The sequence below is a fragment of the Aplidium turbinatum genome, chromosome 2 (assembly GCF_918807975.1).
Source record: "Aplidium turbinatum chromosome 2, kaAplTurb1.1, whole genome shotgun sequence".
Classification (NCBI taxonomy): domain Eukaryota; kingdom Metazoa; phylum Chordata; class Ascidiacea; order Aplousobranchia; family Polyclinidae; genus Aplidium; species Aplidium turbinatum.
The window spans coordinates 54522759-54646408 of NC_137473.1; the positions used below are offsets into that span (position 1 = coordinate 54522759).

At 37.6% G+C, this 123650-nt stretch overlaps 5 protein-coding genes across 5 annotated transcripts; 1 reads left to right on the forward strand and 4 right to left on the reverse strand.

The window, feature by feature from the left end:
- Positions 1-3451: 3451 nt before the first annotated feature.
- Positions 3452-8282, forward strand: LOC145765199 (protein SGT1 homolog). The gene is made up of 6 exons (XM_082576981.1): positions 3452-3644; positions 4709-4805; positions 5265-5451; positions 6341-6408; positions 7409-7537; positions 8132-8282. Exons 1-6 carry the CDS (start codon positions 3577-3579, stop codon positions 8237-8239), a joined length of 657 nt encoding a protein of 218 aa, XP_082433107.1. The 5' UTR covers positions 3452-3576; the 3' UTR covers positions 8240-8282.
- A 1336-nt stretch (positions 8283-9618) lies between these two features.
- LOC145764992 (uncharacterized) lies at positions 9619-15842 on the reverse strand. Its single transcript, XM_082576713.1, has 5 exons — positions 15680-15842; positions 13978-14063; positions 13262-13403; positions 11879-12062; positions 9619-10987 (listed from the first exon to the last, which is right to left on the reverse strand). The coding sequence occupies exons 3-5, from the start codon at positions 13271-13273 to the stop codon at positions 10836-10838; spliced, it is 348 nt and encodes a 115-aa protein (XP_082432839.1). The 5' UTR covers positions 13274-13403; positions 13978-14063; positions 15680-15842; the 3' UTR covers positions 9619-10835.
- Positions 15843-24147: 8305 nt separating this feature from the next.
- Positions 24148-29745, reverse strand: LOC145764434 (uncharacterized). Its single transcript, XM_082576049.1, has 2 exons — positions 26280-29745; positions 24148-26018 (listed from the first exon to the last, which is right to left on the reverse strand). The coding sequence occupies exons 1-2, from the start codon at positions 29743-29745 to the stop codon at positions 24148-24150; spliced, it is 5337 nt and encodes a 1778-aa protein (XP_082432175.1).
- Positions 29746-45293: 15548 nt separating this feature from the next.
- Positions 45294-85315, reverse strand: LOC145764435 (integrin alpha-11-like). The gene is made up of 29 exons (XM_082576050.1): positions 85098-85315; positions 84159-84301; positions 83327-83511; positions 80535-80673; positions 76589-76731; positions 76303-76419; positions 75680-75816; positions 74554-74744; positions 67031-67101; positions 66205-66355; positions 65704-65792; positions 64569-64811; positions 63959-64171; positions 63536-63675; positions 62894-63042; positions 61813-61976; positions 60864-60961; positions 59898-60014; positions 59381-59537; positions 56851-57000; positions 52737-52825; positions 51963-52058; positions 51490-51598; positions 51068-51202; positions 50396-50536; positions 47979-48116; positions 47495-47596; positions 46968-47096; positions 45294-45889 (listed from the first exon to the last, which is right to left on the reverse strand). The coding sequence occupies exons 1-29, from the start codon at positions 85313-85315 to the stop codon at positions 45800-45802; spliced, it is 4044 nt and encodes a 1347-aa protein (XP_082432176.1). The 3' UTR covers positions 45294-45799.
- Positions 85316-91743: 6428 nt separating this feature from the next.
- Positions 91744-93347, reverse strand: LOC145785991 (kelch-like protein 26). Its single transcript, XM_082597686.1, has 3 exons — positions 93269-93347; positions 92671-92821; positions 91744-92139 (listed from the first exon to the last, which is right to left on the reverse strand). The coding sequence occupies exons 1-3, from the start codon at positions 93336-93338 to the stop codon at positions 91902-91904; spliced, it is 459 nt and encodes a 152-aa protein (XP_082453812.1). The 5' UTR covers positions 93339-93347; the 3' UTR covers positions 91744-91901.
- Between the last annotated feature and the right edge of the window lie 30303 nt (positions 93348-123650).

A 123650-nucleotide genomic window follows, 5' to 3' on the forward strand; every position in this document is an offset into this window, starting at 1 on the left:
TGCTTTGTTTTGCAACTTTTGTAGTTTCTCGATATATGCTTTGTAGCCTATGTGGAGCCCCAAATGGCTATTCCATTCATAATAGGCCTATGTGGGTGTATGAGCGAATAATACAACTGCAGTCTAGCATTGAAAGGAAGAAAGTGTTTAAGTTTCGACAAAATACCAACAGATCTAGCAAGTTTAGATCTAAGAGCATCAATGTGAGGTTCGAATGAGAGCTGTTTATCAATTATTATTCCAAGATAGGCTACTTAGCGTGGTCGACGGTTTCTAGCTCAACAGCCCTATAGAGAACATGGAATTCATCGAATTTGTTGTAGCCTTTTTTAGGAGGAATTACTAATAGATTGGATTTAGAGGCATTAATGGTCAATTTGTTGGCATTAATCCAACCTTCTACAGCAGCTAATTCAGCATTAGGTTTGGTTTGCAATAAATTTAAGTTATCAGCTTTAACTATGAGACATGTATCGTCTGCAAACAACCTTGGCATTGTTGACATGCTGTTTGGTAGGTCATTTATGTAAATTAAAAACAAAAGTGGACTTAGAGTTGAACCTTGAGGAACACCATCCTGGATAGATTGCTGTGTGGAAGTATCTTGATCAATCGCAACATATTGTTTACCGCCATTCAAGTAAGACGAGAGAAGATTGTTTGCAACTCCACGGACACCATAGTGGTCAAGCTTCGGCTAGAGCCGTTTATGGCATACAATTACCGTACTACTACTCTGCCCTAACCATTAGGCAACGCTGGTTGTAGCGAAGCATTCAGTTAAATTTCTTTGTATCAAAATATTTCAATCAGAATATCACGTGTCGAGTCACATGACTGAAATCAGCTGAATCGCGAGTACGCTTTTCGACAAGTGGGTAATGTTAAAGTACCTACCAAAGAAGTTTGCCAAAAATCGGTGTTGCCAAACGAAACTCTTAATATTTTAATTTTCAATCTGCAATTTTTAAGTGAAAAAAGTAACCGGGTCGGACAAACACAGAGGAAAACATATATTCCTCTTCTCTTTCTTTCAGGTGGCACGAGCCGCCACTGAATGTGAGCACAAAATGAAAACACTCTTTTTGACTTGCAAATTAAACTTTACGATAATTGCCTCTACCCAGTGATCGATTTCGAGTAATGGGTGGTACCAAATTTAAGGCAGCAGTGGCCGAGTGGTTAGCGCGTTGGGCTCGCAGTCGAGAGCCTGCATGTTCGACTCCAGCCACCCGCACTTGCTGTTGTTTCTCTGGGCAAGAAACTTTACGATAATTGCCTCTACCCAGTGATCGATTTCGAGTAATGGGTAGTACCAAATTTCAGTCATAAGTAGAGTAGACAACCGGAAACAAACATTGCAGTCGGCTGCAGCGTGGGTCAGGTGTACGTCGGAAGGCGTACACCGATGCATAGCGCTCAAGTCCGCTTTCCTGCAATGCAGGATAAAGATAATAAAACAAACAAAACAAACAAAGTCATAAGTAGAGTAAACAACCGGAAACAGACTTTTCCGTCAGCTGCAGCGTGGGTCAGGTGTACGTCGGAAGGCGTACACCGATGCATAGTGCTCAAGTCCACTTTCCCGCAATGCAGGATGAAGATATGAAAAACAAAAAACAAAACAAAGAACACTCTTTTTGACATCATCAACGAATAACAAAAAATAAATTTAAATGGAAACATTAAAACAGTCATGGATGAACGAATATTCTCGAAAAGAATATGTTTGAAAAAACCAGACAGAGTCATTGAGGGACGGATGATTGATATTCGTATTAAGCTAAACTATAGTTTAGTTGTACTCCGAATATTGCAAGCATCATATCCACCCACAATAAATCAATATCACAGGCTACAAATAAACCATCTCAGCCTGGTTGCAATTGTAGGGAGAAATCAGATTACCCTTTAAATGGACAATGCTTGCAGAAGGCCGTTACAAAGCCACCATTGATGACGGTTTTAAGATTCTAAATTACATCACCGTACTGTAGTTAATTGAGCATAAAAATGTTTATCAGCAACAATGATCCGAGTTAACCTTTTGAAGAGGGATAAACAATGAATATGATAAATACCTTGCAGCGCACCACTGACTTAAAGACAGACCAAATGCATAAAGCTTTCAATAAAGTTTATTTGATGTATTTCACCCTGTTATAAGAACAAACCATTATGGTACCAAATTTAATTATAAAGTTAATAGCTTACTCAACACTAAAAATTGAATGAGGCTGTTCCAGGGATATCTAGAGAAGGAGATATGAAAGCTTTTATTACGTCTGACATTAGAAGGGCTTCTATTTATCTTAAATAATCTCTGTTCATGGTAAAATAACAATTGGCACCTATAGTAATTTAATAAACTCTGTTATGACAACCTGCATTGCACTATTACCACCAGGTATGGATATTCAATGAATGCTCATAACTATAATACTTGTTAATTCAACTACTCGTATACATACTTGCTTTACACCTAGCCAACTGCAAAGGTTTTGTCTAAAAACAGCTAACTGGTAACCTTTCCACTGTCTTTTCAAACAAGTACCGGTATTTTTTAAATATGTTCTACATAACCTTGCTAACTGTCTTGTGTAGCTGAGTGAGTGTACCAGCTGCACAACAAAACTTTCTGCAATTTTAAAAAGAACCGCGTGTTTAACGCGGTACCAACTACCGCCCTTCTAGTGTCATGAGAATAAGGCAGTCGCTCTGAGCTTTCGTATCCCTTTCTTTAGATATCCCTGGGCTGTTCACCAGACATTTAGTTAAATAACATGATATACGTCATGATATACATATAACATGATATACATGATATTTGTCGGCTGCGTAGCCGAGTAGTGAGAACGTCTGCGCGACGTTCGAAAGGACGTGGGTTCGACACCGCTCCAGAGCACGCGGCTGTGTCTCGGCGAAAGACACTTAAAGGCGAGCCAAAATAAGGGAAGCAGCTGACTCGAAGACTACCTATATGTCACTTCGCTGCTTCCTGTTGTCCGTTGTATCGCATCTGTGATCGCAGTGTACTGTATGTTATCGCAATGGGCGCAAATAAAAGCATGATTATTATTATTATTATCCGTTAAATGATATACGTATAGTTGTATACGTTAAAAGATGATAATCTTGTGACGTTTCGTCAATTGGATACAACTACCTGATCTAGCCATCTGAGTTAGTCAAGTCTGATTGACAAAAGGTCGTAATAAAAGCAGATTATCATTGTACATCTTGTGATAGTTCAGCTTAGTTTGCCAGTAAGACGTATCCTGTTGTTTTTCATACCGTACTCAATAATAGTTTTTGTTGTTCTCGTTTATTGTAAACTTAGCCTACGTCAATTGCAATTTGCAAACCGTTGTGCGTAGTCATAAAGTACCCTATTTGTAGTGGATATGAGTTTGTTACCTTTACATGACCAGTCGTTTTATCTTGTAGCTGTGTTGTATTACTGTTTAGTTGGTATATATGTGCATGTTGAAGGCTTCTATAATTGCTTTGTAAACAATAGAAAAAGTCCGAACACAATATATTACATTCCTTTTTGATATTGTTATTCTTCTGGCAATGGCAGATGAGGCATTGACAAATGAATCTACAACACACGCTTTGGCTCCTGGCATCAAAGAACCCAGGTAAGCTTACAGTATGTTGTCTGGTGATATAGATACTGATTGGTGGGAAGTTTATTCATCATAAAACCTGTCTTTTTTATATTAATAATTCTTTCTGTTTATGTATTTTGTCATGACAACAGCTTAGACACGATGCTCAATTTTTACTGAAGTTAATGATTTCAAAGTGCTGAGTTAATGTTCTAAACTCCTAAGCTGACTGGATAGCCAAGTGGTGAGGGCCATGGTTTGACATTTAAAAGGCTGCCGATTTGACACCGTTTAAGAGCGTTGATGGTGCAGTGGTGGCGTGGTGCCCCTTCAAATATAACTATTAGTTTCTCATGTATATATGAACTGTACGCTGCTTGAAAGAAATGCCTACGGCCTTCCTTAAGACTATGGACTGCTAAGTTAAGGCATTGCCACATGAATTGAGGCTTGATGTCAAAAACTATGCGACTAGTGACTACGGTATCAGGTTGGTCACAATCCAACTGCCGCTGCCTGTCCAAATTAACAGTATGGGAACATTCAAATATTACATATTATTCATATTACATAAGCAGATTATAACGCTTTTTTTCCGAATTTTTGACCCCCCCTCCCCCATGTAACGCCAACGTAACGCTTTTTTCAATCCCCCCCTCCCCCATTTAATGCTTTTTCACTACAAATTCAGCACAAAAAACTACCATTCCGTACTCGAAAGCGTTACGTAACGTTTTGCTTGAACCCCCTCCCCCCCCCAAAGTGACGCTAACGTAACGCTTTGCATAAACCCCCCCTCCCCCTCGAAGGCGTTACGTAATATTTGAATGTTCCCTATGAACTATCAAATTGATAAAACAACTTCTGTATGACTGTATTTTCGCAAGTTGGTCAGACAGCAGTCCCGGTTTATTAAGCCCATCTTGAGACCGGATGATTTTGACCCTATTTAGTGGAAGACATTCTCTCACTCCTATACATTTAGTAACTCCGGCCCAGACCAAAATAGGCTTTATAAGTGGGTAGGCCTACTTATTAACCATAAGATTATATAAGCAAGGACTGCTGTATTAGAAATATGTATTTGCTTTCAGATATGACTGGTATCAGACTGATGGCCAGGTAGTTGTCAGTATTATGATAAAGAAACTATCTAGCGAAAATGTAACCGTCAATTTCAAACCAACTTCTGTAAGTATTTCTGTAACTCTGTTGCCTTGATGATTTGGTTGTGCTTTTATGGTAGATTTTATCAAAGTCTTTCAATAATAGGAATAGTGTATTTGTTTTATGCAAAATTTATTATTAAAGTTTATTTATAAAAATTGTTTTCTTTCAAAATTATAATAAATATTACAAGTGAAGAAATCAGCCGGTTGGGAAACCTGCATAATTTGTTGAATATCTTACGTAATGAAGGATCCTTTTACAACTTTTCATTCTCAGTAACACATCAAACGTTAAGAGACATTGGTGTGATTCAAACACATAAACTTAATGTTTTTTTTGCTTTGTGTAACTTTGGTACATAAGTAGGTTTGTATTCTATTGATGAAATGCGCCTAATGCTAAACTTTATCTTAATCTTGTCCTGGCAGAATTTCATTAACTTGTGCATATCACCCATCATCACCATCATTTCTGCTGTAGATTCATGTGCATATCACCCCATCCGATCAACAACCTGATGAATACGATTTGAAACTTCTTCTTTCCGACAAAATTCTTCCCAGCCGATGTCAGACCAAATATTACTCGACAAAAATGGAATGTAAACTTGCCAAAGCTGAGAGCTCACGTTGGGGGTCATTGATCGGCAAAGGTCCTGCAGTAAAAAGTGAGTGACTTTCATGACTGCAAAATAACTTTTCATCTGCGGCATTCAAAGTAAGATCGTGATTGCTATTTACTACCCTTGAGATAGTGGTTAAGGTATTTTCTATAGATTTATAATACCTTACGCAGTAGTAGTAGTCCAGTTTTAATCCGGTGATGTCCCGTAATCCGGTGATGTTACCGAGAGTGGCCGGATTCACCTCCAAGCACCGCAACCATCTTCACACCCTGTCTCCACATCGATCTGTCTAACGCGTCCTCTCCTGTCAAGCCCACCTTGCTGCTTTCCTCCTCAACTTGCCTAGTGGTTATGCTATTTTCTCACTGATGATTGACAAGCAGGTTATTGGGCTGAATGACCTACGCTAACAACCTAACTGTTTGCGTAACGCAATTTGTCAATCAACTCTTTAATCTTTATGTTAGATAAATTCCTTCTCTCTAAAAGGTTGCTCACTCAGTTTCAACAGCAATATTCGAAGCAAGATATTTCGTCTGAGTTTGACCATTTTTTCACCAATTCAAGCGCCGAGGGCTCTTTTAGCAACCTCGAAACAATGGGCGGTGATGTAGATTAAATGTCGGGGCGTGCATCCATCGGCCGTTGTCTTGTCATCCTAATGAGTAGACCACAAGTTCTGTTTGGGACGTAGATTGCAGGAAGGTTTGCCACTTCAGTTATCAGAGCTGGTAAAGTAACAAACTGTAACAATTCCACAGTTTTTTTTTTAAACATTAGTGAGGTAGAAATTAAACGCGAATACCTGAGTAAGCATTGCTTGTAACTTCGTCTATCAACTAACGCGGATCAGTTGTAGACCAGCTGTTTTTGGCCCTATATATGATGGGCAAGCAAGTGCATACTTTCACTTACATGGTTTTTATTACAGACATTCCTGTACCGCAAGACTCAGTCAGCAAATATCCATCATCATCGCATTATCGAGACTGGGATAAGGTAAAACAAACAATTAAAGTGTTGCATTTAATGACTACATTAGACAGGTTGCCTGAGATATGTAGTGCGTCTGCGTAATTCATTGATACACCGTGCAAACAGCGCTGGTTCGATTCTCGGCACGTGCAGTTCAGCAACAGGTAGGCACTTTTACATCACCCACTCGTCGAAGAGTGCCTGCTTTTCAATGTGAAATTGCTTTGTGTTTTAGTCACAATTTCGACTTGTTAAAGTGGCTACCATTAAGATCCTTCTTGCACTCAGTTCAGTTGCAGAAGAAAAAATAGTATTAGCAGAGGGTGGGAATCGAACCCACGAAATCGAAATTACTACTCCTGCTCTGCCCTAACCATTAGGCAACGGTGGTTGTGGTGAAGCATTCAGTTAAATTTCTTTGTATCAAAATTTTTCGATCAGAATATCACGTGTCGAGTCACATGACTGAAATCAGCTGAATCGCGAATGAACATGTCACGCATGATTGCGTACCTTTTCGACGAGTGGGTAATGCTAGGGAACGTTCAAATATTACGTAATGCTTTTTTTCCGAATTTTTGACCCCCCCCTCCCCCATGTAACGCCAACGTAACGCTTTTTTCATGTAACGCTTTTTTACTACGAATTCAGCACAAAAAACTACCATTCCGTACTCGAAAGCGTTACGTAACGTTTTGCTTGAACCCCCTCCCCCCCGATGTGACGCTAACGTAACGCTTTGCACAAACCCCCCCTCCCCCTCGAAGGCGTTACGTAATATTTGAACGTTCCCTTAAAGTGCCTACCTCAGCAACAGATCGCTTTTCATTTGGCAACAACATTTCAGCAGCAAGCGGAGATTTTGCATTATCGTCGATAGTTCAACTTATGCAAACATGTGTAGCTACTTGATGTAAGCTTCCAAAGAAGCTTTTTTAGTCTGACACCATAATATCAATGAGTCAGATAAAAATGATCGAAAAACGTTCATAAAGTTAGGTGCTCTAAATTTCCTTTTCTCTAGCTCGCTCATGAGATCAAGGAAGAAGAGAAAAACGAAAAACCTGAAGGAGAGGCCGCTCTGAACCAACTCTTCCAGCAAATATATAAGGATGGTTCCGACGAGACGCGGAAAGCCATGAACAAGTCATTTGTGAGTCACAATTGAAGTAGATTTACATTGAAGTGACAGAAGTGCTGATAGTATTTTAACCCAACACAAAGTAATATTTTGTTGAACAAACATTGTAACAACAACTGTTTAATTGTTGAAATCCTCTTTTAAGGATCCCTTGAATGATGGTTTGGTTTTTGAATCTTTATCCTCAGACTGACAAAGCCTTGTAGTTTCGCATACTTCAGAGGCTTTTGACGCCGGGCCGGTCACCGAGATTGGCAGAGTGAAGATTCCGATAGTTGAAGTCTTGTTGCCGGGGAATTATCCCATCCATTAGGTGTCGCTGAATGGAGAGAAGTCTTATGATGGGCTGCTCAAGCGCACACCCCCGAGAGTGATCACACTTATCACAAGATGCCGTTATCATGTCCAGCGACAGAATGAGTGAAATTGCATTTCAAGTGACTACCGGCAAGCATCCCAGACAGCAAAATTCTCCATTTGATTCAACGTCTGCAGATTTTGATTCTGGGGCGAGTTCCCATCTGTCTGATGACATTTAAGCGGTGAGAACCAGGATTGTCGGTTGAGATAATAAAACAAATAATCATGCCTCTATATTGCGACTAGATGGAGTCAGGCGGCACAGTCTTGAGTACAAACTGGGGCGAGATTAAGAAGGACAAAGTGGAAGTGAAGCCCCCAGATGGCATGGAGTACAAGAAATACGACACCTAATTATTTTTATTCATATGTTTAATAAATCTGTGATTTTTATGTATTTGTAGTGTTTTATAATCTTGTGTTGGAATGGAAGTGCGCAGTAACAGCAGGGTTGTCGGTATTTTACCCAACCCAAAAAACCCGGGTGTTTTTTTTAAAAACTCGCTTAAAAACCCCTCAAAAATGGTGAAAAGATGCTCCCCTGCTCTCAATTTTTCTGTGGATGGGGGGGCAGCTACTGCACATTTTGCAATACTGTAATTACTGTATAACAATTTTTGCTATTCGCCTTTACCCTAATTATAATCTTTCAGTTCTGCCTCAAAATAATATTCACGACACAAAACTCTGTATCACAGTAGGTTACAACATTATAACATAGCATGATGCCCTTTCGTGCCATTGTTCTTTGTATACCGGACACTTATTATATCATTACTCGATAATGAGCTGATAGATGAGCATTATCGCTATATCTTAAAACTTAAAAAAAGGCCTTTCAGCAACAAAAGTGCCCTTTTTCATAATCCTGCCCCCCCCCAGTCAAAAATCCTTCCGGCGCCCCTGGTTGTAAGCTATGTGCCATCTACAATTCACTGGTGATATTTGCCATTTCTGGTTGCAACACGCTGTCTGGCCGTTCAAATATCGTATGGTGTACTACTGTACATTGCGTTGTATGATGTCGAGATATGGGGAAAACTGTGTCGTGATTTTTGAACAACGCCTAAAAATCTGCATGAACGTTTTAGTCATTAGGCTATGTTGACTTCCGGCATTATAACCAATGCTGACGTAACCCTATTTGATCGATGCAATGAAAGTGTTTTAAGATGTTTGTTGTGAATGTATCCTCGGACTAATAAAGCAACTGAAAGGTTATTCCTGGCAGTTTTGCATGGCTACTTGTAGAGGCTTTGAACCACTGACGCAGGGCCGGTTACCGACATTAACAGAGAAGTTTCCGATTGTTGTTGGTGAATGATTCCATGCACTAGGTGCTGCTGAATGGAGAAAATCTGTTGCTCAAAAGCACACCCCAAGAGTCGAATCAGCGCCGCTCGGTTTTGATCACTGTCCGTCCCGTTAGCTCAGTGGTTATGCGGGGGAGGGTGACTACAGTCCTCACGCCCTTTGGTCGACGTTGCCTTACATGCGAGCTCCCGATATGGGGTTGCTCAGCAAAGGCAAGTTGACCCTTGTGTTCTACCAGAAACAACTTAGGTTTGTGGTACGGTACCGAAATAGAGCAAAATTCCGAAAGCGGATTAAGCTGTTTCGTGCCACAGTTACGCGCCCATCTCATTGTTCGATGCAATGACACTTTTTGAATGGGTCTGTTTTTGCTACCGGTGCAACTTTACCCATTTGATTCCTGCCTCGGCACAAACACGTAAGAGGTGAAACTTTATTTCCGATTTGATGATGGAGCCTCGAGCAAAGGTCGGTTCACAGTTCTACCGTTTCAACTGTTTACGTCATAAAAGCTCTAAAAATCCATTCACAAGCAGAAATAAAATTCGGTGATTATGAATCACAAGCAAGGCACTACGACTGCAAGGTGTGAGATGAAACAAGAACAACTTGGCCATGTGTACTGCATTACAATAATCAATATGTTTTCAAAAGTACAGTGAAAACCTCAGATCTTTGTAGCGATGAAACTGCATGTAAAGACGTCATAAGGAAACCACCAAAAACTACAGTCGTTAGAGCGTAAAACATAATTATTCTGGGCTATCAAAAAAAAGTTATAAATGGGATTTGGTGCCGCATTGCTTTGTGGCTCGACATGTTAATTACGAGCCGCGGGGTGCTGTTCAGATATGATATGAAGTTGTCGTATTGCTAGCGATAATCCTTCTGAAATGGGGTGTGGACACTGCCTCGTTTCAATATTTCAGCCCAACTGTTAAGGTCGAGTTCAATTTAATCATTTTTAACATCCACACTGAAAAAAATATCATCTTAACAGCTCTATGTCGCTGGCACCGATGTAGGCTACGGTCAATATTTATATGTGCACTTTAAAAATGAACTATTCGGTCATATAAAATGTATCGTACCACTAATGCATATTGAGCACAGTGTACTACACTTGGTAGTAGGCTACGGGCGAAACGCAATCATGTAGGAACAACTTTGTTTGGGAAAATGATGACGGAATGAGATAAAAGGACCTAACGTATTGGTATTAGCAAGGCAGCAGACGGTACAATCTAAAATATAAGCTACTTGCATTAAAATGTTGAGTTTGTGAAAAAAAAAAAAAAATACGGAAACACGACCGAATGACGCAATCCCCGTGCCGTAAGCCAAGAATGATGCCAAACCTGACTACGCATAACACAAGATTCAGGTCTCGTGGCATTCAGTGCGTCATTCGTGCCTTGTGGCATAGGAATCGAGTTAATTGGTCGGGTACCCGAAAAAATACACCAACACAGCATGGTACCACAAAAGTAATATTAAGAAGTCAGCCAGTTGAACTATTTGGTTGCGCAAACAGCCAATTACGGCAGTAACAAACAATTGTGAGAAATTTCTCTAAATTCTCCATATCTTGCAAAAATTAATGTGACAGGAAATCTCTGGGCACAAAGCCTACGCCTTATTGCGTTCCTTCGCCTATACTGGTTCCGCTGAGGTACTGGGAAGGAATATCGCTCCCTGCACAAAGATGCGAGAAGACTTTGAACAGATTGTCATGAGCCTGGGCTCCCGCGAGCAACTTCTTTCCATTGATAATAAAGCAGGGAATGGCTGGAAATTAAATAATTATTATTATTGTAACTGCCTCCGCCGCCAGTGAAGCCAAATCGTTTGGCATCCGCTGGCTTCGATCAGTCTTTCAACATGGTTGATAGGATCTCCATTCTGTTTTGTCCTTTGCGATGTTTTGCAATCGATTAAATAATAAACACATCAAAATCGACACCATTCATCAGCTGAAGATGTTATGACTTTGAGAGAAAGTCATAACATTACAAATACATAACAAATTGCAGTTGAGCAAGTGACAGCAGAGCTAGCAACATTTCAGCAATTCCCCGAAATAGGTAAATGATGAAACTCAGCATTCAGCAAGTGAAAACTGACCAGGCCGATACTTGGGATGTAACAAGCCAGCAAATTCAGTTTAGAAAGCGATGACAAAGGAAATCCGATGCTAGATGAAAAAATTCATTTGTTGACTTTGGCAGTAGCTGAAATGTACATGCTGAGTTGTCGCATGCCGAGTGGTCGGACTACCCCTGTCGATCGTCGACTATGAAAATTGACTAGCTACTGATCGGTGTCTATGTTCTTTCGGAATTGCAAAGTGGATTTGAGGAAATTTGATGATAGACTTATCGCATTATTTAAACTATATGACGTGATTGCTGTCATCAACATTGAAATGAACGTGGTGGTGGTGTAAACAAGACAGGTGGGGAAAGTTCCAGTCAAGGTAGGTTTGCACAGTGTTGTCATACCATGCATTTCAAAACGTACTTTATTGACCGGGCACTCAAAGATGTTATGGTCAGCAATTTATTTCTTCTAAGTGCATTCACAGGCTGTACAAACACTAACGGGCATACATATTGTTGTACACGTAGGAATAAAGTGATAAGCAGACCACCAGATCACATGAAGGCGAACTCTACACACCTGATACGCCTTCCTTTACCCATTGACCAGCTTCTTCTTTGACACTTTCCTGGTTGTTCTTGTTGCTTATGTACGCCCTGACCTCGTCCTTGTCGAAACCAACGGAGACGGCCAGTGACGTAACATCATCTAGATCCAGGTTGGTGCCGTCGGTGAAGTGGCTCTTGAAGAGGACGGACTGCAGCTGCAGTGGAAATGTAAGCACGATCACATACTTGGAATCTACTAAGATAATTTCCTTAATGACTTCTGGTTGTGTTTACATGTTTGACTGTTCGAGTATTATCAGCAGGCAGGGGAGTATCTGAAGAAGGGGATATGAAGGCTCGCAGCGATTGCCTTATTCTCACACTACCAGGGCGGTAGTTTATAGCGCGCTAAATGCGGTTCTTGTTTAATTGCAGAAAGTTTTGTAGTGCAGCTGGCACAGTCAGCTGCAGAAGACAGTTAGCAAATGTTACGTAGAGCATATTCAAAGAATACTTGTTTGAAAAGACAGTTGAAAAGTTACCAGTAAGCTGTTTTTCTTAACAAAGCCTTTGCAGTAGGCTAGATGTTAAGCGAGTATACTGGTAGTTGAATTAACAAGTAATCATGAGCATGCAGTGAATAGGCATGATGCTAATAGCGCAATGCAGGTTATCATAACAAGATTTATTAAACTAATATCGGTGCCAATTGTCATTTTACAGAAGCCCTTATTTGTCAGGCGTAACAAAAGACTTTGCATGCCTTTCTTTAGATAGCCCTGTTAGCAGGCTATTTTAGTATTTCTCGTGACCACTAATTGATTGCAGTGCATGTGCCTTGCTTATTTGTTTCTTTGTGTGTTTAGGCTACTGTGGAAAATTCTGTCAGCAATAAATTTGTAGTTATGCCAACAGGCAAACTGAACGGAGCTGGGAAAATAAAAGCGCAGCACAATGGCGGAGCACGACGTTAGCCCCTCCGGCGTACGACAGATTGGTGATCTCATTTTGTAGTCGGAGATTTGAGCGATAAGGCTTTGTCAAGTGACCAGTAGAATTCTTTATCATGAGTGAAACATGAAGTAGTACCACTATGATGCCTCCTATGAACTTGAAGCAAACTCGTTATAATGCGTTCTTTCAGCGATATAAAAATCAGCAGGAGATGAAATGAAACAAGACTTTATCAAAATCTTGTGGCTCGAGGACTTGACGTCGTGCGTGCCCCTTGCATTATTAGTGCATCTGAAGTAGGTGATTTATATGATTGAAAAACAAAGAGTGGTACGTAGAAAAATAATCACATAACTGATGACATACAAGTTAAACATGTATTTTTTTTTAAATAATCAGAAAAAATGCAATCCACATTAGACATATATACATACAAACAATCATACATCTAACATCATACCAAGTTCTGCATGTCCCCTGAAGGATCTTTTAACAAAGCAAAGTTTAAGGCACAATGAGCAATGGTGGTGTTTGGGAAGCGATTTGATTTAAATGTGAAATCAATTCCAAGATCTTTTCCGGCTTTTAACAAATCAGCGGCACTAGAGAAATACAAAAAGTGATTCAAAATTTTGTGGCAACTGAATTTAAACTTTGCTGTAAACGCATCATTTTCTCCAATGTAAAGAAAGTTCTTTTTGACTTTATATTTCTGATTGTAAGAATTCAGCAGTCATAAGCTTGAGCAACTTCAATGGCACATAAGATCATAGTTGAGCAAATGTTGTAATGACGTACAATGAGCTCTCATTGTTGCAACATTATCCCTTAACTTACAAAGTTTTTAACTTTGCTACATAAAGCAAACAAAACTTAATGCAATATGATGCAATTGTACTGGTATATCAAACGTATATCACATATAGTAAATCACATTCTATTTGCAAGGATTAACTTGTACATTTGTACAATGCCATTCTTCTCACAACACTTTAAATTGCAGTCATCTATATTTCTGTACTTTCTATCAAATTTGTGTGACGGATACAAACTCAAATATTTGATGCAAATAAACAAAGTTTTGAAAACACAAATATTTTCATGTCAAATATACAATACAGAAAAGTAGCAAGTGATGTTTAGTAACATTTAACAACTTGCTAGGTAGAAACTTACAAAGGGGTGTTTGGTCCATATTTAGCAGGTTTTTCAATCCCCTCTGGTGGTAGGTTAGGTATTAACAGGTAAGGCTTCCAAATAACCTGGTATTTAAAATAGTATACATGTAGCCGACCACTTATGTAATTTGCCAAAACTACCACTTTAATATAATTATCAAGGATTGCAGGAGGCCCAGAATACAAACCTGCTAAGGGTTTGGATGGATTCTAACACACGAACACTTTCCAGATAAAACTAGCTCAAAAATTGCAAAACTATGAAAAAATAATTCAAAACCAGCTTGAAGAGAAACTTCAAGAACAATATTTCCTTAATTACCTAAGATTAAATACGTACTATGTACGATTATATACTATATAATATATATATATACTCTTAAATTAAGAATATAATAAGAGTTAAATGACTTAATTTAAGACTTATATAAATAAAGGTTTAATATAATTCACAACATTTTCACACATTTCAAATAAGAACAGCCAAAAATGAAGAAGACTACATATTCACACTTGTGCCAGTGTGCCACATCATATAGCCACATCCAAATAATTATACATATTCATAAAGTTGAAAGCTCCAAATCTCAAGCAAGCCTTTTTTACAAAGGCAAAGACTATATTTTTTTGTTTACTCAAGTAAGATGTGTAACCTCAGTAGCCTATGCATTCAGGCATGTTGTATTTGTCAGCTTTATATATATCTTTTTGTGAAACATAAAATCGCATATAAACGTATGAATGCGGCAGCAATAAACAAATAATTGAAAAATCCCCAAATCATACATTGAGGAAACTATTTTTTTAAACAAGTATATATTGTTAATTTTTACAGCCACGAAACTTACTTGTTGACAGTAAAAATGCAGTGCATCGAAATAGTCATTTCCCTAAACTAGGCTAGCTGGTTTCAAAGAAAATGAACTCAGTGACAAAGAACAACAAGTTGTGCGCTGTGCAGCAAAGTTCACGTACATGTTCATTTGGCCAACATGGTCACATCTTTTGATGAACGAAAACTTACTAAGAGAAATTCTCAAATTCAAGTAAAGTTAAAAAAACCTTTAACATCAAAACTGTATAATATATATTACTCATATTTGAAAAGACATGAAACATTGGCTTAAGCTTAAATTAAAAATCAATTTGTAAAAAAGCAGTAACATTAATTGAATTGCTTTGCATTTGATCCAATTCTTTTTCAAAATAAGATACCATACTTTCCAGGCTGTGTTGAACTGTTATCCTTTGAAATTTCAGTCACACACACAACGCACGGTCCACTGATTTTGTCAAAAAAAAGAACAACTTTGATTTTAGAGGTAATATGCACACTTTTTCTGTTGTTTTTCTCTCGTTCTTTATTGTTAAAAATAAAAGAAAAAAATACGTCATGTTCATGTGAACACTGAACAGGTGAAGTGGCTATTTTTACACACTTGTTGCCATGGGTATATTCAGGTGTTGCCAGAGTTAGGATTAAAGTTAGGACGGGTTAAGGTAAAGGGTTGGAGTTAGGAATAAGGATAGAGTTTCGATCTGTTTTCAACAGCTTTAAACTTTTCTCAAATTGGGGCAGAATTCCTTATCTGGCAACACTATTGCTATATTTATACTATACAGTGTAAATATAGCCACAGCCTACAATATAAGGTAAGAGTGTCCAATTGTCCACTGTGTTTGACTATACTAATTCTTACCTGAAGTTGGCATTTTTCTGGAAGTGACTTAACTGCAATTTCCAGATTTTTTTGGCCAACCCAACACCAAGGTCACATGACATCAGAAACAATTGTGATTTCCAGCTTGGATGCCATTTTACTTTAGCACTTTAGTTTTCAATATCAAGTAAATCAGCTTTTATAATCTAAAGTAAAATGAAGTAAAGTAGTATAATAATAAAGTAAAATAAAGTAAAATGTTTTAATATGGACAACCTTGTCTGATACAAATAAATAATAATAATACAGAATTTAAAAAAGTCGGACTGAAGGAGGAAGATGCAAGGGACAGAGTGAAATGGAGAAAAGGGATTAAAACAATTGCTGCGAGGAAACAATCGGCCACCCCCACTAGTGGGGAACAAACCGACGATGGATTATGATGAATACAATTATAACTCATGATGTAAAACATTTTAACATGGAAAATCCGTGAATCAAGTATCTTCTTCACAATAAAGCCATTGAGAAGCCTAAATAAGTTGGCATTGTCTAGATGCCAGTTGCTGACAATAGGGCCTACCTTCTGTACGAGTATGACCTTGTCTGTTTATCAGCACACCACCTTCACTAAAAGCCTGATTACCACCCTGTCAGATGGTTGATAGTGATAACAATAATGGAGTAGGCAGTGCATTTTCAACGTACTGTACCGTAACTAATTTTTAATCAGAAACTATGTATGTACTTTAGCCAAGTGTATGTTTGGACCATGAAAAATGTCCTCAATTGTCAAACCCACCATAACTGGCTCAGCAGATTGCCAGGTTATGAGTAATTACATACTACCAAATATGGTAACTAATTAAAGTGTGAGTGAACAACTTAGCTTCAACGGGTGTGCATTGCAGGCCTACCCTATGCCATATGATGGCTATCCCTCGACTTCGAGGATGATGGCCTTCGCAATAAAATAAAAGCTAACGGTGAGTTCTTAAATGGCTAATTAGTCCAATCTTGGCTTTAAAAGTTCGGTTACATTTGGTACATTTAAGATCGTTTGGGAGAGTTGGTTGTGGGTGTGATTGTCGTTCTTTTCTTTGCATTTTTTTTTCTTTTAACCTTTTGGATCTGCTCTTCTCAAACGTGGCGACACCTTTCTGAGTGGCAGATCTCTAGAGCAGCCTGTCCTCTGCGGTTTCCTCCCATTTTGTATAATTGATGTTACACACTTTAAAATTACTCTTCAGTGAGTCTTTATACCGCTTCTTTTGTCCACCTACCGAACGCTTACCCTTAGCCAATTCCGAGTAGAACATTTGTAAGTTACCACCACTAACGTGTCGGTTCCGCACTAGAAACTTCCAGCTTTCACGTGCCTGTTCCCGTTATGCATTATCGATCGCCGTTAGGTTTGAGTGTCTTGCGAAGACGCCTGTGCGTGAATTGATTAGCGTGGACTTGCTGGCGCACACTCAAAAAGCACACATAAACTTGACAAGGCCATCAGCTTTATCCAATGGCAAGGCAAACCAAGACGATTGGAGGTGGTGGCTAGGGTTGCCAGAGGTTAATATAAAAAAGAGCCCAACCTTATGCAAAAAGTAGCCCAAAAGTAGCCCAATTTTTTTTGGGAGTTCTAAAATGGAGCCCAAATTGGAGCCCAAAGCAAAGAGATAGGCGATTATAGTATACAAATTTCTTCCGGAGCGCTTGATCATCAGTCCCAAATTATATTATAAGTGTTTTTCCAGTTTTTCACATCTTTCAGACAGATTGGCAACCATGCATTCACTCAACAGTTTGTTAAATTACCGTAACTACAAACAAGTACTGGTACCACACCAAGTAACACAAAAAATGGTTTAATTGCTTTACGTGATGAGCTAACGCATCAAGAGTGTTCCCCTCAAGACCACCAACACTTTTAATAACCTTCCAAGGTCGATCAACGTAGAAACTATCTCTTCTGTCTGTTTTTTTACTCATATAAATTGTTTAAAAAAATTCACTAGCCTTTTTTTCTCATCTTTCTACATTTGTAAAAACTTTATTAAGGTGTTGCGACCATATGCCATAACTAATTGTCCTGCTTTGGCATCATGCACGTTATAGCGTCCATGTTTTGTCACTTCTACCTTTTTCTAGACCCCTGCTATGTTTGACATAATTAGGCTATATTGTTTTACGTTGTACTTGTAATGGTCAGAAATAAAAACAAACTGAACTGATGTCCACAGGGTTGCCAGATTGAGAAAACAAAAAAGGCCAAATGCATCCCCAAAAAAGGCCAAATTATAGAAAAAAAGGCCAAACCTGAGGTTTTATTCTCTTTGTTGAAATCAGTGGTGTTTTTGCACTTACTTTCAACAACAAATTATATAATATTTACCCAGTTTCTATTGTTTTACATGTTATCTGTTAAAGAAGAATCGCTTAGTAATATTCCTGAAAAAATGCAATCCATAAAATACAAACAGATAGGTATGGAAACAATTACAATACAACTGAAATATGCATACAACATTAGGCTAAGCATCATCCTGTTGACTAAAAAGCCATTTTGTTGACTAAAAAGCCCATAACATACTGATAAGATGAATAGAGTAAAGCAGCAAGAATCAGAATTAAAACACGCCACAAGATACCTAGAGGTTAAACTAAATGCGGTGAATGCCTAAAACCAGTAGGCTACTTTCCAACAGCGTAAATTTATCTATCTATTGGGCCACTGTCAAGAAACGTTGAAAAGACATCAGACAAGACAGAAAACAATGGGATTAGCAATAACAATGGTAGAGAAGACGCACTGAGAATGGAAAAGGTGAAGCTTCGCTTCCTCCTTATAAATCTTTTACTTGTCTTCCTTACATAAGGGGGGTAACCGACAAAATTCAGCGTATCCTCAATGGCATAGGAATCAAGGTTGCGATGAAACCCTATCTGACAATAGGTAAATACCTTCCCTCGGCTAAAGACCCCATGAAAGAAGGTGAAGTTTCTGGATTGATCTACCAAATTCCGTGTCATTACTGTGATTTAATCTACATTGGACAGACAAAACGTGATCTTAAATCTAGAATCAACGAGCACCAAAGAGCTATTAAATTTCAACGTCCGGAGCATTCCGCTCTTTGCAAACACTCTATGGATTCAGACCATAAAATTACTTGGACCAACGCCACCATTCTTAAAACTGAAAAGGATTATACAAAAAGATTGTTCACAGAAAAATGGTACATAAAGCAGAAGGCACAACATGCTCTTAACCAAAAAGATGGTCAGAATTTCCCCTCTGTGTACAAAAAATTACTTTAACTTTAGCTTCACCTTTTCCATTCTCAGTGCGTCTTCTCTACCATTGTTATTGCTAATCCCATTGTTTTCTGTCTTGTCTGATGTCTTTTCAACGTTTCTTGACAGTAGAACTTATTAAAGAAGAACTTATTTAAACCAACTAGATCAATGACAACATTTATTACACTCACAAAAAGAATTTAATATACTGTATCAATTTACCTTCTCTACATGTATCAATTTACCTTTTTCAAAAAAAGTTATAAAATTCTAATTTTTGTATGCTTGGATGCACATTGCAGAAAAAACCTGACATGCCCTTGAAGAACTCCAGCCAATCATCCTCCCCATGTCCATCCCGCTACAGAAGCTTCGCCGCACACATGGGCCTCAACAGTTATCTTTGCACCCAAGCAAGCCAACCACATAATAAATTTTTATTTATTGCTTTGCTGTCAAATGGGATTTCTGTATTAGTTTTAGTGTATCAAATTACCTTCCGAGTGTATCAATTTACCTTCCGTGGAAGGTAAATTGATACATTTGAGTGACGTTTTTAAAATTTCAATTAAAAAAAAAAGTAAAAAAAAAATTAGAAAAGTGAAAATGTTTTTAAAAAGTGTGTAAGTGATCAGACTTTCATTTCAGCTTAAAATCAATAGTTTGTGTCAAGTAATTTTCAGTTAACAGGAAAAAATGTTAAAAGTGTATCAAATTACCTTCCCTTCCCCTAACGTCAGGAAAAATCAACTCTGTATTAATTAAGGGTTTGTTGGTAATGTAGTCACACAGAACAGGAAACTTGACAAGGTACGCTACGCACTGTACACAGTGGCGCCGGCAGGGGGGGGGCAGGCGGGGCAGCTGCCCCCCCAATGTTTTGGGCATTATCTTTTTTTTTTTATTTTTATTGATACATATTAATATTATTTTTTTAATATTTGGATCCCAACCTCAAGTAAGTCAACTCAAGTTGCAAGGGGGGGGGGGGGGGGGGGGGGGGGAGGTAAAAGCTCTCTCTTAAAAGAAAGTATGGAAAACCTTGATGACTAAATTGTACAGTAGATAAAAAGATTTTCTACAGAAGCAAAGATATAGACTTTTTAAAGTTTTAACTAACGTCACATTGATGTAGAAAAATAACAACCTGTTAAATTTTTGATACATCACACTCCCATGACTTCTTCCGCGCGCATTTTAGCATTGGTTGCTTGCAGTGATTCTTTCACTTAAACAAAACTAGGGATGGTAGAAGTAGGGGATTGCTCACTCAAAAGTAAGGTGGACAACTGGAGGGTCACAATGTTATGACAAAATTTGATGCAACTACAGCTTGAGGTCTACTACCATATGTCGCATACTCAGGTGCAGTTTATATGACCTGCCCACATGTGTAGAAAGTGTGTATCGCCAAAATAAATGTAGGAAATATGTGATATCATGTTTATTTAATTGGTATTCAAGTCATGGTAATGCAGCGGTTAACTTCACGCAACAGCAGTAACGGTAGATAGCCTCACACTGCTGCAGTAAGGTTCTGCAGATTCTCTAGCACCCAAAATTTTAACCAAATATAGCAATTCATTTGATGAGAATGAATTTACGCAAAAGCAAAGAAAACGTTGTGCAGTTCTGCTAATTTTTGAACTTCTTAGTGACCCTCCAGCTGTCCATTTCACAAGAAAAATCAGTAAAGTGAGTCATCCCGATATTCCACCGTCCCTAAACAAAACGTTTTGTTTCAGCAGTTTTGAGTTGTTCGATTCTTAAGTTGTAAAGGAGACTCAATTTCTTCAATATTTATCATTTATGTTTCTTCTTTAATCTCAGCAGAGTATAAAACTTGTAAAAGTTTTTCATCCATACGACGTCATGAATGAAATTATATCTCAAATCGGCGTAATGACGTAACATCATCTAAACATTTTACCGAATAATAAATTAACAAATTCGATCGTCAAAAGTGGTTTGGTGGTGGTAAATATTACGTAATGAAAAAAATGTGATAAGGTTGGAAGACATTACGTCATGTATTTTCAATACAAATATGAAGTTTAAAATTTATTCTTTTGTTCATAGTCGTAATTCACCTTCAAAGCGGTACTACAAAGAACAATTATCGATAAGGGGGGCATCAAGAATATGTCGACATAACTTTTAAGGTTTACGTCAGCTCCGTAGATCAGTAAAATATAAGGTTCTCATTATCGTGATTGTAAGCCGCGGTTTTTCTCTAAAAAATAGATTCCCGGGAAGCTAAACATTTTTTCCAGCCCTGGTCGAAAACAAGAGAAATTAAATAATATACCATTGTCTTGCACCAGTGGCGTAGCCAAGGGAGGGGGTTCGGGGGTTTCAACCCTTCAAATTGAATTTACGGATGTTAATACATTGTTTACAAGAAAAGTTTTAGCCTATGATGTAATTTGTCGTCAAACTGTGCAAGGATGCAAGCCATCTGCAACTGCTGAGATCGCTTGTTCGATCTAGATTAACATCTAAACAGCTATTCGTTATACAAAACTTGAATATATCAGAAATAACCTAAAGTAACTTCATTGTCTCAAAGCTTTTTGTTTGACACTCATCAAGATGTATGATCTCTATGACGTTACGTTTTCTAAACTTTGGGTTGACTTCAGAGCATAAAAGTTAGTGACTTACCGGAATAAGATCGTTTTTTGAATCAACCAAAGAGAAAATTGATAAATAAAAAAACTGTAATAATCTCGCAAAAAAAAAGCAATCAATCTATGTCTCTAAAACAAAGTTTGCCTAATTTTAAACCAAACTGTATTAAAAGAGCGAGTTTTGCCAATACCAAACATTCAAATATTTCAGTCTTGAATTAGCAACAAGAAAACATAGAGACTTAGCTTTATTTCCGAAAAATGCCGAAGATCCTTTTGCTATGCCACTGGACAGCACCATTTTACAGAAATATTCATACCCACAATTTTGTTGAAAATGCTCTCAGAATGCACCAAACGGAAAGTAATTTTTCAAAAATTTCTGGGGGAGGCCCCCCAGACCCCCCGCCGCTATGTGTCGCCTTCGGCGAACACGCCATCGGGCTTCGCCCGCCGGCTGTCAACACCCCCCCTTTCAAAATTTTGGACTATGCTACTGTCTTGCACTGTCAATATTTTGCCCCCCCAATGTTGAAGGTCTGGCGGCGCCACTGACTGTACAACGTAGGCTATATGTGTGACTTTTTAATTTCTTGTCATATCGCCACGGACCACATGTACAGTCGTCGCGGACCACCAATGGTTGGCGGACCACAGTTTGAGAAACCCTGTCTTACAGGCATCATGACATAATAATGACGTCATAATATCAATTGTAACACAGGAAAAATCTATCTATATTCTATTATAATGGTAAAAGAACAACACTAGACACTTATTTTATGAATTCCTTGTCAACAAATTATAGATAAACAGCTATGTTGGTTCACAATTGGCAGTCTAGAAAGATTTTTTACCGGAAATAAGCCACTTTTTGTGACGTCAGATTTCAGACTTTGTGATGCTCAAATCTTGGAAAACTTTTCATATTTTGTTCTATTGAGGTTAGGCCAAAGGAAAAACCAATGGACCATTTTCTTGCAATTTTTTTCGGGTTAGCCCATATATTTCCTATTTTGACCCTACTATAGTACTATATATTAAATATTATTGTTTCTCAATCATCATGGTAACGCCTATAACATCACACAACTAAGGCGAAAGAGAAAATTGAAAAAAGAAAACTAGATGCAAAATTAAACATCTCGCTTTCAGGGTTGCCAGATGGCCTTTTTTTAGGCCAAATTCCAGAAAACTGGCCTTTTTAAATTGCAGTTGGCCTAAAAAAATTGATGCAAATAAGGCCAGATAATCTGGCCTTATTTGGCCCTTTTTATGGCTGCAAGTTTTGACCGGTTTAGAAAGTATTATTTTAAGGAAATTCAATTTCAATTGTAATATAAAAGTATCACTTATCATTGTCTAAAACGTTTTTTGCCTAGACTGGATAAAGTGCAGGCCTTACTTATTAGAAGAAATGGTGTATTGAAAACGACAATAATAAAACGAAACAAACAGTTGCTTACCGAATTCTTACATATTCCCTAGTCACTCCAAATCTCCAGTTCTCCAGGTTTATAAAACAATGACCACTCCAGTCCATGCCAAAACGTAAAAAGAAAAATCAACTAGCAAAAATTGTTAATGCATGGCCGGGTCACTCAAGCATGAAAATAGAATGGAGCAGAGATACAACAATAATATTAAATGGGCGGGGAATCGTTTCTAACATACCCACCCCCAAAACCAGAGTTTAACAAATGAGGGTTTTACCACTGTAAAACGATTACAACGAAGCAAAATACAAACCAACTAATTGCCACAAGGTGGCCAAATAAACGACAATGAACATGAATTATGCAAATATCGACCAGAATCAAAAATATTCGCGGTTAGCAAGGATCACAATTGCAACACAAAGGCTGGCTTGCATTACACACAAACTTAATAGAACATGCATAACAGTAGCCTACAGAAGGACATCGAAAACACGCCCAAGAGGAGTTAAAAAACCCTTTTGACCAACATGCTTAGCGATTGCTAAAATTAAGCACAAAAACATAAGTCTACCGACAACTGGAAGTCAGCATAAACGGATACACGAAAAACAAATGATAGCATACATGGTACCAGTGGCAGAAGTGGGGATATGGCATAAACAAAAGCACACATACAACCTAATACTGCACAATGCTATGACCAGCGCAAGTGACATTAACGTCAGAGCAAAAGTAGGCTACCAGAAAAAACACGCGACTGTTAAGTCGAGTCGTGATAATTAAGCAATGAATTGACAAAACACGAAAAATAATATCGCACATAGCAAAAGCATTAGTAGTGAGACAGGTGTGTGAAATAGTCAGACCAAAAACAGAGCTAGACTGCTACAGTGTAAATAACTGCAGGATGCAAATAGAAACAACACTATTAATGGGAGTCAATAACACAGTTATGGCAGAACTGCTGGATGCAAATGCATCGACGACGCCGCGCTAGCTGCGGTAGTGAGGAGCACAAGAATAATAATAGTAAAATAAACACAAACACGCAATACAATTCAAATATGAAACCTAAGCAGCATGAGCAATGTCAGTTGTGCAATCGTGCCAACCAGCCAGCCTAGAAAACAAAATTGTCATTTTAAAAGTCCATACTGCCCTCTAGCAGGCAGATCTTTCTGATGTCGCGAACAAACTCTGTACCGTCAGCAACCTTTACTCGCACGCGTCTGACAAGTTTATTAGTGTCCGGCATAACTTCCTTTACAATAGCCTTGGGCCAGTGCCCACGTTTAGTTGCCTCGTCCGTTACCAGTACCAAATCGCCTGGTTTCAAGCTTGGAGATGTGCCAAACCACTTTTGTCGGGGCTGCAACAGAGGGAGATATTGCAACAGCCATTGTTCCCAAAACTTGTTTGTGAGGTATTGGGTCTTTCTCCAAGAGCGTCGATAACCGTCAGCCTTCATAAAAACATCTGGCGGTAGGGTGTCACAAGCTGATCCGGTGAGTATCATACTTGGAGTCAGGGCTTGCAGATCATCTGGTGACGATGGGAGCGAAGTGATGGGACGATCGTTTAAAATTCTTTCAATCTCTGCTACCAGCGTTAGAAGGTCGAACTCATCCAACGTAGCGTTTCCTACCAGCGACCGCATCAATTTTCTTAATAAACGAAAAAATATTTCGTAGAAGCCGCCTTGATGTGAAGCACGCGGAGGGTTGAAGTGCCAGTTCGTTTCATGCCGAAGTAAGGCATCGGTGACTTTCTTTTGATGGAGGTTCTTGAGTCCTTGCCGAAGTTCGCGGTCTGCAGCAACAAAGTTTCCTCCGTTGTCACTGTACAGATCAGTAGGACAAACGTTTCTACGGCTGCAGAATCTTCGGTAGGCTTGAATGAATGCACTTGCCTCCAGGGATTGCACGACCTCAAAGTGCACAGCACGGGTCGCCAAACAATTAAAAATACAAACATATCGCTTAACACTGCTGCGGCCGCTCTTTACCATCAATGGACCAAGAAGGTCAGTGCCAGCAGCTTGAAAAGGAATGGATTTGTTTACGCGTGGAGCAGGTAAGTTGCCCATCTGCTGTTTTCCGGCGGTAGCTTTCCAAAAACGACAGTTCATACAGGAATGCAAGACCCTTTTGACAGCTGATCGCCCTTTGACAATCCAATAACGGGAAGCAATGGCGGTAAGGACTTGTGAGCATCCCATGTGTCCTTCTCGTTCGTGATACCTCATGATCACTAGATCGGTGGTTGGGTGCTGATGTGGGAGAATGATCGGATGCCTTCTTCCGCTTGACAGAGAAGATTGTTGCAATCGCCCACCAACTCGTAACGTTCCGTTAACAACATAGGGGTTTAGGGACTGTAGCTCCTTCAAAGCCACATGCTTCTTCAACTGCAAGTCGGACACGAGTTCCACCGGGGCGTCAAATCCTGGGTGGTTATGGAGAACTGCGAACACCGTCGGGTATGCTTGATGCTGGGCGGCTGTGACAATGGCAAGTTCAGCTTCGTCCATCTCCTCGACACTGAGCGAATCTGTCTTAACAGTCAAGGAGTCATCTCGGCATTTCCTTTTCAGGTACAATTTGTAGCGAAGCAACCATGCAACCGTTCTTTGCAGATCGTGGAAACGCGAGTAGCGGGTAAACAACCGACATAGAGAGTCTGAGTCCGTAATCGTGTGTTGCTGAGCTGAGCAACGTTCAATGTTTTTAACCTCTGGATCGTCTGACGAAATTCCGCCAACAAAGTCGGGCTGGTTTGGCCAATTGCTCGTGACATCATGCAAAAACTTAGGACCATTAAACCAACGCTTAGCGGTATTAACTTTATCAGGCCAAACTCCCCGAGACGCGAGGTCAGCGGGGTTTAAAGTAGTCGGTACATAATGCCATTGATTGACACTGGTAAGCATGTGAATAGTGCTCAGCCTATTAGCCACAAAGGTGTGGAAACGAGTCGAAGTATTATTAATGTAACGCAGCACAACAGTTGAGTCTGTCCATAAGACAACACAATTGAATTTAAAATCACACTCCGTCAGGATAAAATTGCAGACTTTGGTAGCGAGCACAGCAGCAGTGAGCTCCAGGCGAGGTACGCTAACAGGCTTTAATGGAGCCACTCGAGCCTTGCCAAATAGAAAATTACAAATTACTACAGAATCATCATAAAACACTTTAACATAAAACACGACCCCATAGCCACTGGTACTGGCATCACAAAAACCATGCAATTCAAAGCGGATAGCACATTTACCAAAAAGAGTCAGGCTTCTAGCGATGGAAACACATTCAAGCTCTGGAAGGGCCTTTAACCAAGCTTCCCAATTAATGTTTACTGGCCCAAGGCCATTAAGGGGTTCATCCCAATCAAGTTGAGCGTCACATGCCTGCTGCAGGAGTTGCCTAGCAGGTAAAATGAAGGGTTGTATTAGACCTAGTGGGTCGTATGTTTGCGAAATCATGGAGAGAACGCCTCTCCGGGTGTTAGGCTTTTGTTGGATACTCACCCTCACCTCCATGCAATCGCTCGCAGCATTCCACACAACACCAAGGGTTTTCTGCGTTGGAAGCTGGCACTGAGGCAAATCGACCTTCGACGCCAAGTCTTCCTGCAACACAGAACTCAAGACCTCTGCACTGTTAGACAGGAATTTAGTTAAATGGAAGCCGCCACTTTGTAATAGTTCACGCAGTTGTTGTATTAGTTCGATAGCCTGATCCGGCGATTCACATGAATGACAAATATCGTCAACATAAACATTTTTTAAAACTGTGTTAACAGTGTTTTGATCAGCACCTGCTTCATTGTCTTTGGCAGTCATCCGAAGTGCGAAGGCAGCACAGCATGGCGACGACTTTGCTCCAAACACATGAGTTTGCATACGGTAGTCGACAGGTTCCCGCTTGAGATCATCGTCCGGATACCATAAGAATCGAAAGGCATCCCTGTCTCCTTCGTCTACACGTACTTGGGAAAACATGGCCTTAATATCGCCCACAACAGCGATCGGATGTTGCCTGAAGCGAAACAATGTTCCTACAAGGTTATTGGTGAGATCTGGGCCATGAAGCAGCTTGTCATTTAATGACACGCCTTTAAACTTCGCGCTGCAGTCGAAAACGACTCTAAACTTGGCCGCATTGGTCGTGCAGTGATGGGGCACATAGCACGTCTTCCCTGGTGTGTCTACCACACCAGTTTCAAGTGGCACAGCATAGCCACATTTAACATATTCCTGCATTTTATCACGATACTTATTGAATAACACCGGGTCAGTAATAAATCGGCGCTTCATTCCCTCTAGGCGCTTGAGTGCCATAGAGCGATTATTGCACAAGTCCGGGTCTTCATCCTTCCACAACAGCCCTACAGAATAGTGTCCATCCACCTTCTTCACCGTGTCCTGCATGATCTGCAGCGCACGTTTATCCTCAATTGAAGGACAGGGGGCCTGTGGCTCATCGATGTCATTAAAATCCTGCAACAATACATTTAACATTCTATCGCAAGACTCCTTTACGCTAAGAAAGTTTACCATTACTGGTGAGTTGAGTTGCCTATCGCCACCATCTTTCCCATAAATGGTCCAACCCAGAAGAGTGTGCAGTCCACATGGTTCTCCTGGTGCGCCAGTACGAACTTCCTGCAAAAGATAAGCCTGGTGAAGATCGCTGCCCAATAACAACTCAACCTTCCTATCTTTTAGTTCAGGGAACTTTAAGTCCTCCAAATGACTATATGCACTACTAAGTGCTTCGGTGGGAATACTGTGGCTGACATCCACAATCTGGTCCATCACCAGAGCATCTGCAACGGAAAACACAGCCTGCTCTTCCATTCCCTGCACAGCCAAAAAATCAATTTTCTTGTCATGAAAGGAGACAGCATTGGTGGTCAGCAACTCCACATTGCTTTTTGTCGCAGCAACCCCTAAGCGAGATACGAGGCTTGAGGAGCATAGACTGACGCTAGAACCTTCATCGATAAAAGCATAAGTATAGGTATAGTTGGAGGGGTCCCCAGCCCATACCTTAACTGGCAAAACCTTAAAAATTGTTGTCCCAGATGTTGCTGGCACAGTTGCGGACGTTGTTGCTGAGATGCCCTTCTTCAGAGCAGAGGGGCTTTCCTCTTCCACACGGTTTACATGCAGAAGTGAATTATGCCTCGATCCACACGTTGCACAAGATTTCTTAAATCTGCAATCAACCACTCTGTGGCCTGCTCTCAAGCAACAAAAACACAGTCTATGCTTTTGCACCAGGGTTCTTCTTTCTGCAACAGGCTTTTGTTTAAACATCTCACACTTCCATAGGGCATGCGACTCTGCACACAAACAACAGGACTCTTGCTTATGGTTAGCAGATTGGGAAATCTGCTCTTGGGTTGTGCAAACCGAAGCACGCTTGTAGCCACCTTGCGGATTAGATCGAGCCATCGTTGGTTGTAGAGCTCTCTTAACATCTTTGCCTGGTTGCATAAGATGGCCATATTGGCTGTCGGCTCGAGAGGCTGCATCCTCGACCAAGACTCTTAAATCGCCAAACGTGGCACAGTCCGATCCCAAGTGATTAACATTAACAAACTGCTCCTTTAACTTATAAGGAAGTCGCAGGAACAGCCGTTGAAGCACCTCATCACTGTTTAAAAGATGGGACTTACCCCAGCCATCGAAACTGACTTCACACTTATACATCTTGTCGCAAAGCTTTGTGAGGCCCGGCGCATCCCACTCTGAAATAGGGGGTCCTTGCAGCAAATCTTCCTTCACTTTGGCCATGAGTTTTCCAGGGTTGCCAAACCTTTTTCTCAATCTATCCCATGCCATTCCATATGCTCTTTCACTATTTTGCAAGCAACTCAGGCCAGAAATTACTTCCAAGGCCTGGCCTACACAATTGTCCTCCAAAAAGGCGATGCGATCTTCAAAGCTTAGATAGTTTGACTCAATGTATCGTTCAAAACGCCTTTTAAAGTTAAAGAACTTTAACACATTGCCGTCAAACTTCTCCAGCGACAACCGAGGACCATGAACATTTTGAAACCCTGCACTGAGCTGGGGTTGAGGCACGACGATGGGAAATTCACTACTATTATTAGCTTCAGTGCGAAAGGGAGATGCGCAAGGATTAAGAATATTACTAGCACTACTGCTGCCCTGAAGGATACCCTGTTCTGCTTTTACAGGTGGTATCTTTACACCACTCTCACGGGGTGTCACGTGACTGCTAGACTCAGCAGCTTTGCCTGTGTCACTGCCTGCATCCATAACTACCGATGATGTTTGATGTGACACTTGCTTGGATTGTTCTCGGCAGCTTCGAAGGAGGGTAGAGCAGGCTTCAAGCAAACCATAAATGCTCTCCCCCATACGGTTGATCCTAGATTCCATTGAGCCTGATTGCTGTGGTTTGCATTTGAGTAAATCTAAACGTTTAAGAGAGAGCTTCCTTTGAAGTTCGAGGCATCTTTTCTTTACCTCCAAAACTTCAGAAGAACTCAGGAAATCATCACTTGAGCATAGCTCCATGTCGATGGAAGTTATGCCAAGCTCGATTTCAACCAGCTCTTGTTCTAACACAACAAGACCTGGCAGCTCTTCGCTACTGTCATGTTGACCACTAATATTAGAGGCGGCCTCATGCTGCTCTGTTGAGCCACTAGCATAACCATTTGGCTTACCCCGTCTTGGGGTTTGCTTGGGCTTTTTACGAGCCATAATTAACACACAGCAATATACAAGCTACAAAAAACAAAATCTGTACGGTACTTACCTTAGGTGAGGTGACAATTGACCTTCACGATATTACGGAGAATGTCAGTAAGCAACCTACTAAAATTACAGGGTTTAACGGTAACCAGTTCTACCTGACTAGAACAATGGCCTGACAGAGTACAGGCTTAGAAGCTTCAATCTTTGGCAGACCTGACAAGACTGCCCAAAGTGAAGATCTATTTACAAAATTTAAACAAAGTTTACAACGTGGCGGGCTCAAAGGCACAAACCAAAAAATGAATCCTTGGCAGACCTGAAAAGACTACCCTAGGATAACAAACAACTAGTTACAAAGTTCAAAGAAACTTTACAGCATGGCAGGCTCAAAGGCACACACCAACAAAATGAATCCTAGGCAGACCTGAAAAGACTACCCTAGGATAACAAACAAATTACAAAATTCAAACAAACTTTACAGCATGGCAGGCTCAAAGGCACAAACCAATAGTGAATCCTTGGCAGACCTGACAAGACTACCCTAGGATAACAAAACAAATTACACAACTAGCTAAAGTGAGCTAGACAAAGGCACATACCATAAATGAATCCTTGGCAGACCTGAAAAGACTACCCTAGGATAACAAACAAATTACACAACTAGCTAGAGTTAACTAGACAGGCATAACCTTGCACCAAGCAAAGGTATGTTTTATAAATGATGTCTAAAACGTTTTTTGCCTAGACTGGATAAAGTGCAGGCCTTACTTATTAGAAGAAATGGTGTATTGAAAACGACAATAATAAAACGAAACAAACAGTTGCTTACCGAATTCTTACATATTCCCTAGTCACTCCAAATCTCCAGTTCTCCAGGTTTATAAAACAATGACCACTCCAGTCCATGCCAAAACGTAAAAAGAAAAATCAACTAGCAAAAATTGTTAATGCATGGCCGGGTCACTCAAGCATGAAAATAGAATGGAGCAGAGATACAACAATAATATTAAATGGGCGGGGAATCGTTTCTAACAATCATCACTTAGAGCCTGACCTATATTCGTTTTAATTTTAATTAGTGAGTAGAGACATAGGTAGAGAGTAGAGAATGTGTTAGCGGTGGACAGGGCGGTTCTATTAAGTTGCACCTGCCGTAAACCGTAAAGTATACACTTGCCTTGTTTGTTAATGTGATGTGTTTGCATTCCATTTGTGCAATGTATTTTGTTTGCTGCTAAATAATTTCAAAACCGAGTATTAGTTTTAGTTCTTATGACATCTTAAACGTATTGATTTCGTACTGGGTTGGTCTGTGAATAAGTTTATTATAAAAGCCTACGACAACACATTTCACTGATTGTTGAACACTCCACGTTTACTTCTGATCCGGTTTGCAATACGCAAAATGCTACAGAACGACAGGGAATTTTTGCATTCGTTTATTTTTGATTTTTTAGATTTGTGGTTTTAAACTTCTATACATCAAATAAGTTTTGATGTGAGTGAAGGCTATATTTTATATTGTTATTGCAAAATTGAATTTTATACATTCTTTAGTTGATACAAACAATGTTTTATATTAATAATTCTTCTGTAGTCATGTATAGCACTGAAAATAGTTTCCAATCCTGTAGTTGTAGACATCCCTGGTACATATACTCAATAAGACAAATTCATGCTTATTGCTTAGCTAGATGTTCCGAATACCACTGTTCATGAATTGAAGTAATAATGGTTTCTAGTTTATCTGCTACTACAGTAATTTTTCATTAATCAAATTATGCAAACGAACCGGTCATTATGTTCTGACAGTGCTAAATCATTATCTGTCAAATTTGATCGTAAAATGGCATTTTCAAAAAATTATTTCAATTAAGTTGTTAGCGTTTATTTAGCCTTAGAAGTAAATAAAAAAATTGGCCTTTTTTTGGCCTTATTTTATAATGGATTTGGCCTTACTATAGCTTGAGTGTCTGGCAACCCTGCTCGCTTTTCCTTTCATCACAAGTATAAAAGCATAGATATCTTACATATAGATATGCAACTCAGCAATCGTGGAATTATCGTCACGCTCGACTGACTTTATGGACACAATCAACAATCAAGGTTGCCAGCTTGGCTAGCGTACCAGTGGTAGGCTATTATTGTACGGTTTGGGCTTGGCGAGTGGTGGCTTTTGAGCTCCTTTGGAATATTTTGTTTGGCGTATATTTCAAGTTGTCACAGAATAGCCTACTATGAAAAATCAAGACAATAATCTTTCTTCACGTAGCTTATGCAACTTCTGTTTCATGATCGTTGGAACTATTAATAATTAATAATGAATAATTGCAATAGCTTGAGCAAGAAACGAAAGGTAAATTTCACATTCATAGCATCACAATCTGCTGCAAAGTATAAAATGTGTCCACGAGATAATTTGTGTGGGCCTACTGTAGGCTATAGGCCCTATAATTTGGCTAAAAGCGAATAGCAGAAGTTTGTGGGCAGGCGGCAGGCGGCATCCTCCCCCCTGCTGAGACAGCTTCATTAGCATCACGGATCCAACCGCCAAACCAAGACAATTTTAATGTTTGGTACACACCATAGCTAGGCTACCAAATGCTATAGCTCAGCTTTCGGTAGCCAGCAGTAAATTTCATTTTGGTAACACTCAGTAGATTAATTGAATAAAACTTCAGCTTGTCCTGGAACTACAGCTCCAAAACAGGTCTTTACCTACTTATCAATGGTTGACAGGCTTGTTGTTAGGCATTGTCGGAAATTTTGAAGCATTTTCAGGGGTTGTCAGGCATTGTAGAGTAGCTACTTTCAGGCACTGTCTAGGATTTCCAGGCATTGTCGATCATTATCAGTGGTTGATGGGGTTGTTAGGCATTATAGAACATTTTCAGGCATTGCCAAACATTTTCAGGGGTTGTCGAGGATTTTCAGGGGTTGTCAGGCATTGTAGAGTAGCTACTTTCAGGCATTGTTGGGAATTTCCAGGCATTGTCTAGGCATTCTCTAGGATTTCCAGGCATTGTCGATCAATATCAGTGGTTGACAGGTTTGGTAGTCATTATGGAACATTTTCAGGCATTGTCGAACATTTTCATAGATTGTCGAACATTTTCAGGGGTTGTCGAGCATTTTCAGGGGTTGTCAGGCATTGTCGGTAATTTCAAGGCATTGTCTAGGATTTCCAGGCATTGTCGATGCTAGACAACCCCTGAAAATGTTCGAGAAATGCCTGACAAACCCGTCAATCACTAATAATGATCAACAATGCCTGGAAATCCTAGACAATGCCTGGAAATTCCCAACAATGCCTGCAAGTAGCTACTCTACAATGCCTGACAACCCCTGAAAATGCTCGACAATCCCTGAAAATGAAAATGTCAAGTTATAGCCTATCTATTTTGTGAGTCGTGCAAGGCCTATGGTGCGTTGCGCTTGAAATGGCTTTGCCCGTGGTAGGATTTCTTTGTGGGGTTTTCTTTGCCTGCCTTGCTCTTCTTGCTATGAGCTAAACGCATCAAGACGTGTTCCCCTTAAGACCATCAGCACTCTTGATAACGCACCATGGCCGATCTTCATAGCAACTGTCCATACAAATCTTAAATATATCAGCTAAAGCTATGTGGGCTAATAAAGCTATAGCCTAAATTTATTTGTTTTTTTTTGTTTATTAACATTTTCTTTTTTTTATTTTCTTATATCTTAAATTTTTCTGAAGGTGTTGCGACCGTGCCAAATTTTTTTTTCAACTCAATAACTTACTTCGGTCACAAGCACGTTTTTAACGTTCGCGTTTTGTCGCTTCTACCTTTTTCTCGACCTTTGCTATGTTGACGTGTATTGTTTTGATATGATGGTCAGAAATAAAAACAACTGAACTGAACTGAACTGATATTGATCGACAATGCCTGGAAATCCTAGACAATGCCTGGAAATTCCCAACAAATGTCTGAAAGTAGCTACTCTACAATGCCTGACAACCCCTGAAAATGCTCGACAACCCCTGAAAATGTTCGACAATCCCTGAAAATGTTCGACAATGCCTGAAAATGTTCCATAATGACTACCAAACCTGTTAAACACTGATATTGATCGACAATGCCTGGAAGTCCTAGAAAATGCCTACAAATTCCCAACAATGCCTGAAAGTAGCTACTCTACAATGCCTGATAACCCCTGAAAATGCTCGACAATCCTTGAAAATGTTCGACAATGCCTGAAAATGTTCCATAATGACTACCAAACCTGTCAAACACTGATATTGATCGACAATGCCTGGAAATCCTAGACAATGCCTGGAAATTCCCAACAATGCCTGAAAGTAGCTACTCTACAATGTCTGACAACCTCTGAAAATGCTCGACAATCCCTGAAAATGTTTGACAATGCCTGAAAATGTTCAACAATGCCTCACAAGCCTGTCAACCACTGATAATGATCGACAATGCCTGGAAATCCTACACAATGCCTAGAAATTCCCAACAATGCCTGAAAGTAGTTAGCCCACTCTACAATACCTGAAACCCCTGAAAATGTTCGACAACCCCTGAAAATGCTCCACAACCCCCCAAAAAGCCGACAATGCCCGACAATGCCTGACAATGGGTATTTAGAGGTACCCTCTGTGACTATGATTTGTTTTCAATCGCCAGAATCTCCATAAAGCAGTCCATGCGGAACGAGAATGTGACGTCATCACAAGCAATCCATACGTCAACTTGAAAACGAAGAAAGTTTTATTTAAACAAAATCCAAAAGGATATATTAAAAATAAAGTTGTTTTGCTGTGCCAAGTTTGAAGTCAATGCATACAGCGATAGCAACGCTGTTAGCCTTCAAACATCGTTACGCACCATTGAGTTGCATATCTATATATAAGATATCTATGATAAAAGTAACTAACTTAACTGTTACTTTCAATTCTCTCATTTTCGCAGACCATCATTTTTTCCCGGTTAGTTTTCTTTTTTCAATTTCTCTTTCGCCTGAGTTGTGTGGGTGGCACAACCCGGTGAAATTTCCCGGGGTGAAATGTAGGCTGCCTATATTTTTGATCGATTCCAATGTAGGCTATGACATCGTGGTATTTTTGACCAGGGCGGAGACTTGTATACCAGCTCTGAATTTTCCAATCAACAAGTGTTTCTCGCCGATCAAGTGTAGCAAAAATTGAGAGCGAGACACATGTTTGGCTAATGACACTGGGCTTATCCGTATCACACCACTAGGCCTAATTCATGCCGCAGAACTCTTGACTGCAGCTACACCGCTAATAAGTCGAGCCTTAGGCTATAAGAGAAAAATATGTCTATGGTTGTCAATTCTTGCTCAAATTAACTGTTGACAAACATTTGTTTGTTACAAAAGTCTATACGCTAGTCGCTATCCCAATAAGTTAGCCGATATAGACTGTAGTCATCGATTTAAATGTTCCAATTATTTTGGCCTGCCATTCACTATCTTCTCAGTAACCACACACCTGCTTGCTCTGGAGCGGTGTTGAAACAAGGAAGTGGCTATATCCACGGCGCCGTAGATACAGTCGTTCCATGCTCTTTTTTTTAAATCTCTACAGCACTTTTACTGCGCGTGCACGCCCTTCCCACTGTGGTTGCCTGAAACCATGATGAAACTGTCAGTCACAGGTATAGCAGTGCAGGCTGACGCAGCACTTTGACAGCAAATAGATAAAACAGGATTTTTTAAAACTTTTATTGTAAATGCTAAAAAACTAATAAAAAATGCCAACATGCCAAACCAAAAATTACCCGCCGAACGCATTAAAAAACTGCCAAAATTTTCGAATTTGACATCAAAAACGCTATTTTTCTCGAATTATCACGGTCGTGTACTAGAATCACCCCTTATGGTACCACGTCATTGCTCGGAGATGTCGCCGTATTGCCGGACAGCTCTGGTATGAAGAAGGTAAAGTTTGTGTCCAGTTGACACAATTGCAACTGCTCAAAAGCGAAGATATTTCAAATCGTTTTGCTCAATTTTGAAAAAGTTCTTTTTGTTTAAATGACAATATTAAGGCAATACCAACCAGCGCCTGTCGTGGTACACCATAGTGGAAAGCATCGTTATTTGCAGAAGAATTTGCATATAAGCCTAGGCTACTATTTGGAATGCTCTGCGGATCTTATTTGAAGGGTAAAAAGATATAGGCCTATAACCTCAATTTCCGATACAGGGCCGTTCGAAACGGAAAAAAAGTTATTGAAGTGTAAAAAATCGCCGGATTTGATGCTTTGTCACATTTGCTTTTCATTCTATAGTCAGACCTTCTCATTGGTCGGCCACTCGGCAGACTTGATCCCTACAAGCCCACATCTTGAACACTATTGCTGAAAAGAGACAGGTAGGATCAAACTGTTTCAGTTGCAGCAACGCAAAACTGATTATGTAAACAAAAACTAAAACCAAGCCCAACTTTCAGCTAGCTCGATCCAACATTTTACAGGAAAAACTTCTGATTTTTCATTCACAATTGGACTGTGCCTTTAGCAAATATTTGTTGCTGATTAGTAACACAATAAAGGAATAAAAAAAATTCTCTTATAGGTTTGGTGGCTGTGCAATAGTGGTAACACTGCTTTATGGATGTAGCCTACGTTTTAAACCTTTGGGTTTTGGCATCTTTCCTTTTTGTTGGTGTTAAATTCGCGCGTTTACTTTGCCGTTCTCTACTGTAGCCTATATGTTTGCGCCAGCAGCAAAAAATAAGATTGAATTGAGTGAATTCGACAAAATTGAATATTGTTTCTGTAACATTTTTCTCACCTCATGAAAGTTTGTTTATGCGAAAGATCATCTTAGTTTACGTAAATGCCTTTGCAAAAGAAACACCCGAAACTGATTATAATATAAGTTGAGCATTGTCGGTAACGCACAAAATCGTGGAATAAGTCGTTTCCTCTAACTATTACAGTTAGGATAACACACAGATAGCCTACTGCAAAGTTTTCTCCATAGCTTCGTATCTCTGTCGCTTCCACATGAGTCCACTATTCTTCGAAAAAGTTGTATTTTTCAATTTTCCGCATGGTTTTAGAAGTTAGGCCTACCAATTCTTCTTCGACACAATCATTGTTGAAGATCCATCTTTGCTTTGTGTCGTCGAAAGTTAAATATCTGTCACCATCTCGCTTAAGAGAAAAGCTTAAGCTGAAAAACGTTTGATTAGAATCAAAGAACGCTTTATGTGTGACAAATAGAACTAGCTGGTTTGACGCCTCTTAAGAGCAACCCGCACAACAACGTGTCGTTGGTCCAACGTTAGACCATCGGAAACGTCCCGTGGGCCCTCCGTTGGTTTCCGACGTTGGCGCGTAACAAATTTGGCCAGCGGGCCACCTTGGGCGAATCGTCAGTCACAAAAATCGGTTGGTTAAACGTCGATCCCCCGGTGGCACACTGTTGGCCAACCCTTTCCCGACCATTTGCCACCTGCGACCAACCTGCGACCAAACGCTTTCGTTGGTTCGACGTGGGATCCACGACGCAATTTACAACTGTCCTCACTGTGGCGAAAAAAGGCTTGGCTAATCGTAGACCCAACGTTGATGCACTGTTGGCCAACCCTTTCCCGACCATTTGCCACCTGCGACCAACCTGACGACCAAACGCTTTCGTCGGTTCGACGTGGAATCCACGACGCAATTTACAACTATCTTCACTGTGGCGAAAAAAGGCTTGGCTAATCGTAGACCCAACGTTGATGCACTGTTGGCCAACCCTTTCCCGACCATTTGCCACCTACGATCAAACGCTTTCGTCGGTTCGACGTGGAATCCATGACGCAATTTACAACTATCCTCACTGTGGCAAAAAAAATGCTTGGCTAATCGTAGACCCAACTTTGGTGCACTGTTGGCCAACCTGACGACCAAACGCTTTCGTTGGTTCGACGTGGGATCCACGACGCAATTTAGCCTACAACTATCCTCACTGTGGCAAAAAAGAGTTGTTTAATCGTAGAACCAACGTTAGTGCACTGTTGGCCAACCTACGACCAAACGCTTTCGTTGGGTCGACGTGGAAGACGCAATTTACTATCATCCCCTCTGGCGAAAACGATTTGGTTACTCGTGGGCCTAGCGTTGGCCATCATTTGCTAATCTACGACCAAACGCTCACGTTTTGCTCTGACAAGGGTTAGACATTACGACCTCACCAAACCGAAAACGTTTCTTAACTTTGACCACATGGTGGCGTGTTGTTAACTCACTTTTTTCGAGTTAATCTGTGCTGAAAATGATGACCACGAAGACGTGGGATCGAGGCCTCAATTCGCAGTAAACCTTATCACTTACCATACTAGCATTCCACTCGGTACAACATTGCTAGAAAAGGCACTCATACAAGCAAAGAGTAGGACAGATGGCAGTTAAGTTTGTTTTTATTTCTAACCATCACAGCAAAAACAAAGAACATGCTAAATATAACGGCGGTCTAGAAAAGGGCATGAGGCAAATTAAATCAAATTTCCTGTCTTCCTCTTCTCAAACTTCTCAGTCCTCATCTCTTGCGTATTTCAGCCAGTCTGAAATAGCGGCATGGATATTTGAATTTGTTGCTGTGGACAAGTTATGGGTTCTTCGTACTCCATCTAAAAATAATAATGTCATTGGGATAAATTGCCAATAGCTGGTCCAAACCAATATGTCTAGTGGAAAAGGTTGGTTGCTGAAGCCACGTAACTAACTCTAACAAGCAACTTTTTCCCATAAAGCAATGAACTAATCACACTGAAAAAGTTCTGAAAGTATCTCCCATGGATAAACTCAGAATTACATTGATTACAACAGTCTGGAAAAGAAAATGAGAATTATCCTGCTACAAATAAACTTTGAAATCATTTCTTCAAAGATTTTGCGAATTACTTCTATTACAAATACAAAATTATGATTTTTCGTCACTGTAATAAACACCTTTTTCATGCAACCTTGCATTAAATTAACTACAGAAGCTTTGTCTGTAGTTATTATTCATTAAAAACTGAGAGTTTGTTGAAAAAGAAACATAAGGTAAAGGGGTAAATGCTTAAGCTGACCATGCTTGTGCTTGTAGTGAAAAGGGATTATCGAAATCTGATGTAGCCTCATCATCATCCGTCATCACCATCATCCATCATCATCAGCCTATTCCTCACAAATAGAGCAAGTTTTCATCGACCTGAATATTCAAAACAATTTACTTTAAAATGTTAAAATGACCTTAATGACCTAACAAAAACTTGACCCAATAATTTAGTGTTTTTTTAGATTTTATGTTAAAACTAATTGCTTTTAATCAATTAGATCGTACCAAAATTGCAAAATTGCGATACAAGACAGTAGTCTGAGCCACAAAACTGGCGACATAAAAATAAACAAATTATTGAGGGTGAGCTTTTTTTATCAATGTAGGAGGAAACATTTTGCTTAACAGTGTCCATTTAAAACAAACTGACTTAAAATAAGTACTGGTATTGAATTGACTTTTCATTGATCTATTAAACAAGCATCTGCAACCTTTTCGTTACTTTCAGAATCCTTACAAAAAACGCACCGCGCAAGCTTGCTACAAAAAGTTGACTTCATCGAAAAACAGGAGATAAGCTATTTAGTATTATCGAAATTAACACAAAAATCAATGCACTGCACAGTACACACCCAGGTGTGTCCTAAAATCTAAATTTATGAATAATTATGTATCGGTATTGCATTATAATTAATTATAGTAGGCTACTACATTGAACTAATTGAACCATCTCATGCTTTATCAAAAATGCTAACAACAATAAAAACAGCGATATGCAGTACCTAGTATACACTCACCAATGCTTTTCCAGGCGACTAATGATAGTATTCGAGGCTGGAGCTTGTAGGCTTAAAATCTTTCGCAATTTCATTGGTTGGACCTTGCTGACATACCAAAGCACCGCAATATTATCTTTGTAATTCGTACAAGCCCTCAAGCCGTCACAACTCACTGTGAATAAATTTGAAAGCAGGGCAGCATGGGAAAAAAATGAAAAAAGAAGAGGATGACCTAATTAACACCAATGCATGACCTAATTAACAAAGAGCTGTTTATTGCCAGCCAGCAAAGCATGCTTTTGTATCAACATCTGTGAACGTTGAATCAATGAAAATCAATTTCTGCTCTGTTGTCCGGGTGAATCTAGTAGTTAAACTTAATTCAATTCAATCAAACTTTGGATTTAATTAAACCACAATTCTATTTGGGTTAAATCACTGGCGAACAAAATCAGGCATTTTACATTGATTCAACATCTTCAAACATTGGATGAATGTGAAAAAATTGGACTTTGCTTTTCAATAGAAACTTTTAGGTCGAAACGAAATACTTCGAAAATTCGAAGCAAACGAGATGAGAACAACAAGTTTTGTGGCTAAAGGAAGTAATTTGTATTGAACACTCGAAAGTCTGAATGGTTGAGAAATAGTTTTGCCCACCACAAACATTCATATGATCATTTGTAGGCTACTTTATGGGGGATATTTGCGGTTACTGTAAAAACATGATGAAATCATTTTTTTGGTCCAAATTAAATTATTTTATTTTGATCTAGTTAATTCTAGTCAAACGTTAAATACGGCAGATGTAGGCTAACGAAAATCCTTATCCTCAAACAAGACAAAATTTTTGCATTTTGAGTTTTCTTGGTTGTATTTTCAACAAAATATTATTTTTATATGAATTTTTGGCGACGGCTTATATTTCATTTTCAAAAATTTCCGATATCCAACCGATTTACTGACTTATAAACTATTGAAAAGCTGTAAAAACGTTTATCAAAAGATGAATTTCTTTAATCAAATTTATGCAGCATTTGGTCATGCAACATTTTAATATAGGCTATTTGTATGAGTGATTGTAACACTTTGTTTCGTGAGACTTGTGTTTTCTCTAATTGAAAACTATTTGATTCAATTGCGTAGGCTAAGCATTTTGAATTCTATGGACTTTGAGTCTGATTGCAAATAAATAAATAAAATAAAATTAAGATTTTTTGGCAAAAGGTTTGCTCACAACCGAATGCCCACGGCGACGAACGCGCTGTGGGGCCCACCATTGGCTCAACGCCGCGTCAACAAACTATTTTTATATAGCGTTTTTGTTAGAATAAACCTTTGTTTACTTTAATTTCGTCAAATTGTAGCATATACTGGCCAATGCTTCGAATTATTTTGTTGTGAATACGAAGAATGATATTTGTTGTAGAAAGGTTGATTCACAACCGAATGCCCACGGCGACGAACGCGCTGTGGGGCCCACCATTGGCCCAACGTCACTTCAACAAAATATTTTTTATATAGCGTTTTTGTTAGAATAAACCTTTGTTCACTTTAATTTCTTCAAATTGTAACATATACTGGCCAATACTTCGAATTATTTTGTTGTAAATACGAAAAATGATATTTGTTGTAGAAAGGTTGGTTCACAACCGAATGCCCACGGCGACGAACGCGCCGTGGGGCCACCATTGGCTCAACGTCGCGTCAACAAACTATTTTTTACATAGCGTTTTTGTTAGAATAAACCTTTGTTCACTTTAATTTCGTCAAATTGTAGCATATACTGGCCAATACTTCGAATTATTTTGTTGTAAATACGAAAAATGATATTTGTTGTAGAAAGGTTGATTCACAACCGAATGCCCACGGCGACGAACGCGCTGTGGGGCCCACCATTGGCTCAACGTCGCGTCAACAAACTATTTTTTACATAGCGTTTTTGTTAGAATAAACCTTTGTTCACTTTAATTTCGTCAAATTGTAGCATATACTGGCCAATACTTCGAATTATTTTGTTGTAAATACGAAAAATGATATTTGTTGTAGAAAGGTTGATTCACAACCGAATGCCCACGGCGACGAACGCGCTGTGGGGCCCACCATTGGCTCAACGTCGCTTCAACAAAATATTTTTTATATAGCGTTTTTGTTAGAATAAACCTTTGTTCACTTTAATTTCGTCAAATTGTAACATATACTGGCCAATGCTTCGAATTATTTTGTTGTGAATACGAAAAATGATATTTGTTGTAGAAAGGTTGGTTCACAACCGAATGCCCACGGCGACGAACGCGCTGTGGGGTCCACCATTGGCACAACGTCGCGTCAACAACTATATTAGTCATATTAAATTTTTGTTGAAATGAACTTTAAAAATTCTTCATTTCACAGAATTATAATACATACTTGCCATATCTCTTAATTCGTTTGCCAGAAACACCAAAATTGAGATTTATTCTCAAAAGGTTGGCTGACAACCGAATGCCCACGGTGACGTACGTGACGTTGGTTCTTCGTTGGTTCAACGTTGTGTTAACAACCTATTTATGATATTGACGTTTGTTGAAATAAAAATTTATAAAAGCTTCAATTCACAGAATTGTAATGGGTACTTTTCATTATGTAAGATTATTTCACCCGGAATATCAAAATAAACAATCGGTGGCTGGAGGTTGGTTTTCAACTGAATGCCCACGACGACAAATGCGACGTTGGCCCACCATTGTCTTAGCATTGTGTCCACAACCAAGTTTTACACAATAAATATTTGGTAAAAAAAATGTTTGATGTGGTTTATATCACCAAATTATAACATGTTGTACCCTTTTTTACTGATTCTTTGTCCAGTTAAAGAAATAATGTTAGTTGGCAAATGGTTGTTTTGCGGCGAAAAGCCGACCGCGACGTTCGCGACCGTTGGCCAACGATCAGCCGACATTGTTTGCTGTGCGGGAAGTGGCCCTGTTTTGTGCATGTCAGGACATCTATTGTTATGCTTGAAGATGGACAGGAAGATTGGCTTCCTTGCCTTCTCGTTCACTTAATCTAAATCTATGCTGTTACTACCAACTACAGATAGGCTATATAAAGCCTGCATACAACAATAACAAAAAAAAGCAAAACTTAACGGTATCTGTTACTGGAGTAGACCTTATGGTCTCGCCCTCTGCTAATTCAGCAATTTCACATAGAAGCAGTGACGCTAGAAGCCTGAGATTTCTTGACTTTTCCTTTTTTTCTTGCCCCAACTTTTAATCCCGATTATGTTGGTATCGGATAATTGTGAAGTTCACAATAAACCTTTTGTCACAGCCAGTTATAAAATGCAAGAAATTTCCTGGTATTCAATAGCTTGATTGATAGTTTACTATTAGCGTGCGGTTTCATTTTGTGTTTGTTATTTACTACGCGACAGCGCTAAAATTCCATTCTCTACCCAGGCAGCAAAATCCGTCATTTTTACATTGATTCAATGTCGATTTTGCTGTCTGGGTAGGGAGTTGGTCTTTGACGCGATATGAGTCATTCTTTGCTGGCAGACAATGATTAGGAAGGTAACTTATTATTTGAGCAAATTGCTTTGTAGTGCAAAAAGTGAATGGAATACTGTTTGCACAGAAACGGAAAAACAAAATTGATGAAATTCTGTGCTCTATGCAAGAGGACTTTCAAAATAAAATGTGAACTGAGAAATTTGACCAAGAAATGGCAAAAATAGGTCAAAAACCGAGTCTTTATCACCTTTTCTACCTAAAATACACAATCACGAATATATTTTACGAAATAAATTGATTGAAGTGATAGATAAGGCTTTTGACCAAAGGCATACTTTTTCCCTTTGTTATTTGATATAAGCCGACGGAGTAATTAGCAATAAGAGAGACGTAGACCTGATGGTCTCGGCCAGTAGCTCTTGACGCCAAAAGGAAGGAGTGACAGATACGGTTAATAGTAGCTTATGTGGTCTAATTTATGTATTTTAGTAGTTGTCAGACTTGTTTTGTCGCAAAAACCTGTGAGAATTTTATTTGATTGTGGTTCATTGTGACGCACAATATAATAGTCAAAATTCAAGACTCCAGTTTATATATTTAGTTTGCCCGGAGGGGAAGCAGAGTGACCTCTGTCAGTGACTCCCTAAACCTTTACCCTCCAACGATGACGATGCTTTCGTCCCATAAGCAGGCGGCAAAGCTCGCCCACTGAGCTAATGGGGCGGAGGAAAATGTTGTCTAACAAGCTAATAAGGCTTACTTGGCTTGCATTTTCAATGTATTGATGTGTAAAACAATTCAGTTAAATGTGTATTTATTGAACTGTATTTTTTCACTTTTTAGCAGAGGCCAATTTATACAGTATTTTATAGCACATTGACACTTATAACACTGAAGGTGAAGACAGTGTAGTTTTCGAAACGTTTGTTTGCTGAACATGAGTTTAGTATTTGTATTTTGGGCTTTTTATTTTTTGATTAGATTTAACAAGTTTTTTTTTCAAGTCATGCAAACCTGGGCTTGTTTGGTTCTGGGTTGACGGTTTAACACAAAGTTGATGATTCTGCAAAGAAGTCTGAGCTTCGTGGAAGTATTAAATTTAGATATCAAACAATAAAATATTTGCTATTTCTTTGCCAAAAGTGTAAGTTCGCAAATATTTTGTCAATTGCCATGTTTGTTATTTCAAACTTATATTAAAATTGCGTAAATCACACCGGAAGTTTTTTTTGTACGTTTTAGAATATGATATCAACATTGTATAACATCACAATGCAATCGAGCTTCAACCGAATTTTGAAATCAACGCATTTTGTTTCCATTCCTTCTTCAACCTTCCCTACCCCCACAGAGTGCGGGGAAACGTTCCCGGATGCGCACCGGGAGTAGTGGACTCTCTTCTCGACAGAATCAAGACGTTATATTACAGATATGTATGGGCGAAAAACAAGTGATATTTGTAGGCAAGTGATTATGGTTGAAGCGAGACATTGAAGTGGATCTGTCATTGTATCCAAACAGAATTATAGAGGCAGCATAATTTTGTGACAACGCTGCAAACACTTGAGATGTTAAAATTGTTATTTCTTTTGACTCTCATAACAGTTTTCAGTGTATAAGTTTACTATTGTAGTATAATGCTTGCAGGAATTTTCAATTGTGTTGAAAGGTTTGTAATTGTTTCGCGTTCTCAAACTAATTGTAATTTGTAACTTCAAACAGAGCGTTCGTTCTTTCAAGGAGTGCTTTCTTCAAGCTGCTTCGACACGCTGCAGATTTGAAGAATTGTTTGAGTTGTATTCCACACCAACAGCTCCATATCTGAGCCATGTCGCTCGGATAGTTTTGGAAGCGGTCGAAAGCATGGGGATATCGGCTTGCATAGGTGGGTCATACACTTAAATTGATAGAAATTTAAAAAAATTATACCATTGGCAGAAAGTCAACTTGCTTCGCACGGTTCCAATAATATTGAAGTCCAAGTTTCGAAACTTTAGCATGCGCATTTGGCACACTGCGCTGTACATCAAATCAGACCACCAGGCACCACTAATACACGTTTCTGTTGGCAGAATCTCCAGACTCCTTTCTACTGGACATACCAGATCTCTTTAAAAAGCGGTCAGAACAGCTATGCGATAGTAAGTTGACATTTGCACAGTAGAGGAGGAAACATACTGGACCTGTTTGTTGGAAATCTTTAACTTACGCAATCCTCGATTTATGACGCAAATTTCTAGAACATCACATTTTATTGCAGACCACTGAAAGGACGCGAGACTTCTGACTGAAGCTGAGTGACGAGAACACAGTTGGACTATCCAGCAGTGCGTGTTCGGGTGCTGCGATATTTTTATAGCTTTTTAACTTATTGCTTGTATTTGTGTCTTTATTGGCAGTACCTGCTGTTGCATGTTAATCGTAGCGAAACGTGTATTTGCAAACGTTGGAAGTACAGCAATTTAATAGCTTGACCAGAAGAGATTGTAGAATTTACAAACCCTTCTTGCTACATTACTGAAGAATAATAAACGTGCTTTTTATTATAATAAACGTTATAAAATTTAAAGTGCTGTTTTTCGGAAATAGTGTGTAAGCTCACGATGGTACAGCACTGGTAATTTTTAGACTTAGACAGACACTGAGAATCATTAGTGCGGCGTTTGACGCAGATCTTCACCAGATGAGGTCTGGAGAGATACCTGGTTCAAGAGTTTTTAAGCACGAGTTGTGCAATAATTTAAATATCTCGTTGAATCAAAATCCGTTCATTCCCGCGTTGTCGTGGGCTTCGTTCCATTCCAGTTGCTCTTTCTTGTCGGCGTAATTGCTTTTGAAGAAACCAACCTGCAACAAGAAGTACAATGGCACCAAGCTACGTCTGCAAACATTAAGACAAGAGATCAACCAGCTGCATGTTACTCTAATTGCACATCACACTAAGACTAAATGTATATCACTTTCGAAGTGTGGGGGCTGCATGGAAAGTCACAAGGAAATAAACTGGAGTAAAAGGTGGAAACAGTTAATGCAAAACTAGTCCATTTGTGATACGGTTCAGTTGTTTGGGGGACTGAATGCATGAAACAAAGTGAGTTTACTCCATGTAGTGTGTTCAATGTGGCCGAGTGGTTAGCGCGTTGGGCTCGCAGTCGAGAGCCTGCATGTTCGACTCCAGCCATCCGCACTTGCTGTTGTTTCTCTGGGCAAGAAACTTTACGATAATTGCCTCTACCTAGTGATCGATTTCGAGTAATGGGTAGTACCAAATTTAAGTCATAAGTTAAGTAGACAACCGGAAACAGACATTGCTGTCGGCTGCAGCGTGGGTCAGGTGTATGTCGGAAGGCGTACACCGATGCATAGCGCTCAAGTCCGCTTTCCCGCAATGCAGGATAAAGATAAACAAACAAACAAACAACACCTTTAAGCTAGTAATGGATCCAGCCAGTTAACAAACCAGTTCTATGACGGACGTCGGTAAAGGTATACAAGCCTAATGTTCCAAGCAAGGCTGTTGGGAAAATTTAGGCCCAATACTAATAAGATCCCTAAATCTAGACAATGCTAAAAAAAGCACTAATCAATTAATACGCTGAGGTTTCCTCAAGTTTGAAATTTCTCAAGTTGAAATTTTTAAAATTTCTCAAAATTCCCTCAAGTTATCTACCTTCCAGGCCCCCGTCAACGTTAGTTCAGAGAATTGTTGTTCAGTTGCTGGTTCAGAGAATCGGTGTTAACCGAACCAATTCTAACCCTGCTTGACAGGGTATCATTATTTAGTTTCGCTGTTTTAGGTGGGTGTCACAGTAGTCTTCCGCTTGTTAGTCTGGCAACAGCAGATGACGTTGCAATGTTATCAACACAATGGGTTTTGTTCGTTTAACAATCGTCTATTCCTCCCATGAATTATGATCCAACTTACCCTCCACATAATGATCACAATGATTGCGAGAAGAAGAAGTCCGCCAATAGCAGCCACGATATAGATCCATAATGTGTTAGTCGAGTCAATTTGGAGTGGGGCTACGTACCATCTCGCAATGGAGTCAATCTATGATGGTATAATGATATAATTATGACAATGATATAATCATAATACAAGTAAAAGTTGTATTGAAATGGTTGGGGCAGATTTTGAGTTTTCAGTTTGAACAAAATTTTGTTGTTTGACAAACCAAACGTTGTAGTTTTATTATTGCATATAATAGGCTATGTTAATAAATTAAGATTGTTCTTCGGGCATCTAATTTGAAAATAGCCAGTTTTTCGGTGTTAATTAGGTTAGCTCTTTTGGTTCAGTAGACTAAGTGATAAAATCGACATTTACTCAGACTTTTAGTCAATCAGATGTGAGTACAACTTCCAGAGGTTATATCAGGTGTTTTGATCTTGCATGTGACAACACCAGGGTGTGTTCTTTCAAACAATTTGAATGATTTGGACACTTACTTGCTCCTCGATCACGATTTGATCACCTCTTTCGTTGACTATAAGAGGAGAAGCTTCTGTACTAAAGCGAAATCCTGTTCTCAGCGTTACTTGGGTGTCGTTCTAAAATGATAGGCGATGTATTAATCTATCTAAATTCTAAAACAGTTGATGTATGTAAAAAGATAGATGATGTGTTAATCTACGTAAAACAGTTAAATTATGTAAAAAGATAGGTAATGCAGTAATCTATGTAAAACATAGACAGGCATGCTTTATTAGGCCTAAATGGAAAGTTTCTAGCTCATGCATTTACAAGGAACAAATTTCACAGCTTAACTTAAACATATTCATTAAGATGTGCCAATTGTTAGCAAATTTATTTCATGTTATGCTTAGCTTTTTGCAATGTCATGTTGGATACAAAACGACATTTAAAAAAAATCCTTTGAATTATACATTGCCTACTGTACATTATTTTGTAAAAATGTCAAAAGATAGTTACCTCAAGCCTTAAAGATGGCGTCCAAAGGCGAAACGTAGCTTTGAATGTAATTGTGTCTGTGAATGCCAGATCGGAGACAGTGCATCGAAGTGTTTCGCAGAATTCCTTGTTTCCAGAAGATTCGTCTCCAGAACAATCCTATTGATCAAAAGACAAACAAAATGGGAACATGTTTAACAGAAAAATACCAAAGTATGTCAGTAAAATAAATTATACCACGTTACACTTTATTGAGGTTTTAACGTTACACTTAGGGGTAGTGCGGGGCAAGACTAGTCACATTTTGGTATTATTGTGTATATCTTCACATAAAGTTAAAAATGTTTCAATTTTTAGTGTTAAACAGTTATACTAAGGCTTCCTTAAACAAGATAGCAAAAAAAAAGTGAAATTTATTTTTAAGTTATGTTAATAAAACATCATTTTTACGACCGAGTCAAATGACTGGTTTTACCCCTAAGTAAGGGTAAAACAGGTCAGTGTTTTTTGATGAGAGAAAGAGTATATTTACACATACAAAGTGCAGTTTCACATACAAAGTACACCACTGCAGCACATTCGTTCAGAACAGACATCAGCAAACATGCTGGATTCCATTTTATGACATTATTTGTTCAATTGTTGTGCCGAATATCCATGGTTCTTCTGGACGACAAAACAAACTGAGCAAGGAAGATTATGACAAAATTTGCCATTTAGTTCACTAACAATGAGGTATACATGGTACCGGTACATTACAGTTGCCAAATGTTAGAAGAATTGCTTTTGTGAACAATTGATAGAAACACAATCAAAAATACACTTCAAACGTTTTCTAGTAGGCTATAGTTCAATATTGTTACATTTTTTTTAAATCTTTCATTTGTGATTTTTTGCGTTTTTGTCCAAACTTTGACGCACACTTTCTATAAGAAAACATTGAGAACCATAAATGAATTTTGCGTGGTAAACTTATCATATCTTAGTGAATAAGTGGACAACATTTCAGTGCAAATTTTCACTGGGGTCAGGGGTAACCAAGATATTAAAAGGACCCCACCTTTTTGCTTTTTTTCATTTCGACCCACGTTTCACATTAAATAACTCCCAAATCCTTTAATTTTTTGTACTGATATTTTCTCAATGGATAGTGAATCTTATATACAACATTTCTACCAAATTTCAGCCAAAACCAATCACAAATGAGGTCTTGGCGAGGTTTTAAAATTTTAGAAAATCTTAGCCGAGAGCTGGAAACGGCCATCTTTGGATGTCTATGACCTTTGACCTTTTAGAGTTACAATGTGAACGATGTTGTTTTTTCAATATTTGGCAGAAGTACTATCACCTGTAAAAAATTTGGGTTGTTACCTAATTTGGTTTAGCAGTGATAGGGCCTCAAACATGGCCAAAAATCAAAAAAAATCGTGCCCCCTTGGTAGACCCCCCCAAACTAAATGCTTCGCTCACACTAGGATAAGCTGATTTTTGATGTAATAGGCAACTAATACCCTATGAACCAGGTAGCCTAAGCCTACATGACAGTTTGGTTAAAGAGTTTAGCATTTTCACCAAAAGTTTGGCACAGCACTTCATGACTGACTTGTGTTGCCCCAACCAAAATAGCCATGACTGAACAAAAATAAATACCCAATAAAACTAATTTCCAAGGAAGAACTACAAGATGAGTTGTTTTGAGACAAATTACAATAATTGTAATTTTGTTTAAACTAGAAAGTCTTGGTTTAATTAACAATTTTCATAGTGTAATGCTCTGTTTAGTCTCAACCACAAAAAAAAAGTTAGTCCAAAATATGAAGGTAAAATTTTACACCAACTTACGTTTCGCAGCCTAGACCAAGATAGCAAGCAAAAACTGCATAGCAGTTGCTGTTGTCGCATCACAAAAGAACCACTAAGTGCGCTAAAGCATTTTTTTGAGTGTATTATTTCCAAAAAAAAAAGTTATGCTTGATTAAAATCAAACTGACCGGTTTTACCCGACGACTTGTTTTGCCCTGAACTACCCTAATTGCACAACATAGAAAATTGCAAGTGATAAAAAGTAGTTAGATATCTATGAGCAAAATTGTTACACTTGTCAGTCAGAAACTAAAGAGCCGGGATGCATAAAGGATTAAATTTACAGATGTTTAGATCACAGCGTTTTATTTCAATAAAAATAATAGCCTACTCCCAAAATTTATATCATTGCATTAAAACTCTATCTTGCAAACGATAAGATTTACTTTATAGCATAGCTTATTGCAACACGAGGTTTTTGAAACTTTGCAAGTGAGAAGACAAAACTAAACGTTAACAATGTTTATCGTCAATCAACTATTTTATTTATACCGACACTATCATTGAAATCACGATATCATTAAATCAACATTGATTTTAGTGTGAAAACATACTGTATCTTAAAATCATCTTACAAATAAAGTCGATCCATTAATAGTATCGGGATTAGGCTTGAGCATGACGTTGTTCAAATTTGTGTCGTTGTCTGTGGGGAACGTGAGCAGCAAGTTGTATGGATTCACCACTGATTCATCGCAAACACAATCAGCCTCACCCTGAAGGAAAACATCAAGACTAGTTTTAACCCAGCTGTGGGATTATCAGGACTGTCCCTTTGTTGCCGAATGATGACAACCTTTCTATGCGACTCTCAAAAGGGCTCTCGTTTGTGACTACTAACTAAAGATCAGCAACCGAAGTTCTTTTGACGATGAACGCTCATTCAGAACAAGATATTGTCTCTTATCGTGATCTCATCAAAAGCATGCCGCTGTGCTTGGGAAGACATGTTTGATGTTGAACACAAAGATTAACTTCTATTTCGTCCACTAATATATAAATATTTATGTGCAGGGCTAGGGCATAAGCCATTCTTCTAATAAAATAATGCAAGTTTACTTTACAATGTACAGTAGATACTTACGAACTGTTTTAGCCTGATGCTCCGAGTTCACTGTGGCAATAGCGATTTGCACTAGTTTTCGGAACACAGTTCCCTAGTCATGTGCTATGACAGGTAGTCTGTATCTACACTGTGAAGCAAGCAACGATTATGCTGCTAAAAGAGAAACAGAAAGTTCGTTTACCTCTGTCGACATACAAGAGTACTTGGTGAGATAAAGCAGGTGCATCATATCGCTATCAGTGGTGCCTGGTAGCCGGTAAGGGAAAGATAAGTTGATTGTCGAACTGGGGATGTTAGAATGGCCTCGTCCGTTTACCTGAGACATAAAACGTCGTAAACTTAATTGTTAGAACAAACTTCAACAATCAGAAACATCAAATTGCCAACCTCGGTAACCGGGCTAGAGTCAGTGGTTCAAAGCCTCGCCAAGTTGGCAGGATTAAGCATCAAAGGCATTCTTCAAAAATGAGCTTTTCACCCACCATTAATTGTTGTTACAAAGCATTCAAGTTTTTTTTTTCATTTTTTAAAAGATTGTTGTTTGACATTGTTCGTCTTGTGACGTATGAATTCCTTTGCAATCTACATTGTTGATCTACTCACCAAGTAGACAAACTGAATGTCGGATGTGTTGGTACCAATCCCTTGCACGGTATTGATAGTTCCGTTATCTTCTGTGAAGTTAAATGGAACAGGAGTATCCAGGCTTCTCCTGAAGACAGACAAAGTTTCTTTGGTTTTATATCTCAATATAATTCATTATATGATTTATTAGTTGCAGATATGTACTGACAAAGCCAAATTTGTGTGGCGAATGTTCTAGACTATAATACACTTGTTTTCATCAATTTAGTGTGATAGGCCTACTCAGTTTTCTTAAAGTTTCCTTAGTTCTGGTAGTTACGGTATATTCAATTGTTGTATGTACGGATGCATACGAAATATTTAACTGCAGAGCAGTGAGATGGGTTAGTAATAACATCTGCTTTGTTTCTCAATTAATCTTTAAATTATTCTTCAAAATATTACATGAATGTCATTTTACACTTTTGTGATGTAACAAGAACATCTCTTACTCTTGAACTGTTGCGTCAGAGATGTAGAGCACTGGAGCTGTGTCAGACCATTTGTTGTTCCTTGTGTCCGTGTCGTCTTCGTTTCCTCCAAGCGATCTGCCAAGTTGCACAATTTTTTAGTTATCTTCGTCTTACTTCTACAAACAAAATGGTGTACTAGCAACCAGTGGCGGATTTATTGGAGAGGAGGCGATTAGGGCAATCGCCACCCAGCAAGGTCGGATTGATGTAATACTACACATTATTGAGCTTGCTTAAGATTTAAGATTAACGTTTTGTAAAAAAAAACATATTTATTTAGCTGTACTGCACCATACTGTACTGAGGAGGCTGGAAGGCTGAAACGATGTGCAATGTCTGCAGTTATTTATTTAGCTATAAGTTCCATTGATTTTCGTGATTATGAACAATTCTGACTCCGTTTCTTTTATCCAGGCCATAAGACTTTGTAATGAAGCGTAGCCTACTATTCATAACCAAGAGAAATCAAGGGCTATGGTCGATGGGGTGCTACTCCGCAATCGACGGCATGCCTTTGAGTGTCTTATCAAGGACACAGTCACGTGCTCTTATGCGGTGTCGAACCGGCGTCCTATGCAATGTAGAACCAGGGCTCTCACTACTCGGCAATGCAGCGGACGCAGTTTGTCTATTTTATTAGTAATATTCTTTTCATTGCAGTCCACCATTTTCTTTTTGGTACATCAAGTTTAACCGTTTTACTTCAAATTAATATGAAACGTTTACTTGAAAAAGCATTTCTTTCTATCTTACCCAGTTCTAGCAGACACTTTCACCAATATCTCAGGAATACTTCCACTTGTACGCAAACTACTGGAAGATAGGCCGATTTCAAAGTAGCACTAAAAATACAAGCGAAAAAAATTGTAAAAATAAATTGGCAACACTGCATTAGCGCAACTATTGTACTACATTCATTGCTTCATGGATTCTTGTTGAGTTCAAGAAAACTGTAACAACATTTATTTCCTATGCGAGAATAAAAATAGAGCTTCGGTAGAGAGTTTGTCTTGTTGAACCATAGGCATACGAAGCCGAGCAACGTTATCAAGTTTAACATATTAAAGCTTATTATATTTTCAGAAAACACAAAAAAACTACTCAACAAATTAAATATTAAACTTTTTCGACATCACAAGATGTCCTCTTCAGGAATAACATATGTACAATTTTACTACATCTGAATAAAATACAATGGTTATTATAACTATAAACAGAAAAAAAACAAAAACGGCACAGTAGCCTACTTCTGACTAGCTCAAACTCAACGATACTCAACGATACAGCCTATCTCTGCGAGAATCAAAGGTAACTGCATCAAAAGGTGTTGAACAGATCACATGATGTGGTAGAAAGACAAAGTGAGAAAAAACTAATTTTAAAATACAAAGAGCAAGAAAGATGAGCAGCAAGCATACAATTGTCTGTTCAAAGGTGGATTGTGACGTTTTATGTACATTGTACAAGGCTTCCAAGATCTTAGTTTGATGCTCAGACCTGGCTCTGGACATGATCTCAAATTGTTTGATAGAAACGTTGTTTTTGCATTCTATACACGAGAAGATGTGATCTTTGATGGCACTTTTCTGTATGGAATTCAAATTCAAGTGTTCCCCAGCTCTGGTCGAAAAATGTCTTGTTGACATATCGATGTATGTCAGGCTTGCATCATGCAAACAACTGAATTTATACACAACGTTAGAACATAGAGCAAAAGACGTAGGTGACTAGCTGGAAATATCTGCCTACTTTGAACGTTCTATATACAGGGTAAATGTCACAATCAAATTTCTTTTTCACAATTTTAGCTAGATTTTTTGAAAATCTTACCGAATCTTTTCCCAGGAATGGTAGGCTATATCAAAAAAGGTGCTAAAATCGTCTTCTTCGGGTATATCTTTCGGGTTTTTATCCAAAAAAGCTTTCAATACTTTACCAAAAAAATATGACGAGTATCCATTTAAATGTAGCATATGTTTCAACTTATTAGTTTCCTTGTGGAACAATAAATCCGTCGAACAAACCAAACGGGCACGAGATAAAAGACATAGAAGTATTCCAGATATTGGGCAAAAAGCATTGTAATTTAAAAGTAAGCCAGTGTTAGTTGGTTTTCGCCAGATCTGTGTGCCAAACGAATCATGGTTTATTTTTACTTCAACATCTAAAAAGGCAATAGTGTTATCGGAGTTTTCAACCGTAACTTTGATGTTTTGATGTTGAGCAGTTAAAAGGTTTGAAATTGGGAACAAGACTGATCGTTGTCAAAAATTGCAAAAATATCGTCGACATAACGTACATACATTTTAGGGTAAAAGTCACGAAACACTTCAAACATTTTCGTTTCTAAGTGCGCTAAAAAGAAGTTGGCCAAAGTTGGACCAAGTGGAGAACCCATGGTGACGCCATCGATCTGCTTAAACAAGCGATTATTAAACATAAACATACGTTCAGTGGCCAGATTTAAAAATTTGATGAAATCCTTTTTCTCAATGAGTGGTCGATGCGGGAGACACTGGGGAACACTTGAATTTTAATTCCATACAGAAAAGTGCCATCAAAGATCACATCTTCTCGTGTATAGAATGCAAAAACGCAACAGCTCAGGGCAGGTCTATAAAGAGAAATACACTATACACATACAGAAAAGTGCCATCAAAGATCACATTTCCTCGTAAGAATGCAAAACAATGTTTCTATCAAACAATTTGAGATTATGTCCAGAGCCAGGTCTGAGCATCAAACTAAAATCTTGGAAGCCTTGTACATAAAACGTCACAATCCACCTTTGAACAGACAATTGTATGCTTGCGGCTCATCTTTCTTGCTCCCTGTATTTTAAAATTAGTTTTTTCGCACCTTGCCTTTCTACCACATCATGTGATCTGTTCAACACCTTTTGTTGCAGTTGCCTTTGATTCTCGCAGAGCCTATATCGTTGAGTTTGAGCTAGTCAGAAGCACTGTGCAGTTTTTGTTTTTTTCCTGTTTATAGTTATAATAACCATTGTATTTTATTCGGATGTAGTAAAATTATATAAGATATTACTCCTGAAGAGGACATCGTGTGATGTCGAAAACGTTCAATATTTAATTTGTTGCGTAGTTTTTTTGTGTTTTTGTAAATATAATAATCTTTAATATGTTAAACTTGATAATGTTGCTCGGCTTCGTATGCCTATGGTTCAACGAGAAAAAAAATGTTTAAGAAAAATATAATGTCCAAGCAGTAAAGTTTATGTCAGCGGCAAGCCTTCTTGCACTTTAGTCTTTATTGAAATCTAATTTGACAGCACTAGTTAGATATTTTGGAGACATTTGTGAAGTAAATGGTAGATTCCAATAGCAAACGACGTTTGGCCAATAAGAGGATAACCAGTAACCACACAATACCAACCAGCAACAAGCATTTTGCATTTTACAGAAGCAATAACTGCAAGCTTCATCGACTGTACATCTGTAGCCGCTTTTCCGCATTGGAAGAATGATTTAGTAAGACACGATAACTTACAAAGTTGCATCTTCGGTAAGCAAGTGCCCGTAGGACAATCATAGCAGGAGAATACAAAAATAAGTTGTTTAGAGTAATTAGACTATTAAATTTAATTGTTTTGAGAGTTCACTTCTATGTAGTACAGACAGGCAAGGCACAACAACACAACAGGGTAGAGCATTATAAGAGTATGTTACACACACACATTTTAAATTTATAAATAATTAACCATTACATTGGAACGTTTTCGGCTTAACCTAAGCCCTCATCAGAAAAATGAAAATATTTCTTTATTGCACTTGTTAGGCAACAAATCAACTTCTAGATGTTTAACTTTTGTAGCTTACAGTAAATATAAACTTATTTAAGGCCACAAGATGCAACAAATGTAAACAATAGGGTGGCTCGTTTTTGAACTTTTTTTTAAAATTCTCTCGGGGTAGTGGGGAAATGGTGCCAATGAGTGAGAAAACGCTCATGACAACATTTGAGATTCGTAATAAATTGTCTTCAGCCTCCTCATGAGGCCCAAAAATCGAAAAATGGGGTCAAAAACGAAATTTTTTCCAAAAATATTTTTAGTTTGGGTAGATACAATATTGTTTAGATATATCTAATTAGCCTAAGAAAAAAATTGGAGTCATTTGAACTATTCCTTCAGCTTCTGAAAATTTCGCATTTTTGTGGGTGGTTACATAATTACATAATTGCGTTAGACATTTTGCCAACTATAAAACGTCATTGTATTTCTCTTTATAGACCTGCCCTGAGCTGTTGCGTCATTTTTTAATGAAATTGGGTTAATTTGGTAGGAAAAAGTTACGTCTTTTATTTGAATTTACGTCACTGACGAAGTTTGTAGTTATATAACCACAAACAAAAATGCGAAATTTTCAGCAAAATGGTAATTTTCAGAAGCTGTGAGGAAGCTGAAGGAATAGTTCAAATGACTCCAATTTTTTTTCTTAGGTTATTTAGATATATCTAAACAATATTGTATCTACCCAAACTAAAAATATTTTTGAAAAAATTTCGTTTTAACCCCATTTTTCATTTTTTGGGCCCCATGAAGAGGCTGAAGACAATTTGTTACGAATCTCAAATTTTGTCATGATTGTTTTCTCACTCATTGGCACCATTTCCCCACTACCCCGAGAGAATTAAAAAAACAGTTCAAAAACGATCCACCCTAGTAAACAATCTGGTGTTAATGTAGCCCACAGATGATTGAATGGTAATCGGTAAAAATTCATACAAAAAATATCCACTCAGAATATAACCTGGAAAATATCCCTTCTCTCAAAAAATAGGATGTTTTTCACTAGGAACACTTTCTGTATGGATTTTTACCTGCATTCTGATTGAACTTACGTACCCAATTCTCTTCGGGAAGAATGTTTCCGTGGTTTCGGTCATATCGGTAATTCAGAATCTTCATTCTTTTTGTCGGAGTGCTTGAGTCCCTTTGTGAGTCATCAATGCAAGGAAGACTTGATCGTTTGTTAGAATTTTTGATGTTTTGCAACTGGATAAAAACAAACAAAATATTAAACGCGTCGAGTTTTCATTTCTTTTGCCCCAGCTAGACTCTAGCTGCTAGAGCAGGGGTCCGCAACTACTTTTTGGTGCGACCCAAAAAACAATCGTTCGAAATCTTCGCGACCCAAACCTTTCGGTAGTATGTAATTTTGCGCAAAACACTATGCAGATTAATATCAATTTCAATACGGTCGTCTCCGCTTATTAAGCCTACATCGGGACCGGACGATTTGGGCTTATTAAGCGGAGGACAATTTTCTACCACTCCTATACCTTCAGTAATTCCGAAACGGACCAAATTGAGCTTAATAAGTAGGTAGACCTATTAACCGTGGGCGTCGTCGTCGACGTGCAAGCCTCTGAGGCCGAGGGTCTATTCTATCCTTTTACCACCCCAGACTCACAATGTTCCCGGACTACACTGGAAGGCTACTAGAGAGCAGCCAGTCTTTGATTTTATAATCCATGACGGGTAGACCTTCAACTCCATTAGGTGGCTTGGAGATAGTACAGTCATTGATGATGTGGTCTGCGGTATGTTCCTCGGCACCACATTCACAAGAAGAGGAAGAGGCCATTCCCCACTGATGCATGGTTGAACGGAAAAGCCAGACGCCCGTACGAAGACGGTTGAGGCGTACCCATGCCTGTCTTTGTAGTGTCAGGCCGATGGGCATGTGTCGGCGTCGGGGATGAACGAATGGAGTCTGGTGGTACTTGACTTTCCTTCAGAATTCCATTTACGGTCCGCCCAATTCCATTTATGGTGCGCGGCTAAGCCGCAGAGATTTTTGTTTATCAGCTTCATTGATCAGAAGTTGAGCGGCTGGCACGAATGGGTGTCTTGATTTCGGTCGACGGGTGTGCTCGTTTAAGGAAGCAGAGATCTTGTGACCTGGAGAAGATGGTTAGGCTCTAGTGCCTGTCGGCCGAGAGACAGAGTGGCTTCTTTGCAACGAAGCTCAGAAGGTTGGACGCCAGCGATAATGGGGAGATTGTCCAATGGTGTGGGACGCAGGCATCCGGTGACTGTGCGGAGGGCGCTGTTTATGGCAGTGTCGATATTGTGGCAGTGAGCACTGCAGCACCAAACAGGTGCACAGTACTCTGCTGAAGAGTAGACAAGGGCTAAGGCTGCTATACGCAAAGTGTCAGCTAGAGCCTGCCAGACGCTTGAGTAGCGCAGCGCGCGATGTCAGTTTCTTGCGCAGTGACACCAAATGGTGGCGGTATGTGAGCGATCTGTCTAGAGTCACCCCAAGATATTTTGGTTCGGGTAGAAGGACAGAGGCTTTCCATTGTTATGAACATGTAGCTCACGATCAGCTTCCCGATTGTGGAGGTGGAAAGCTGCTGCCAAAGTTTTGGTTTCGCTGAGTTTCAGTCTCCAGTTTTGGTATTAAGCTGAGAGAGTTTTCATGCCCTGGCTCAAGGTGTCTTCCAGGCTTATAACCGTGGGCTTAACTACTGTACTACAATCGAAAGTATAAATTTTCTTGTACCAAATTGTACGAAACTCAGCACGAAAAGCATCAAAGACTATATGATTATATTTATTTTTGCCATGCAAGTTATATTTATAGTAAGTTTAAACCGGTTTGCGACCCACTGTGGATGGTCTCGCGACCCAAATTTGGGTCGCGACCCACTATTTGCGGACCCCTGTGCTAGAGAAGCAAACCGTTAAAATGTGATTTGTGAATTCAATGCTAGGGCTCATTTAGCTGCATTTATCTTAAACAAAAACCTTGTCCCATTATTAGTATTTACACCACTAGCCAGCAATGGCTATACATTAACGTGTTTTTAGTTGCTGTGAATAGATTTGTTAATCGTGAGTTTTGAGAATTCTTATCAGCTAGTTGACTAAGAGATGTCCTCAGCCAAATATTGAAGATATCTTCAGACAAAAACGATATTGAACAACACGAGAAAAACTGTAGTTGTTCTGGATTGGTGATTCACAACTAATTAGGCTACTGGTAATTCCACTGTCAATTTTTTGTTTTGTGTAGCCTTCTATAAATGCAAACTAATATGCATGTTTGAAATTGTTATATCATAAATTTTTTTTTCAAATTAATTCCTAAAATGCAAACCTCAACTTGTTAATGTTGTATTCAGCTTTAGAATTACGCCCCTAATATATGGTTGCAAGCAGCCAAAATTGGGTGAGTTTCAAGTTTTGCCTAATTGATAGGGGCATTTAAAACGAATTGCATTTAAATTAATCAAAATTCTTCACTGAAAAATGTAATACTGAAAAGGTTGAAGAAACGTAAAGTCTGAAAAAAAAGAAGTTAATATTTGTGTGACTGTGAAAAAGTGTGCCAACTGTGCCTCGTCTGTTGAAACTCCGCACTTACATTGTTCCAGCTAAGCTGCGACGTGTAGTTCACCAAGACTTTCACATCAAACGCATTCTCTCCTTTATTGGTCAGGTTAACTCGAACAATTATGGGGGTGAGGGATGTTTGTTGCGACACAATAAAAACGTTTCCACCTCTGAACTCCTGAACACTCCTGATAATATTAATTATCAGTGTGGCAAAAATAACTAGTAGTACGACAAATCAAACATATCCACACTGATATATAAAGATAAATATTGATCGTGAAGTTCTTTTAGACTGTACACTAAATCTGATGACCCTTTTTTCGGAACTAGCTACAGATTTTCATACTTGTCTTTGCTCATGAACTAGTAAAACTGACTTAACTTCAATTGAGTTCATTATGAGGCGATCATCAAAAAACAAAACATCTTCGCATCTAGGAGTTATGCCTAGATGGTAGTTTAAGTTGATAGAATAGAAACAACGAAACCAACTTCTTGTACATCTTCATGAAAACGAAATTAAAATTTTTAGATAATTAACTTACAGGTTAGAGTTGGGTAGCTGCATGCTGGCATCGATGGCTAGATCATAGTTGCAAGTTTTGTCACCACCACAGTCTCTTGCAAACACCGTTGTTGCTTTCTTCTGGTTTGAGATAGTTCTGTGCAATAAAATCAGTTGCTAAAACCAGTCCAAAATAACAACGTTTCGATTGCTAGTCGATGCAAAAGGAGTAAAAACTGTCAATGCCTTTGTAAAAGAGTAGCATGTAAAACAGAGGTTGATTTGTTGCATTATTACACACTGCATAGTTAGAGTAAGCTGATGTTAGACTATGATATCAATGATGCAACTTTGAAGACATTTGCAGTTAGGAAGGTCAAAAGCTTTTCAATAAATAATTTCACGCTTCAAAAAAGCTCAATGTGTAAAAAAGAATGTATTGTATTCTAACTGTGATGTTATGAAGACTGTAGTTTAGTCCCAGTGTTAGCAGTTTAGGTACCAGCCTTGACAATTTTCGTTCCTCCTTCTTGCTTCGAAACTTTTACATAGAAAGATTTTTATTATTTTTTTCTGCAGTGAAAATAAGGGTATTACTTCAATCAATCAATCAATCATCAATCATTCTATTTTTCGTCATTAACGCGTCCGAGACGAAAAAGATACTAACTACAAAAATCGATATAGACCAACCAGGCAGCACGTTAATGAACGGGAAAAGGTGGCAAAACCTGGAAAGGTTTAAAACGTGCCTGAATGGAAAATCATGTAGTAGGCTATATATCAGTAGTTAGCACGGCCACAAAACCCCAAAAAAACAAATAGCAAAAGAATAAAAAAAAAACATAGAGAAGCACACATGTAGTAATGAATGACAGCCTATTGAAAACTGCTGTGGATTGAATTTGCCAGTTCCAATATTGATGCGGATGAGCAGTCATAATAATAATAATAGGATGGAGAAAGAAAACCGGACATGAAACGTTTAAATAAAATCTCCACTTACGGATCACGCACGGAAGACAAGGATACGCTTAGATGTTTGTCCGAGAGATGATACGTCAAAACGGCTTCGATTTCAGCTGAATAGTCGGGCACAATTTGCTGATGGAACAAAGGCATGTTTGTTAGAGGGAGAGAATAAATTTATCATATGGAAAACGCTTTTTCCAAATTTTAAAATTCTGCGCCAAGACAGCCATTTGACCTCGGCAGGTGTCGAACCTACAACCCTTCGAGAATCGATCAGATACTCTTGTCAATGGGCTACGCACAAGACACAATTTCATTTTTTGTAAAACAAATTTCTGATTCACACCCAGTAAAGAGCTGGATCTTTCAACCTCTGGTTGTCAAAGGAGTAGAAGAGAATAAGACTTGAAAATAAAGAACCACCAATATTTCAAAATGAATTATGAACGCTTTCTTAGCTTTAAAATTGACTTGACCAATAGCCTAAAGCCAATTCAAGCTCGAAGGTTTCCTCAAAATTCAATTTTGGCTTAGCCCACTGTGTTGGTATATGAGTATTAACCTCAGGCAAATGGGAGTTCGACACTTAACAAAGTCATGTACGATACATTAAAACACTCCATGTCATTCGCACTCGCACTCAACATTGATCGCTTCTGGGATATAATTCACTTTGCACTCGATGCCAGATTTGATTTAAAGCGCCATCAGTCACCAAACAAAAACTTGAACTTCATGCTCGTTTAGCTCTGCAGGCCATAGCTCTAAGGGCCGTAGGAATGTCTCTCTAGAGTAGCTTACTGTTCATAATCATGATAAATCAAGGGCTATAGTCGAAGGGGTGGCACTCTGCAATCGACGGCATGGCTTAAAATGTCTTGCAAAGACACAGCAACATGCGCTTAAGCCGTGTTCAACCGGCGCTCTATTGAACGTCGAGCCATAGCTTTCATTACTCGGCTATGCAAACGACATATTCGTACCTTCACGTATATCGTGTTGTTCCAACATCGCCTCCTTTCTTTGGTGAAGTTCATGTTGTCTCTGATAATGTAAGTTCCAATCCCGGATGCATCTTGGCGAAATTCGACTCGTTTGTTATCAGCGCCACTCACGCCATTGTCAAGATCCAATCGAACGTCCACATCTACGTAGAAGACCATTGTTGTTCCAATTATCACATTACGCTTATTTGTTCTCAGTTTGTCCGGTTATTTAAGCTTCCTCACAGCTTTAACCCTTAGAAGATTGGCTCCTGGAGTCTTGCTCAGTTTGGGGGGGGGGGGGGGGAGGGAGCAGTCGATTCTTCTTATACTTTAGGAGTGATATCTCTGTTATTTTTTAAGGCACGGTTTCAAAATTTGGGATTCACTTTGTAAAATTATTCACGCTGAGCATATCCGAAAATTAAAACTATGTGAATTTTAGAACTACTCATATACGTTGAAATGTTGAGGTAACTTATGACTGTAATTGTAGCGTGAGTTTACACATTATTTTTTGGTAGAGTAATGAAGAACATGCATTGCAATGTTGTGATTAAATTTTTTTTACATAATTTTATATACAGCCAATTCCCTTCACGCTGTGAAACAGTTAGGATCACGAGACATGGGCCAAATTAATTACTTTCATCCAGCTGGTGGGAAAATTTTGAACAATAGAATATGAAATATTTCAGAGGATGTGCTGAGAAATACCTTATAGGCTATCTCTCAATTTATAACCTTTATTCGCTCAAAATTTCAGCTCAATAGAGGTGAATAAAAGTTAGCAAAAGTCAAGAAATTTCGTAGTCGCAGCCCCAGTGGTTTTAGAGATACAACTGTTGATACAAAAAAGTTGAATTGACAGCTCCCCCTCCAACCTTCAAAGGGTTAACCCAACTTCTCACAAAAACACCATTCATTCTACTTGCAAACTGAACTATTTCCAACCTCAATGTTACAATTATGATTTACCACTGATATGGAAAACAGATTGATATTTGAAGAATTTCCTAAATTTAAATTTAAATTTTAATGTGTGCTTATTGCATCATATAAAATGTAGAAGCAATCTTACTGATGGAGGGTTCCACATTGTTTCCGTCAATTGTTAGACAAGCTGTCAGGCGAAGACAATCGCGATCGGATTTTGCAAAACAATCGAAAACATCGAGTCTTTGTAAATCAAAATCTAAACTTCCTGTAAATTTTGCTATGGGCCGTGATCTGAAAGAGTTTAAAAAGCATCAGTTTAGTTCACTTTTTGTTTCTGACCATCTCAACGAAAGACAATATGCCAAACATAGTTCAGGTCTACAAAATGTTGATAACAACTTCAGGGAAAGGAAGTTGAAATTTATTGGAAACTGAAATGATTTCCCATGTTCAAAATAAACCAATGATATATTTGAAGGTATTAAACAGTATTAGTGGCATAATGAAGATATTGTAATGAGATAAATGACCAAAATTAAATAATCTTAGTGTTTGATCAAAAGATGATCATTTTACCATTATTCACTATTGGACTCACGTATTCTTGATTTTATTGTAATTATTTAGAGTTTTAGACATCTATTGCTTGAACCTGATAACTCAAGCAATACTCTTACATAAGTATGAGGCAAGTTGTAAGTATACTATTGTAGGATTGCTTATTAATTAAAAAAAATTATGCTAAAACTTGTTTAATATACAAAAAGTATCTTGCTTGACCCACCTGAATATCACCACAGTGTCACTTTTAGGGGCACCAACTGCAATATCAGGATACCCGTTATTGTCCAAATCTTCCCCACCTTGCAAGGACAAGCCAAAGTACCGAAGATTGTAGTTTGGCAAGTCAGAAGCTCTTATGACCTGATGGTGTACATAAGGTGCAAACATTGTTATCATATGGCAGCCCCAAACCCAACCACTGAGCATGGATCAAACAGGTTTCCAACATATTAGTTTAATGAAAGCCGTGAGAAAATCGATTACTTTTATCAATATCAACTGATTTAAGTCAGCTCAGAATCAATTCTGGCAACTGGTCTTTTCTTTATAAGTGGTTCGTTTGTTAAGCGTCTCTTAAAGTGAATTATTATCAATGATAATAATCTATTTGTCGTCGAATAAAAGTCGATAACCATGAACAGACCTGTCTAACAGCAGTGTCGATACCATCTGCACTTCCGTGGAATACGAACACGGCTCCTTTGTTGTCGTTGGCGTATGGCGCACCCACTATGACGTCATTGTAACCATCGGCGTTGAGATCGCCAGCTGATGCCATGGTGGTTCCGAACCTGCTCCCCTGAGCGCTTGTGCCTCCGGACAAGATTTTGAAATATCTTTCTGACGGATTTTTAGACTAAAAAGTGTAAATTTTAAGGCTAATCGAAAATGCAAAGTAATAGGATTGAATAGAAGTATTCGAAACAAATACAACACACTATAAAAACAACATAATAAATTCAAGCGTTTCCGCCAAGAACTCTTTGCCCTCATCAGAAAATCAGTTATCTAATAAATGGACAAAAAAGTTATCTGTTTATGTTATTGTAAAATTACTTTTCTCCCAATGCTATACACAGTAGATATGATATATTTTCAATATTACGCATGACAAAAGCTAGAGAAATTCTAAAATAACCTTTTGGACTTTGAGTGTTTAATTCAAGTACAAGACACTGCAAAATGTATTTGATTCCACAATTTCTAAATAGTCTCTTAACTTTTAACCTTGCAAACAAAATTGTGCCACTCACCCACATTAAGTGGCTTTTACCAGTTGGTGGTGCTATGTAGACATATACTCTTCCGTCATCGTAACTTCCATCGATGAACAAAGGCGCTCCGACAAGCAGATCATCTCTCCGGTCATTGTTCAAATCGAGCGAGAGCAGAGTTCCACCAAAATAACTTCCCAACTGGCTGTTCTTGTCGTTCGGGTAAATGGTTCGGGCGTTGGTAAAAGCGGCATTGCCAGGTATCGGTCGATAAATCACCACCTGAAGAATTTTACTTCATGACTAAAACTTGCACAAGTATATTAGCGTAGTTACTCTGCATAGCTCTCAGCCACTGTGGAATCAACAAATGCTATTGCCGCAAAATTCAAGCCTGCAGTAAATACAGTACTACACATAAGTATGTAATAAAAGATATATAGTTATTTTGCTGGCCGAGCTTACTGTAAGCATTTCATTATTTGGTAAGTAACCTTGGGTTCTATGCAAAGTTTGTTATACCGAAAAAGTGTAAATTCGATGCAACGCTAATCGATCGCTTTATAGAAACAGTTCATGACATTGTGTTTTATTTTGAGGTTTTTTAATATTCTTTTTTAATCAATTACAACCAAGTGGAGTACACCCAAGTTTTGTTTCCCTTTAACTTTTAGGTTTTGCGTACTCGCTCAGTTTACTTCCTTTATAGATTTTCATGATTATTGCGAAACATGAAGCTAAAAGCCTCTCAACTTGCCTGCCTTTGCCTTCACTGTGTCATCGGTTTGTGATCTCTGCTTTTTAATCTGCTTTTAATAATATTTTTAAAGTGATTGTTAGTGATTTTAACCCAATACATTGATACAGGTCCGTTGAGAGGAAAATTTAGGCCCGTACTGATGAGGTTGTCTGGCCCCAAATAAAGACACTTCTAAGAAAAACGCATCATGTTAAGAATATGCAGTGATTACTTCAAACTCTCGGGCCCTTTGGAAAGGTAATGGGCATTAAAATAATGCCGGGCCCGGGTTCAAAGTACCCCTTGGACCCCTTTGTCAACTCTGTAGCAAACGGAACATATGTATCTTCATGTGGCATGTGTGTTGATTTAAGCAGCGTTAAAAGCTAAAAAATTACGTCACGTTATCAAAATATAATGAACACAAATACTTACAGCTCCTTTCAATTGGTAGCGAGGTGCCCCGATGGCTACGAATTCATTGATTGACCCCCCATTGAAGAAGCCGCTTGTTATTGAGTAACCTATAAAATACAAAAACAACACTTTCTTCTTACACAAGCTTGCGCATTACGTCTCTTGCCAAAATCACAGCCTCACGCTCCTGAGCGGCGTCGAACCGGCGACCTTTCGAGTTTTGTACCAGGACTCTCTTCACTCGACTAGGCAGCCACGCAACGTTAGAACCAACACAACAAAAACCTTTCTTTTTTATCATTCTTAAAGTGGATAACATTTCAACACTTTTTTCCAAAACTCTTTTTAAACGCTTTTAAAGAGTTATAAATTTATGGGTCATCAACGCACGGCGCACGCGCGATACAAAATGTAGCTGATTTAAACTCGGTCCTTTCATAAAGCACTAAGAGCCTTTTATTTTTTAAAGCTTAACGTCAAGCTCCAAGAACTTGTTAAGTTTTAACACCAAAGCCTTACCGAGATAAGACTCCTTGGTCCAGTCCTTCAACACCTTCTGTACTTGAGTGAAGTCGGGAATATCTGGTACCTGATCTCCGGCAGAGTCGTACTTGACAATGGTGCCGCTCCAGTCGTAAGCCCCAACCGCCCCCAGGTACAACGCCCCCGTCTGGAGACACAAATCGAAAATTTTAAACTCTGCATATGCGACGTTTGTCAAAGATGTTGCTTTTACCAAAATCTTACGTAAGTTAACGTCAAACATAATAAGATATAAAGTGCTGAGATGAACACATTGCATGCACAAATCACAAAGACAAATATATAACACAAAAATGGCCAATGGGAGCCAACATAAATGCCCTAGACTAGTCGGAATGCGAGTCCCTAGAAACGCCACACTCGAACAATTTCTGTTTTATTTTTTGAAATTGCGCAAAAACAAAATACACTTTTGGAAAATAAAAAGATGTTGGGGAATATTGGAGTAAAAAAGTGAAACGGTTTGAAAATTAAAGAGTTTAAGGGTTTAAGAAATGAAAAAGGTGTAGAAAATAGAAAAGGATATAAAAAGGTATAAGAAAAGGTAAAAAACGAAATGAAAAGGGCAAAAGAAAATCAGGGGTAGTCACAGAGAACAAGATAAACCAGAGAACAAAGTATCTCCTATGAGCTTTTGTTCTTCATCAAATCTTCCTCAGGTAGGTTGGTGATTTTCTGCAACATACAATTGAACAAAACAAAGATCTTAACCTAAAGTAAATCACGGCAGCTTCTACAAGGCATTTCAGTTTTAAACTATCATTCAAAATGTCAGGAATATACATAGTCATCAATAGCCAACCTTATCAAATTTGGCGGAAATTCCGGCCTGGCATTGCGTCAGTTTATTGCTTGCGTTCGGTTGCCCACCACCTATGAAGAATTAGAGTTTATTGAAATTATATTTACAACTTTTTTCTTTTAATGCAATGTTTTTTACTATAATTGAAGGAAATCTTCGTTTAATTTTCAGACGCATTGATGTATAGGCGGAGGAGAGTAACCCTTTTGGGGGGGAGGAACAAAATTTGTCCAAAATTTTCAAACTTTGCCCGAAGTTTGTCTTTGCAAAAATGTTTTCAGAAACGCAATATTACTCACAATTGCTGAGGTAGTTTAGTCTAATAAATCCACAGGCATCAACTTGGCCTTGTACGAAAACACAAGCAAAAAAAGACGTACGAAAACACAGGCAAAAAAAGACGTACCTATAACGGATCATCAGAAGGGTCTTATTCAAATAGAATCTATTTGAATAAGACCTTCTGATGATCCGTTTGCTGAAACAATTTGTAAAGGCTTCAGATAGTAATAACTATATTTGATTCAATTCGCTCTGCTTTGCCTTTTTGCTTGGCATTGAGCACTTTTTGTAGTATAAATAGTTTTCATTGTTTTATTTATTATTATTATATATATTATATATAACAATGAAAACTATCAATACTACAAAAAAGTGCTCAATGCTAAGCAAAAAAGCAAAGCAGAGCAAATTAAATCAAATATAGTTATTACTATCTGAAGCCTTTACAAATTGTTTCACCTAACGGATCATCAGAAGGTCTGTAAAAACATGCAAAAAAAGTAATGAATCGATAATTCCTGAAAAGATATTAAATATTACAACTGTAATTTAATCTGCAAAAAAAACCTTTAAACCTGTACTTCCTGAAAAGATATTAAATATTATAACCGTAATCCAATCTGCAGAAAAAAAACCTCAGAATTACTAAGGGCTACCTTCATCCATTACTACAAAGTTTCAATTAATTTGTCCATCTGGAAACCAAGCAACTTGATGGCAACCTCTATGACATCACAAAAAAGCAAAATGCAGTTTGATGATCAATGCAACCTGTAGTAATCTGAACAAAATAAATGGAAATTGTTTGTTTAAAAACCTGTAAAAATTAAATGAGATTTATAACCTGTAAGAATCAAATGAAATTTAATTTTTTCAAAATTATAACCTGTGAAAATCACAAAGAATTGTGATGATGTATCCTGTAGTAACCTGAACAAATGAAATGAAATCTGTTTCTAAACCTGTGAAAATTAAATGAGATTTATAACCTGTAAAAATCAAATGAAATTTTTTTTTAAAAATAACCTGTGAAAATCAAAAGGAATTTATTTTATTTTGAAGTACTTGAGTTTAAATTTGTTTCTATGACGACATTTACCCACCAGTTCGGAACGCTTGTTCAAAAGGTGGCCACTATCAGCCTTCAGAATGGCCAGCTTTTCAGCCAAACATAGGCCAAAATTATTACGACCTATTATGACATTATTATGAATTATGAATTATTATAAATTATCAATTAATTATTAATTATGAATTATTATAAATTATGAATTATTATGAATTATTATGAATATTATGAATTAATTATAATAATTAGTTAATAATTAATTAATAATTAATTATTAATATTAATAATAATTAATTAATTATGAATATTATGAATTATTATGAATTATTATTAAGAATTTTTATGAATTATTATGAATTATTATGAATTATTATGAATTATTATTAATTATTAAATATGAATTATTATGAATTATTATGACAATTATTATTAAATTATTAGGTCGTAATAATTGTGGCCTATGTTTGGCTGAAAAGCTGGCCATTCTGAAGGCTGATAGTGGCCACCTTTTGAACAAGCGTTCCGAACTGGTGGGTAAATGTCGTCATAGAAACAAATTTAAACTCAAGTACTTCAAAATAAAATAAATTCCTTTTGATTTTCACAGGTTATTTTTAAAAAAAATTTCATTAGATTTTTACAGGTTATAAATCTCATTTAATTTTCACAGGTTTAGAAACAGATTTCATTTCATTTGTTCAGGTTACTACAGGTTACATCATCACAATTCTTTGTGATTTTCACAGGTTATAATTTTGAAAAAATTAAATTTCATTTGATTCTTACAGGTTATAAATCTCATTTAATTTTTACAGGTTTTTAAACAAACAATTTCCATTTATTTTGTTCAGATTACTACAGGTTGCATTGATCATCAAACTGCATTTTGCTTTTTTGTGATGTCATAGAGGTTGCCATCAAGTTGCTTGGTTTCCAGATGGACAAATTAATTGAAACTTTGTAGTAATGGATGAAGGTAGCCCTTAGTAATTCTGAGGTTTTTTTTCTGCAGATTGGATTACGGTTATAATATTTAATATCTCAGGAAGTACAGGTTTAAAGGTTTTTTTTGCAGATTAAATTACAGTTGTAATATTTAATATCTTTTCAGGAATTATCGATTCATTACTTTTTTTGCATGTTTTTGCAGACCTTCTGATGATCCGTTAGGTGAAACAATTTGTAAAGGCTTCAGATAGTAATAACTATATTTGATTTATATTATATATATATATATTGATATGTATAATTATTATTATTTATTATTATCATATACATTTATTATTATTTATATATTTATTTATATATTTATCATTATATAACATTTATAAAAAATATATAATAATATTAAGCCTACCTGGATTCAACAACAATTTGAACTGAGATTTTCAGCAACATTTAGACAACAGTGACTGAATATCCATGTCGCCAGATTAATTGAAAATCACCAGCCCAATTGCAATAACAGGCCAGATCAAAAGTAGCTCAACGATACTCCAATAAATTAATTTGAAAATTTGCATTGAAAAAAACTAAAACGACAGCCTATTTACTTATCAAACCAGTAAACATTACTTAATTCATGCTACTTCAAACCCTAGAGCCTAAAATGAATTTGACAGCTTATGATGCTGTGCGCCTTGCACCTTTGAACAAAACTACTTTTATATATCACAAATATTGATATCATAGTCAATGTTCTTTCAGAACATCATCGCAGAGGTTTTTCTAACTGCAAAATGAAGCAGCTACAGTACATAATCGCAAGCACTAAAGAAAAATAACCCATCGGTAATAACTTCAAACTTAATAATTAATCCTTGCCTTTATATTTGATTATTGTTGCTATAATACTGTGTTAGATGTTAAAATATACATGATAAATAGCTGAGCACACCAACCCTAGGACAGGCAAACCAAAACAGATGTTTATACAAAAAAAATCTTTATAGTAAACCGTTAAACTGTAGCCCACAAAAACATGAAATCAAATGCTAGAAAATTCACCAATTGTTTTCATTTAATATACTTTTTAATTTGTGCAGACCAATGGTTAGTTGCTGAGATCAAATGCTCACAAAAGTGGTGTAGGCTATATGCGGCCTCACAACTGTTGATTTTTAAAATTTATGACAAATGTTTAACTTGTTTGGCCATATCTAAAAATGATGAGCTATTATCTTTGTAGTATTTAAGTTAAGTTTTGTGAGCATAACATTCCTCTTGTTAAGACTGATTTGTCCAATAAAAGTGGATATTTTTGCCCAAACATTTTTACAAACAACTAAATCAGTAAGATATAAAGAAAAAATCAAATATCCTCATAAAGTTACCAGTACTCAGCTGGGTTTCAAAATTCTATCGATGAAAAAGTGTAGGCTAGTGTGTCACTGTATAGTGTATATATTCTAACGAATATCAATAGTGAGCTTACTTCAGCTCACCAATTGCATTATTTTACATTTAGTTTCTGCAGATAGTGAATTGACCCATAACATTTTTCCCAAATTGCAATACTAAATTTTCTAAAATTGTTGATGCTACATTTTATATTGTATTTCATACAAAATACAACACTATAAACAAATATACAAAATTAATAAACTGGTAGAATGTTGAAAGTTCATGGTAAGAATTGATTTGTTCAACTACTGAGACATTTTTTCCCAAGTAGATTTTAAAAATAACTACATTAGTAGGATATTGAGAAAACAAGCAAAAAAACTCATCAAATCACCAGTACCCAGTAGGCTTTCAAATCTTACCCGTGAAGAAATGCAGCCTACAATGTTAGTGAATATCAGTAGTAAGCTTACCTCTGTTTACCAACTATGTTCGTTTACATTTTTTTTTGCAGTTGTGGAATCGAAAGTTATCATTCTGCCCAAATTGCAATACCATATGCAATAGTTTCCAAAATCGATAGTACATTTTATATTTATGAGAAAATATTAATGTATCTCATAAATTATAACAATTATGTAAAGTTCCTAAACTTGTAAGATGTCGAAACATGCAAAGATTGATTTGCCCAAATAACTAGAAATTTTCGCCCAAATCCGACGTTTTTTTTTTTTTCAGCAGGAGAACGACCACCCCTCTGCCCCCCAATCTTTTACGGCTATGCATTGATAATAGCAGATTGTCGACGCAAATACAAATTGTGCTTAACCTTGAACCCAAAGCAAACCTGTTAAGTGGCAGATTTAATCAATTAGTTACAATAGTTAATCGACTTAATTCTGATTAAGTTATCGAAAATTAATTTGTACAAAGTTTATCGATGAATCAGTGATCGACGGTTCTAATAAGTGTACAAAGAAAAAATTAGTCAGTGGATTGAGCGGCTTAATCGGTAGATTTGCACAATCGGTCGATGGTCTGTTGTTTGTAATCTACATCCAATTCTAAACGTATAACTTTTTGACTTACTAGATAGGAGTCAACTTGACTTAACCAAGTAGTCTATATTCAGCTAGATTCACAATCTTTTGTGATCAAAATAATACAGCAGCTGCAGATGCAAAGTGTTATTGGTAGGCTATTTCAATTAACCGGCTTAATTTAAATATTCCGAAACAATTATTGTAGTATCTGTGATAACAACTAATATAAATTTGAAAGTTCTGGCAATCACTTTCGAATTGAATCGAGATGCTATTAACTTTGCGTTACACAGAGCCGTAGCAACAAAGAACGTGGCCCCCCTCCGAATATAAGTTCGGGGCCCCTTCTAACGCAGATACTGGAATGTGGTACTGTATTTATTTTACACAACATGCAGGGTTCATATTATGTATACACAGTAGAGGGCACAATTCCGCTAATTAGCGAAGCTAACGCTTTGGTTAGCGGATTAGCATTTTCGCTAATATTTAGAAATTTTAGCGGACTCGTTAGAGAAAGTAAATTTATTGGAAATCCGCTGATTTCTTTGTTGAAAGCTAACTTTACATTAGCTGCGCCCACCACTGTGTGTACATAGGTCTACAGTGACAGTGTGGACATATATTTCATAATTACGCAAAGCGCTTCTTTCGAGCCTTGTTCTGCGCAAATTCAATGGGTCATAGTCCAGAGATCTGGCAATCTTATTTTCGATTGTAATTGCAAGAGCAGAAAGCCTGTCATTTGTAATGGTTGAGCGCAGGATATTCTTGATCAGTTTCATTCTGCTGAAGGTCCTTTCAGCACTGGCGACAGTAACTGGTGTGGTCGATCAGAAGAATTTTGATGCAAATGCAAAGATTCGGATATATCTCCTGAGGTTGTTCTTGTACGTTAAAAAATGCTTGCCGTGACAAGTCCTCTCTCTTTCTCGATGACATAAATAAAACGATTCAATTCCGTTATTAGTTCGTTGGCATCAATGTCTCCCATTTTTCTTTTAAATTTTTGCAGTGATTGTCCAGTTCCATTGTCCGCCCCATTAGCTCAGTGGTTACGCGCCCACTCAAGACCACGCGCCGCAAGTTCGACTCTCGGGGTGTGCGCTTGAGCAACGCATTTCAGGACTGCTTTCCATTCAGCGGCACCTAGTGAATGTAATAATATCCTGGCAACAACACTTCAATAATTGGAAAACATCACTCTGCCAATCTCGGTAACCGGCCCTGCATCAAGAGCCTCTACAAGTATGCGAAACTACCAGGAATAACCAATTAAGGCTTTGTCAGTCCGAGGATAAAGATTCAAAACTAACCAACCCAACCATTTTCTTTGAGAAACTTCTTCAGGCTGCTAGCGTTGTACAGAAATTCAAACAACTTATACCGCTTCACGAGTTGGTCAAAGCGCGAAGAAACAGAAGACATGGCCTGATCAGTGAGAACAAGAAAAAATTGCGACTTGAAATTTTCTTCAGCAGAAAGACGACTCGAATCATCAGCACATTCGTAACCAAACATTTTTTTCCTACGTCGCACCGTGTTTTTTGAAAACACTTGCTCAATACCAATAAGCTCTGCTATTTCGTGTTCATTTGTGACCACGTGGTTAGTGTCCTGTATTTCGATAGTCTTCCAAAAACTTCGGCGGGGGGTCCTCATTCCTTGCGGGGCCCCCTCCAATCGGAGGGTTCGGAGGGCGGTTGCTACGCCTCTGGTGTTACACCTCAATATACCGTAATTGAGTTGTTGTTGATTATTATCTAACTTTTTTATTATTTAATTCTTTACCTTGTAAAAACAGAGAGAGACTGTTCACCAGGCATTTGGTAATAAAATTAATTTGCGTTCTTCTGGTGACTATTTACTAGGTTACCTCGTGATGTTAAAGATGATAACTAGCTTTTTTTTTTCCGACGTTTCGTCAGTCAGCACGACTGACTTTATCAAGGTGGCTAAAACAGGTTAATACAACCTGTTCAGCAACGATGGCACAACACAAAAACATACTGATAAAATGAGTAAAGTAAAGCAGCAAGAATCAGAATTAAAACACGCAACAAGATACCTAGAGGTTAAACTAAATGCAGTGAATGCCTAAAACCAGTAGGCTACTTCCCGCAGCGTAAATTTATCTATCTATTGGGCCACTGTCAAGAAACGTTGAAAAGACATCAGACAAGACAGAAAGCAATTATTGCTAATCCCATTGCTTTCTGTCTTGTCTGATGTCTTTTCAACGTTTCTTGACAGTGGCCCAATAGATAGATAAATTTACGCTGCGGGAAGTAGCCTACTGGTTTTAGGCATTCACTGCATTTAGTTTAACCTCTAGGTATCTTGTTGCGTGTTTTAATTCTGATTCTTGCTGCTTTACTTTACTCATTTTATCAGTATGTTTTTATGTTGTGCCATCGTTGCTGAACAGGTTGTATTAACCTGTTTTAGCCACCTTGATAAAGTCAGTCGTGCTGACTGACGAAACGTCGGAAAAAAAAAAAGCTAGTTATCATCTTTAACATCACGAGGTAACCTAGTAAATAGTCTTTACCTTGTGTTAAATTTTAACACAAGGTAAAGATCCTTCCACCATTGCACTGGAGTAAGTTGCAATGATGTAGAATAGGTCGTACTGGGCCATTGTTAAAGCCTACCATTACAAGAAATGAATTCCAGCAGAACTTCAAACAATAAAACAGGATGATCTTTTTCATAAAGCTCCAAGAACAATAGCCATCCGCGGTGAATTCAGCTCTATACAAAATTATTACTTTCATTATCACAACCTTCTATAATTTGAATTCCTCTTTGAAGTTGTGAAACAACATTGCTGAGGTCATCAAAGTCTTCCACTGTGATCACTCTGTCTTTAGAACCAGCTATCAACTCCAGCTGTTTAGGTATGTACTTGCTTACACCAACAGCATACGATTCCACGCCAGAAGATAGAGCAAAACGTGTAGCTCCAGCAAGTTCACTAACAAAAAAAAAACAGTTATCAATGATGCAGTAGAACTCAGTTGAAGATTGATCCAATCTTGAAAAATGATTGTAAGATCAAATGGAGATTTACTGTATTGCATTGTAGATCATACCACTGCTTGAAACAAAATATTTTCTTTCGAGTTGAAGGTGTGAGTAAGATACCAACTCAGGTTATAAGGTCTCTTCCTGTGTTGAGATGCAACATCAATAACATCAATGCAACTTCACAAGTTTACTTGGTGTTGACAGCATTAATGACTTGAAGAGTTTATTTAACTTAAAAAGCATAGATCAACTACATAATCTTACTAAATGTAAGAAAAAGGTTGGTTGTGCCTGGTGACATCTGTTGGATAGACCGTGATACAAGAAACAATCCGAAAAGGTTGCAAGCTGATTTACATAAGTTAACCAGTGAAAACAAAAATTAGCAACTTTTCATTATAAAGTAGCCTACATCCACGCATAGCGACAACATACTGTACTTTACATCATTCCTTAAATTTAGCCTCGATAGCCCTAATAGCTCAGTTGGCTAGCGCGTGACCTTCAAGAACCACCAAGATTAAGTGGCGCTGGTTCGACTCTCGGGGTGTGTGCTTGAGCAATGTACGTTAAAGACTGCTCTCCATTCAGCGACATCTAATGAAGGGAATAATTCCCGGCAAACAACACTTCAACAATCGGAAACTTTACTCTACTGTATAAAGTCGGTGACTGGGCCTACGTCAGTAATTCAAAAATTCTACAAGTATGCGAAACTGCCAGGATTATGCTCTCAAGGAAGCTTTCCTAGTCCGAAGATAAAGATTCAATCAATCAAGAAAAAAGATTTCTAACCAGCAGGCATTAATAACTGCAGAAGGCATTTTTTCAGAAGTAGCTGATTTATTTGACATTTTTATTTTTACTTGTACGCAAGCTTACTTCAAATCATCCGCTTTTCCATCGGTGAGTAAAATCATCACTCGTCTTGCATTCGGGTATCTGTTGGCCTTTCCCATAAAATCTTCCTTCACTGTCTTGTTGATAGCGTGAGCAGTATAAGTACTATACCCATGATACTGTCAAACACAACGCATTTCCAACTTTAGTGCACAGCAATTATTCGTAAGAGTGACATTACAATCGAACACATTACAAACGTTCCTTAATTAATGCAGCCTACAGCTTTTAATCGCCATCGAGCCTTGCTGGTATTGCAGTAGCCTATGTACACTTTCCATCACGCTGCATCCATTGCAGGTAGGTTTCAATCTCAGTGATTTGTATGATAGACAGTTCGCACTAAGCCGTGCAAAGACACAAGTAGCACATGCATAAACTTGTCCAACCCAGGCTTCCGCCCGAGGTGGAAGATTTAAATGAAGTGGATGGAAAGGCCAGAAAGCCAATTTTCATCCCTTTTTGAGACTTGCCTTTAAGTGTCCTGCTAAACGTACAGTCGCATGCTCTTGAGCGGTGTCGAACCGGTGCCCTTTCGAGTGTGGTAACAGTGGTCTCACCACTCGGTTATGCAACCGACACTAAAATTATGAGGTTTTTCAAACCTTTATTTTGTCTACGGCTTTGTCAAATAGTTTCTTGTCTTTGAATTGTCCAAGAGTTATTTCGGTTTTCATGTATTTTTGATCTTCCTTGTTTGGGTAGAAGTACGAATATTGAACCTGCAAAAGCGTGACAAAATTAGCAAGATTTGATTTTCGACAGTATAAAAAATAGATTTTTTATGATTCAAGCAAAACTTTTGAGTTGAAACAAAAAGTGCCATTGTCTAAAAACCCGATGAAAACCTAGCTGCGCCACTGGATAGCAAAAATTGCATGGTAGGCCTACCACTCCGATTTGGACTTGCTCCTTGATATCAAAACCGTTGCTGACTTCCTTGACCCATTCTTTGACGGTTTTCAACCTTTCGTTGCCGACGGAATAGGAGCCATCCAGAACAAACATCAAATCGATATTTCTCTCAAAACAACCTGAAAAGTTGGTTATACTGAAATTTACACTGTTCTGTCAAAAAACATTAATTAATTTTGACATATAGCGCTAATTGTTGATAAAAACGTAAAATGTATAGAAAAAGCGAACGTTTATAGACTACTATGCTTTCGTGTTACTTTATAATTTCGTTTTGCAAACCTAAAACAATAATTCCTTTAGTTTTACGTTATGATACCTTGCTTATTTTTGTTTATTCATAACAAAAAGTTGTTGATAGTACATACAATAGTTATTTATGATAATAATATTGCGTTTGTGACGTGACAACGGAGAATAATGTGTCATATTGAATTAGAAACTATGTTGCAAACTAAGCAAAGATTCAACGAAGAAAGATGAATGGCTTCAAGGATTCATAAAGTCACCCAAAGTCGGTCAAGATGATTAAATTCTTTTGACACTAAATTTCATGCATTTATACAATAACATGTATTGTACTGTACCACGAACAGATGACATGTGAGATACCATATAGCCTACTGTATACGTGATGAGAATTTAAATCATGGAAAGCGATATATACAGTAGGCTACAAGTCCGTGTAAGGCAGCAGCGCGCAATGGAATTACTGGTGAAAACGTTTCCAATGACACCACCACAAGAAACATGCATTCAGTCCATCTTACCGAAATCTTTGAAAATTAAATCTTTATAAAAAAAATCTACGAAAAATAAAACATAGTAAAACAGCAGCTCTTATGCGTTTAAGAATACACCTTAACCGGGAGTCAAACCAAATTTGCATGTTTAAAATCGTTTGTGATTAGTGTACAAAATGTGAACTACTCTTTTATCCCTGTCTTTTATGTATAAACCTTCTTCACTATGCAATAGAATAGATTGAGTTTTGCTTTTAGCAGCATGATCGTTGCTTACTTCACAATGTAGATACTAACGATCTGCTTTAGCGTGATGCTGCGAGTGCGCTGTGGTAATAGCGAATTGAACCAGCTTTAGGAACACAGTTCCCTAGTCATGTGCGGTTGATGAATGGTGTTGAAGTCAGTTTCCTCACTATTGCAAGTGTCAAGGGTTTACATCGTTTACCACCCTTGAGAGAGTGGCAGGTGGTCAAAATTAGCCTAATTTTCAGAGTAGGAATAGATCAGTCATAACGTTAGCAACTACTGAAGTTTGCATATATATATGTTGCAATTTGAGATATGGAATATAACTCATAACATACATAACTCAGTAGCAGTGACGTTCGGTGGCTTAAACCGTTGGGAAAGCAACTTGGAAATATGCTGCAGCAAGGTAGTAGGCACGAAGGGCGTAACCGTCGGGCGAAGCCCGAAGGCGTGTTGCCGAAGGCAACACTTCCAATGGGGGTCCAGGGGTCCTCCCCCAGAAATTTTTGAAAAACACTTCCAATTTGGTGCGCTCTGAGAGCATTTCCAAAACAAATCAAAAATAAAAATCTGTCAAATTGTGCTTCGCCTATGTCGTGATCATACATCCATTTAATGTTTAGAAGTCATGAACAATCTTAATTTTAACGTTGCAGGACCAAAATCCAGTGTTAGACATGGAATAATAATTGTCTAAATATTTAATTCGTCATGAATGTTCATTCTCAGATATTCAGTTAGGCCTACACTACAAAAACTAACACTTAGGCCTAAACATTACTACCGTAAGCAATTTGTACAAAAAGCTGGATAAGTTTGCCTCCTGCGTATAGAAGCTTAACGAACTAAATATTGCATCCGCACCTGAACGTTCATTGGCGAAGTAACGTTATATCAACGCTGTAAAAAGAGCAAAGGCATAACTATGAAAGCTAGTAGGCTAAAGTACATGGCAAGGAGACATCAAAAAACAGCAACAATCTTTTCGTCTTTATGATGCTGTGCTGTGTACCGTGACGAGAGACCATTCTGTGCGTATGACGAGTTAGTCTAGCGAATGTACGCATTAACGTCACTGGGAAAGCAACTCTAACCATAACACATCTGATTGGCAAAGCAGCTGGTGACGTTTTGCAAAACGAGTGAGGAATGGATAAAACGAAGGCGTTTTTTGATGTTTTAGAACCTGGGGAAAGCAACTGTGAAAGTTGCTTCCCTGGAGACTCAGTGGTTGTTTCTAACAGGAGCGTTTGCGTTAATTGGCATTTATAGGCAAGACATGCGGTTTGGTGAGGACTTAGACTACTCACAAGCGATACGAGTAATTCTAGTCACGAATACAGTAATTTTCAATCTAAAATTGACGTGATAAAAATATTAAGAAGTTAAACCTAGAATTCAGTCATTATATTTTGCATAGTTTTCGCTCAGGTAAGCACTGCTTTCCTTGCTTTCCCTTACCGATCGTCACTGCTCAGTAGTCAGTATGTCATTCAACTCACCAGCAAAGTGACTATTTGATTTAGTTTGCAATAGTAGGGGCATATACCCTTTACACTTAAAAGCAGCAAGACATCTAAGGCCATTAGACCACTGGTCAATCAAGGCAAAGGATTCACGTCTGCGCTATCAAGTTATATTTAGCAAATGAATCGTTAAATTAATGGATTTCAAACACGAAATGGAAATTTAATTGATGTCGGGCAGAGACAAGTGATGATTGATCTGGTTGTGTGACAGCAAAAGCAAACGTAATATTGCATTTCATAACTAAACATTTTATTGCTTGAACAACCACATCTCTCTTCTTGTGATAATGCGCAAAAACCAAGAAACTCAACTACCTCCATGTGACACTTTCGTATCCCCTCATGTCCCAGTGTGGGGGGTCAAATGAGACATGCCTCCCTCCAAAGAATATTGCTAAGATTTGAACTGTCAATAATTATATTTATACCAACTACGAGCAGACGGTCATTCATTAGGTAGGTGTTTGTTCTCAAATGTCACGGTTTCTTTTTATCTCTTACCAGGAAAGAGACTTGTAAAGGATTAATGACGTAGTTTAATGGGATATCACCGAAAAGCAGTCAATTAAATGGTCAAATAGTTCTACTAGTGAAATGATAATGAAAATTCTTGAAGGACTTTAACGAATGGTTCAGCACTTCCAGCAACTAATCAAAGTAATAGTAACAATGAACAGCAATAGATTCCAACGGTTACAACTATCAATCGAGTTTAACGTAACCCACTCACAGCTTCTCAAGCGATTCTTATTCAAATAGAATTTATATTAGCATCAATTTTGGTTTACTCGTAATCAATAACTTCAACTCTTGATCAACAATAATTTTTGCGTTTTTTACCAACTACTACTACTACAATAATAATGAATCATAAATATAGTTTACGCAAATTACGCTACTATTTATAGTAGGTTTGATGGTCTAGAAACTTCGAGAAGGTACAATAACGTTACATCATAAGAACTCATTGTTCTGTCAAATTTTACTACTGGCAAACATCTTTATGATGTCACAAAACCCAACACCTGGCAAGTCAAGCAAAGAATATTCCCGACTTGCACGTCCACAAAATGTTCTGGAAATACGTCACATAATAAAGATTTCGCAATCAGAGGTCACTACAGGACAGTAACCGATAATAACACATCGCTCAAGAATTCCACAATAAAAACAGCACGTTCGGTCAAGATACAAAGCAGCCCGTCGCGAGGCCTTGCACAGTGATTGTGACAGCAAATAGTTTGCATACAATAAGAAGCGAAATTTTTACAGTCAATCTTCCGGCCCTGCGTCAGTGTTGCTTCTACTAGAATGCAAAACTGCCAAAAGTAACCTATCAGAGAGTTTGTCTGCCCGACGATAAAGATTCAAACCAACCAAAACCAAATAACCACTCACTGTCTCTACAAGGTATTCTTTTGTGCCACCTAACGGTTTTCTGGGAATCACCACGCCCTGGTGCAACTTCAGAAATGTAACAGGCTCCTTCTGCTTTGTAATTGGTGTTGCAATCGTGCAGGTGTAAGGGAGCACAAACCTGTGGTATTATTATTATTACTATTAGTGTACTGATGCTATTATCATTGTTATGATGGTTATTATTAGTGGTACATTTTATTGTAATTGATTATTGTCATTGAGTATTTTTACGTCACAATCAAGGAACCACATTGAATAAAGAAATATCGAATATAGTCAGAAAAGTATCAAATACAACAGCGCGAGTTGGTAGATGGCTTCCTGCTATATCTATACATTGTCATTACTATTAGTATACTGTACATCTGGGAAAAACAATAACTTACTAAGCATTAGTGTTTAATATTGTACTTGCAGGCATAGCCGTACGAGCCAGGGGGCAGCTGGCCCCTCTGTTGTTTCAAAACATCGCGAATTCGGGCAAAATCTTGCAATTATTAGGGCAAAAATTGCTATATGAAACGCTACAAATTGCATGAATTAAGAAAAACTATAAATTAATATATTTTACTTATCAAACTATAAGTACAGCCTCTTATTTGCACAAGAAATGTGCCGCAAAATTTTCATTTGGCACACCTGTATTGATGTATTGTATGGTGATCAAACTGTAGTACGAAATGCATTTAACCAACTGCATCATGGCAATTTGGGCAGCCACCAAAATATGTCTCTAATACTTTTGTGAAACTGCCCAAATCAAAACGCAAAATTTGCTATACAGCTAATTTTATTAATTTTCACAAATGCATCGTGTTGATTTGGGCAGCTGAAAACATGAAAGTAGCCTATCTAATGAAACTGATTAGTCTGTTTATGCAACTGCCCAAATTAGCGTGAGGCAGTTTCCACAAAATGAACAAACTCATTAATTTTTCCCATTTACATAACTGTATCGTTTAGATTTGGGTAACAAAAAAATATGAAATTATCTGATCATAGTCTATTGATAAAACTGCCCAAATTGACATGATGCAGTTGCCTCGGCATCAAAATTTACAAAGTCTTTAATTTTTTTCATAATATCCATAAATGCATCATCTTGATTTGGGCAACTACAAAGTATGAATTTATATAAATCTGGTGAATGCTTTTATAAAACAATTCTGGTGGAGAGGTAACAGTACTTTTTCAACCATGCAAGGACGTATAGCTATAAGCAACGCCACAACATTTAACAAAATTTTTTTATACCTGTTAAATGTAATGTTAATGTTGTGGTGTTGCTTAGCTTTGTTTGGTTACTTTTATAAAACTACCCAAATTAAAATGATGCGGTTGCACCCCAAATTAAAAAAAAATATTTAGTTTGTTTATGCAACTGTGTCATGTTAATTTCACCAACATTTAAAATGCTACTGCTGAAATATATAATTTCAAACCAATCATAATATATTCATTTATTTTAAAGCTTTCCAAACTAAAAACCTGCCATGCAAGCTGGCAAAATATTTGCTTTGCAAGATCTTGTGTGAAACATGGCAGCTCCACTTATTTTCATTAATATCTTGACTTCTGTTCTGTGTAAACAGATCCAGTTGTTTGCATTAACTTGACCTGCTATTTCTGGTTGCAAAAAAATGTTGGCAAGCTGCATGCGTATCTTCAAAGATGAATTCAGTTGTTCTATCTTGATTACTTTGGTAAGAAATTTTAGCTAGCTGGTGATCTTGTTATGTTAGTTTTTCACTGTTATCATGCACCATATACATTATATTTGGGCAATTTCTACGAAAGCGTGCAGATTTGGGAAAATTTAAGTTCTGCCCCCCAAAATTGTTTGGTCTCGTACGGCTATGCTTGCAGGCAATATCAATGATATTCAAAAAATGAAGGGGTTTACCAGCAAACATCTATAGGATTGGCCCATGATACAAGAGAAGGATCCACAGAGGATACAAACTGATAAGCATATCTAAATCTACCAGTGAATAAAGAAATAACAGTTAACCTTTCAAGTACATGTAGCTCCACACAAAGTGAAATTTACATGATTTTTGACTATTTTTTTATTTGCATTTTAGATCCATCTCAGATGATTGTTATGTCCGAGCCTAGTGATAAATTTCTGTCTTTTTCTCAATTTTTTTGTTTTTAACAAATTCCAGTCATTGCTTAGCACAACTTTTCTCAAAAAGTCACATCTTCTAATTGGCAATAAAATTACGTTTCGTTGAAGTCTGAAATCAAAAATTAAAAATTAAATCAATGCTCATTGGCTTATTACATCACTCTCTGAAACCATCTTCCCAAGACAACTTTTCACTTTCATTTTACTACGCTGAAGAGATCGGAAGATCGAAACACTGGCCGCTGTCCGTAGTTATCTTTTAAATAATGTCTTTTTGGACATTATTTTTAAACAAACATAAAAGAGTTCAAATGTCTTTTTGGACATTATTTTTAAACAAATAAAAAAAGAGTCAAAAGTCATGTAAATTTCACTTTGTGTGGAGCTACATGTAGGCCTACTTGAGAGGTTAACTGTTATTTCTTTATTCACTAATATCAATGATACCTGGCAAAAAGACTTTAACAATCGGAAAACTTCACTCGGTCAATCTCAGTGACCAGGCCTGCGTCAAAAGCCTGTACTAGTATGCGAAACTACCAGGAATAATCTATCAAGGCTTTGTCAGTCTGACGATAAAGATACCAAACCAACCAACCGTACCAAAATAGAGTTGCTGAATTTCACTGCAATACTTTACCACTAATGTATTCTTTTGTGTTACTGTGGTGCCATCTTCTGGCAGAGGTGAAGTTGAGAGGGAAATTCCCAAGCTAGCATTATCACCAATTTCGTATCCACTCAAGTCTCTGTCTATGTATGCTCGTTGTGAACATTCATGAACTTTCTCGGCACTGCGGTTCAGAAACTGAATTTGAGTGATTTCTGTCCAAAGAAATAAAAAAATCAATAGAAAACGATAATTTATCTGTTATGTTCAGTGGTGTACGCAGGGTGGTGACATTGAGCCATGGATTCAGTATTTGCTTAGTGTAGAGCAACATTGTTATTTGCTTTGACGCTGCTATCCAAAACGTATGAAATTCCCTACTCTACATCGTTAAATTACTGAAACATTTCTTAAAACGGGAGCATAGCCCAAAGCCCCCCCTTCTCTACTTACGCCCCTGGTTATGTTAACTCAATTGTAACTATTATTTTTGATATTCGCCATAAAAAAAGCTTGTAAATTAACTGTCGTAAAATAAAGTCGGCGTAATGGTGTGCTAGTAGTAGGCTACTGTCCACTAATGGTGTACTGTAGATCCAAAGATTTTATCTTACAGACCACAAGTACAGAGTCAAAATCGAGAGCTAATATTTCGGTCTAACACTGTGACCCTAATTTTGGTTTAGATGTAATTAAAGTGTTTTCCCAGACAGAAAAATCTGTCATCTTTACATTGATTCAACGTCTACATACTTCTATATGGTGAAATCATGAAAAATGACGGTTTTTGCTGTCTAGGTTTTTGCGCTATATGCATCAATCATTTTATCTGGAGATGTTCACTCACTACTAATTTACTTACGGCAATAATACATAGATCCTGTTGCTTTAGTGGCTGAAACAGCAGCTCTGGATTTAGGATTGGGCTCTTTTATTATTCCTCCTTGTTCTTGGCTGCTTTCGGTGTACACTTGAACTAGCTCATAGGGAGCACTTACCGCCAATCTATAATGGTAATTAAAAGAAGCTAAAATTGTTTTCAAAACCTACAGTACGACTATAGCAGCAACATTTGTGGATCAATTAGACTATAGTCATAGAATCACTGCAAAGAGAAAGTTCCTAAACATTGCTTTCACTTGGTTTCCTTAATGCTTTTCAAAGCAGGTATTTTTCATTATGTTTATCACTTAATACAAGAATTGCTTAAAGTTTTAATGTTAATTGACATTTAAGATCTTATTATCAATCACTCAGGTAGTATATCCGTTTTTTTACGCTGATTTAACGTTTATAAAGGTTGACATTGAATGTAAAAAAAAAAATTCTGTTGGTTAGGCAAAGCATTCAACTATACAGGAAGTGCTTGCGTTTGATCAATATTAACTGAAAGAACGAGAAGCTGATCCTCATTCCTTGCACATTACAACAACTGTGCAGCTACTGTACGCACGAGGTTATGGCGAACTATGATGAATGCATGTTCGATTCTCAGTCTGGTCAATAACAAAACTACAAAGTAGCATTCATTGTGCTTTTTATTGCAAAATAAGTAAGCATAAGTATAAGTTGGTAAGTGCTCAAATATTTATTATTAGTAAAGTGCTCAATATATTTATTTCAGCCGTATATCCTAAACTTTAGTGCGAAGGCTGTGCCTGTTTGATGTAATTAAGTTTCTCAATAAAAGAGTGGTATTAGTCAGGCACACGCGTAAGTTATGCCCCTCATAAAGTACCCCGTACCCCAGATTGAGAACCTCTGCTGTAGAGCGACACCTACTTACCCTACATTAACTTACTGTATGGTATTCTCTATTCCATTGTTGATTAGCTCCAAGAAAATTTTATATCCAAAAAAGGTCTCGTCTTTTCTGTTTCTAAACGTAGTAGGTGTTGTTTCTGGAGTAGCTTGAACAAACAGGTGTTCTGTGATGCCATCAGCATTAATGTTGAAGCCATAGGAGGATTGGAGCAAACTTAAGACATGGACGACGAATGAAAAACAACATCCACGCATCACAGAATTGCTGTGTTTTTTTCTCGAAAAAATTAAAGACTTATTTGCAAATCAACTTCCAATGTTTGATTCTCATCAAACAAACTATCAACTACTTTTATTAAAATTCACTGTTCTAAAACACATTCTGCCAGCAAAATCATCTCTATTATCATATACATTGCTTGGGAACTGTACGGTTCCGTGCATGAAGGCAGTGTGAGAAGTAATAAGCACAAAGCAATGATCGCATGACGAAACAAGATATGCAATTTTTAGTGAAACAGCAATGGTGAATTTCAGTAACTTGTTGTAATTCCCTTCCCCATACTTTCACCAGCCGTACAATCGCATATCCCAAGCGGTCTAAGTTTCTAAACAATCTGTTTCAAGGATGCTGGCCTATCTGAAGACCTTTGATTTTAGACTTGTTTCTTAGCTGCGATTGTTCGTAAATTTACTCGTCTTTGGCTAGAGAGGTAACTCTTTTTAACCATAAAGTTTAAAAGTTAGTGCTGAGTTATGTCTGTTTACTCGTTTTTCCTCAACATTCTCCCAGCTAACAAAAAATCCAGTGGCTGTCATGCGCATATTGTCATTTGATAACTTTAAACGATGTGTAAAAAAAACGTTATATTTTACGTAAAAAAAAAAACGTCTATTTACGCCCGAGAAAACTTTTGCAAGAAAACGGATGAGGTATAAACAGCATAGTTCCAACTTTTAGTACTCTTAATAATAATAATTTTGGCAACATTACTATCTTGTGCATTAGGGAGACCACCCAACAGAAAAATATTACAGAAACAAAATACAAGTAAGAATGTTAATTTTCTCTGAAAACAACCCGCGACAATGCGATAAAAACAAAGCCTTTAAGCAACTTGTTTTAAAACAGTAGCCTGCAGTTGATACAACCGTACATGACTCTAACTTTAACAACTGTCAATTTTAGTTCGTTTATGGAATTAAATCCAATGCAACAACAAAGCCTTCTGCGGCAGAGAAATGATAATAATAATAATGCTTGTTTTCATATAGCGCTGTGTCCATCGCAGAATGCGTTGCTGCTCAGCGCTTCACAAAGCAGACAGTGTCAATGCAGCCGTATAGAGGCGCAACTAAGTGCATTATTACCCGAATCCATTCCCTTGCTCAGTGCCAAGCAGGAATTAGATTCAGTACCATTTCTAAAAAATCTTTGGTATGACCCGACAGATTATCGAACCCATGATTACCGATTCAGAAGCGGACGCACTAGCTACCAAGCCGGTTGGCGGCAGAAATTAAAGAGAAGATTTGTGAAGTAGCTTGCAATCTGTCCATTACGCTTTCCCAACTTGCTTTAAGCCAACCAGCAAGGTGATTTGATTTTATTTCTCATCAAAAACAAATTTTGCCTTGAAAAAGATCCCGAAGCTCTAAGATAAGCGTATCAACAACGTATCAACAACGTATCAACACTATATTTTGACTTTTTAGTACATTACTCTTAGATGATAGTCCGCCCCGATAGCTCAATTGGTTAGTGCGTGACTTCTAGAATGAAGAAGCTTCAAGATCAAGCGGCGCTGGTTCGAGTCTCGGGGTGTGCGCTTGAGCAACGTACGTTAAGGACTGTTTTCCATTCAGCGGCACCTAGTGGATGGAATAGTTCCCCGGCAACAACACTTCAACAATCGGAAACTTCACTCTGCCAATCTCGGTGACCGGGCCTGCGTCAGTGATTTATTACAATATTTATATAGCGTCACATCCACAGTCAAACTATGCTCCTGGGCGCTGTACATGACAATGGTGATAATTAATACGATACATTCAGTCATAATATTCAGTGAAATAAAACGTTTTTAAGCGATGTTTGAATTCGTTTAAATTTTCAGCTCTTTTACATAAACAGGCAAACAATTCCAGCAACTGGCAGCAACAACTGGGAATGAGTGATTTCCATATTGTGTCTTACATGAAGGGTTGCACAAGAGCAATTGATGTTGAGAATGCAAAGTTCTGGCAGGTTTATAATGAACAAGCAAAGTGTCCAGATAGTTCGGAGCAAAACCATGGAAAACTTTATAAATTAATAGGCGTATTTTGAAGCGAATACGATACAATACTGGAAGCCAATGCAGGGATTTCAGTATAGGAGTGATATGCTCATGTTTATGTGTTAAAGTAATAGCCGAGCGGCAGCATTCTGAACTCTTTGAAGACGCAAAATAGAGGCAAACACGGTATGGCAAATAGAGGCAAAGTATAGGCAATAGAGGCAAACACGTTATGAGCGGAAACCTCAATCTCATCACTGCTGTAGTTATGTGACAGTTAACTTCCCTTAAAGATTCTACTTTGCTTTGGAAAACAAAACCACATTCTTTAATTATCAATATTTTTCCTGATTAATTTATTGCGCTAACATGTAAATTATACAACACATGTGTAAGATAATAAAAACTAGTTTGACAGAAGAAGAAGAAGAAGCAACTTTTTAGACACTTGATACATCCTTATACAGAAGAGAAAAATATTTTGTGGCATCCAGTCGCAGACTAATAGTAACACCTTAAACTTTTCTTGAGAAAAAGTGCAAAGTTTTTAATTTTTTCTACAGTAAAACTTGCCTCAGTAATGCCCAACTAACTATGTTACTTTAGTGCTGTTTGTGCTTTACAATTTTTAAATCAAGAATACTAACCTACTCTTTCTAAGGCATAATTCTCTTGTATGTTGTCTGTTCTTCGGCTGCTTTAGGCTGTAGCCTACATTAGATAAACTCCTTCAAACACATTCAAATACTTACAACTATAAAGTAATTTTTAATATACGGGTTAAGGGAAGTTGCAGATTGTGTTGTCCAGTGGTTTTTAATATTTTTTGCTGCGATCCAAAATCTTATTTCTGGGAGCAATAGCGATCCAAGTGGAGATCTCAGTAGAGAATATTGAAAAATAAAACTTTGTAACAAACACATGCACACACATGTAACAAACACATAACAAACACATAACAAACACATAACAAACACATAACAAACACATAACAAACACATAACAAACACATAACAAACACATAACAAACACATAACAAACACATAACAAACACATAACAAACACATAACAAACACATAACAAACACATAACAAACACATAACAAACACATAACAAACACATAACAAACACATAACAAACACATAACAAACACATAACAAACACATAACAAACACATAACAAACACATAACAAACACATGTAACAAACACACACTTTGTAACAAACACATGCAAATATTCACAACTATAAAGTAATTTCTGATAAGCTTATACGGGTTAGGAGGATTTGCAGATTGTGTTATCCAGTGGTTTTTCATATTTTTTGCTGCGATCCAAAATCTTATTTCTGGGAGCCATAGCGATATAAGTGGAGATCTAAGTTGCGAATATTAAAAAAAAAATTTTAGAAAGCGTTAAATAAATAAAATTTTGTAAGACCAATGGAAAATGTCAAAGATACGATCTGAAAAACAAGACAGAAATGTAGGGAGTCTAGCTTGCTCCCCAGAAAACTTTAACAAATTAAGTTTGTTTTGGTAGCTTTTTTAGGCGCCAATAAGGCCTATGTTGTTTTGTTTTTTTATTAAGACCTAAACTTTGTATTTCACCAAATTCATCAAATCTGTAGCCTACTTCCGTAGAAGTTTAAGTTGCAAGTTTTGATTTAAAATCAAAGTTAGGCGTTTAGAATAAATTTCTTTGACGACTGCAAAAGGAAACCAAAGGAAAAAGATGGAAACCGTGATACGTTGAGTTCTAAAACAATATTTTTAATTCAAAATAGGCCAACAGTAGCCATTGCTGATTGCAAACATGTATTCATACCGCAACATTGCTGGACAATTAATTAGAAAACAGAGTATTTTGTGTTGTTTTGCAAAACTGCTGCGCTTCTGGTGCAACGCACTTTCGCTTCTACTGTAAAGAGACTGATAAGAATTACTTAATTCCCAAGCTACTTTTGCCAGTAGTCAATGCAGAAGCTCACAAAAACATACTGATGGCATTAATCATTAAACTTTGTACGTCATAAAACAACCAACAACTTAATTTTGAACTTACTGTCCTGACTATCAACAAAAAAGACGATAAATTAAATATGCTATAGTGACTAGTCTAAAGCAACCGAAAAACGATGAAGATGTCAAAAAGAAGAAGCAAAATCGTTGGAAAGTCTGGTCAATCTTAATAAAAAACTAAAAGAGCCCAAAATGTAGATGATAGACTTAAGTTCAGCAAACCTTTTGGAAACTAAACTACTTTCGAAAACGTTTAACCGAAAACATCTAGTGTTTACTATATGACTATTTGTTGATATTTTCATATTTGGACGCAGCTGGAAGTGCACCGCTGTTGATGCGCAGAGACAAGCCGGAAATGACTTGTTTTCTCTTTTTAAAGATGAACCAGCCTAATTTCCGTTGTTGCAGCTGTCAATGCGAGAAGGTAGCAGAGCCAAAAACTAAAATGCCATATCACTAGATTTGAAGCTTGCCATCGTGCAAGATCAAGAAATCGTTTTGGAAGATATTACGTTCTACTACGTGCGCTACGTTAGCTCAGCGGTTAAGCGCCGACTCAAACGGTGCTGGTTTGACTCTCTGGGCGCGCGCTTGAGCATTGAGCAACGCATTTCAGGGTTTTCCTTCATTCATCAGCACCAAGTGCAGGGGTGTCCAAACTTTTTCCCAAGCGGGCCAAATTTGATAATGCGAAAGTGCCCGCGGGTCACCAGTTTCCGACAATCTTGTTTTGCGTAAAGACAGGTGTACATATAGGCATTGGCGGCTCGTGCCATGGGTCTGCAAGACTGCAGCCCCACCTGAAAAAAAGAGAAGAGGGAAAATATGTTTTCCTCTGTGTTTGTCCGACCCGGTTACTTTTTCACTTAAGAATCGCGGATCGAAAATTAAAATATTAAAAGTTTCGTTCCAACACCGATCTTGGGCAAACTTCTTTGCAGCTCGAGATTCTGGATTTCAGGCGCTCTGAGTTGCTAAAAATTATCCTTGATAATCCACCTCTTTTGGTATTTCACAGCAATTTTTGTATCTGTTGGGGCTGCATGGAAAACAGCCACACCTAACCGAATAACTTTACAGACTTTTTAAAGTTAGTTTTTACTTCGCAGAGTAGCGATGAGCCATGAATGTAGAAGTGTTAGCTGTAAAGTTAGGGTATTCAACAGGTTATAAGAAGTGCTAGTCCAGCCTAGAGCATCTCAAAATCACTTGAACCTTGTGTGCAACGGCTAGGCTAGTCAAGACTAAGCTCAATACTAGTAAAGTTTGTTTCCAAAGGAATACTGTTAGTTTTTTTTTAAATACAGCTTAAGAATACATCAACTTTTCAACAAAGTTTGAATGCATTTTTTTTAAATTTGGGGTAAAAACATGCTCAGAACGCACCAAATTCAATGCAATTTTTCAAAATTTTCTGGGGGAAAACCCCCCAGCGAAATCGTTCGCCTTCGGCGAGATCAGCGACGGGCTTCGCGCCCCGGATTATTTTATTATTGCAGCCCCACTGTAACTAACTCGCTGAAGGAAACGGTTTTGGTAGCGCGCTCAGAAACTTATTGTGGAAGTGTAATAGTTTTTGTTAGGCAAACAAATTTTCTATTTTGGCCGCTTTCGATATCCGATGAAAAAAAACAAGATATTTCTGATTGTTTTGTTCGATTTCGAGAATTTTGTTTTTGTTAAAATAACAATGTTAAGGCAATGACAACCAGCGCCTGTCGTGGCACGCTACTGTGGAAAGCATCGTTTTTTATGTGCAGAAGAATTTGCATATAAGCCTACTACTTGAAATGCACTGCGGATCTTAGGCTACTTGAAGTGTAAAAACATATAGCCTCAACTGCGATACAGAGCCGTTTGAAACGCAACAAAGGTCATCGAAGTGTAAAAAATCGCGAGTTCTGATGCTTTGTCACATCAGACGTTCTCGTTGGTCGGTCACTCGGCAGACTTGATCCCTACAAGCCTACATCTTGAACTTTTGCAGAAAAGAGACAGGTAGCATCAAACTGTTTCAGTTGCGGCAACGTAAAACTGATTATGTAAACAAAAACTAAAACCAAAATTTCAGCTGGCTCTGTAAAAAAACGTTTACAGGAAAAACTCTGATTTTTAATTCACATGTGGAGTTGTGGACCTTGCATTTGACAAACATTTGCTGAATAGTAACAGAAAAAAGAAATAAAAAAAAAAATTGTTTCTTCTCTCTCTAGATGGTGGTAACACTGCTTTACGGATGAATGCTTTAAACCTTTGGGTTTGTAATCTTTTCTTTTTATTGGTGTTAAATTCGCGTGTTTACATTGCCGTTCTCCACATGTTTGCGCCAGCAGCAACAATAAAATTAAATTGAGTAAATTCGACAAAATCGAAGATTGCTTGTGTAACATTTTTCTCACCTCATAAAAGTTTGCAACAGTGTATGTGAACGATCATCCTAGTTTACATAAATCACTTTGCAAAAGTAATACTCGATACTGATTATAATATAAGTTGAGCATTGTCGGTAACGCACAAAATCGTGGAATAAGTGGTTTCCTCTAACTATTACAGTTAGGATAACACACAGATACAGCAAAGTTTTCTCCATAGCTTCGTATTTCTGTCGCCTCCATATGAATCCACCTTTCTTCGAAAAAGTCGTATTTTTCAACTTTCCGCATGGCTTTAGAAGTTATCAGTTCTTCTTCAACACAATCATCGTCGAAGACCCATCTTTGCTTTATGTCGTCAAAAGTTAAACATCTGTCACCGTCTCGCTTGAGAGAAAAATTTAAGCTGAAAAACATTTGATTAGATCAAAAAACGCTTTATGTGTGACTAATAGAACTCGTTGCTGGTTCGACGCCGCTTGAAGAGAAACTGCTGCCCCTGTTTTGTGCATGTAAGGACTTTGTTAGTCCGAGGAAAAAAATTTAAAAACCAAAACCAACCAACCAGGACATCTAGCCTAATGGTATTGGTAGCCTATACCTGAAGATGGACAAGAAGATTGACTTCCTTGCCTTCTCGTTCACTTAATCTTAATCTATGCTGTAACCAACCAACTACAGATCAGCTATAAAGTCTGCATTCGACAATAAACAAAAAAAAATCAAAACTTAACTGTAGCTTATGTGGTCTACTTTAGGTATTTTAGTAGTTGTCAGACCTGTTTTATCCCAAAAACCTGTGAGAATTTCGTTTGATTGTGCTTCATTGTGACGAACAATATAATAGTCAAAATTCAAGACCTCAGTTTATATATTTAGTTTGCCCGGAGGGGAAGCAGATTGACCGCTCTTTGTCAGTAACTCCCTAAACCTTTACCCTCCAACGATGACGATGCTTTCGTCCCATAAGCAGGCGGAAAAGCTCGCCCTCCCTTCAGTCATGCGTGCTATCCATGTCCACCTTCCTTGTATGATGTCATATTTCTCAACACTGCTTAGTGTGAGAGGGCTCTGGTTTGTTAAACCTCCTGAAAAAGAATAGAGCTGCAAACTAAAAGCCATTTCTTTAACAAACAAGAAGATATTTGCAAAGTGCATCTTCATTTTATCCACAAAGCAAGCTATGTAGCTGTGTACTTGACAAGAATAGACTATTTTTGGATCTTTTGATCATGCACAATATACATTATCAAATGGTATCGCCAGCAACTGGGGTACAATAATGAGGCTCTATCAACGTGTATAGGGTGCATGATAAATAGTTTTAAAAACCATTATTATCAATGTACAAACACAGCATAAATGTAGGCCTATAGCACAGCAGAATAATATGTTAGGTAAGCTACCTTTGTAACCATTTCGATGTTATACTGTTACCAGCCCTACCTTGTACCTTACAACCCTGGCTATGTAACTATTTTGAACTTATTCTCTATTATTCTGTTTTAATGCGATTTTGACACTGTAATGCTTACCCATCACATATATATCATCCTTGACGCACACAGCCGCATGTGCTGATCGCTCTGATGACATGGAACGCATTTGACGCCAAGATCCGACGCTGCCTTGCTCAGAATCATACATCTCGACGTCAGAAACAGAGTCTGACAATTTATCTGACCCCCCTAACCGAAAGAGACAACCTACACAAGGGTTTGCGTTTACATGGTATGATTGGCGTCTGTGTGGTCCTGTTGTACTGTAGGTCGTTGCTAGTAGCTTATATCGCTTTTTATAAAACGTGGGTAGGATATAGGTCTATTGCAAAACCTTGCTTCAAATTATTTACTTTACCACGTGATGTAGAAGGGTTAGACGCCAAAATCATGCTCCTACCCGAAGTAGGCTAATTGCTGTAAAGTTTCGTCTGTGGAGCATTATGTGAAGTCTGATCATTTCCTCCAAAGGAATAGTGATATTTGCCACCTATAGACCACAATTTTTATGAACTTCAACCTTCAGTTTCGTTCCTTTCACCTTTCCAGGGTACCACAGAACATGATTTGACTCCTTTGATCATCATTGCTTTTGTTTTCCAAGCGCGCTCCTGAGGGTAGTAGCACTCTGTCGTCCGCAAGGCTGGGTCGTTGGTGCTCCCTCCCCCTACAACGTAGATTCCACCTGTTTCGGTGTTTAAATTTAAGTTTTTGAATTTTTTTTAGTGAAATTAAACCTTAGCCTACTTGCGAACTGTCTTTTCAATCTCAAGAGCAAAGATTTTTAATTTTTTTTTTCTGTTGGTAAATCTAACCTTCAAGTTTTTATCGTGTATTTACACTATATTTTATTTCACTTAAAATCTTAAATTAAACCTTACAGTATTTCTATAAGCTTAGTTATTGATTGTGTTTGTGGCAATTGTCATCCATGGACTGAGAAAGCTTTTACAAACTTTTAACATGGCGGTTTGGCACACGTAGAACCACTGACACAGGTTGGTCACTGAGACCGACACAGTGAAGTTTTCAATTGTTAGCCTAATGTGTTGTGTCTAAATTTATCTATTCAGAAAATGCCGTTGAATCTAAAGCAGCGTTTGAAATGCGTTACTCAAGCGCACACCATGAGAGTCAAACCAGAGTCTTGAAATTTCTTCGTTCGTAAAATCAAGCGCTCAACCAATTGAGCTGTCGGGGCGGGTACTGTAGCCGACATTGAACGCTTCAATGAAACCATTTGTTTATCATTGAGAGTTAGCACTAACCATCCAAAAGTGTGATCCCGAACTCGCTTCTTTGGGTACTAGGTCTGCATAGAGGTTCCCAACCTTCATGGGAGCTGGATAAATCCATTCTGTAAAAGTCTGGGCCGCGACTTTCGTTGCTCCCCGTTATTGTATACAGATGTTTGTCAACAACCACGATACTGGTCAAATGTTTCGTTTCTGGAAGATTCTGAATTTTAGTAACAATTTTAAAAGGATAAGTTAAATTGGCGTGGCTTACTTGAGAATAGCATATCTCGGTAAAAGTACTTTACAGTAAGAATGCTGATTTTAATAATATTACAATACTTTTAACTTTATGCTATTCAGTCTTGTTTTTTTTATATATACCAAACCAAACCTGCTACATGAAATATCAACTTTAGGCGGTTGAATCTAAAAGTAAGTTTTTGTGCATGAGGCTAGGTTGGGCTCTCCCTTATAGGGCTATAATATCAAATTCGACTTAATTTCAGTAGGTATACCAAATTTCCAGGAAAAAGCTCGTAACTTTTCCAGTTACCTTTTTTGGTGCTTTGAAAGTTTTTTTTTAAAACAACAATTTTTAAACTTGCAAAGAAATAAGCCTAGAAGAGCAACACGCAGCAAAAATCACCTGGCCGATTTGGGCGTTTCCAATAGATTTGGGAACTACTTTTACAAGTGAAGGAACATCTCCGGTCTTAACTACCGATATTATTTCAGAACCTACAAACAAGAATGGAAACTAATTAAAATGTGCCGTATAGTCCATGCAGTCGCATAATCCAAGCCGGATTGCACTCTTGGTGTATGGAACAGGGATAAGCCTAGGTAAGCCTAACTTTAAATTTTTAAACTTTATGTAGCCATCTGTTATAACTTTTCAAATTGATCACGCAATACATAGATTAAACATTTGCTTTGCTTGTGTGATGGCATAAGGATTTAAGCAGGACAGCAGCTGACAAAAGTGTAAAACGTTTTAAATACTTTTGTTATTTTTAACTATTATTCCTTTCTTGCTTGTGATGCATGTTTTGAAAAAATTTAACTTCTAATATCACATCTACAAATGACTACTTTGGCTAGTTTTGTTATTGTGTGGTTGATTGCTGTAAAAAATTTCATAAAATTTTGTATCTCAATAATTATGCTAGAAGTGGTGTACTGTACCATTCTACTGTACAATTTCAAACCAATGTGCGTTAGGCGCTTGGCTTTCAGGCATGCGCACCTGGTTCGATACTCGGCTAACGTGAATCTGAAAAAAACACTGCTTGCGTCTTTCCCATGAAGAAATGAAATGGAGCTCAACAATTGAACAATAGCTAAAGAAACAGAGACCGAAACTGTGGATTTAATCAAGTACCACAGATTTACAAACTTTTATCAAAGTATTTATCAAAACTAGATTAGGCTGCAATAGAGGGTAATCTAAACTTATTGAATGTTTGCTGATGCGTTTACAACATAGAATCACAACTTACTCATAGTTAACTGGATTGGTTCAGAATTTTCATTCGGTTTTTCTGCGAGAAAGTAATATCAAAAAGTTTTTCATAATTCCTTTAAATGTTTATTTATGTTGCAAATTAGTTATTTTTGATGTCACAAACACTTGTATGCTTCAAAGTATTGTCACATCACAATAGTCCAACAAGACCATGAGGTCAGAAGAACTTTACGTCATCATAATCACTTTTTAAAAAATTACTTAGTCCAACAGGTTTGATAGAAAAAAGTAATAATTAGCCTACCTTAGTTTGTTTACTTAAATAAAGCGAGTATCAAACAATATTCTATATTTTGAAAAAAAGATTAGACATTTTTATTAAAAATAGCAACTTTCTTTCAATTCGTACAAAGATCTGACACTGGAGGGTCTTGCAAATTAAAATATTTCTTCAGTAAGTCAAAAGATAAAACCAACACTAACTTGTCGACAACCACTTGAAAATCTTTTTACACATTGTCTGATTGAACAAATAGTTGCAGCTTTGCATAGAAGTCCACTTTATATTTTAGTTTTGATTTCATTCCCACCCATGAACTACACAACAACGATAATAAGTCGAAGAGAAACTAATCTGTGAACTCCTAAAACTTTTCTCTCCAAGTCGCGAGTGTACTCCAGAGCGGCTCTCGTTGCGACGCGAACCTCGCTTAATCGCTGCAAGGAAATCGATTTTTAAACAACCTGACGTCATGTAAGTTAGATTCCTGCACATAGATTGCGCCGTGAAATTACGTCACTGTTTAAATAGTCAAAATGTTTATGTTATAGGTGAACATTTGTTAAGAGTACAACAAATCCCCGACACGTCGTTTGCAACAGTCTAAGCCAGTGGTTCTTAATCTTTTGCCTTGTCGGCACCACTTTGAAATTACCAACCAGTTCTCGCACCTCTCCTATAGGATTGACTGCTTTCGGTGTCGGAGGTACGCTTGATCTACTGGCCGTTAAACAAAAATCTTTCGGACAACAAGGAGGGCTCTTAAACACCTGCCGATTGATTGCAATTCAAGACGCCCTTAACGTTAGTCCTGAAAGATCCCTAAATGCTCAAGAAACAAACAGCAACATCAAAGGAAAGTTTACCTTCTCGCCGCTTTGTACGTTCTGAGTTTTTAGGCTACGCTACAATTTTTTTTACTTGATTGGTTTGATTTTCAATCTTTATCTTCGGACTGACAAAGCCTTGATGGGTTATTCCGGGTAGTTTTGCATACTTGTAGAAGCTCTTGACGCAGGGCCGGTTACCGAGACTAGCAGAGTGAAGTTTTCCGATTGTTGAAGTGTTGTTGCCGGGGAATTATTTCATTCACTAGGTGCCGCTGAATGGAGATCAGTCCTTAGAATGCGTTGCTCAAGCGCACACCCCGAGAGTCGAACCAGCGCCGTGTGATCCTGAGCCGGGCGCGTAACCACTAAACTAACGGGGAGGGCGTTGATCTATTCTAGAGTGTGACCAAGGTGTGTGTATTTTTGCAAATGTTTATGTCAATAAATTTGTTAATAGATTGGGCAGCGTTTGACTAATTCTTTGAAAATTAAAGTTGTTTGGAAAGCAGTTTCTTGCTACGCTCCCAAGCGAAGATCTCAAGATTTATGCAATTTGCATTCGCTTTCAAAATAGTACAAACCGTCAGGTGTCACTACAAAGTGAGGCTACAAAAAACAGATTTCAATTCGGCAGGTCCCTACTTTCTTGCGTTGGATGGAATATAGTTTTCCAAAGTGGGTAATAATCACACTGACGTCACACTGACAGGCGGAGAAATAAAGATTCTTCTAAACATGATCGTGATCCGCAATACAGAAGGAACAGTGGTCTCCAGAGCTTCTGACTTGCGTGTGACGTCATCATGTTCAGTAACTCTTTAGTAAACTTTCTGCTTGGCTTGGTTAGCTTGAATTTTTATCCTCGGACAGCCAAAATCTTTGATAGGTTCTAGTCGTTGCAGTTTCACATACTTGTAGAGGGTTTGAACCACTGACGCAGGGCCGGTCACCGAAATTGGCAGAGTAAAGTTTACGATTGTTGAAGTGTTGTTGTCGGTGAATTATTCCATTCACTGGGTGCCGCTAAAGGGAAAGGAGTTCTGAAATGCGTTGTTCAAGCGCACACCCCGAGAGTCGAACCAGCGTCAACCTCGTATTTTACAGAAACTCAATTTCAGCTCTAACTCTATATCAGAAACCTTTGATGGGCTACTGTATAATAACCGAAACTTGCATTGTATTGAATCCGTAAGTTTAATTGTTGGAAATTCAAGTTATGGCAAAATTTATGCCTGCTCCAGAACCTTCAAGGCAATGTAGGCATTTGCGACTTGGATTATGCGACATCAATCTGTCTTAGTCTTGTCTTAGTTTAAAGAACATAACTCTGTCAGATAAAGTTTGATTGAAATAAGTTAGCTCGCCATCAAACGACGACGTCAAACGTGGGCTACATTACGTCTGCAGACGTTGAATCAATGTAAAAATGACAGATTTTGATGTCTGGGTTACAGAACATCTTGAAGATAATACGATCAAGGTGCATCTTTAAGATAACCAGATATAAATAAAACGAACTACGAAACTTACTTTGTACAAGCTTTATTGTACAACATAGCCTATGTTCTGCCAAAGCAGCAAAGTGTAGTCTATATTTTTAAAGTTGAGCGCTTTACAAACCTTACCTGAGCATTCCCCTAAAATCTGCAATACGGATTAAGCAAAAATGCAGAGAGACTTCACACAACAAAAAGCTTTGAGAATTCAAAGAGTAGATTGATGCCTTGCCTTGTCATTCTTGGGGAATAACCAGCAACACTCTCAATTTGGAAATGACGTCACCATCGTCTTGAAGGATTGGCGAATTCGCTTCGCGAAGACAAAACATTATGACTGTGACGTATTGATCACATGACATGCAGTTGGCATTCAGCAAACAAACAGAAAATTCGACAAAAGGAAAACTATCGCAATTGTATTCTCCAACTAATGAGGTAAAGTTGTGAAAGATGCAATATACTGTATATCTCGTTTGGCGAGTTAGTTTAAACGTATAGTATACTGTAACCCCGATTGTTCAACCCCGACTCAAGAGCAAGTGGCGCTGGTTCGGCTCTCGGGTGTGCGCTTGAGCAACGCATTTAAAGAACTGCTCTCCATTCATCAGCACCTAGTGGACGGAACAGGTGACAGACGACACTTCAATAATCGAAAACTTCACTCTGTCAATCACGGCAACCGGCCTTGTCAGTGGTGTCTCTGCAAGTATGCGAAACTAGCAGGAATAACTTATCAGCGGCTTTTGCAGTTCGAGGATAAAAATTCAAACCAATCAACCATAGTCTTTTTCTTTCAAAATACACAGTTGATGTAGCTACTGTGCGGAATGCCAGCTTTCCAATAAACACAATTCGCTGCTGCTGACTATGGCAACACTTTTACAGTAGGCTAGTTAAGCATACCACAACCAAATGTTTTCAAAGAAGAAAAAGCAAGAAAAACATGCATGCTCTATCAAATTTGGAAAACAAAGTCACGAAAGAATACATTCTTTAAAAATAATAATAAAAATAATATTGAAAGACTACAAAAACATTTGAAAAACTATAATTGAAATTTGTGAAATAAACAAACAAAAATATCAATAAAATTAGGTCAAACATGGCTGGGTCAATCAATGATAAAATTCAGAGGAAATGAAATTTGTTAGTTACATGCAAGCAATATCCAACAAAAATATGCCACCAGTCAAGATTACATCAAGTTATCGGTAAGCAAGTTTGATAATGGTAAAATAATCAAAACGGTAGAATAATGTTTAAGTAATAAAATATAGGCTACTTGATTTAAAATTTCTTTAAAATTAAAAAAAATCAGTTAAAATTTCAGTTTTCGGTTGTTTATATATTTGATGTTATTTTAATGTCGATAAACATCACTTTGATATTTACGTTTTGTATTAGTCACCATCTTACCGGCGTCATTGCTCTGCCTTGGCGCTTCTTGCTGGAGTGGATAGCGAATCCTGTCTCTGCCACTTGGAAGGTCAGAGCAGCAGTGGATGAACTTTGAGAACCTTTGTGATAAAATAAATGTGTCGGATGATCACAAAAAAATTCACCAGCCAAGAAATTATTACCATGGGAAAAAAAATTGTTTTAAAATTTTTTGTTGTTATTCCTAGTCTAGCTAAAAAGAGTTTTTGATAATTTTTCAGCGCGAAAAGGCTCCTAATAAAATTCCAAGGTTTTTTATTGAAACTTTGTTTCGGCATTTATTTGTTCATAACAAATTCATTGTGTGTCATCTGTCACGGTGCATCGCTGCGATTGTTACGTCATAACCGGTCGTATCCGGGCTGTCTGTGGGAGCTGTGGCTATGGTTCTTTGCTATAATTAGTTGATTGGTTTATGACGTCACAGAAGACTGGTTGCTTTCCCACATTCACCCACAGACATCCAACCATAACAATACTATCTATTCTACTTTAATTGGCTATTATTCGGACATAACCGCATACAAATAGAGTTTTATGAAACCAATTTTCGTTTTTCAAACCAGTTTTTTAGGAAGCAACGCATTCCTTATGACTTACCTTCCAAGGCAACGGTCAAAATAGCCGCCTTCAGCTGGTTTACAATTTGGGCCAATTGATAGAATTCCGAAACGTAATATACATTTTCATCAGAGTCGGTACCGGTAGCTACCGTCTGTAAAAGTTTAAATGCTGTTATGCAAACGAACCCAAGGAAGACCAGCAGCACGTGGCTAAAAAAAGCTAATTATGGAGACTTTTCAATGAAGCTATTTTGCACCCAACTGGTGTGAAATAAATTAATATTATTATGATAGTTATGTAATATGTTGGTTTGGTTGGTTGGTTTTGAATCTTTATCCCCGGACTGACAAAGCCTTGGTAGTTTCGCATACTTGTAGAGGCTCATGACGCAGGGCCGGTCACCGAGATTAACAGAGTGAAGTTTCCGATTGTTGAAGTGTTGTTGCCGGGGAATTATTCAATCCATTAGATGCCGCTGAATGGAGACCAATCATTAGAATGCATTGCTCAAGCGCACACCCCGAGAGTCGAACCAGCGTCGCTTGATCTTGAAGCTTCTTGGTTTACGAAGTCACGCGCTAACCAACTGAGCTATCGGGGCGAATATGTTAATGAGCCCATCAATTACAATGCCGCGACATGTCCACAAATCAGCATTGCTTATCTTCTGGTTCAACTGTAGAAACTGCACAACTTTCTGGCATCTTCTAGAAGCAAATAGGCTACTTAGCCAATATTAAAGGTGTCTACAGTTACGGAAAAACATTTCCAAACTAGCTTCATCCCCGACTAGCTTATATTGTAATGTATTTGAACCGAATTTATTATTATTGTTTCATGTAAACTTTCTTAGTTTTCTTTGCACTTTAAATTTGTTTCTTACGTATTTTGTTGGTATCAATGAGAAAGTCTTTTCTAAACTTTAAGCATGATAGTTTTACATAATTTGAAGAAATCTGAATTACTTTGCCGAAAAATCAAAGATTAACAATTTAAAGTCCTTTCATATTCGATGTATACAACACATTCCTGTGAGAATTTCAATTTATAACGCAATTTTCATAGTCAAAGGTAGTTTTCATAGTCATATACTGACACTTTCATAGTAATAGGTTCGATACCAAGAGTAGCTTCTGCTACTTACCCTTAATTCCTCAACTTCCGCATTCCCAACTCCAATAGCAAACGTGTTAATTCCCAGCGATCTGACGTAAGCAGCGCTCTCTGGAAGATCGAATGTATCGCTAGATCTGTAACAATGTCACCAACAAGTTTTGGAATGCTTCGAAACAATTAAAAAACACCAAAGATAACATGCTGATAGACATTTGCCTCTAATGAGGTAGAAACATCAATTTTTCGATGCTCTCAACTGCAAGAAATGCTTGACAGCATTTCAGCAACAACTCAGACAGTTGTGTGGATTGCAATGACCGAAGCAAGTATACGAAATCGAATGACGTTTCTAGTTCAATACTGACCGCCAATGAGATGCTTTTCTTATCACAATCATACGCCTGACAAAACGTTGACACGAAACTTAGCAAAAATTTTTAAAGTTATTTGAAAGTGTTGTATTTTTGGTTAGCCTACATCAACTGGCAATTGACTAGTAGCCCGAATGGTCTTTGTTGTCTCCCTGTCAGTAGCCTATGGAAACTTTGCACAATCTTGCAGTGTGCAGTATTATACAGTAAGCTATATTTTACAAATTTCAAACATGTGCTGTTTATGTTTTTGACAAATAAACCATTGCTTGATTGAATTAAATAAACATTCATTAAAAACTGATATATTTCTTACTTTCCATCTGTGAGCAAAATCAGTACTTTGGCTGATTCGTTGAACCGATCAGAAGACATGAAATCTAAGACGGATTTGTTTAAGGCTTGAGCAGTGAAGGTGGTGTATCCATCCAAAGTGATATTGTCAATAGCAGTCTGAGAGAACAATTTTACAAATGAAAACAGTTTTCTAGTGCGTAAGTAGTAAGTACAAAGTATTCCAAAGTGACATACCAATATCTTAAATAAAAACAATCTAATGGCAATAACAATCACGTTTATTTTGCGCCTATTGCAACAGGCAGCAGCCTTCACTGCGAACTGCAATTACATGTTTTCGTCGAGTGAGATACAATCAATTGTTTTGGTATGCTATGAAATGTCCTGCTGAGACACAGCTGTGTGCTCTGGAGCGGTGTCGAACCGACGTCCTTTTGAACATCGCTCAGGCGCTTACACCACTCGGCCACTCAACGGACTAATCAAAATCTCCGGTGTTAATCAGGAAAACAGACAATAAGTTTACGTAAGGAAGTTTTTGAATGTTATTTTACTCACAAAAAGGTCTAATTTGTTGTTGTACTGTCCAAGTTCGACCTCTGACGTTATGAAAGGCTGTTCGTGAAGTCCTCTGAAAACAAGAAACATGAAAAAATGTAATGATTTTGAAATGTCTGACTTTTCATGCGAAAATTGTATTGGTTTCAGCAACAATGAGCATTGAGCAAGCTAAGTTAAAAACAACACGCTTGCAATTGCGGTCTCAAAAAGCGCTTTAGCCTATTGCTTTTAAAATAATGCTAATCAGGCCACATAAATGTTGTGCATCATGGGCTGTATGTGGCATGCTTTTCACTTAAGCAATCTTACCTTGACTCATAGTAATGAGAATATTGGATGATTCCAACTCTGGTTGACCCATCTTGTATGTCGAAGCTTCTAGCAACTTCTTTCACCCAATTTTTGACAACGTTAAAATTACGTTCTCCAACTGAACCAGAACCATCAAGTACAAACATCATATCAAGGGCATACCTTGGGCACTCTAAAAGAAAATAAATTTGTTTCATTGTGATTATAGTCAGTTAAGCTTACATTTTTGAAAGAGCAGTTGCATCTTTATTCCTACTATTTGATCAAATTTATTACAATTAAAGATAATAATAGTAATAATAATAGTGATTATATTATTTTGTGTTCATTTTAACAACACTGAGTAGCCCCACTATGTAATTACAAATGCGACACAACAGAAAACTGGAAGCGGCAAAAACTGTACAGTCATATAGTCAATTGCTTTTACTGCTCAGCATGTCAGTAGGTGTCTCGTCAACCATGACTGCACGGTTTTGAACTTGGACCAGAGGTTCTTAAGCAGGGGCGCACGCACCACTAAGGGGTGCGAGACCTGTGCCTAGGCGGTGCAGGGATGCTAAATTATCAAGGTTTGTTATGATATGACGTAAGAAGCAAAGTTGTTTTACCAGGTTTCAACAAAAATTTCGAACTATAGGCGACTGTTACGTTTCAGCCAATTCTAGGAGGGGGTGCGAAATCTGGTTGGTCATTGCAAGGAGGTGCCGACAAGGCAAAAGGTTAAGAACCGCTGAATTAGACGAACCGACGCCCTTTTGAACGTCGAGCATGCATCTTTTATCGCTTAGGCACATCAACCAAAAAACATGATTATAGTGATTACTAGCATAACTGTCTTAATCCACATTATCATAATGCTACAATACTATATCTATTTATGAAAATTTCAGAAATACCTTTTTCTGCTTATGACTTTAATCGGTTATAATAACTTTATAGAAAATACGTCTGTTCGGCACTTCTAGAAGGATTCGGTTATGTCATGGAAAGACACTTAAAACGTGCCAAAATGGAAGCAGCCAATTCAATGAGAGCACGATGTATAGCTTATTCACTGCATCCAGCTATTTGTAGTGTTGCATCTCCTGTACTGCACTGCATAAATTATGTTATGTGCTATCACGTCTTTTTACTATCATAACACATCTGTCTAATGTGTTGCATTTCTTACATTGTGCCGTGTACAATTGTGCTCCGTGTCATAACAATAGACACAAAACAAAATCGTCATTGTTGCTATCATCACGTTCCAAACCACATTTAGCCCCACCTAGTCTTCTTGTGTAAGGATCAGGCTCCCATCTGGTGTCCATCTCGCGATTGTAACAATAGCCTGGGGTTTGCACAGCAGCAGTGCAGAACTGCGTTCGTGGAGGAGCGCAAGCCTGGTAAACAAATAAATCAGATTTATGACTTCTATTAGACAGATACCCTCTATTTCATGAGGCCAAACAAAGAAGAATGCAGGCACCCTATGATTCTTATTTCTTCGAGGTTTTTCATCAGATATTGGTGATAAATTTAAACATTCTAGATATGTCCAGACCTGGGATCGAACCGTAGACCAGCAGGCCCGAAGGCGAAGACACTAACCAATCGACTACTGAGCTACGGCGGTTCTTGAAGTAACGTTGGGAAATAACATTAACTTAAAAAATGTAATTCTTGAAATAACCTTAAAAAATGGAATTAACTTAAAAGAAGTTAAAAGTTTTGTCTTGGAATAGATTTTATTTACATGTTCCATTCAAAGATTTACCGTGAATCGCCCATTCGGTGATATACCTAAGCTGATACCAAACGCGTCTCCAGGATTTGCCGTTTGTGGGATGGTTGTAGGACAGGTTGGAGAATGTGAGCTTGTAAAAATGTTTTGGATCGAGCAGTTTCGTACGTCGCCAGTGGCTGAAGAAAAAAGCATTGAAATGATTAATTATTAGTAGTTCTGAGCAGGGCCGTTGAGAGGATATTTTGGGCCCGGTACTAATGAAATGCTTGGGCTCCAATCAAGACACGTATAATAAAATCGTACTGCATCCAAAAATAAATTGTGGTTTCGTCATATTTTTGGGCCCTTAAAATGATTCCGGGTCCAAATTACCCTGCATCCCTGTCAACGCTACTGGTTCTGAATGATACTCTGTCAATTTGAGTAAGTTTGTACGTAATGGTTGTTTCGGCAAGACGCCTTTATAATAACGAGTAACTATTTCTGTAAGTTGTTTTTATTGTTGTTGCTTCTGCTGTGATATATTGAGCACTTTTTTTGCAGCCGTTGCATCTAAGCTTGCGCTTTGGAGGTATCCGACCCCGAGAAAATCAAAGTGCACAAATTTTAAACCTTTTTCATTTTCACTCTGTGATTGCGGTTCAGCCATAACTATGGCACTGTAAACTGCAGTAACGAAGTTATCAAAATCTTACTTGAATGTGATGGGGAAGATTTTTGAGCGTACGGGTTGGAGTAGTGATCGGTCTTGGGAGCTCCAACAAGAACTCTGAAACATCAAAATATAAATAAAAATCAAACTCAATTAGATTATGGCCATTACAATACTATTTTGATTATTATTATTGTTAACTTCTGTCTGAACAACTGCTTTAAAGTTGTTTGAACATAATTATAGGATTGAAATCATTATGCGTTTTTGGAAAATGGTGTTAACTTAAAAGGGAGATCTTCAGAGCTTAATATTGGTTTTGTAACGAACGCCTTTGATGAAATTTGATGGAGACTTGGAGGCTGCAATGCTGGTCAAGTGATATCTAATTAACCAATTTTATTACTTGTTGGAACTTCAAAAGGCAAACGGAAAATTGTCATTAATTATTTTGTTAGACATTATTCTGTTACTTGTATGGACAGATACAGTTTTAATAAACAGATTAGGCCTAATTAAATTTAAAAATAGTTCTTCAGTGCCGCATATTAATGGATTTGTAAAGGACAAAAACAGTTCTTAAAGGGGTTTCCCCTGGTGTTGCCATCAAAAGTAATCAAGAAAAAACTTCCTTTTATTTTTTGTTTTCTGAATTTAAGTCTTTTTTATTGCGTCGGGCATGATACGACTTTAACCTGGAGCACCAAGCAAGTAAGCTATTGCTTAAACCTGGTGAAATCTCGTCCAGTGTTAAGCTATTTAAGTTTTACTCCGTCCCAGAATACGTTAGTACGTTATAAAAGTGAAGTGATATAATTGAAACGACATAATATTAAACTCAGGAAATTAAACACGATAATAGAGCCTTCAAGATAGGTTTAACATTACATTAAGATATACATGTGCATTTGCTCGTGCACGTTTGCAAGCCGGAGTGGTCACGATGCTTTAGGAACATTTTGCAGATAGTTCTTAACCCTACGTTCTATCAATCACTGCGTCATATGTGACGTCATTGGCAAATGTTTTAAGGTTTTTAAAGTGATTACACAGATAAAAAATGAAATGACGTCAATCGGATTAAAGTTTTGTTACAAAATGTTAAAAGGTTACCGTTGTTACGGGTATAATATGTATAATTATGTTGTTCATTCATAGTTCAAAGAAAGTTTTCCCTCTCTGTCATAAGCCTACAATGAACAAATTGTATAAAATGCTTGTTGATAGAAAATGCTTCAGTGAAACCAAATTAATAAAGCAGGAACATGCACTGCAGGCTATAGCTAATACTAATAGTTATGATGATGTCATGTTTACAACCAAGTAATTTGAAATGCAATGTCACCTAACACTTTGTGAACCAGTGGCTGTGCTTAGGTTGGTTTGCATTTGAACTTTTTTTGCACAACTGCTGTCCATGAAATAATTCCTTGTATTGAGTTGCTCTTTTTTATGAATATTGACTTGACACAGTGATGTAGCTCAGTAGCATGTATACTATTGCACCACAAATATACATGATGGAGACAATCAAACTGAACAATAGTTTGCAAATCTATTGCATGTGACGTCACAGTCGATTCAAGAATAATGACAAAGTGTGACGAAACAATGTCATGCTGGTATGGACCTCGTGGTGTGGTCGCTAGCTGCAGGTTGTTTTTAGATGGAGTTCTTTAAAATATCACGACTTGGCATGAGTGATGACAAAATGGAGGATATTATTAATAACTTTAATGCACATTGGTAGTCGACCGTGGTCAGCCGTTCGATTTCCGGGTCTACGCCATCATGATAATGACATGGCGTCGCCACCACTATTTACATTTGATAAGTTCCGCAGCTACCTAGATAGGCGACTTGTCACACTTTGCAGACTTTTGCATACTGTGTATTGCTACCATTCCTAACAGTGTGGCTGAATTTTTTTTAGATATTTTTTCTCAATCTCTTCCTGCCTCCTCCAGGTGGCGCAATATGCTGTACCATTACCACACAGTTCAGTTTATTTTTGTTACAGTGAAAACTTCTCACTCGCATGAGAAATTGACTTGATCATTTCAATCAGACTGTTATCCACTTGTTGTAAATGTGGCTACATTTTCTGAATATTCCAGTTTCTCGTTTTGTTACTGCCCTCCTGAAACTTTCATGGACCTCTTATAGCTCTTAGATGTAGTCACACAAAGAAATAAGGCAACTGCTGTCTTTGAACGTGCAACAAAATCAAAGGTTTGTACAGTTACAACATAATATATTTTTTGTGCTAGTTTAGGATGAATGTGGCAAAACATAACAGGACAAGTTAAATATTTTTGATTAATAATTAAGTGTCTTACCCATAACCTGCATCAGATGAAAATATGTTGAAGTTGTATCCAAAGAATGCTGAAGCTTGACTTGAAGGAAGAGGTCCTAGTTCTACTTCCTCTTTTACAGCTGCTTGATCTCTTTGGTCTTCTTCACTTGCAAGTTTCACTGTTCTGTTAAAAAGCTCTTGCTGAAGAGGAGAGAGAAGATATCTGATGGACTCTCTCCGTACATCGACGTTGTATGACAGAGCGCAGTTTGTAAACACAACAACATTAATTACAATTTTCATAAAACACCACATTGTAGTGGGATGCTTTTACTGTTGATTAAATTTGCCAAACTTTAAAACCTGTGTGAAACAAAGTATAAGACGGTGGCATCCTTAGAATTTGGTTTTGATATCTATGTGTTTTGAGACAATCATAAAATAACTAACAAAACCAGATGTGAGCCTAATGATTGATTAAATAATTATGAGAATCTTTATCTTTGGACTAAGAAAGCTTTTTTGAGAGTTTGATTCTGGTAGTTTCGCATACTTGTGGAAGCTTTGTTTAAACCACTGACGCAGGGCCGGTTACCGAGATTGATAAAACAAAGTTTCCGACTGTTAAAGTGTTGTTGTCTGTAAATTATTTCATCCACTAGGTGCTGCTGAATGAAAAGCTGTTCTTGAAATGAGTTGCTCAAGCGCACACCCCGAGAGTCAAACCAGCAACGCTTGATGTTGAAGCTTCTTTGTACATAAAGTCAGGGCTTAAGAAACCGAGATATCGTGGTAACTAATTATGTTATTATGAAGTAGGCCTAATGAAATAATTCCGCTTTATTAAGTATTCAATATTTGCGAAGTCATCTTACAGTCTCGAAAGAATGAATATTTGCGAAGTCATCTTACAGTCTCGAAAGAATGAATGCCAAAGTAATAATCTTGAACCTTTTTTTTTGCTTCAGTTTAATGAGCTGTGATTTGCATAAACAAACATGGTGTGGTCTGTGGATGTTTCCTCCTTGCCGCACTCACAGATCGTGGATGATGTCATCCTCCATTTTCGCATAGCCTACTGATGCAAAACAACTTGCCGCCAGTGTCCAGGCGATTCAGTTGCACCCAGGCTTTCTTGGCAACACAATGTTGGAGATGAAGCTTTGAAGTATTGTGGAGTTCACATTATCCCAAGACAGGTTATCTGCACTAAGTATTCTGTGTATTGAAAGCGACAACTGAAGCAAATGAATTGTGATGAGATTTTGGATGATTCTGCTATGAGGAATAAGCTAGAAAATATTCTTTAGTCAATCTAAGCATTTTTGATGGTAATAATTCATTTCTTCTGTGTTTTAAACCAAATTATTTAGAGAGAAAATATATGGTAGGATCTATATCTATGCATTATGTGATCGCTATTATTGTCAAGTAGCTTACATGTAAATTGCACTTATAATTATTATAACTATCTACTGTATTATGGATGTGTGATTACTGTGGATGAGTCGCTATATAAATGTTATTATTATTATATTAGCATTTCTCATAATAGCGATACAAAATTTGTACAGAGGTTCAATATTTTCCTCAAGAACATACCACTCACAATAACATGCAACTATTTTGTTTGATTCACATTTCCTATTTTCCAAAGTTTGGTTATCTTCAAATGGTTAATTTCAACACCTGCGTGCTTGTTTCTCCATCACTAATTTACTATGACATCAGTGGTTGTTTGAAATACTCAACTATGGCTGTTATGGAGGAGGTTGGGGGGCTCAAAAGGGAAACAGCCTAGAGACTCTTTTTATCTAAATCCGCTTCTGGTGAGAGTTGTTAATCAAAAACCAGCTTAGTCGGATATCGAACCAGGTTTGAATAATTGGAACGCCCACGCCCTATCCACTCGTCAACTGTTTTGAAAAATTCCTTTGAATAGTGTTTATTGATATATATATATATATATATATATATTTTGTTTATTTGCACTCAGACACAAAGTGCATAGAATTTATGATAAAGGAGGTCATTAGATAGAAATGTCAACGCTTTTTTAAACCACAGAACACTTTTTTTCAATTGCGGGTCTCGTAACAGAAAACATATTTTGAAAAGGTCAGGTATTGTTGCGTAATAAATCATATGAAACATTAGGAGAACTAACGACAATGACATATCGTGATAAACCTTTTTACTGATTTTTCGTGCAATGTGGACAGCTGAAGGGTTGGTGCAAAGATAGAAAATTGGCAGAACTTCAACAAATATTTTTCCTTTTTTATAAATGCATTCTCAGCAAATACAAGATTTTTAAAATTAATGCTTAAAATTTTAAGTGGTACTATAGCGTGATGCTACTACATTGTAACGTGATGCTACTACATTGCAACGTAATGCTACTACATTGCAACGTAATGCTACTACATCCCAACATTCCGTTACTATTATATCGTGTGGTCTACTGCTGCATTACCGTGATTTAAATACTAAAAATAAACGTGTTATCACGTCTTTCCATGCATTTATTCCACTGTTTCACACGTTGTACGTACGTGGGCTGGTCAAGTAGGCTGTACCTCGTTAGGCGACATAGGGAGGTAGACTCCATGCCTTATTGCACCACATATTGCAATAATACTATGATTCTCCAGTTGTCCGTGTTTTCTGTGTACTACTCTCTTACTTCAAAAAATCTTTCCCAAAACGTTTGTAGCCAACTGAGGTCTGTTTCTTGGGCTTCCTCCGGCTCATATAACAGTAAACTTAAATTATTGCTTATTTGTGTCATAAACACGTTAAAGCAACGTCATATTGGACTGATTTGCAAATCATTGGTGCGCGGTGTTGCTCCAGAGCACACTGTTGCGTATGGAAGAAACGCTTCTTGGCACGCTAGAAAGTGGACATGAAGAACGTTTTTTTGCTTTCCCAAATCTAAAAAAAATTATCATCAAGCAGAAGCCTGAAGTAGGTAAAAAGTAAACGATGATAATAATAAAGATCCTGTACTGTAGGCTTACTACAAAAACTTTGTAAATGCATTTCAAGACCATACCACACTGTATAACAATAATTCCAAAATCTGTCACAAAAACTATAGCTACTGTAATTAAAAATATTCCACCCTACCCTACCTTGCAGTTTGTCATTTCAACAACTTGGTTGCACCAGTTCTGACTGTTGAATGAGGGATTGTTATAAAAAGGCCAAAATCGTATCAAAATAATTACGTTTCTTTGTCAGCTGACAAGTAGCCTATGCCAGCAAATCAGTCTTTTTGCATTGATTCAATGGCTGAAGATGTCGACTCAATGTAAAAAATCATGGGTGTGCTGACTGGCCTAACACAAATGAACGATCAATCAATGCATTGAGATGGGAGCCAAAAAACATTTTTCTTCAACTGCGCGAGCTTTTTCCGTGTAAATCGTTATCCCCAACACGACCAACTGCTATAGTCGTGCTGGTACTGACCAAACTTAAACATCTATCCATCAAGGTTCAGATTTATACTGGGTGATGTTATTCAAACTAACTTTATAAGCTAAAGGCAATTTTAACAGTTTTATGATAATGCAACTGCTGAAGCTCCTTAGAGCTAAAACATAATAAAACAAGCAGACTTCGGTAAAATCTTCTTACCTTCTGCACGTTTTTTTACACGCTTTTTTACGCAACAACAATTAGTTATGTTAGGTAGGTGTCGCGCGCCGTCTGTGCACAGCTGACTCAGAACACAATTCCGTCGTCGTCATTTTGTTTTCTTGTCCATAATCTAACCCAAACTGATTAAATTTTGAAAACACTGCGGCAATTATGTTTTACACAAGATGATGCAATAGGTCAATTTTTGATTAAAAAAGGTAACCAATTCTAACTTGAACATCTCAGTCAAATTATTTCCCTACTCTTTACTAATAGGTCTGGTCATATTTAAATTTGGTGCTTTATAATTTACCGCAGTGTGCAGACGAATGACCTCTATTTACATAAAGTAATTTTCAAAGGGTAAGCCTACTTTGCCAAGTTTGATACCAACTATTTCTTGTTTTTTTGGATTTAATAATGACGTAACTATTTCTTTCCTTTGGGTTTGGATTAGTCGCTATTTCTGAAAGTAGGATCAACTGGTGATGGGTTAACTGACATACACGATAAAAGTAATATTTAATTTTACAATTATACGACAATTTGATATTTTGGTGTGACTAAAATTTTAGTTTATACAAATGCTTTTTATTATTTATTTATTTTTTGAAACAAAGACTTATTTTACAAAATGATTAAATTTTCAACTCAGAAAAATGTTGTTTCCTGTAACTTTTCGCTCAACAGCAACCAGCAAAAAAAAAACGAAACAGAATATCTAGTAGGCCTACAGTGTAGTGTCAAATTGCTACTTTCAACTATAGTCTATGTGACTACCTGGTCTAGCCCCCTGAAGAAGTCAGCAGTGTCTGATTGACGAAACGTCGGAATAAAAGCAGATTGTCATTGTATACATTTTGTGATAGTTTAGCTTAATTTGCACCAGTAGAACGCCTCATGTTATTCAATAAAATGCTTGGTGAACAGCCTCATTCAATTTTTATCATGAAACTTCCTGCTATAATATTAGACAATAGGCTGGGCTGCACTGACTCTTCAAATGGGCGGCATGCGGCCGCGGATTACATGTTGGCTATAGCTGGCACTGGCGGTAAATCAAAGCGAAATTTTTAGTTTTTTAAGTAGAAAACAATTTATCGTGTTCTCCATAAAGTGGTTAGTGGCTCAATTGCATTCTCCAAACTCCTGAGCAATGCATAAAATTCAGTGCATCCAAAATGATATATAAACAATTAATACTATCAATACTACAAAAAGTACTCAATGCCAAGCAAAAAAACAAACAGAGCGAATTAGATCAAATATAGTTATTAATCTCTAAACCCTTGACAACCTGTTTCACCCTAAAAGGGGAATCATCAGAAGGTCCTTATTCAAATATATTTGATTTAAACAATAAATACTATTAATACTACAAAAGTGCTCAATGCCAAGTGAAAGCCAAACAAAGCAAATTACATCCAGTATAGTTTTTACTTTCTGAAACCTCTACAGCCTGTTTCAGCCTGATAGGGGGGTGATCAAAAAGTTCTGAAAAGTATGCAAAAATGATAAATCGTTAATATCTGAAAGGATATTTAATATTATAACGTTAATTCAATCTCAAAAAAAAACAACTCCGAATTACGAAAGACCACCACCATGGGATGCCACAAAAGCCTCAATTACTCAAAAATGATACATATATTACTTTGTTTTTTAATTTTATGTCAAAGAAAATATGTAAAAAATTCACGCTGAAAATTTAGGCAAGCCCTTTCACCTGTGACTGTTAGTTTAAATGAAGCATCGAAGACTCTCATGCAAGAGACTTGAGACGTGGATGACGACGCGTATAACTAGCTCATAAATCTGTCTACGTCATAGCCTCAAAATAAGCACTCAAGAGTTTTCCGGAATTAAAATATTTGCTGATTTAATTGCATGAGCTGTTTTGAATTTTATCGATAATTACATTGTAAGCAACGTATGATGAGTTGCAGCATTCTGAGGTGTACTGAGGAGAGCACGTTTTGCATGTTAGCGCTGACGGAATTGTGCTCAAATAAAGTTGCAACGTTTGTAAGATGAATATTTTGAAGAGGCTTATGTTGCTAAAACAGACAACAATTCTTCAAACTGTAGCCTACTGTTACAATAAACATGATTGACAGCTAACTATCTTATTGTGTAATATGACGTAACATAGTATGAACATTATGTCTACGTTATAAACATTGTGTCTTGCTCTATGATGGATATTGTTTGCTTCAAGCAAAGTGACCTAACAAGAAGTTGTTCAAATGTCTGAAGTTTGTTGGCTTGGTTTTTTTCATGATTTCATCTCTCCATTAATTTTAGGCAAGAGTGTTTTGTGCTTTTGATTTTGCAAGCACTGAAACTACTTTGATATACCTACAAATGCAACATCTAATAGTTTGCAAGAGTTATGTTAATAACAATGATAGTTTTTATATAGCGCTGTATCCAATTTGCTACAATATTTAAAAACGCAATACTTTCTTTCGTATAACTATTTGAATGAGAGAGTGCAGACTCGACGACCTCCTACGCCTTCAGGGCTACGGTCTTTCGCACTCTCTCATTGGATGCACATTGTCAGTTTTTGTTTTATGTATGTTTCGGCGTTTCGCATTCAAACAAAAATAAAATGACCATCCATCCATCGCAGAATGCGTTGCTCCTCAGCGCAGTACAAAGCAGACAGTGTCAATGTAACCGTATAGGCCTCTATACGCCTGCAACTGAGTACCCGAATCCATTCCAATGCTCAGTGCCAAGCAGGAATTAGATTCAGTACCATTTTCAAAATGTCTTTGATATGACCCGACAAGGTATCGATCCCATGCCTACCGATTTAAAGGCGGGCGCACTAACCAATAAGCCACCGAGTCGGTTAATAAGCGTAATTTCAGCGTTACAAACAGTTGCAACCTTAAATTAACTTCTTCGATGTGTCTTGCATCACGCGTTTGGCAAGGAAGGGATAATGGTTCTCAATGGACTATGCATCCATATACGGATGTCAAATTGTGTCTTACTTTTAGTTTTCAATATAATCTGTAATGCAAGACATAAAATAAGTTTAGCATACAAGGGATAGAGCTTTTGCTACCGCGATAACAATTGGTTCAACATAAACTTATTCAAATAGAATAAAATGCTAACGTTTCCAAAATAAAGTAATTTTTACATTTTGGAAATGACTTAATTGGTCCACTGCTCATTCGTTACAACTTAAAAAGTTCGCAATCATCCACTTTACAGCACAGGCGAAGCTTTAACGAGCAAAAACTTAAAAGTTGGAACTGGAAAGTTCTTCGATAAACGGGGCCATCAGATCCTTATAAAGTTTACGAAGCGTTTGTTTGAATTCTCAAAATAGTGAATATTAAAGTAATAGCATTATGTAGCCCACTGCAAGGTTTTCGTTCTCAGTCTGAAGATACAATTGACCACAATAAATTAAGTACATAGTAAACGTGACAGCGTTGTTTACTTGTGCTGTTCGCAACTTGCAACTCTATGTTGACAATATGCAAAATTTTCATTCATTTATTTGACTAGTGGCGGTCGTCGTCGTCGTCGTATCCAGGCTTACACCTGGTGGTCGAAGATTTAGATTAAGTGGACGGGAAGGCAAGGCCAATCTTCGTGTCCACCTTCAGGCATGCCTTTAAGTGTCCTGCCAAAGACACAGCCGCATGCTCTTAAGCGGTGTCGAACCGGCGCTCTTTCGATTGCCGTCCCAGCGCTCTCAAAACTCGGCTATGCAGCCGACAGCAATGGCGGTTTTCTTGATCAGTGATATTCACCTAAATCTTGTGGTTTTCTACAACAGGTGGTGTGGTAGACGGTTTAAAGTGGACTTCATTTTTTCACTTTTGCAAGGCTGGGTTGTGTGAGCGCCTGTGCGAAGCTCGATAGAACGTCGGTTCGACACCGCTCCAGAGCATGCGGCTGTGTCTGAACACGATACTTCATAGCATGACAAAATAACAGGAGCAGCTGAATCGATGACTATATGCGCCTTTACTACTTCCAGTTGTCTGTTGTGTTGCATTTGTGATTGGTCGTGTATGCTACTGTGTGGTGTCACTGTGTTGCAACAAGCACAAAAACAAAATCAGTTGTTATTTGCTGAAAGGTGCGTGTGTATATTGTAATATAAGCGACTTGAATTTTCTCGCTGTTTTAAACGGAATGTTTGCAGCTTCTTATTCGTTGTTTCCGTTGCAATGAACCAATCAAAATGATAATTTGATGATTGCTTGGTATTTGCAAAGAATTTTATTTTCCCACGAGTCAGTTCAATCATATATAGCTACAAATCGATTTCGATCAGCTAGAAGCTAGATCATCTTCAGTTAAGCTGAAAGCAAACATTGCAAAATCAAATGCAAAGGAATGAAAAGACGTTTTACTCTAGCTACATAAAATAATTTTTGCTTGGTATTTGCAGCTCAGCAACTCCACCTAACGAGAAGAAATATCACTTCAATATTTCAATAAGGATGTTCCTATATTCAATTAACTAACTTTAGTGCACTTATAAATTAACCATAAACAGACATGTGACAGCAACAACACTACATTTAACATTTTAAAAACAAAACTGGTATGTGAACGTTTTCGGCTATAAAAAAGTTACCTCTCTACTCAAATTGTATTATAAACAAACAATAAATGATTTATTAATTTATTAAGTAAATATTTTTGCTTGACCGGAGTATAGAAATCAAGACGTCAGTTTCATCCTTGACACTAACACAGCTGTGTTTTACAAAGTTTTTGGATGTGTTTATATCTAATTGAAAAACAGATAGCTTATACAATCTAACTTATGATATCTCGTGATATGTATACAATGAAATATTTAAATTAGCATATCGTTTGTTGTATTGCAATATGTAGGCCTACACCTGTCCTTACGCAAAACAAGATTGTCGGAAACTGGTGACCCGCGGGCACTTTTGCATTATCAAATTTGGCCCGCTTGGGAAAAAGTTTGGACACCCCTGCACTAGGTGCTGCTGAATGAAGGAAAGTCCTGAAATGCGTTGCTTAAGCGCATACCCTGAGAGTCAAACCAGCACCGTTTGAGTCGGCGCTTAACCGCTAAGTTAACGTGGCGCACGTAGTAGAACGTAATATCTCCCCAAAACGATTTCTTGATCTTGCACGATGGCAAGCTTCAAATCTAGTGATATGGCATTTTAGTTTTTGGCTCTGCTACCTTCTCGCATTCACAACTGCAACAACGGAAAGTAGGCTGGTTCATTTTTAAAAAGAGAAAACAAGTCATTTCCGGTTTGTCTCTGCGCTTCAACGGCAGTGCACTTGCAGCTGAAAATATCAACAAATAGGTATATAGTAAACACTAGATGTTTTCGGTTAAAACGTTTTCGAAAATAGTTTAGTTTTCAAAAGTTTGCTGAACTTAAGCCTAGCATCTACATTTTGGGCTTTTTTAGTTTCTGATTAAATTGACCAGACTTTCCAACCATTTTGCTTTTACGTTTTTGACAACTTTTTCGTTTTTCCATTGACTGATAAAACCAAGCAACCACACGGCATTTAACATCATACATTAGAGCAGTGGTTCCCAACCTGGGTTTTCTGACCCCTTGGGGGTCCGTAAGAAAGCATTTCGGGGTCCGTTATCACCTTGATGAATATTGGAAATAAAACGAAAAGCGATCTTTTTACTTTCATTTCTCTCTTTGAATGCAAATGTGTCAAGCTCAAGCCCGCGAGAATAAACTGTACCGGTATGCATTAAGATTAATATATGCTGCTGCCTACAGTGTGTACGTACATTGACCTTAAACTACATCTGCCACAACGCATGTCGATTACAGTCAAATCAGGATTGGCTATTACGTAATAGAAAGCATACGGTGCAACCAAAGTTAAATAGTCAATAGTACGGTATGTTAATTGAGTTTCAGGCAAAATTTAGGTAGGGGTCCGCAGAATTAATAATTTGTCTAAAAGTTTGGGAACCACTGCATTAGAGTGAACATAAAACTATAAACTACGAACGTTTTCGGCCATACTCAAGTTAGCCCTTTTCAAGTAACGAAAATGACTGATTTTACAATAACATCTACATTGAAAATAACCGATCTACACAATGAATTGAAAAACGAAATGCACAAGAATCTTCTAGAAAGCAGCCAGAGAACAAATAATATACAATAGAATTATGCCTAATTACGTGACATGTCACGTTTCTCCGTTAGTAATTACGTAGTAGTCGATTAAACAATATAAAATACTATTAATACTATAAAAAGTGCTCAATACTAAGCAAAAAGAAGCAGAGCGAATTAAATCAAATATAGATATTAGTCTCTAAACCCTTGACAGCCTGTTTCACCTAAAAGGGGGATCATCAGAAGGTCTTGAAAAATATGCATAAGCAATAAATCGGTAATAGCTGAAAAGATATTAAATATTATACCCTTAATTTAATCTGCAAAAAAACATTAGAATTACAAAGAGCTGTCTCCATGCGTTATCACAAAAGCCTCAATTAAATGGTTCAAACTGAAAATCAAGTTGATTGATTCCAACACCTCCGACAGATTGATTGTGTGACAGATTGATTTCCAACATCTGTGGTAGTCGATTATATAATTTGTTTAATTGTTTCCATGAGTGGCGCAGCATTCAATCGTGACGCCACAATACGTAAACTTGAAACCTATAAAGAATTTTATTATTATTTTTTTTCTCGACATGATCCTATTGAGGATGCTGTGATAGCGAAATCAATCTATGATTAAAAAATGAGGTTGGGAAACTGTTTGTTACATTGAGTAACAAAACTTGTAGTTTTTATTATCTTGCACATGACTTGTATAGTTTGCTTATTCAAGTTATTAGTGCAATAAATTAATCAGGAAAAAATTTTGTTAACTCAAGAATGTGCTTTGTACAGCAAAGTAGAGTCTTTAACCCTTTGCTTTTCAACGTTTTTTTGGAAGTTAACTGCTCAAGGGGGGGCCATTTTTGGATCAAATTCAATCAGCTGTTACGTGTTATCCGCTGGTGCTATTTCAACAGAAGTTGCACCGGTGTGAAAGCAAATCATTTGTCTATAAGTTTGAAAAGTCATTATTTTAAAATTTTATATGTTAAACTTGATATTTCAATTTTTGCAAAGGTACCCAAAAATGACAATTTTGATTTAACTTGCCGCTATTTAATTACCGTGCTAATCCGATTTCATGCAAACTTCTGAATAACAAAGAGCTCGATCGAACGCACGAAGTGTGTGTGCGGTGTGCCGAATCATTGCATTGATTAGAATTTACGACTTGCGAGAAAATCTTATTGTAAGCTACTCACTGATTCTAAAATAGTTACAATCAGAGTAACATTGTTACACGAATTTGAAAAAAAAACAAAACTGCGTTTGTTGTCTTACATTTTTATCCTAAACTAATGCATTCCGAAACTCATGGCTAGCTTCTAGTTTTATGGAACTAAATTTCTCATAAGTAACACCTTAGCCTGCTTGAATAGCTGTTTACATCTTCGTTTGTGTATTTTATGTCTACAATTGAGTTTGTAGTATGAATATTTTTAGTAGAGAGAAGACAATTGAACAAGTTGTTGAAATTATCTGAAATTTCTAAGTTCAAATTAGGTGCTTTTGAAATTGTGGATTTGTGTCAAGTCGCAACACAAATATCATGCAGGCCACATCATAAGTGATTTCGCTTACGGGTGTTTATAAACATGACTCATAAATTACATCCACAAAAAATACAGCATTTACATCAACAAAGCTAAGTTCGAAGCTCACTTTTTATTGAAGATTGTGTCAATCAATTTGAAATAACATTTTTAGTCCGCCAGCGTCGAAACAATGCAACAGCGAATCGAGGAACATGCGTAAACAAAGGAAATGTGAAATAACCCACAGTCAGCAAATCTACATAAATTTAACGTTTACAAATGTTGAATCAATGTAAAAGGACTGGATTGCTGACTGGGTCCTTATTGTTTGAAGCACAAAAAATACGCGTAAAGGCGACATCAGCAAGGCAGCGATTATGTTTCTGGCCAAAAAAAAAAATTAACTTTTGACTTCAAAGATAAAAATGATTATAACGAAGTTTCAAAGTGTGTCGTAAAAAATATTGCAGAGATACAATAAACATAATCATTTTGTGCCAGATTGTGAGAAGACTTCCTAAATTCTTTCCAAACATTTGCATGATTGCAAATTATTTTCTATAACTTTATATTGCCAAAAAATGGCTTCTTTGTTGAAACAACGTGGCTACAATTCTATAAAAAATTCTTAGGCCTACTACATTGAAGTAATGAAATCTTTTTGTGATTTTGCTGATGACGTTTTGCAATATCCGAGAAGTAAAAAAAAATAATAATGATGAATTATTTTACAAAACCGTGGTTTGCAAGCGCTTTACAAAAAATTGTTGGGGGAAAATTTACTATTAGACGTAATATGTTTGTAAAAGAAAATTGTCGGTTTACGTATTTATAATGTTTATTGCGCTGTTATCGAATTATAAACTGCCTGTATTGTCTACCTTTGTTGTTGCCGGCCAGCTTAGACCAGCATGCAAACTACGCGTTTTTGGTATTTGCATCGTGTTATGATTCTCGAAAATTTCCCAAAGGTCTTTATTTTTATCGTGATATTTTTGTGCCTTTTCTGTCCTAAACTTGAAGTCATTGTGAAGCGCAATCCACATCGGTTTTTAGACTCAGTCTTCATTGAAAATCTTTTGTGTGGTGCATCATTTCAAGTAGTGTCTTCTCCTAAGCTGTTACACAAACCGCCCAGAACCAGGTTGATTATTATGTATCTTACAGCCGTTGAGACCCCGTTATTGTATGTGTGGAATTATTACTGTAGATGTCTGACTAAATTCATGCCAAAGTCGAGCAAATTCTGCTTTCGGGATCCTTGCCGTTATTTACTGTATTTTTTGTTGATAAGTTCAGGCAGCATTTTTCCAAGATAAATGAAGACATCGGTATTGTTCGTCACTTAGATTTAGTTTCCTCAGCATTGTCTGTTCATTCTTTGATCCACTAGTTTGTCCCACTTTTGGTATAATCGGATCGTTTATAAATGGCGGATCTTCACAATAGCCGGCCTCTTATACTGTACATTGGCGCAACGTATTCAGATGTTGAATCAATGATCAAGAAAGCTGATTTGTTTTTTGTCTAATGTGACGCCTAACTTTATGCCTTGTCTACATTACAAAATATTTTGTATTGTACATGAGGCATTATCATCTTTATTTTGCGCTCTTTGGAACAACACACAGTGCACGGTGAAACAAAAATGCAGGACATAAGAACAAGTAGGCGACATAAAGCAGGGAAGGGACGCCATCGAGTTAGCTGCTACGTGTAAATGGAGCCTATCTCATAATTTTGAGTGTATCTCACAATTACTGTTTGCAAAAACGCTATTTCTCTACGGCTTCTCCCAAAAGCATTTGCAGTCATACATTTCCGCAATTGCAATGCTTGTCAATGATAGTATTTCCATAGAACATTTATTTCGAAACCAGGTTTTCGTGCCTTTACCCAAGATTTCTTATTGTAACGCTTTTTATTCGTCAATGAATATTATCTGCTTGAAACAACTGTTTTGAATAGTTTGTGGCCTACATAGCCTACTATTTTGATCATGGATTGCTATTCTTCTTTGTAGAGCTGATAACGCAAAAAACGTTTGCTATTATTTTTTCTAATTAACAGCTTTGTGATCACTGGCTTTTCTTTTGTAACGTAAGAAATAACGCGCTTTGTATTATTGAGGTCAAACCAAACAAAGGAAAACAAGAGGACGTTTCTCTCTGCTCGCGCATATCGATGCACGAAGCAATTATGAGCTTATGGCTTGTTATCGCAATGTAATCCATTTCACGCTTTGCTGGAAGTTAGCTAGAAATAGCAAAAATTCACCAAAATCTTGAATTTACAAGAAAACTACACAACTGTTGGCATCAAATTTAATATCATCAGATCCGCCTGGCAATTTTAGGAAAAGTCAAGAAAAACCAAGTGCATGGCGTTACTGTGCTTCAAATAATCAAAGGAAATATGAGGGGGGGGCCAAATCTGGCCTCCCTTTGAGGAGCAAAGTGTTAAGGGAAGTTATCTGTCACAGAACCACATCAGTGATGAGGTTTTCGCTCATAACGTGTTTGCCTCTACTGCCGTGGAGCATCGAAAGGAAGTGCGTGTTTTATTGTATTAGGTGCCAGTTGACAAGTATTTCGCTTTTACCGCATATTCAATTTGACCAACAGGATATTACGAATAGAGCCACTCACTTGTCAATACCTTCATTGAATTTCCAACATTGAATGTCAAATGTTTGCTACTTGCATTTACATATCAAAGGTCCAAACTTCAATTTTCATTTACTCTTCAAAGCTTTAAGTATATGCTGGTATCCTACAGCAAAAAAGTAGATTTGATTTGGTACATGTTTGTTTATAGTTGCAAGTGAGTTAAAATATTATAGATTTGATTCTATCGAAACTCTGTTGACTATTAGTCATAAGTTCGGTTTATATTTTGCTGCTATAGTTTTACATTTCGAGTGTTAAAAGAGGTTGGCAGTAATTTTGTGTTACTTGCATATGATGTTTGGTGTCAGAATAAATGGTGTTGGCTGCATATCCGAGTGGTGAGAGCCCTGGTCCGGCTTTCGATAGGGCACCAGTTCGAAGCCGCTCAAGAACACGTTGCTGTATTGGAACAGATTAAAACAAAGCAGAGTTGTGAGAGCAGCATTGACAAAGCCATCATGAGCTATGATACTACTAGAAACAGGAATTTGTTTGGTAAAATATTATTTACTATAATCTAATGATAATATACTAAAAAGTCAAAATATAGTGTTGATACGTTGTTGATACGCTTATCTTAGAGCTTCGGCAGCTTTGTCAAGGCAAAATTTGTTTTTGAATTGAAATGAGACTTCCTTGCTGGTTTGGTAAAAGCAAGTCAGGAAAGCGCAATGGACAGATTGCAAGCCACTTCACAAATGTTCTCTACGATCTCTGCCGCCAACCGGCTTGGTGGCCTAGTGGCTAGTGCGTCCGCCTCTGAATCGGTAGGCAGGGGTTCGATAAATGGTACTGAATCGAATTGCTGCTTGGCACTGAGCAATGGAATGGATTCGGGTAATAAAATTCTCAGCGGCGCCTCTATACGGTTACATTGACACTGTCTGCTTTGTAAAGCGCTGAGGAGCAACGCATTCTGCGATGGATACAACGCTATATGAAAACAAGTATTATTATTATTATCATCTCTCTACCCGCAGAGGGCTTTGTTGTTGTATTGGATTAAATTTTATAAACGAACCAACATCGACAGTTGTTAAAGTTAGAGTCATGTACGGTGGTATCAACTGCAGGCTACTGTTTTAAAACCAGTTGCTTAAAGGCTTTGTTTTTATTACATTGTCGCGGGTTGATTTCAGAGAAAATCAACTTCTTACTTGTATTTTGTTTCTGTAATATTCTTCTGTTCGGTGGTCTCCTCAAAGCACAAGATAGTAATGTTGCCAAAATTACATTTAAGAATGCTCAAAGTTAGAACTATACTGTATAAAGTATACGTCGTCCGTTTTCTTGCAAAAGTTTTCTTGGGCGTAAATATACGCTATCAATCCACAAGTGGTTGAAAAGGCCTTGTGCGATCGACTACTTAATAATCAACCTGTTGTAAATCAGGTGCAATGTTTTGAAAAAAAGAAAGATTCAGTTTTCTATGGTAACCGTTGCTGCCAAACATTTTTTTGCAACGTTTGAAAAGTTATCAAATGACAATACTATATACGCATGGTAACTACCGAATTGTTTGTTGGCTAGGAGAATGTTGAGGAAAGACAAGTAAATTTACGAATAATCCCAGCTAAGAAACACGTTTAAAATCAAAGGCCTTCAGATAGGCCAGCATCCTTGAAACAGATTGATTGTTTAGAAACTTAGACCGCTTGGGATATGCGATTGTACGGCTGATGAAAGTATGGGGAAGGGAACTACAACAAGTTACTGAAATTCACCATTGTTGTTTCACTAAATTTTGCATATCTTGTTTATGTCATGCGATTGTTGCTTTGTGCTTATTAGTTCT

What these genes read in the sequence shown, in the direction of transcription:
- LOC145765199 (XM_082576981.1), top strand. Translation starts at nt 3,577, where the DNA reads ATGGCAGATGAGGCATTGACAAATGAATCTACAACACACGCTTTGGCT. An exon ending in CCTGGCATCAAAGAACCCAG is followed by an intron (nt 3,645 to 4,708) that starts GTAAGCTTACAG and finishes ATTTGCTTTCAG; the next exon opens with ATATGACTGGTATCAGACTG. An exon ending in AAGCCATGAACAAGTCATTT is followed by an intron (nt 7,538 to 8,131) that starts GTGAGTCACAAT and finishes TATTGCGACTAG; the next exon opens with ATGGAGTCAGGCGGCACAGT.
- LOC145764992 (XM_082576713.1), bottom strand. An exon ending in GGTAAAGGAAGGCGTATCAG is followed by an intron (nt 10,988 to 11,878) that starts GTGTGTAGAGTT and finishes TTTAATTTCCAG; the next exon opens with CCATTCCCTGCTTTATTATC.
- LOC145764434 (XM_082576049.1), bottom strand. Translation starts at nt 29,745, where the DNA reads ATGGCTCGTAAAAAGCCCAAGCAAACCCCAAGACGGGGTAAGCCAAAT. An exon ending in TAGAAGCCTGACTCTTTTTG is followed by an intron (nt 26,019 to 26,279) that starts GTAAATGTGCTA and finishes TCTTATGGACAG; the next exon opens with ACTCAACTGTTGTGCTGCGT.
- LOC145764435 (XM_082576050.1), bottom strand. Translation starts at nt 85,315, where the DNA reads ATGCGTGGATGTTGTTTTTCATTCGTCGTCCATGTCTTAAGTTTGCTC. An exon ending in GGAATAGAGAATACCATACA is followed by an intron (nt 84,302 to 85,097) that starts GTAAGTTAATGT and finishes TTACCATTATAG; the next exon opens with ATTGGCGGTAAGTGCTCCCT. An exon ending in CGCCATCTTTAAGGCTTGAG is followed by an intron (nt 47,597 to 47,978) that starts GTAACTATCTTT and finishes CTATCATTTTAG; the next exon opens with AACGACACCCAAGTAACGCT.
- LOC145785991 (XM_082597686.1), bottom strand. Translation starts at nt 93,338, where the DNA reads ATGCGTTCCATGTCATCAGAGCGATCAGCACATGCGGCTGTGTGCGTC. An exon ending in GGATGATATATATGTGATGG is followed by an intron (nt 92,822 to 93,268) that starts GTAAGCATTACA and finishes ATTCTTTTTCAG; the next exon opens with GAGGTTTAACAAACCAGAGC. An exon ending in AGCATCGTCATCGTTGGAGG is followed by an intron (nt 92,140 to 92,670) that starts GTAAAGGTTTAG and finishes AATGTTTTTCAG; the next exon opens with CTTAAATTTTTCTCTCAAGC.